The sequence below is a fragment of the Styela clava genome, chromosome 6 (assembly GCF_964204865.1).
Source record: "Styela clava chromosome 6, kaStyClav1.hap1.2, whole genome shotgun sequence".
NCBI lineage: Eukaryota > Metazoa > Chordata > Ascidiacea > Stolidobranchia > Styelidae > Styela > Styela clava.
Window position 1 is genome coordinate 15965331 of NC_135255.1, and position 144179 is coordinate 16109509.

The 144179-nt window shown below is 35.5% G+C and overlaps 9 protein-coding genes and 1 pseudogene across 9 annotated transcripts; 4 read left to right on the forward strand and 6 right to left on the reverse strand.

Annotated features, from left to right (window-relative positions):
• The first annotated feature begins 4211 nt into the window (after positions 1-4211).
• Positions 4212-48539, forward strand: LOC120331034 (ubiquitin carboxyl-terminal hydrolase 47-like). The gene is made up of 37 exons (XM_078113477.1): positions 4212-4368; positions 5297-5416; positions 8135-8332; positions 8997-9188; positions 10946-11115; positions 11787-11932; positions 12770-12955; positions 13789-13910; positions 20602-20714; positions 21453-21609; positions 22961-23024; positions 23472-23597; positions 24653-24828; positions 26232-26351; positions 27388-27473; positions 27904-27959; positions 28801-28919; positions 29481-29610; positions 30389-30511; positions 31585-31685; positions 32166-32267; positions 33253-33372; positions 33669-33840; positions 34264-34578; positions 34996-35065; positions 35426-35586; positions 36319-36441; positions 36976-37705; positions 38730-38860; positions 39477-39598; positions 40579-40713; positions 41219-41334; positions 42390-42522; positions 42976-43155; positions 43641-43774; positions 44372-44490; positions 45116-48539. The coding sequence occupies exons 1-37, from the start codon at positions 4318-4320 to the stop codon at positions 45211-45213; spliced, it is 5517 nt and encodes a 1838-aa protein (XP_077969603.1). The 5' UTR covers positions 4212-4317; the 3' UTR covers positions 45214-48539.
• A 1307-nt stretch (positions 48540-49846) lies between these two features.
• LOC120331035 (monocarboxylate transporter 7-like) lies at positions 49847-62555 on the reverse strand. Its single transcript, XM_039398056.2, has 8 exons — positions 59205-62555; positions 56909-57052; positions 56085-56260; positions 55056-55189; positions 54078-54442; positions 53641-53768; positions 52636-52864; positions 49847-51183 (listed from the first exon to the last, which is right to left on the reverse strand). The coding sequence occupies exons 1-8, from the start codon at positions 59410-59412 to the stop codon at positions 51014-51016; spliced, it is 1554 nt and encodes a 517-aa protein (XP_039253990.2). The 5' UTR covers positions 59413-62555; the 3' UTR covers positions 49847-51013.
• Positions 62556-65261: 2706 nt separating this feature from the next.
• On the reverse strand, positions 65262-74655 carry LOC120331036 (monocarboxylate transporter 12-like). The gene is made up of 9 exons (XM_039398057.2): positions 74584-74655; positions 72441-72709; positions 71668-71811; positions 70111-70286; positions 69330-69430; positions 68365-68732; positions 67561-67688; positions 66917-67145; positions 65262-65736 (listed from the first exon to the last, which is right to left on the reverse strand). Exons 2-9 carry the CDS (start codon positions 72643-72645, stop codon positions 65588-65590), a joined length of 1500 nt encoding a protein of 499 aa, XP_039253991.2. The 5' UTR covers positions 72646-72709; positions 74584-74655; the 3' UTR covers positions 65262-65587.
• Positions 74656-86226: 11571 nt separating this feature from the next.
• LOC120331926 (ER membrane protein complex subunit 2-like) lies at positions 86227-94930 on the forward strand. Its single transcript, XM_039399106.2, has 10 exons — positions 86227-86499; positions 86861-86994; positions 87640-87770; positions 88155-88212; positions 88864-88949; positions 90917-90976; positions 91708-91789; positions 92908-93021; positions 93260-93361; positions 93772-94930. The coding sequence occupies exons 1-10, from the start codon at positions 86478-86480 to the stop codon at positions 93880-93882; spliced, it is 900 nt and encodes a 299-aa protein (XP_039255040.1). The 5' UTR covers positions 86227-86477; the 3' UTR covers positions 93883-94930.
• Positions 94931-95226: 296 nt separating this feature from the next.
• On the reverse strand, positions 95227-96971 carry LOC120331927 (WASH complex subunit 3-like). Its single transcript, XM_039399107.2, has 5 exons — positions 96743-96971; positions 96470-96634; positions 95891-96069; positions 95686-95781; positions 95227-95405 (listed from the first exon to the last, which is right to left on the reverse strand). Exons 1-5 carry the CDS (start codon positions 96791-96793, stop codon positions 95303-95305), a joined length of 594 nt encoding a protein of 197 aa, XP_039255041.2. The 5' UTR covers positions 96794-96971; the 3' UTR covers positions 95227-95302.
• A 151-nt stretch (positions 96972-97122) lies between these two features.
• On the forward strand, positions 97123-117518 carry LOC120331925 (uncharacterized). Its single transcript, XM_039399105.2, has 19 exons — positions 97123-98232; positions 98498-98591; positions 99521-99618; positions 100366-100472; positions 101943-102161; positions 103105-103398; positions 103860-103960; positions 104698-104856; positions 105648-105744; positions 106182-106391; positions 107135-107323; positions 108140-108557; positions 109371-109541; positions 110461-110604; positions 111303-112370; positions 113399-114323; positions 115002-115376; positions 115844-115935; positions 116054-117518. The coding sequence occupies exons 1-19, from the start codon at positions 98141-98143 to the stop codon at positions 116151-116153; spliced, it is 4953 nt and encodes a 1650-aa protein (XP_039255039.2). The 5' UTR covers positions 97123-98140; the 3' UTR covers positions 116154-117518.
• Positions 117519-125367: 7849 nt separating this feature from the next.
• Positions 125368-128677, forward strand: LOC120331396 (pre-mRNA-splicing factor ISY1 homolog). Its single transcript, XM_039398466.2, has one exon. It carries the CDS (start codon positions 126618-126620, stop codon positions 127452-127454), a length of 837 nt encoding a protein of 278 aa, XP_039254400.2. The 5' UTR covers positions 125368-126617; the 3' UTR covers positions 127455-128677.
• On the reverse strand, positions 128633-131581 carry LOC120331397 (sterile alpha motif domain-containing protein 15-like). Its single transcript, XM_039398467.2, has 2 exons — positions 131302-131581; positions 128633-128843 (listed from the first exon to the last, which is right to left on the reverse strand). The coding sequence occupies exons 1-2, from the start codon at positions 131463-131465 to the stop codon at positions 128633-128635; spliced, it is 375 nt and encodes a 124-aa protein (XP_039254401.2). The 5' UTR covers positions 131466-131581.
• Positions 131582-131904: 323 nt separating this feature from the next.
• On the reverse strand, positions 131905-133328 carry LOC144424375 (cholinephosphotransferase 1 pseudogene; annotated as a pseudogene).
• A 4744-nt stretch (positions 133329-138072) lies between these two features.
• LOC120330950 (uncharacterized) lies at positions 138073-143670 on the reverse strand. Its single transcript, XM_039397939.2, has 6 exons — positions 143533-143670; positions 142161-142424; positions 141689-141934; positions 140624-140857; positions 140075-140180; positions 138073-139525 (listed from the first exon to the last, which is right to left on the reverse strand). The coding sequence occupies exons 1-6, from the start codon at positions 143585-143587 to the stop codon at positions 139237-139239; spliced, it is 1194 nt and encodes a 397-aa protein (XP_039253873.2). The 5' UTR covers positions 143588-143670; the 3' UTR covers positions 138073-139236.
• Positions 143671-144179: the final 509 nt, after the last annotated feature.

The window sequence follows — 144179 nt, forward strand, 5'->3', positions numbered from 1 at the left end:
GTCTGGAAATGAGTAGAATAAGGCGTGAAAACATGGATGAAAAACATATGATCGATTCAGTATAGCAGTTATAAAGTGGTACTCTTGCTGTATTAAAACTAATTTTGGATATCATCTAATTATCTCATCTAATTGCGTGATATATATACATTTACAATAGTCAAACTCAATGATAATTGTGAAATTGAATTTTAGACTTCTCAGATACAGAGATCATCAGTTTTTTTTAATTCTCATGTGGGTGTACATTTCAAATTAGCTATTGTAGCCTATGATTACTTGATGTCATTCACTGTAGATCACATGAATTTTTAAGTTATTTTATTAGATCCGATGTTGGCTAATGATAGATTCACATCAGCAATCATACAAATCATTTCAAATATCGAAAAGTTTATTGGCTTATACCGCAGAATATTTGTTAAGTAAGGGTGATTAAGTAAATTGTAACCAACCAGGTGAATGTGAACCTGTCTTCTTTATATTTATTTTAGTAAATTGTAGAGTGAGATTTAACATGTTCATGTTAGTTTCATTAGTGATCTTATTGAGTTCTAGTAATGTTGTTGCGTGAACATCGCTCTCCAAACAAGCCTTTCACAACACAATTGCTGGACACCGGAACGTAGTATGTGTACCAGGTTAGGGTTGGGCCATTATATTCTTCCAATTTTAATTATTTTAGTTCTTTTATGAGTTTGGGGACTAGCCAAGTGAATCTCGTAGTATTCGTACCTGAAATTATGGCCTGACCCTAACATGGTACACATACTACGTTCCGGTGTCCGCCATCTTGGTTCACATACTTCGGGAGTACCTAAAAATGTGATATTCGAACGTAAACTAGAATTGCCTGGCAATATCATCTGTTGCATTCTCTAAAATTTTACAATGTTAGATACTCATAGTTTTTATTCAATTTGAAAGAAATACCTTTCCGCTTCATTTATTTTGTATATTATATGATATATTGTATATATATTCATTTTTGGGATTTGGAATAAAACAAAAATATCTTTTTCACAATCATGATTATTTGAATAATAAAAGCAATATGAGGTACTAATCAGTAAATTACTTCTCAAAGTTTTGAATGTGTTTTTTTTAAAAGCTGCGGTTTCAGGGTTATTAAACGCTCATATATTGTAAAGGAGAAATTTGCTAGTATTCAGTGTCACCCATTTCTTTATTTGTGGCAGAATACTACGGTTTTTCTACAATTCTATTGTATGTCTTTTCAGACTCATAGTCATTTACTCATAGTTTTTATTCAATTTGAAAGAAATACCTTTCCGCTTCATTTATTTTGTATATTATATGATATATTGTATATATATTCATTTTTGGGATTTGGAATAAAACAAAAATATCTTTTTCACAATCATGATTATTTGAATAATAAAAGCAATATGAGGTACTAATCAGTAAATTACTTCTCAAAGTTTTGAATGTGTTTTTTTTAAAAGCTGCGGTTTCAGGGTTATTAAACGCTCATATATTGTAAAGGAGAAATTTGCTAGTATTCAGTGTCACCCATTTCTTTATTTGTGGCAGAATACTACGGTTTTTCTACAATTCTATTGTATGTCTTTTCAGACTCCAACATGATCACGTATAATATATCATGGTCACAGATATTTAATGCATGTTCAGTAGTTTTAGTATGGTGCTGGGGCACGCATGTCTAGCCATGCTGTGCTGTAAACAAACATAAGTTTGGTCTGATTTCTAGCTATTCATTCATTTTTTACTTCCTATTCGAGTGCTCTTGTCAGAAATTTTAATGGAAACTGTTGATTTTCCTTACATAGTTCAATCATATCGATCAATTTGCATTATGTTGCATCATATTTGAAGAACTTAGATTGAAACCAGAGATGAGACAAAATATTAACACTGATTCAAATTCCCGAAGGACTGATTATTGTCAAAATCGGTCTGTGCGTCACCTCTGTCAGTTATACAGTTGTAAGTTGGGCAAAGTTATATTTTGTTTCGCCTTACGTTAATATAAGGCCATCTATGATCTGATTATTATTTTGACAAATCACTATTTATTCTTATATTTTACTGAAGTGATGTCATATACTTATAGTTGAATACACGTCACACTTTAACGTCAATGACCTATTCTGTTTGATTTGCTTTTATTGATCTGGTTATTGAATGGATTATCTGTATAATGTTTGATAGTCAGGTATAATATTTGCATATACTAATGTTTTTTCTTAATATTTGATGATTTTAAAAAGTATATTTAGGTATTTTTGGTATTTCTGACTGTCATTTTAGTGGACGAATTGGTATTGAAACTATTGGATATTCAATTTATTTTATGGAAATGTAGTTCATAATGAGACAGAAAACTACATGCCCCTAATTCACCATTCCAAAATGATACTTCAAAACTCCTATTCATCGTTGAGTCTCATTTATGATATGAGTTGAAAGGCATTAGATGTAACCATGAAATTCATTCATTTCATGCTTAGATTTCTTTATTTCCACAAATTTTATATTAGGAAATATTCAGTTACTAAATTTACTAAGTAAATTATTCATCCACATTTGACCATTATGTAAAACTTGTTAGTGAAAGGATGTTGACGAAATTAAAACGACGACGTAGATTTGGAGAAAGAATGTCTTACATTTGGAGTATTGATTTTTTAAATGAATTTCTGTCTGTGGGTGACAATGCTATCAATTATATTGCTTTATCTGTTACATGTGGCTGTTCAGGTTGGTTTACCATCAATACTTGTCCTTCAAGTTAGTAGTTGTTGTTTGTCAGGAAATGTTATTTAAAATAGTTGCTTTCATTTGGCACACACGCTATTATTACAGACTCAGGGATGTCCAAAACTAATCGAATATTTGAATGCATTCTAATTTTATTATATTTGATAGTTAGGCACCATTTTAAGTTAGTATAAAATATTTTCTATTTTAAAATTAGAGATTTTAATTCGTAAGACAAGTAGATAAACACTTACGTTATCTTGAATGGTAACAAAAAACACAGAAAAAAAAATGACCTTTATATTATGAGGTTTTAGATGTGATCAACATGACGATATAGTGATTCATCTAATTTTCCACATGACTTTGTCCCTATTCAGAATGTATTCAATATTTCATATTCTAAAATATTTTTTCAGAATATAAGCAGGATAGTGTTCTTGATAAAATTGCATAAAATTTTGCAATGATTTTTTGTAAGCAAAGGGAATAATTTTCATGAGACAAATATTTATTTTTGAAATGAAAATCAGGTTTCGTCAGCTTTGGCATCCTTACATGTCTTGAAATCAAAGAAGGCTTGCACTATCGGTACTAGAATAACTAGAATATCATTATTCTCTTTAGGTAATCATTTTCACTTCCATATAGCCTATTTCAAAACCATATTTTTGGGTGCATTCTTATTTTGGGCAACAAATCGATAGAATGCTCATTGAATCTTAAACAAACATGGCAAACAACGATACCAAAGTAGAACACAATCATCTTGTAACAGGCATATTAGCGATATTATTAATCATGTCAAGCTGTTTTATCAGTCTTGGTATCTCTAAATTAAAAATAAATACTTTTAACTTTATATATTTGATCAGTATTGCCAAGAGAACCTGACAGACACTAACATGTCGAAGTACCTTATATAGATATCTTATATAGGCAGACAGCACCATCAACATATTGAGTTGGTGCCGAAGTAAACATCAAATCAGGAATGTACAGAACAAATTATATTCTATATTTTAAATTCTAAATTTTAGGGATGATTCAGAAAACTTACATTCAGAAAATTTTTTTGAACAATGAAAGTCTCACAGTGTAACCAAAAGGTCTTTTTTTAAAACAATCCAATCTCTGTTCACACATCGACTTTTGTCTGTTCTTTCTTAAACAGGCTTCACTTCAATATATTCCAGATTTGAAAACATTGTAGAATGTATTTGAAATAGTACAATATTGGGTTTTTGTGACAATTGTATCCAATTGTATTGCCTTCATTTGATAAATGACTTATATGTTCACTAGCAATAGTTTCTGTAAGAGTTCACAGTGCATGCTTATGTACATACTTACTCTTTTTATAACAGTATATGAGTTTGGCAAATGGTGTTTGAATATGTGGCAAAATTAGCCGAATGCTGAATTGCTTTTACATGTTGATTGACAAGAAATTCTCTTTTTGCAGCAAATTTATTATTACACAACACTATGTAGTTATCTGGTTATACAACAAAAAGGAGTATCATAATTTGCATAAAGAAGTTTAACATTTAACCAGCGACTGTCTTATTTGTCATGACGTTCTGGGATTATCCGACGACGTTATCAAATCTGCCTGCTAATGGGGTAAGGATATACTTCAAATTATATTATAATAAAACAGTATTATGTAACTAGATAAGTTATTATGATTTAAACAAGTCTGCTTGGGCAACCACTGGCATGTGGAAATTTATTATTTTTTCATAAGGTCTGGCAACGTTCAGGTTTAACCTATTCCACTCAGTTTATCACACTCAAGCTTTCAATTTAATAAGAGACATTTTAGTTTGTAAAGATTTGCCAAAATTGTAACTACTTTTTGTTGCTTATTTGTAGATATGGACTTCTGGTTATCCATATTTCTGAAATATTTTTCTTTATTTATTACATGGGATATCACTGTTCTATATCGTCTCGTCTGGTATCCTTTGGATATTGATGATTGTCCACAAAGACGAGACCAATGAAAATTGTTAAGATTTATTTGGCATGCATATTTCTCTCATTACCTGACAATCAAATCATATATTCAGTGTGGGCGTTCTTAATTGCTCATTATATTTTGAATATATGCTAAGTGATTTATTTATGGTAATATGTGGGACTATATCTACATTCAATTTTGTTTGCATTTGAAATAAGTAACTGTCTTTGTATGATATGGCCATTTTTCTAATGCAGGTTAGTAGTTGAGTATTTTCAAAGCGCTGATGTTTACCAAAATTATTTTATTTTGAAAAATTATATTGTCACAGTTAGAAAAGATTTTAGACCTTGAAGTCGACATATGGCAGTACCTAAAATCAAAACTCAAGCAGGTATATCTTTTCATCCCGAACCAAAAAATCACCGGACAGTATATCTTTAAATAGTATACTGCATTCATGTATATATTTATATGAATATCTGGTATTCCTGCATCTAGTATAAGTATTTGAGTATCAATTTTTTCACAACTGTCTTGCTATGTGAATCATAGCTTGCCTGTTTTAACAAACTTGCAAATTTTCAGGCAATATCTGCTGCAGATGAAGGTAGATGTATTTGTATTATTGAAGATTTAACTTCGGAAGGAAGCAAGAAACACACTCACACTTTGCCAGTATCTACTACTACTGAACAATTGTTTGAGGTATGAATGACTATTGGTTCCTCTAAACGAATTTTGGTCTTATAAAACTGACTTTTTATATGACACTAATCACGCCTTATATTCATTGTTATGAAATTGATATTTTTCATCGTTGTCTGTGGTTTATTAGGAATTGTGAAGAAAAAAAACAGATAAGATTTGAATATTAGACACCGCTGAAGCACAGGTTCATTATAAAATTATTCAGGCACTAAAAACGGTACTCCCTACGAGTTCAGGGACTGTCTGTGTTAGCCAAGTGCAGGCGCGCAGCCAGGATTTTCAAAAGGGGGGGGGTTCATAATCATAAATTCCCATTGCGGTCTGTAACAGTCTGCGCATTACGCGCTCGTTAAAGGGACGTCTTTTCAGCGTATAATGATTACCGGTATTCTTGTCGCGTGAAATATTCAATCTCTGACAACTACAAAATTCTAAAATGTCTTTATAAATTAGTTTAATTGTGTCCAACGTAACTCGCGGTTGCTTCTTCTTACTTCAAAATTAAAACATTAGTGCTCTGAAATGCCACGGCGATCGGTGGACATAAAAATATGAGATAAACGGTGTATTTAATTTTAATACATATTTTTGGAATCTTGCCAACTCGTTATCGTCGTTAAAAAAATCTCAATAACTGATATAAAATTACGAAAAGTACAATTTTATTTCATACAATCAAAATGCATATGAAGTTTATCGTAAAATCAAAAATACATATTCATCGTTGCGATGACGCCACTTGTTAAAAGAGCGACGTTTACAACGAAAAATGATTTTTCTGTTGTGCAAAGTAATCAATTCGTGACCGATAAGGGCATATTTAAAATGTCTTGCTTTATTAATTTAATTGTCTTCAATTTAACCAGCGTTTGCGTCGACAAACCAAAACAATTTTTTACAATTCACAATTTTAAAATACCTCGGCCATTTGCCGACATAAAAATAAAAATTTGTGGTAACTGCCGGTATCATATATTGTTTTGATCCGTATTTTTTCTATTTTGCAAATTCGACAAATTTGAGATGTGCTTGTAACATTGACTCCGTTCAATCGCAATGCTGACACTCCGATTATTTTTAAAGATAAAACCTCCCGAAAAATCCGTAAATCTGCTGTAAATTCTCATGGAATAAAATTTATTTCAGTACAATAAAAATTGATGGATATACTTCGGATTAATTATCTTATATATCATCAAAAACCGGGAAAAAATCGCGTTTTCAACCTTGTTTAATGATAACACGAAAATTTTCTACGACAATTTTAAAGTAATGGATACGACCAAACATAATGTGCGCCGTAGGCACACGAAGTTTTGCGATTTTGCGACTAGAAAAGCGTTTTTAGACTGTCGTGGGACTCAACAAAACTTATATTGTTTACGGTTTTATTTTCAGTATTTTATAATGCCGCTTTTTAATCAAATTTAAATCGCGGTTTTATTCCTTCTTTTGTCTTTAGAACCTCGCCACCGATGAACGTATAATAACTCACGAATTCACAATTCCGTGCAAAGTACAAAAATAAAATAATTATCATGTTTATCGTGGCACAAATTTATGATTTGGAAAGAATAAAAACCGACGTAAGGGCGTTTACGGCCTAAATAACACGCTGATTAAAACATGGGCGATTTTAGCAGAAGGCAATTGCACGCTTTTTCAGTTTTCACATTTCCGTGTGGGTACAAAAGTAAAATAATTATCATTGTTCCCGCAGCACAAATTTGTGATTTAAAGAGAATAAACACCAATGTAAAAGGCGTTCACGGCATAAATAACATGCGGCGTTGATGAAAACGAACGGCGATTCTAGCAGAAGGCAATTGCACGTGTTATCGGCAACTTTTTCACTTTTCAGAAAATTCAAAAGGGGGGGCCCGAACCCCCCCCCCCTGGCTGCGCCACTGGCCAAGTGAATGCACACTTGATGTAAAATATGTGTTTTGTTTTAGCCTATTTTCTCCCATCCTGTATCCAAGTCAACAAACAGATTCATTAACAGTATTAACATGTTTATCAAGACTAGATCAATAGGGCAATAACAATAACCTTTAAATAATTCTCAAAAAAAAATAAAATGAAAAATTTTATGAACTCAAGTAACCCATTGATTTTATCATATATAAGTACTAATAGTATTTTCTTGTCATTCATTCAATATTCATTAATGTAGGTTGAATGTGCATACATGACTGTCAGTTATGATGATTCTAATATACTGCTAAGAATTCTGTACTGAGTGTTTGATATTGTATAATTTGGGGTGCGATATTTTCTGATGAAGTTAGTTAGAAATTGAAATGATTATCAATATTTCCAATTATTGAAACAAATATCGTATACACTATACTATACAGCAGAATTCAAATTCATAAAAAACATATTTTTCAACACTGAAAAAATTAGAGCAATCATATTCATATATATAGGGTCAGAATGATCTGTGTACATTGGCCGATGCTAATACTTATTTCATAAGGTGTTGGTATGGATGCCGATAAGCTTCCTCTTTTTGTAATGGGTACTGAGCTATCACGCTATGTTGAACAAAGACAATGTAGACATTCTGCATGAAAATAAAATCGACAGGACAAATAGTTCATCGGGTTATAGATGAACATGAGACATATCAACCAGTCCTAAATAATTTGTGTTAAATTTCATTTTTTTCCACTTCTATTTTTATGCATGCTGAATTAAAATCCTTTTCAGATTGTTGCGAGCAAATTGAAGTACAAGAACTCAACATTCACGATGACTTTCACAAAATCTAATAATTCTAGCGATTATCAATCGATAACAAGTTCGAAACAAACGTTAGGTGAAATGGGATTTAAGCCGGGAAAAAACTATGTTCAAGTTGCACGGCAATATGGAAACAAACCTGTTTCTTCACACATTTCTACAATTGTAAGTTTGTTTTTATGGGGCCCCTTTATATATTTGTGAATGTTCTGTAGAGATTGGTCAAAAGTTTAGTTTTCACATATATCCATATCACTTTCATTAGGCCCAAAAATAGCATAAACTGTTTGTTGCAAATGATCATGAATGACCTAAAAACTGACAGACATGTAAGGTTCAAATCTAAATTTGATTATATTCCATAAGATATGGTATTTATATACATTTGTATATTCAACTTATAAAATTAACATTTTGAATATGTGAGTGACAACCAAAAAGGACTCTTAACTTCTGACAAATGTAATAAATATTAACTGACCAAAACAATGTTTATATCAACTTTTCTACCTCAAGATTTTCTCTGTTAGACCAGTTGGGCTCAACTTTCCAGTAACTGGAGATGGAAGTTTGCATCAGTTGGAATATTTTGTGGCATTTTTTTTTTTATGATTTTAGGTCTCTCTGTGGGGCCTGTTATCTTCAAAATAAAACTATACTTTTATTTCTTACTTAATCGCAATGAACTGGGTCGCTATGATCTTTGGAATTAGACTTTTAACGAATGTGTGAATGCCAACTTGAGTGTAATGAATTTTCTGAACATGAATGTTATTTATTTTTATTAATAATCGCTTCAGAAAACTAAAAAAAAAAATTATTTTTTCAGACTGAGGATTCTGGCGATGAAGCAACAACATCAGAAACTGGATGGTCGTATTCCAATGCTCCTACGGGAACCAGTAATTTGCCGGATGTTGTTGCTCTGCCTAAACCTCCTCCTATACCACCAAAAATAAGTGAAGGACGAGGTCATGCCAGAAGGAACGCTGTTGGCTCGGATGAGACTGAAAGCTTTTCGGTAATTATGTCAATTGGAAATGGTTAACAATGAGATTAAGGCAGTCCCTGTGGCTGTCAACATTTATAACTAGTAATCTAGTCTAAATAAATTTTTATGCATATTATTGTGCTTGATGATAAGGATAAATTTGCATTTGGTACGTTTGTAAAAAGGGACTGTATCAATGAGCACCAAGACAAGTTGGCTAATGTTCTAGCTCTAATTAGCACCTTACTTTAATACTAGTTATTAGTTAATGCTCTCGCCAAGAAAGTTAAAGTTAGTGTGGTATTCCTATTTGTAATTGGTTGTGTTTTTTTGAGTGACTTTCTTGGGCTTGAACCTACTTCACACTTTATTGTAACTAACACAAAATTATAACTACTTTTTGTTGCTTATTTGTAGATATGGACTTCTGGTTATCCATATTTCTGAAATATTTTTCTTCATTTATTACATGGGATATCACTGTTCTATATCGTCTCGTCTGGTATCCTTTAGATATTGATGATTGTCCATCAAAAAATTCAAAACATCTCCAGTTCTGCATAATGCTCTTGTTTCTCTGTCTTTTGGAAATATAAATGCCAGAATATAGGTACTACTGAAGAAGTATGCATACCAAGATGGCGGAACGTAGTATGTGTACCAGGTTTAGGTTAGGCCATAACTTTAGGTACAAATACTACGGGACTACTAAAATAAGAAAAATGGAATAAAATTATGACCCAACCCTAACCCGGTACACATACTACATTCCGGTAGTGGCCATCTTGGTAGGCATACTTCGGGAGTACCGAATATACACCTATAAGCATTAACAAAAACATTAATGAAGAAACCTTATATTGAAAAAATATGACATAACAAAACTACTTGCCTAGTGTCGTGAGGCATTTTGTTATTTCAACAAATCCTATTCTATCAAACTGTGAAATTATCGTACTGCATTTCACATAGTATTTTGGGACATTTGTTTTTATAATATAGTTTCATGATGTAATCGGGTATAAATATTGAGACTTTTATGAATGACTCGCCGGGGTTGAACCATAATTTTGCTGAATATGGAATCCCATAATGCATTGAAGCTAATTTGACTCAGAGTTTGATGGTTGGAAATCAGGAAACAAACTGTCATTCATCATTATTGATACATGGATGGCGTTTTACTTCCATATGCTCTTTGCAATCGGAAATTGAAAAATTTCTTCAATCACTGTTGAAAATAAATGTGATTTGAAAAAAACGATTTGCTTAAATATTCTGAAAATTTAAATATATATAAACTAAATTGAAAAATATGAAAATTGATTAAAATACTAACATTTCAAAGTGAATGAAAGGATCGAACTTCGAAGTAATTTTTAGAAAGTTTAGTAATACAGTTCGTAGTAAGAGAGCCATCTAGAATAAACTGATACTTTCCAGCTGTGCCTGACTCAGCTGGCTAAACTGCCCACAGGCGCTATAATAGTCATATACTAATTATTTTGTGTGGCCTTGCTAGATGTCTGAAGTTGATTACCGTTATATGACAAAAAATTTTGCATAACCCTGGAAAATACCATTTCAAATCTTCAATAATCTAAGATGGTTGAAGTCGTTATAAAAATTACCTTTATTCTTTTAAACTTCTTTTCTGTGTCTTATGGTACCCATGATTTCACTCAAAATTCTGATTCTTAATATTAATTCCTGGGAACCCTATATATCACCCTCTTTATATTCTTTTGTGTATGTATATTTCAGCATTACTGTCTTTTTAATCACAGGAAAGCATAAGCAAAGCAGCTTCACGAATCAAAGGCGAAGAATTCAAAGGTGTTGATAATAATAAGGAATCAAGATTGATAGGTCTTGTGAACCAAGCTATGACCTGCTATCTGAACAGTCTTATTCAAACTTTATATATGACACCAGAGTTTAGGAATGCCTTGTATGAGTAAGTTAGCAAATTTTTCACTGATTAAATTTATTTCTGTTCATTTTCAGAATTGCTTGGAGAAGCTCGATGTTAGAGCACAATGCCATAAAATCTCATTCTTAACTAAATTTACTTCATAATTTTTTAGCATAATCTGAAATACTGTTTTTTGACTTTTCACTATATGGACTAACTTTTGTGTTAGTTTTGTAGTAGTTAGTAATCTCTTTCTTAGGTTGTCCTTTTCAAATCTATACATGTTATTTTGGCATTGTTTTTTAAAATTTCACCATTGTCTCAAGCTCAAATATACCAAAACATCACTCTCTATAGTCGTTTTGACATTCTCAAATTAGTGCAATAAATTCTTATACACACATTTACGTTATTCCCCTTTATGTTTTTTCCTGTAAATGCCTATATATTTACCATGGATCCTGCATATAAGCCGACCTCTTGAAAGGGCCCTAAAACGGTGAATTTATAAAAATTCGCACATCAGCCGACCCCACAAATTGTAGCACTCTGCGCGAGTAGGTGTTGGAATTAATTTAGCACAATTTCATTTTATTTGAGTACGATCAGAGTTATGCGTATGAGCCAAGTTTGGCAAGTTTTTTTTTTTTTGAGTTTGTATGAAAGTATGAAGTTATTTTTGATGAAAAGCAAATAAAACATTATATTTGTAGATGGGAATACAAAGGTACAGAAGAAGAAGCAGCAACAACAATTCCCTTCCAGTTACAAAGATTATTTCTTGCGTTGCAAACTTCTGATAAACAATCTGTTGAAACCACTGATCTTACTAAGAGCTTTGGATGGGACAGCAGTGAAGGTTTGATTTTTATGATGATCAACGTGGTTTTACACAAAGACCGCCATAGGATAATTAGACCTCCACAGAGTCCAGAAGTATTTGCACCAAGATGGCGCACAACCTGAACATAGTATGTGTACCAGGTCAGGGTTCAGGTTATGCAGCACCCTCTTGGTGCACATACTTCGGGAGCGTTGGTTAATTTAATTTGGAACACTAACACTTGGGTTATTCTGCAAGAATTATCTGGTATCTTTGAAGTGGTGTTAAACTTACTGTACTCTACTCAAACTCCATTAGCGCGAAGGTGCACATTTATTATTCATGTCTGTCCCTTCGATCTAAATACTATGAAATAGTACACTCCATTTGCAGCTTATTGGGGCCTATATTTAATAAGTTCAATCTCATAGTTTGACAATTAGGTTACGTTTACCAGTAAGAAATGGATATGACTATTTGGCTCATTTCTCTATTCAATATAAGGGTATTCGGTTGCCATATAGACAACAAGTTGGCATCACACCTATAATTATTCTGCGTAAGTTCAAATCTCATGGTGGATAATTAGCTTGCTGGACTCGTCATAGAGTGGTCTGAAGTTATTGCTTCCTCCATCATCGAGTCCATGTATTTGAAATACAATAACTGGCCAACTATTTCTATACCTGGCACGAACTGTCACCTGCACGAGAGGCATATATAAAGCAGATCTAGGGTATAAAAAGCAGATCATATGCAATTCCAGAAAGTATTTTATGGGAATCAGTAATATATATCTAATTAGAGTCTTGTGGGAGCGTGAACATTACACTTGAAAATGTGTATAAGATATTTATTTATTTATATTCACAGCCTGGCAACAACACGATATACAGGAGTTATGTCGGGTCATGTTTGATGCATTGGAACAAAAGTTCAAAGAAAGTGCTGCGGCTGATTCAGAAGAAACAGATGATGCTGAAAATGAAGAAACTGATGGAAAACGGAAAGAAGGAACAGACAAAACAGTCGAACCGGAGATTATAAAGTTGTATGAAGGTACTTGAAGTGAAATTTTTTTTTTTTTCATAGTTCGATTCATCCAACAACTCCACATCTTCCTAAATAACTCATACTGGCCGTGAATTGTTTCGATTTCTAAATTCTATAGAATATTTTGCACACAAACACAAATGTAATTCTGTATTGTTTCGGGCAGAGAAGTATATTTCACATGTGGCAGAAATCCTGGAATACATTTGTGTTGATGCATAGCAATTAGCAAGATTCTTGAATTAAATAGAATAGTCATCCTCATACTTGCCACAGCATCCTTGCAATAAATGCACTTGCTCAAAGACATAGAGGAAGGATAGCTCACTCCCAATTAGTTTTGTTCTTAAATTACAAACAAATGAAAATACAGACCTTTTCAGAGAATTTTATGCATTTGCATTGTAATTGTGATGAATCAGGAAATTTATTTAAAATAAGAATGCCAAAATCCCTTTCCATGTAATAGATAGTGCATTTGTTAGCTTTCGTTAGATCATAGTCTGAACTAGCAAGACATTACTGCAAAGATAAAGTTCACAATAATTGTCGGGTCAGGTTACTACGATAAGATTGCAATACTCACCCTAACTTAGCTTAAAAGCTGGTACTGGTGTCAAGTTTTTGCTTTGTGTCTTTGTTATGTCTGAACATAGTTTATTGAAAAATAGTCCATGGCCTGATATAATATGGGTTGTTGTTGTTGATTTTAACAAAGATTTCAAGTGCTAAAAGGAAAATTTTTTTTTCAGTATTTCAAAACAATTTAACCATACTGTCATACGCCATTGGTCATTTGCTCGTCCTCTAATATCATTTTTAATTTTTTGTTACAACAGGGAAAATGAAAGATTATGTCCAATGCGAAGAATGCAAAAATGAAACTTGTCGGAATGATACATACCTCGATATTCCGATAACCATTCGACCATTCGGAAGTGCCACTACTATTTCTAGTGTAGTGAGTCATTATACAATATTGCTTTTTATATGTGTGTTGTAGGTTGTGAAACTTGAATGTACTGAGAGGGTGCACTAATATTGGCCTAGTGCAGGGGTGGGCAAGTTTTTTTTACCATAAGAGCCGCATGTAGCAAAGCAGAAATATGGGGGCTCCCGAAGTATGCGAACCAAGATGGCGGACATCGGAATGTAATATGTGTAATAGGTTAGGGTTAGGCCATAATTTTAGGTATAAATACTACGGGAGGCTCTTGGCTAGTCTTCGAACTGATAATAGGACTAAAATAAGGAAAATTGGAAAAAAATTATCGCCTAACCCTAACCTGTTACCCATGTTACGTTCCGATGTCCGCCATCTTGGTTCGCATACTTCGGGAGCCCGGAAATATGTGAGAGCCACAGAATTTGTGAAATTATGAATATTAGAACTCATCAAATCATTTTGAATTGTAACTGTTACATTGATATATACTAATTTGGAAGATGCGTCTTTGTGTAGTGCAACACAAAATTGGCGTTTTAGCTATTGACTGCAACAACATCAGCAATATTTCACAAAATAAAGTCACAGTATTGGTGTTTAGCACTAACAATATTCCATGATATAACAAAACTACAGTAGCTTCCATTGAAGAATCGGAATCCAAATGATATCATCAATTTCTGCTATCTTTTCAGTATTAATTTAAAAGTCATTTAATCTGTTTCCTTATGGCTGATTTACGTGGGTAGTTTCGTTTGGAGTTTATGTGATCCGTTCGTTGTGCGGCAATGACCATTGTGACATAAGATTTGTCGCTTGACTGATTTAAAATTCCACGCCACAACGATTTTCATATTAAACATAATTTGTCTTAATCATTGATGAAATCTTCTTCTACCGCTTAATAAATTAAACTGTTACTCTATATTTTTTTTTTTAAGTTAAATTTGGATTATAATAAATGTTAGCGAGAAGAACCGCATAAAAACTCTGTTAAGCCGCAATGTGCCTGTCAGATTTAGGCACACAGATGTTCCATGTCATACGCGTTTATTGTAAAACGGTTGACTGTAAATAAAATGAAATAATCAATAAACAATCACAAGATGAGGGCGGAAAGAAAATGCATAACCAGAAGTTAATAGAAAATAAACTTACATATGATAACGCTCCAAAGGCCTAAATCGACAAGAAACTGACAAGAAACGTGAACGATGACGTTATTGGCATAGAAATAGCAACTAAATTTAGAAAGCAGTTAATAAGAATGAAATATAAAATACATGAACAATTAAAGCAATAAATGACGACGATGGTCATATGGGGCCCCGGTTACGATACCTTCACCACAGGTCTACCTAACGAGACCAAAAGCCACCCACACGCTAAGTCAATAAAGCGGATAATGCGAAACCACACCACTAACATCATAACAAGATTAAACGAGAACGTCCTACGACGCGTAAAGTCGAGATGCAAGAGCCGCACGTGACACGTCAGATGCAGTAAAGCCCGCGAAACTCGCGTCAAAACAGAAAAGCAATTATCGATAAAAATTAGCAGGTCGGAACACAAAGAAGAACAGCGTTCAAAATATTATCAACTGAAAAGAAACTTCTATCGCCGACATAGCCACCCCCAATAACCCTCCAAGGGGTTATTCATTTTCCAGGAGGCATAGTTTCGTCACCAGTCTGGTTATTTCCACACCTGCTGTTTTGACGGTAGTTACACACACACGGTTAAAAGTAACTCTTCCTAGTAACCAACGTCTTCTTGGCACGTCCGTCATCTACAGCAATTACGATATCATCATCAATAAATTCGTCTTTTTTCCACTTTGTTCGAGTCATCAGCATTGGTACATACGTTCGGCGCCAGCGCTTCCAAAAGCGATTCGAAATTGCTTCGGTTTGTCTCCATCTTCTCTGATGCGCTGTTGATCCAAAGGTGTATTTAGGCGTGAGGGGAGCTGGATCACGTACGTTGTCGCTAATAGAAAAGGACGACTGTTTATAAACTCGGGCGCGGCTAATAAAGCACTTTGCAGCTCTAATTTGGAAACGGACATAAATTTCATCGGAGAAACAATTGATTTGGCCATCGACAAACTATAATTCACACACTGACATTTCTTGGCACGCAAGTGAGCCACTGCGACGTAAGCTTGTTCAGACGCATCGCAAATCTCATAAATAGCGGTTTTCGAGGCGCCTAAATATTCTCTAGGCACATGGAAATTAGTCAATTGTTTTAATGATTCGGTCCACTCTTCCCGAGCATTCTTCCTGAGGTTATCTAAGTTTTTGTCCCATTTCAAATCATCTTTGTAAACAATGTAGAAATCGTCGTCATTAGTGTTCCAATGAAGTCCCAGCGCCTTATAACTGGGCACATAATCAAAATTTGATTCAACGTCAGGATTACGACAATCCCCTGTGTTAAATTTCGACAATAATGTTTTGAAATTTGAAAGCCATTTTTTCAATCGAAAACTCCTGCTTGCTAATATATTAGAATTTTCTTGAGCGTCGGAAAAAGCGGAGTCACCATTACATTCTGATGAAAGCAAATCGTCTACGTAGCAATCCCTAAAAACCGTTTCTACTGCTTCCATTGAAAATTGCCCGGTGTTATCAAGCGCGGTTTTTGCAACGTATAGCGAGTCGACCACACCAAATATTCTCACTAGAAATTGATACACATCAGGCGGGGTTGTGGATCTCAGATTTCCTTGCAAGAAAAATCTGACTGAATCCGTGTCCGACTGTGGTAGACGCACCATGTGATACATGGCTTCAATATCAGCATTCAATGCAATCAATCTTGTTCTGAAGCGCAATAAAACTCCAATCAGATTCTTAATGAGATCAGGTCCCGAATATATCTGATTATTCAAACCGATTCCCCAATATGTATCCGCGGCGTCAAAAACTATTCGTATCTTGCCAGGTTTATTTGGATTCTCAACTCCATGAGGAAGATACCAAGTTCGAGGACCCAAAGTATCACGTTCTTTAACAGTCAGCTCTCGCACCCAATCACGTTTGATGTTTTTGCTCATAGAGGTGCAGTACACATCTCTCAGACCGTCATTTTCCAACAGTCGTTTTTTTGGATTCCTACATCTCGTACGGGCAATAAGACTGTTCTCCGACATAATGGAAGTATCGCGACGCCACAGAAAGCCGACTTTATAATGCCCATCAACAATAGACGTTTTAGCTCTATTCACATTCGCAGCCACGCGATCTTCCACAGATTCGGCGCGCTTCGTGTTGTAGCTCATTACCATCGCTTCCGTACTCGAAAATTGCTTAACTTGGTGTTGCAAGATATTGTAATCATCGTGTAATAAATGACAATTAGCATGAATTAAATCGTCTTCACAAGCGCGTTTGTTTGCGCCTAGCAAAGTCCATCCGAGTGGTGTTCTTATTGCAATCGGTTCATTGTCTCCCCCTACACGTTTTTCAAGTTGAAAGTGGGCAAATGGATGGTCCGCACCTATGAGCAACATAACTTCGTTTTCTCTAATGTCAGGAAGTGATAATCCACGTAAATGATGGAAGGTTTCAAAATCTTTATGACTTCTTTCAGGGTGGGGAATTCTGGTGCCACATACGAAAACTGACTTTAGATGTAGTTCTTCGCCGTCGGGATTTAATTTGTCACGCACAAAAAGTTCGACCGCTTCCGAGTCATGCAAGACCCCTGTTCCTCCGAGGGTGGTTAACATGAGCCTTTTACGACGTCCACGCAAATCCAATTTAGTTTTAAGTTTGGGATGAATGAGAGAGACCTGACTTGCCGAATCAAGCAAAGCAACTGTATACTCGGAGCGTCCATTAGCTCCTCTAACCAGAACAGGCAGCAACTGAAATTGAACTCTAGTTGTTACCGACACCGCATTGTTTATACCCTGTCGGTTTATTGGTCTTGGGACGCTTTCAAACATGCGAATTCCATGAATACATTTGTGATGTTTCCCATTGCACATACTACACTCGACATCACATCTACACATAAATGCACGATGGCCCGGTTCAAGACATTTAAAGCAAAGTCTGTAATCTACAACAAAGTTACGTTTTACATAATCGGTCGCACCGAAAAACGTCTCACAACTTCTCAAAGAATGGCGAGCATTGCAGAATTGACAACGTGATGCGTCACTATATGACGTATAATCGGATTCCAAGTTTGATAACGTTGAAAATGGAGTCGGAAATCGGCGACGAGCGCTTCTGGGCATCTCGTGGTCAGTTAAATCAGTTCTATTGATCACATTGCAAGTAACATCTGGAGAAAAAGGATTGGCGATTTCTTCAGTTCTTTCCCACAACCATTGCTCAAAGTCAATTAATGTCGGATTAGAGTTTTTGTGAATAAAACCTACAACAAATTTATTCCAACTCGAGTTCAGTTCTTGAGGAATCCTGCTTGAAACCCTTCTTACATTCTCGACGCTACTGATGTCAGCCAAATAACACATCTTTTTGAGATTCACCACGCAGTCACGCACGTCTGAGTGAAAATTTAGCAATCTATCGGCCGAAAGAGGCGACATACGTTTTCCATTTACAACTCGGTCAAGCACCGCCCGTGCGATCAGTACCGGCTGTCCGTAGCGGCGTTTTAATTCCTTTAAAACCAGTATGTAATGACTACCGGCGGTACCTAATCCCTCAACACGACGCTTCGCCGAACCCGACAAATACGCGGACAATCTCACCATGCGTTGACCATCATCGTCTAACCGTGAATGAACATTTTCATAAAACAATTCAATGAAATTAGGCCAGTTTATAGCACTCCCATCAAACGGACTTATTTGTACCGGCGGCAAATGATGCTCAGCCCACATTTTAGAATTTAAACTCAAAGATAAACACGTTTGCTCAGCTAGAGAAATGTTATCATTTACCGTTCTGGATCCTGCTTGATTTGGTTGGAGATTGTCGATCCAGGAGTCTACCGATTGGTCTGGCAACGGCATTTGGTTTGCTGGTGAAGGATTTTGGTAATGTCTTGGAGTGTAAGAAATCGTATATTCACGACGTTTATCTGACGCGGTAAAAGTCTCTGGTTCGAAGCGGGCACTTTTTCTTCGAGTTGATTGTAACACGTCGTGTTCGTCAAAGTTATTGAACCTGTGGCTCATAAAGGGACTCTTTAAAAGAGTTGGTGTCTCTCGGCGATCGTCGTGTTCTCGTGCTCTAGATTCTCGAAGTTGGTCAGTCGCCGCCCCCATTTCACCACCGGACTGCTTGGCGCACGCTGGCTGGAGATTTATTGTATTATCGCTGTCCTCTTCCATCCTTTCACTTGAAATCTGAGAGTTCCCTTCGTCAGGAGCCACGCACGATATTTCAGGTTCACGGTCGATGTAACTATCAATTTTATCGTTCATACCTTCAACTTCAGATATCACTTTCTGAACGCATTCTTCGAAAGCAGCTTTCGACTCTGCGTTGCGAATTTGAGGTAATGTGTTCGATATAATTTGATTATAGGCGGCCAGTTTAAAATGTAACTCTGTTTTTAGGCATGCCAGCTGCGATCTTCGAGCCTTCTCGTTTATCAAATTTCGACTTTTGGTCAACAATGATTCAAACTCAGTCTCTGTGTTGATACGCTTTTGTCTAAGCGTGGTTAGGGATGGCAAGCCCTCAAACGTTTCGTCAGCTGCAGAGTCGCCTTCTTCCGTAAATGTCGACGACACTGTTGCTTCAGATTCTTTAGTATTTGACTTCTTCAACAAATGCGTCATATTCAACTTTGTCAGATTTAGGCACACAGATGTTCCATGTCATACGCGTTTATTGTAAAACGGTTGACTGTAAATAAAATGAAATAATCAATAAACAATCACAAGATGAGGGCGGAAAGAAAATGCATAACCAGAAGTTAATAGAAAATAAACTTACATATGATAACGCTCCAAAGGCCTAAATCGACAAGAAACTGACAAGAAACGTGAACGATGACGTTATTGGCATAGAAATAGCAACTAAATTTAGAAAGCAGTTAATAAGAATGAAATATAAAATACATGAACAATTAAAGCAATAAATGACGACGATGGTCATATGGGGCCCCGGTTACGATACCTTCACCACAGGTCTACCTAACGAGACCAAAAGCCACCCACACGCTAAGTCAATAAAGCGGATAATGCGAAACCACACCACTAACATCATAACAAGATTAAACGAGAACGTCCTACGACGCGTAAAGTCGAGATGCAAGAGCCACACGTGACACGTCAGATGCAGTAAAGCCCGCGAAACTCGCGTCAAAACAGAAAAGCAATTATCGATAAAAATTAGCAGGTCGGAACACAAAGAAGAACAGCGTTCAAAATATTATCAACTGAAAAGAAACTTCTATCGCCGACAGTGCCCACTGTTGGGTTAGTGGTTAATTTAACTAGCGTTGACTTAACTATGTGGGCATCGCAGACTAAGAGTCCCTGGTTAAACTTCTATGAATAACAGCAATTCCTCAACATTGCGGGGCCTTCATGTTAATATATATGAGCATTGCTCGCTCTTTTGATACATTAAAAAATTGAAACACTTACAATTTTTGTAACAGAAGGGTTAATTTAATGAGATTGCAACATTTTTATCAACCATTAATAAATTTTGAAGGATGCTGCAGAAATAGAATTTATATTAATAATATTTAATTATTTTCACAGATGGAGGGATTGAAATTGTTTGTTCAGCCCGAAACATTAGATCAAACAAACCAATATTTTTGTGAGAAATGCAACAAGAAATGTGATGCAAAGAAAGGATTGAAGTTCACATCGTGAGTAGATTATTGTTTTTGCTCAGCGGCAATTTGAAAATAAATATTGAAAAACAAAAAGATAATTTGCTGGTATTTGCAAGTACCATCCAAGAAACAGAGCTGTGGGCCAGAGTCGAGTTTGGCATATTTTGTTTGAAATCAGAGTTGTATTTTGAAAATTCTGAATTCCCTCTCAATTGTAGTAAAACGATAGAAATTTTGTAAAAAATGTCAATAAGCTTCAATCAAGTGTACAAAGTGTTTTCAGTCAAATAACAAAGGCATACACAAGTTTTTGCAAATATGCTGAGCTAATCTCACCGAGTGCAATGCCACCCTAGCTTAAGGAACTAGTCCAAAAGGTTTGAGGATGGCTCAAAAAAATTATACACTTATTTGACAATACAGCCGTGGCAATTGAGAAAGCAGCGATCTTGCTTTCATCTGTATGTGGAATATATTCTACCATTTATGGTGACTATTAAAGCAAAGAAAGAGAGTATATATGAGAGATAGAGTATAAATTATCTGTATATATGAGCATAGGAGTTTGTGTGATATCGCAGGTTACACATACAGGTTTCGTATCCCATGATCACCCCCAAGTGTCATGGATTGGGTAGACAATGCTTAACCGCGGAAAAATTCTGGTCTAAAAATAGTAATTCCTTACATATCAATCTTTACTTGTGTAGGACCTTATAGCAAAAGGCGTTAATTAAACGCTCTGTATAAAAAATCTTCATGTTATTACAGCTTCCCATACCTACTTACTTTGCAACTGAAGAGATTTGATTTTGATTATCAAACCATGCATCGGGTCAAGTTAAATGATCGAATGTATTTTCCGCAACTTCTGGATTTGAATGAATTCATCGAAGACGAAGAATTGGATGAAAACGACAAAGACAAGGTGAATTATTTATCAGCTTTTAACTGATGTGCAATGAAACGTTACATCTAAATCTTGTTCCGCTTGTGTCCGAAATTTATATTTTACTCAGTTACAAAATTTGAATTGAATTAGGAGGTGGGCAACTTTTAAAACAGGAGGGTCACATACAAATAACTGGGTGAACTGCAAGTCGCACTTTTATTAGACATATTCTTTCTTGTAGTTGCAGACACAAAAATTTTGGTTATTGATCTTTGAATTTGATCAGGCTTTGCATCACAAAGGAATCACTCGCACGTACCAGATTGAACCAAATTAAAAACTAGCTTTGCAAGCTGATACCATCTGAAATTGGCACTTTTCTGGGGGCCGCACAATTTTTTCTCGTTGGCCGCGTTTGGCTCACGGGCCGCAGGTTGCACACCCCTGATGTATAGAATCGTCTCTTAATAATAGAATCTTCGCTAACCAAAATCCTATTCGTTCTATGCACTCAAGAAACATTGTATGTACATTGATGTTAACCCTTACCGTGCGGTGGGCACGTATACGTACCAACGACAAAACTCGCTAGATCGCGGCGGGTACTTTAAGTTACCCATTGTTTTATTTAGCAATCAGTCGCAAACTGTTGGTCTAGTTTTTCCGGGTTTTAGTTTATTGATAAGAAGTCTTCTTCGAGATTAACATAAGCAACGTTAAATCTCGCTTTCGTTTACGGCGGGAATTTTATTTGCGGCAGAACGAGTGAGTGTTTTTGAAATTTATGCAAATTTCGGTGTTTTTTGGGTGGTAATAGAAGACATATTATCCCTTCCATCTATCAAAGTATTTTGAGTTAGATCACGAAATTGCTACAGCAATATTATGCTATTGTTTGCCAACCACGTAGCGGTAACAGTAAAGGATTTAGCGAATATTTCTATTTTTTATCACGGTTTGATGTTTCAACTCCCAAGAAAAAAAAATGCCTTTTTTTCTATCCCGTTTGTGACTCAGACCACCACTTTTGAAAAAACTTTTTTTTTTTATCGCCATTTGCAAGATCTTTAAATAAGCTTTCCAACGAGCCATCAGTGGGCAGCAGAGGATCATTAGTTTTTGGTTAGTCGATCGATTAGTTGTGGGGTTACAAATGCATAAAATCGGCGTAGCAAATACGATTATTTAAAAAAAAATAAAAATTGCATGGAAAGGGTTAATCACTGCCATTTTAAATGGAATATTGTTATTATCAGTAATTTGAAATATTGTATCGTTGATTCGTTGCTTTTTTGTTGTTATGAGCTCGATGAAACAGCTATATCAGTAGGCTATATCCCTAGTTTTAACATGTAACGCAACATAACTAATTGATCATTTCTATCAGGAATCCATCTCAGATCAAGCAAGTGATTGTGTTGCCGCAGAACTCGATCAAAACGAGATTGAATGTGAGTAGAATATTTGTGTTGGTATGTGTTCACATCGGCAGTCTGATTTCTATAAAGAACTGGGCTATCTGTGTTAGATACTGTTTTATTCATTATCGTTCATTTATGTGTGTTATTCATTGTAATCCAAAAACCTTCTTATTCTTTCTGAAATTTTTTGAAATGTTCATGAGAGTTGCGCATTATATATCACCATTTCACACCAAATTAAAAAAAAATCGAAAGGCGAGAATATGAAATCTTCCTTATTTCTATATTATTTTAGACCTCGTTCACAGTCTGTGTACCTAGTAGCCAAATATTGTACCAGACAAAAAAGTGTATGCCCAAAATTTATTTCCAAGATCGTCAGTTATGTGGAATACACCTCTGTTAAAATTGGTCTTGGGTCATTAGCTGGAATATACTACAATATATTCAATAAATTGTTCATTTTCTCTTTTGCAGTACAAATTGAGGAAGAAGGAGATAGCAGCAGTAGAGACAGTGGCAATGATGATGACACTCGTCCTACATGCAGAGTTGAAGGTGGGAACAGGAGGGTTGCCAGAGTTTCTGATGATAGTGAAGAAGGTAGTGTTAACTTTTCAGTCTTTCTGGAACTTTTGTATTGTGTATTTGTGTTATTGAAATTTTTTTGGCATGATATTTGGGAAGTTTGTTATTCGGATTTTCATATTTATACTTGGACAGAAGAGAGGATAAGACGGTTCATTCATATGGTGAACGGCAGCCTGTCATCAGGTTATCAGTCCATGTTGGGTATGGGAATAGTTAACCAGTTATGGTTTCAGTTTCAGGTATTTGATGGTAGATGGAGTCGTAATTGACAGGATTTGATGTAACTGTCCAAAGCTTTTTAAATAATTTAATGCTCTCCAAATTTGGTATATTTTATATAATCAATTCCTGATTTTGTGAAGAACTTAAAAATGCTTTGACGTTCGACAGTCTGACAAAAATCCATCTCATTTAACTCCTCGAAACTGTAGGAAATAGTAGACGGAATGAAACAGTGGTATCTGTATTTTTTCTGAATCACCAAAAGCAATCTTCTTGAATATGTAAGTAATGCTTTGAGCATGATGAACATTGTCTCATTTAAAATATATCCAATGGTATTCGATATTCAAAAAAAATTTATTCGAATTGATGAATAATTTCATTTTGATCATATGGAATTTTTCATTTATTTATTTATATGGATTTCAAAGTAGATCAACGAGCATATGCATAGACCTTAGGAACTTTTGTTGTTTCGAAAAACCAAACTATGTTAATTCTCTCAAAACAACAGTGTTGGACACTGTTTCAATTTTTCCAATCTTTGTTTTCAAACAGACAGATTTTACTGATAGTGTGTGTAGCAATTTCAATTTCAAATTTAGACTGCGCAATGGCCTAGTGGTTAAGACATTTGACTTAACTGTGTCGACCCCGCAGAGTACACATCATAGGTTCAAATCCCATGTCTCCCACCTCACCCAGGGTGCAATCAATTCGGTGGGAAGTTTCAAACTTGAAAGATTTCTGTTCTTTCAAGTATTAGTAGCAGTATATATTCATACCATAAGTTCAACACAATTATTTTGTTTTACTTGTTTTAATCTTTTTTCAATATCTTTCAGGAAGCAGTGTAGATGAAGGTATAGACATTGAGTCACAATCTGGTCAGGGCATTGGAGGAGGAAATGGATTAGATGATGGACTAGGGTCTGGGAGTTCGACTCCAGGTGCTATTGGTGGGATTCCAAAAAGCCGGGAATGGGAAAATCTCCATGGAAGTACAAAACCAAAGATAGAGGTGATTGGAAATGAAGAATTTTTGGCGTTTTCTTCATTGACTGTAATTCATACTCAAATTATTTTAATTATATTCGAGAAATAAATAAATAAATTTGTTCATAAAGTTATGCTCACATTCCTCTGATTGTCTGAGCCCGTCCTATGTTCATTGCCTGTTCTGGTTTCATTGAAACAAACCACAATGTCTCAACATGAAATGTAATAATATTTATGCAGAAAATTGCTAAAATTGTCGATAAAAAATGTATGTGAGCCTACTTTAACATAATGCTTTATATTTCTGTTATAAAGTTTTCTCCTTATTTCACTCTTAAAAGTATGAATTACAGACTCTCTTGGGAATTCCAAATTTCAATTTCCACTCCTCTGATTCTGGCGGATTTGAAAATATCACTAGCATTAAGGCATTATCAGTAAAAATATTCTAAACTCTAACCAGACAGCGTTGTCATGTCTGTCAGTGCATTCATTATTCCTGTGATGCATCCATATATGTGAATGATGTAACCAAAGGAATAGAAACATCTCACAAACACTTTGCTTAAAAATTGCAATGCACATTTGTGTGAATGAATCTAGTTTCTGCGGTCTGTTTGCATTTGATGTTTCATGATAAACTCATCTCCTAAAATTAACTCTGTATTTGCTTAGTCTGAGCTATGTATATTTAATGTGTTTCGAATATATTTACTTAAGAATTGTGAAATTTGTCCAGTATGGGATGAATTATTTTATTTATTTTTCAATTTCCGATTAATTTAAAATAACGCACATTATGGTACCGATCAATCCTTGTGTACTGTGGGTCAATCTGACAAAGTTATTCAAACTCCAATATTAAATTGACGTCACTTTAAAGGTATTTCAAAATTTCAAGATGTGTTAAATATGATATCTTTAACTACACAAATACTAGTATTCAAAATTTTAGATTTTAGTTAAAAATACTAGTATTTGTATATTATTTTCACAGTTTGTATATTTTTTTCCTAACTATGAAATTATAATTAAACAAAACTTAAGATTTTCAAGATACTAATAATTTTCACGACGTCATGACAATGCCGAGTTTCAAGCCATCAGAATAAATTCTATGTTCTATCTCTATTTTCATGTTTGATTATTTTGCTAAATTGGTGTTGTGGGAGAAGTTGGTAGAGGGATGTTGTTTTTCTATTTCAAGTCCAATCGAACACAATATTCTATTTTAAATCGTTGGAGCACTTCTTATTCCTTCGCACTCGTCTGCCTCTTGTCACACTTTTACACTGAACTTTTCTGCTAACTCTTGTGTTTAACTATAAGGCCTCAATCTATCGTTACCGTTGACCTCCTTGAACGCAACTCTCTGGATTATTGTATGATCATACAAACTAATATATATATCTTTTATTTCACCAGGGCAAATACACTTACGAATTGTTCTCAGTGATGATACATTCTGGCAGTGCAGTAGGAGGACATTACTATGCCTATATCAAATCATTCGATGATGGCCAATGGTACAGCTTCAACGATCAGGTACGGCATTTACATGGATTTAGAAGTTTTACCAAAGTTTCATATACGTGGCCTTGTATAATAAGCAGCCACTGATATCTAACGCAGTGCTCTTCAACCAGGTATACGATACACCCAAGTGTATACCGGACCATAAGTTGGGTATACGACTGATAAAGGGTACTTACATTTACTTATAAAACTGACGTGAGCACATTGTTACATCACAAAATATATAGATAATGCGGTCACGTGTCTTGGTTGGTGATTTCGACTTCCATACATTTCGTTTGATTTACGTTGAACATTATTCCCGTTTACTTTAAGTCTGTCAGTCAAATTTATAACTTGTGGTCACTAGCCTATCAGATTGCATTATGATGTTGCAGTACAATATGTGCGTAAATTTATTGTTTATTTAAGCCTTAAATTAACATTGGTATTTGTAAGGTATACAAAGTTCTTGAAAAACTGTAAAAGGTATACTTCGATAAAAAAGGTTGGAGAACACCGATCTAACGATATGTAAGGAGCTATTATCCAATACCACCCAATTTATCACCTTGGGTGAGGTGGTGGAGATGGGATTTGAACCAGAGTATGATGTCATCACAATCAATTTGGATCTTTTATCCACTAGGCCAACTGCTAAATCTTCAGCACTGGTGTACATAGTCAGAAATTTTGAATATATTTACTTCTAACAGAAGTTCATAACGTATGAATGTTCTATTCCAATCTTGTTCACCTTTCATTAGTGAATACTTATATTTAATATACCATGTTGTTTTGGTATTTGACTTTCTTTCACGCAATGTATAAAAAAAAGTAGCATTAACGTTTATTTTTACTCTCACCCTTTTGCGTTAAGGCTAGAGACACTGAAACATATGTGTGATATCTAAAACTATGAGAAACAATATGCATTCTTTAAATAATTTTTTATTGATGTACAGTAAAGTTGTTAAGAATAAAAGTTTTAGGTAGTTACTTCATTAATTTCATTTTCACTTGAAAATACTCACAGTCACAGGTTTTTAACTCTGCTTTTATTCAGATTGTTTCACCGATATCGCAAGAAGATATTGAGAAATCATACGGAGGATCTGGTGGAAGAAGTTCTTATTCAACATCCTTTTCAAGGTATGCCAGTCTAGTTGTTAGGGCATTGAACTAATGTATTTTGTATATCTAGGAGAGATTTCAATTGAATCTCATGATTTAATGTGAGATTTGTTCTGAATAAACATACAAAATGAGATGAGCCCTTTTGGGAAAAATCTTGTTGCACAGCCATCTGATATGAAGCATAGATAAACATAGAAATTGATGATAATGTTCTGTTCAGGTATGTGTGGCTATAAAAGTATGAAAAATGAGTACGTGGAGTAGGATTTATGGTGAAATTGCAGGGTCAGGTTTCGCGAAATAACATCGAATTAAAAAAAGCAATAAGCAATGCTTAGCAGATGTTCTTTAATGCCGAAAGAAAAGCACAATGCCGCTGATACTGGCAGATCAGCATGAACTTCAAATCTTACAAAAATTATGATATTTTTTTCAATATTTTTAGTTCTACAAATGCCTACATGTTGATGTACAGACAAATAAATCCAGATCAAAATACAGGTATCACTATACTTTGTGTTTATTTCAATGTGAACTGTTTAGTATTCTATTTATATTGGTTACATTGAGAGTGCAATGGCCTACTAGTCAGGGGCACAGCCAGCGGGGCTATTGGGTTTGTGAATCACTCAGTTGTCAAACTAACATCTAAGAGTAAAAATGTAGAGTCTGGATGCAAGCTATTTCTACAGCTTTATGCAGAGTGTAATTATTTGTCCAACATATTGAAATCCCAACAGCTGTGAACACCACTACCACAACTTAACACTGTAAACAATATAATAACATGTAAACAGTAAAGTATGCAGTATGGCAAAACTTGGTTAATCAAGAGTGCCTTGGTTATTCAGGAGTGCCTTGGTTAATTGAGAGTGCCTCAGTTAATCGAGAGTGTCTCGGGTAATCGAGAGTGCCTCGGTTGTTCGAGATTGCCTCTGTTGATCGAGAGTGCCTTGCTAAATTCAAGAAAACCTTGTTTGATCGAGAGTACCTTGTTTATTCGAGAGTGCCTTGGTTATTCGAGAGTGCCTTGTTTATTTGAGAGTGCCTTGATCAAATGAGAGTGCCCTGGTTAATCACGAGTGCTCTAGTTAATCGAGACTGCCTTGGTTAATCGAGACTGCCTTGGTTAATCGAGACTGCCTTGGTTAATCGAGACTGCCTTGGTTAATCGAGACTGCCTTGGTTAATCGAGAATGCCTTGGTTAATCGAGAATGCCTTAGTTACTCAAGAGTGCGTTAGTTAATCAAGAGTGCCTTGCGTGTCAAATACTTACACTGTAAAGAAACTCTAACAGCATAACAGTGAATAGATTTTGCACCAAATATTTTACGTTTTCAGCTTTTATAAAAACTGAAGATCTTCCTGATCATATCAAGAAAATGGCTGAAGAAGAGGAAGAGAGAGAAAGGAAGAGAATAGAATGGAAAGAAAAAGAAAAAAATATGTGCAGTATAAAGGTAATTTCACTGTTTTCGTCAACTATAAACTGTAATACCACCTTTGTATTATTTATTTAAATTGAGAAACAATCAATTTATCACTGTTGAACAGTAGAGGCATACCAACTAAGAGAGAGCCATTAATGAGCCATAGTTCTAGACCTATTGTTCATATAACGTAACTTGATTGTAGCAATCATATTTTTTACATTGTGTTGTAGTTTGTAGGTCCGGCTGTTGAGTTCGAATCTGGGTTTTTCTTGCTCTTCGTATTCTCAAATGTATGTAGACACTAGACACTGTAGCCAGATTCGGAAATTTGAACTTCTTGGAATTTCGAGAACTCAGTGAATTTTAAGCTTGTGTTTTGTTTTTGTGGCGGAATGATTTAATGACTTGAACGAAGGGTTATGGGTTTGAAACTGCTACCAGAAAACCATCTATTTATCTGCTTTATATAAAAAATGATAGAATCTCTATTATTCCGAAAAAAAAATTCTGTTCTAGGTTTTTAGTCTATACGTGCATTCATGTTATGGAAAATAAACTTTTCATCATTAACTTTATTCTGTTTGTCAGGTGTTCTGTCGTTCCCCAGCGCTTCTAAAAGTTCACAACGTAGCAAATATATTTGAATCACCTTACGAATTTCATAATTCAACTTTATTGAAAGATGCAACTGATCAAGTTTATAAGCTGCTAAAGCTTGGTAAGTTTCAACTTTTTTTTTTTGATTTAGTACTTTGCATTTACTCCTTACAAAATTGTCTTGAAATATTTAGGGGGGGCTGACTCTGATGGTCGTATCACTCCCCCAATTTATATCGAAAAACTTCTCGTACATTGTTGTATATTTTTATTATCGTTGCAATGCTCGTTTTTTTGGTTGACAAAAAATAAATCTTTCTCCCCATGTCTTGTACTATTTGCTCAGAGTCTTCAAGCAAATACATGGACGACATCTTTAAATCACTGTCACCTCAATATATTTGTAGGGTGTCTATAAAGTCATAAAATTTTTTCCAAATTCCAGAGGGAATATATCGATACCATCTATTATTATATCGGCCCTCTACATATGTGTGTATTAAATGAAGTAAAAATACTTGAATTACTGATTAAAAAACCTTAAACCTGGTTAAGATATATTGAGAACTGACTTCATAACAAAATTAAAATTGAAAAAGGACTTTATGGATATTCTGTATTTATATCTGAGTCTACTTTTTCAGTGTTTTCACTCACTCTTAACAAATAATGTACCTATAAATTTTGAGGTTCTTGTTGAGAATGAAAGGCTTGAAAAAGGTCGTATAGAAAAGAAATATTTTGCTTAATCACAATACTCGTTTAAAATTATTTTTGTTGAGCCTTTGTTTAAATGTCTCAAGTCACTTCATATTGCTCAAAAATAGACTGGAGTCTGAATCGAGTTCATTCACTGACTCTAATTGTTCGCAAGGTTACATTTTTTCATACATTTTCAGGTGAAGTTGGTATCGAAAGACACAATTGTCGTCTCATCAAATATGATCATTATCATCAATCAATCGAACAATCATTAGATGACGAAATTGAAAACCAAGAAGAACCACTCGCCAAGTTATTGGGTTGGTTTTTTATAATAGGGGATTGTTTTTTAATTTGCTTAATTCAACGTTTCCAAACCAGGGAGCTATTTTGCTGTTTTTGGGGAGGCAATTTTGCTTTGTAGTACTGTAGCATCACTAATATTCTTCAGTTTTTTATTATTACTATAATACCGTAGTTATTCATGAGAACATAAGAAACCACCTGAACTGTGCAAAACGGTGGTGCGAGTTGCACCATTTACTGTCAGAGGATCTATTAAAAATAGAACAAATAAAATAGTTTTTATGCATTGTGAGGGAGGAATAAAGAGTTTTAAAATAAGCAAAGAGGGAAATTTAATCAAAAAAGATCAAGAACCACTGCCTTACTTGATTGTATTTTGTCTAGTTTGTGCGGAATCGTACGGTTTCGTACATAAAGTATGCACAGTGTTTGTGAAAATTGACTTACTTTTATTCTCTCAAAAATGGATTAAAAAGTAATATGTTGTCAGGAAGCACAGTGCCTTTATGAAAATTTCCATTTGCCTTGTTTTATACCTTTTTACTAACATATTCATGTACACAAAATAAGCTGTTTCAGCTAAAATAAATGGGTATCATACCATTGACTAAGTTCATGTCTGTTAGTTTGCGTCCGAGATTGTAATTCTTGTAGAGCTTACACATGACTAACTTCCTAAATTCCTTTGCACTGATCCGTATGTCTTTAATGCAAGGACGCTGTGGCAGGAATAAAAATACCATACTACGCAATTCAAGATTCAACCTGCACACTAACACAAATGTATTTCTGTAACGTTTCGTCTGACTAAAATCAGACTTCCTCAGTCAAGCAGTTCCCAGACGAAACTTTACAGAAATACATTCATCTCAGTAATGATTAAATTAGGTTTGGATACACCAAACTGGAAAAATTGAATTTTCCTATTAAATAAGAAACTACAATAGCTCCCTACATAACAGTCGCAGTTTGTCTGGAACCTTTCGTTCGAATAGATTATGTGAAAACACTAAAAAGGAATTTACCGGTAATTGTATAAATTGTGAAAATTCAATAAATTTTTGCAAAATGCTTTTTATTCACACAGGAGGATCGAGAATGTCTTATTTGTTTGATCTAATGATGGAAACAAAAGAAAATCATCATCAACATTTTGAAATTTATAAACCGGGAGGAATCACCCTGAAGGTTTGTCGTTTCTATTTTTACAACTTATCTTACACTCAATGTGACAATCAGCTACATTTCTTATCTATCTCCATAATATTTCCACAGTAGAAGTTACGTCACATTTTAAGGTTTTGAGATATTTGTATTTTTGTAATTTTTAGATATATATATAGCCAAACCTAAAAATTGACACAAGGCACCATCTAAAATCAAAACTAAAACAGGTACAATTTTGAAACCCAGTCCAAAAGATGGCCCCTTGCGCTTCATGGCAGAAGAAATGTCCATTTCAGAGACATTAACTGATTTGTGTTTACTGCGGCAATATATCTATCTCTCTTATGTCACTGGATTTCATCATGTTTAAGGTTGAATTTCTGATTTTACAATATAGAAACAATGATTATAATATACAATTTATTTATGAAAAATCAAGAATGTAAAAGAAATTTGAGTTTACAGATACATTGAAATATAAATATCCTTTTTCTCAATCAGGTATTTCCAGCTGACTACAGTAAAGAATGTTTCCTGGATCATATCATAGTCAGAATGATGCCTGATGATACTATTTATCATCTTAAACATGTTTTATCAAAGGTATTTTTCATTTGATTAGATTAGATAAACCTCTTACCTTATGAGCACTTCTCTGTACAAGGTAGTGTGATCCACCATGATTTTTGGGTACTCCTGTAGTATGTGAACCAAGATGGCGGACACTGGAACGTAGTATGTGTACCAAGTTAGGGTTAGGTCATAATTTCAGGTACAAATACTATGGGAGTCATTTAGCTAGTTGCCAAACTCGTATAAGAACTAAAATAAAGAATATTGGAATAAAATCATGGCCTAACCCTAACCTGGTACACATACTACAGTCCGATGTCTGCCATCTTGGTTTGCATGCTACAGAAGCACCGATTTTTCTGGTGACCAGCAGTGTTCCCTCTAAGCCCTAAGGTGTGCGCGTGTGCGCGCGCACACAGCTTTCAGAGGCTGCGCACACGCATAGATTTACTGCGCACAGACGTATTTCGATGTAATGTAACAATGTGCTCGGTTGGCAGGTTGAGAACGTTTGTTGTTGGCCCACTTATTACCCGGTTAGAACGCCAAAATTTCTTCATTGGTTTTTGCACAAATATTTTTTGGCCTTTTCAAAAAAGTGCGTACACACCAAAATTTCTGCGCACACATACTACAAAAAATTAGAGGGAACATTGGTGACCAGCCAAGTCACATATTATTGCAAAAAATGATAAAAATCACTCTTAGCCCTGAAATGACCATTTCTACAACAAGTCTTCGGGAGTTATATTGAGAGCCCGAAGGATAACTGGATTAGCCAGTTCTTGACCCCGAAATTTGCCAAAAAAACTACAACAACTTTGTCATCACAGCTAGTTTTGCTAGTTTTGAATTCAGTCTAACCAAATTCAAGTTCAAGTTAATCTATGAATGGAGGAAACTATTAAAACTAGTTTTTGGTAAATTTAACGTATTTATATAAAATTTAACATTGCTTGAAATTAAACATATTTTTATTTAAAATTGTAGGTTGATTTGGTCTTCTTTCTTTCAGAAACTTCACTTCAACCATCGACGAATAAGAATGGCATATGAGAAATATACGAGTGATATACATCTACTATCATCTGCTACTCAAACTTTGAGAGAGATTGGATTATTCAGGACAGCTAAGGTAACCATTATTACACCTGGTAACATTTTTTATGTCTTGAACTGCAGGATTTTAGGGATTCGGTAGGGAATTTTGAAAACACATTTAAAAACTGACGGACAGCTAGCAAACCTACGAAAAACTGCTACTATTTACAATCATGCTTAAAAATCTGTCTGAGAGACGGCATCTAAGATTTTTATTTTCAAGTCACCTTTGACCCACCGAAGTAAACAATGAGGTTGATGCTCTGGAGAACTTCCATTTGTTTCTAACTTGTGGTAGAACGCAGCAACTGTTATATTTTCTAATAACAGGTCTATGTTGATTTGATGAACGATGATGAATTGGCAGAATCTTTAAAACTTGAGGAAAATGAAACAAGCAGAAAGTATTCAAGTCCTAAAGCTCTGTTGAAAGAGACAAGATTGTGGGGATTGATTGATCGGACTGCTAACTTAATCAATGTTGAAGTTATCTTACCTGAAGGTAGGTGCTGGTTATAAGGATGGAAATTTGATATGAAACTATATTGCGATCTGATATGAAACTGTTTTGCGATGCACTGTATCAGAACTAGGACTGGGAATTCAGTTTGTTGTATTCTGATTGTGAAGTCTGAAGCCAGCACTTGGCGTGTTATCAATGGAGCCGGAGTAGTATTTTCAAACTCAGCAAATATCCACGAATTGCATCTAGTTGTACAGCTACTATCTTCGTATACATATTTCTATTTTTGGACGCGTCGGTGTACATAACGATTGTTTTAATATTATGTTGTTGTTCTTGTTAGTATTACTTTTACTAATTTCAAAAATTTCTGTGGACGTTTTTTATGTGTCAGAATGAAAAATAGCGACACCTTGTGACGTATCCATATATTTGAGCACAGCTCTCTTGTTTTTGTTTCAGATGCACCAGTCTATGTGTTACCTCCTTCACGACCTCGATCTCCTGTTCAGCCTGAGTCTCCTGGAAGTTCAACAGGATCTCTACCTCCTCTGATCAGCAGGTCACCCCCTGCTGAAGTGAAAATCTGCCCCGAAGCCCCCCCAGGGTCTGTTCGTTCTACTCCTTCAAGTGACGAGGGTGTGGGGTCTTACGATGGGAGTAGCGGGACCAATACAGCACCTAAAACTGCAGAAGGCTCTCAAACAGCGTCACCTAGAGAGAGAGCACAACCTGCACAGTGTTTGGCCGCATTGTCTTCTTTGGGTACGCAGACTGGTAAGTAATGACTTTGTTTGATTGACAGAGCGATGACCAAGGCTGGCCAAAATTGAATAATCCTCTATTCCTATTACATTCTAGAATATTGGAATGTAGAATCGATTTTAAATTGAGTCATGTTCATAAAAACACATAGAAGTTGAAGTATTCAATGGGTCTAAATTTAGGAATGGGGGAATGCCACTGTTTTTTTGTTTTCTGCAGTATCTTAAATTAGATATTTCAAATGAAGCTAAACAGCCTAAATTCTTTCTAAGGGTTTCGACTTCTCATGTTTGTTAAAATTTGTCAAAAACAAATTTTGAAATTACAGATGCAGGAAATTGATCCTTTTTTGTGAAACTTGTCATTTTGTATTTGAATTCTTTTGTGAGAAATTAAGTTTTTATCAACTTACAATTCTTCAATATTCAGATGAAAGAACAATATTTTGGAGATCGCCAGAACAACAAGCATATCTAAATGATGCTGATGAATATTCTGGGTTCGTATGCTGTTTCTAATTAAAAACATTTCTTTTCATTCGTTGTAATATACAGAAATACAAGTCTCGTTATCTGCCTAGGGGAGCAGATCCCAAACTTCGCCATATTATCGGGGGAAAAACTCATGGTGCACTTATATGAAAAATTCATAGTGTTCATTGAGCACTACTTTTCCTAAATCGATGGATGATGATCTCCAGAGTTGAGGCATATCTTCCCAAAAACACACCTTAAATTCGGAGCAGTGTTAACAGTCGGTCTGCCCTGCCCTGTATGTGATTTGAACCAGAGATGTGCAACATTTGAATGCTGAACTCACTAATCTTCCATTGATTAAATAATAAATCCTACATTTTCAGACTCAATGATGTAGAACAAGTTGAAAACGAGGATCAACCTGCAAATTCTCTTCATCTCAGACGTAACAGTGAGGAAGATGAAGGCTGTTCTACTGGTTCGCCTGGTAATTTCAATCTCACACAGGGAGATTTTAAAGCGGAATTAGACAGAAAACTTCTTGGTATGTTCAGATGTATGATTGATAGTCAGTTCTTTTCAACCTAGGCTTTGGTTTTTTTAAGAATTTGTAACCCCCAAATTATATCTTTGTCGATTTTGGGTCCTTTGCGGAAGTTCTCTTTGATTGACTTTTTGATAAAATTGTCTTCGATACAAAATTAGAGTTGTAGTATTATCTTCAGCAAAATATCATTTTAGCACAAAACTTATGTTATCTTTATCATCGGCATTTTTTTCAACTCTCATGACCTTGCTTGTGTGTATATTGGTAACCTTCGCATTACTGTTAAATGTCATCCTACTCTGTTTTGTGGCCAACCAGTGGTTCTCAAACTTTTGAAACTGCGCCTCCTTTTTAGAATTTGTCGAGTTTCGCGCCCCACCTCATAACTAGCTAACAATAAGCTACAAATAACAGATAGTAAGGCGAAAGTATGTTTTATTAAAAAAAAAAATTTGAAAATACATGGGGGGAACGTACATAATGAAATAAATGCAAATTTTCGAAAACAAGCAGAATTTTTAACAACAGCTCTCTGCAATCTCTAAACAATAAAGAAATGTAAATATCCAAAATTAGGCAGGATCAAATCTAACAAATATTATTTTTATTTTCAATTGGTTTCACCCCATTGTGGGTTGCGCCCCATCGTTTCAGACTCACTGCTCGTGCCGTGTCGTGCCCACGAATTAAGTTTCAATGAAATAAAAATTAATTGTTTGATCCTCACAGCTGCAAGTTACAATCGAGCGTCACCAACAAGTTCCCTGAGATGTGAAGACGGATCATCAGACAGTGCTTCACAAACCAGCGGTGAATTCGAGATCCAAGAGACTGTCAGACACCAGGGAGATGGTGAGAACTTTTGAGTTTGGCGAGGCTGATGACCTTTGACCCTTGAAAGAATTCTCCCTGTTACTCCTTGGAAAACAAAAATTACCATTGAATTATTTAATTTATACTTACATTTCAGAAACACGACCATATATCTTCTAATAGCTAACAAAACCATAAAAAACAAGCGTATATGACCTGGGATGTGGAGTAAAAAAGTTTACAATCGTTTTTAACTTTTAATAGTTAAAAAATTTTTGGCTTTGTCTCCCGATTCAGGCTTGTAAAAAAATTAGACTGTAACTCTGTAAAAATAGTTCAAGGAATTTGCTGAGATTGTGGTTAAATTTAATTTTGGCACGAGGTTTATTGTTTCTCACTTTCACTTTTATAACACTGTAAATATAGTTCATAAAATGTCACACTACTTGGCCCGTCAGTCTAAGTTTCGTCCAAAAACCTTGCCAATCCCCTGGTCCAGAGCCTTGTTTAGAGTTCAGAAGGGAAGTATGTGAGAAAACAAAAAATAAATTGAATTGCTCGATTTTCTTACAGGCGCCGCAGACAGTGCTGGAAGCTGCTCAACCATTGATAGCACTGGTACGTTATGCAATACCGGGGAGGAACTAACTTATTTTGGGCCCAAAACGGAGGACGAGACTCTGCCTATTTATTCCTACTCTCGGGATAACGACGAATGTGGCTACCCATACATTCCACCGACTTTGCCGAGCGCTACTAAGATTTCCACTTTGCCTGGTATGGCACGACCAGTTACAGATACAGGTTTTCACAGATCGTTTGAGGAAACTTCTTCGGATTATTACGACGGTCGAATCGAAAATAACGAATTTTCTACAAATGAATATACTGCTGAATCAGTGAATGGGTACTGTGTATGTGCTAAAAACAATGACTATGCAAATTCAGTAAGAAGTGTGCCAGACGGCGCTACTTCCAATACAGGCCAAGCCACCTATGCGTATCAAGATACAGGTCCTGGATATTTATGCTCCAATTGCGGAAATGTCAAACGAGAGACTCAATTCAAGGGAATATGTTGCGGAAACATTGAAATTCTCGAAGAACCCGAGGAAGTTTCATGCGACAACATTCAGGAAGACCCTGAATCCGGGGAGAGTATGGATAATATTACCCCACTTTTTGCCGACATAGGTAGAACTTCGGAAGTTGGAGCTGGGGACTGTACTGAAGAATCAACCAAACCAAAATACTTGGAAATGACAAGCTTAAACAACCTTGATCTGGGTGCTGAAACAAGCAGGTAATAATCATTGCCCTCTGATTATAAGATTATAAATTACAAATGTTGTTGTATTTCCTAACTAGTGCAGTGTTTCCCAACCTATCCTTGTGAATTGTGACCCAAAACTAGGTCGTCTGAAAATACTCTTGCATCGCTTGTTTTAAAACAAAAAAACATTATGGTTCCGGTATCCGCCATCTAGGTTTACATACTACAGGTAAACCATTTTCTTTTGATATTGTGATATTGCTCGATAGTAAATGAATTGTATATGCGAGAAGTACCAAAGCGTAAAAACTACAACACTAGAGTAAGAAGCGACAAGATTGTTATTTATTTCCATTTTTTCTAAATGCTACGAAATTATCGAATTTGTCACAATCACAACGGGCGTCAACCCAATCCTCTGTGAGTGGATATAAATTGAGTGAGTCCTAACATGCAGCGTTTTTTGACCATGATGTAACTATGCCCAAAAAGAGCATTGTTTTCAAATATTTCCGTTTCCCAGCCCTCAGGGAGAAGTTTTGTCATTCATGGGAAGAATCTTTGTATTGGATGCTGTATTACTAATATTCTTTATATTACTAAATCACTTGTTTATACGCACATTATAAACTACTTAAACTGTACAAAAGCGGGTACTCCCGTAGTATGTGCAACAAGATGGCGGACACTGGCATGTGGTATGTGTATCAGGTTAAGGTTAGGCCATAATTCCAGGTACAAAGTCCCCGAACTCGTAATAGAACTAAAATAAGGAAAATTGGATTAGAATCATGTCCTAACATAGAATCATGGAATATAATCAATCATTGGAATAGAATCATGTCCTGGTAAACATACTATGTTCAGGTGTCCGCCATTTTGTTGCACATACTACAGTAGTGCCCAAAAGCGGGGGTGTAATTTGCGCATAAAACTAGATAAGGGTTCAATTAAGATTGAATAAACAGAGCAGTTTTCATGTATAGTCTTCAACGAAATTCAACGAAAAAAGGCTGGGATGACTATAATATTGAATTTCTTTTGTAACATTCAGGCAACGAACTGAATCTTCATCATCCGCATTGTCAGATCTGGGATGGGGAGATTCAACTCATCAAACAACTCAGCAACAAATTTGTTATTTTCGAATTACTGGGGTTTCTGTCAATCAGCAAAAGTGCCAAGGTATTTCGATTTTAATGTCTATCCCCTGACGTTTCATTTTCATTATGCACTAAAAATTTGTTGGTATTTGAAAAAAGATGAAGCATTATAAATATACAAATATGAGTCGTCACAAGGGTGTTTGAAATTTATATGAGCTTTAAATCTTCTTGCTAATTTTTGTAGTAATGGTAAAATGCGACTGGCATGAACTCCCAACTTCTTACCCAAGAAAAATTGATTGGAAAATTTTAAAATTTTGTCTCCACGAAATATCGATTGGTATTTATGAAAAGATAAATGAGAATTAGTCTCATTTAAGGGGGAAGTGTATACAATATGGTGCTTTATGTTAATTAAAAGTAAAAAAGGTTCTGTTCCACATTCACCATCTCGCCCAAGGTATAATGAAATTGGGTAGGCACTATCGAGATGATAAACGGTATTCCAGGCTGTTTGTATGGTGCTCCCGTAGTATATGCACCAAGATGGCGCACAGCCTGAACTTAGTATGTGTACCAGGATAGGGCTCAGGTTGCGCGCCATCTTGATGTACATAGCCTTGTTTAGAGTAAGAAGCATGTAAAAAAGAGCTATTTATCTTCTTTGTTTCTACTACTTTACTACTTTGTTTCAGTTTTGAAAGCGCAATTGGACAAGCGAACAACAGTGAGTGCCTTGAAGCGCAAACTTCATCCGATTGTACAAATATCTACAAGAGATTTTAGTATATATAGAGTGTATACTGGCGGACAAGAGGTAAAGTGAAATGTTTATTGACTTTATAAAATACAGGGTGTTTGAAAATTACCACAAAATTAACAGACGTTAAGATGAAATGCAATTTAAAACATTTAACGACTGACACCTTTTAACAGTTTTGAATTACGGTGAAATGCCATTTGAACATTTCACGACTGACACTATTTAAACAGTTACTTTTTTAGCGTTGCCCTGACAAAAAAATTTTACCTTTGATTTTGCATAATTTCTGTAACACCCTGTAAATGGATTCAGGCTAATTCCACATTGAATTGCAACGTTAGCATTTGGGCCTATCATTTAGCTTGGGTTTGAGTTATTGCTTGAGGCCAAGACTGTTGTAAGATTCATATCATTTTATCATGTATTCATTCCATGAGATATGAGCTTTGGTTAGATGACCTAATCTTATGCTGAGACCCCTGTGCCATTTAATGGTTGCAAGTCATAGACTGGAATGGTGGAAAAAAGCTGATCAGTGGTCGTTTTTTCTCTGAAACTAATACTAATAGACTAATGGATTTCAAAGTTTCAATATTTAGAAAGGAAGAAGTAACAAGAAAGCTATTTCTTTTAATTTTATCAAATTTTTTTTGGTCGCTTTACGACTTGATATTTCACTCTAAATTCATTTTGTTTAGAGCAAATCTTTAGGTACTCCTGTAGTGTGTCTACCAGGTTAGGGTTAGGCAAAAATTTCATTTCGATTTTCCTTATTTTAGTTCTATTAGAACTTTGGGACTGTCTGTGTTAGCCAAGTGAATAAAACCCCTGCCCATTTCTAGTCCCTTTACACATCTTGATGTAAAGTAGGCGAACAAAATTATTCACCTTCATATTGGTACACATACTTCTGGAGCGCCAAACTTAATTTATTCGATCACGCTTTTCTGCATAATCAATGTTCTCAGATCGCAACCGGTGTCGATACACGGTCTTTTCCATATATTTGAGCATTGCTATCTTGTTTATTTCAGACTGAGTTGAACACACTGAGTGAAACATTCACTCTGATATCAAATGATTCCCAGTTGAAGATCAAACATCAACGTGCATTGAGAAAGGATGAACACAGATGTAAAATATTTCATCTTAATCTTGCCGAAGATGATGTAAGTTTAAGACTGTTTTATCGAAAGTTTCGCACTAAATCAAGCTTGAATAATACAGGGTGTCCATAAAGTCCCTTTACAATTTCAATTTTGTTGTGAAGTCAGTTCTCAAGATTTTTTTTCAAGGTTTTCTTTTTTAATCAGTAATTGTTCAAGTATTTCTATTTCATTTAATACATCTGCGAAGGCCAAAACAATATATGATATCGATAAATTCACTTTGCAATTTAAAAAAAAATTTAAGATTTTTATGTGCACAGTATATTATATTAGTAGTGTCTGATGACCTGTAACTATTAAACCTTTGTTGGAAATTTTTATTCAAATTTCCATTAGATATTCCACAAAGTTGGTTACCAGGTTTGTTGTTTTTGAATCAGTAATTGTGCGTGAGCCGTAGTTGAGCGGAATAGAAGAACTTCAAATCCTCAACTAAAAATGCAGATCTCTGGTTTCATTTTCATTTCATCATACACTTAATTAAACGCTATTCATATATTTACAGCCTATCAAGAACTTAGTAGAATGGGTTGTAAGGAAAGGATCAAGTATCAAAGAAGCTCAACAAACTGTTGCCGATGAATTGTTCAAAGAATGCGAAATGAAAGTCGACCCAGAGAAGTAAGCAGATCTCTTTTTTGAATGATGGCAATTTTATATTTAGTCACTCAAGTCACAAGGACTTACTCAGAAGTGGAAAAGCTCACTTATAATTATGAGCAGTTTTGCGTGACAGTCGTTTGTCTTGGGTTGAGAATCAAGTCGAGTCGAGAGTCGGTCGATCCAATCACTGAGTCAAGTCTTACAGGCACTTAGTTTGGTATGAGTACATTGCATTCAAATTACTCAAGTCACTTTGAGTCCAACTCAACCTCCTCCTGACAATGATCACGAGTAAACAGTCATGTGCAGTGACATTGAGAATTAAAGGAAGAGATGTAATATGTCGATGCCGCATACTTGAGTTATTTCAAGTCAGCGCTTTGGGAAACCTCTAAGAGTTCGTGAAGCAGTATGTGAATTTCTGAAGTTGGCTAATAATGGTAATATAGAGAGTGATAAGGGTTAGCTGATAATTTTTTTATAATAATAGGTTTTACTGAGTTTTAAAATTGAGCTAGATGTCTGTCAACTACAGTAACCACTCTAAACATTTGCAATAACATACTCTGAACTAAAAGGAACTCGTTTAGGTTCATTAAACACTCCTTGTCTTAGGTGACCGTACATTTGAACCCACGTACATTTGAACCCATGCGTATATCCACGGGTTCAATCTATATGCGGGTGCTAAAACCCATGAGTTAGGGTTAGTATGGGTTTAACTATCCGTGGAACAAAAAAAATTCCATAGGTGCAATAGCATACAGGTGCAATTGTCATGGGTTCAAATGTAATGGAACCCTTGTCTTATAATAATCATCTAAGTTCAAGTTGTTTCTATTTGTGATCAAGTCGCAATTTTTTTAGTTTGCTTAAACTGAAGTTCTGAGTCATCAACTTGTCTGTTTGTGCAATAAATACGAGAGTGTTACCAACTTACCAATGACCATGTTTAGCTGTTATTAATAAGTTATAATTTTACAGCAAATGAAATAATTTTTCGTAACTGCTATTAATAGTTTTTAGATGTTTATCATAGATTTTTGAATTATTTATTGATATTCATTTTGCAGAATCCGACTCCGCAAAAAATGTTGGAGGAATCCTGGAAAAATATTCTTAGAAACTGACGTTTTTGGAACAGATATCATTATTGCGTCAAATCCAGATATTTTTCTCGAGATATTAGAAGAACCTGAGAAAAAGGTAACATTTTATTGTATTTCACGGTAAATTTTAATTAGCTATCAATTGGGATTACGAAAGACTAACTACTTTTCCTTGATCTATGCCTTTGCCTGAGTGTATCCGTATGCATATAATACAATGATGTTATAGCATAAATATAGATGACTATTCTATTACATTACAACAACACCAATATATTTCTATAGCGTTTCTTCTGACCATGGTCAAACTTTCTCAGGCATACATACTTCGAATATATTAGGCATTCGGTCTTGTGTAACCCCAACTGATAAAAACTGTAACTGAATATCATTATTTGTGCCATATTATCATTTTTGACTGACAATGACAATATTACAAAATTAATTTACCCATATGGTAATATGGTCTAACAGCAACGCTCTAACTGCTTAGGACACTGTGTTGCCCAAAATATATGAAAATGAGCATCTTTAAACACTTTGTTTTCAGGTAAGCCATACTCAGATAGCTGTCTACTGCCGACGATGGAGACCTTCCACATTGACCCTTGACCGTATTGAGGAAGTGATCTTAGATCCAGACACAAATAACCATCATTCCGTGGAAGAATTGAAAAATAAGTTGGCAATATTAGGTGGTTTAGATGCTGCTGATATTCAATGGACAAAGGTTAGATATTGGGTTAAAATCTTATGACTATGCGTTGTTCGCTTCGCACAATCTCGGATATTGGCTTTGCAACGAACACGAATTTGAATTATTTGCACATACTAGATTAAACTAAATTAAAGACTCGTTTCATGGGCAACACGATTTTTCATCGCGGTTCGCATGCTGCACACCCCTGACCTAAAACATGACTTCTCTAAATAGAATTCTGTGAAAGTAGATAAAGCTTGATTACCATTGCAGCGGCTTTTCTGGTTTCGAACAGCGCTGTGTACTTTGAGTTTGTGTACTTTGTTTAAAATAGTCTATTGAGGAAAGTATGAGTATGTACGTGTTTTTGTTGTGCATAGAGTAAATTTTTTCTGGATTCTAGAGTTGTGAATTTGTCTAACTCCAGGGCCCTGGTTTGAAAAACGATTGGGGTTACGCCCAGATTACACCCCTTTTCGCACTCTCCAGTAACTATATCAATTTTTGTATTCCAGCCTAGAGGATTGTTCCCATGCCATACCAGTGTGTTGGAAATTCATGATGGATTGGATTGGGAACCGGCGTTCGTTTCTTACCTTGGCTCTGCTTCAACGAGTATCAGCGAGGACGGTGCTATCATTTTCTACAGGTGTGTTTAAATTTTTGTTTTCGGTAATTCGATAAAAAATTGGCTCAATGCTGTTTTCACTTATGGTTTATTGACTTATTAGTGTAAGTAACAAAATATTTTTCATATGGTGCTCGTAGCTTTCGCAACAAAGAAGATGAACAAGCTGCTAATCCATCCATACCTTTCGCAGATCCCTTTAAACCAAGGAGAGGGGAACCCCAAAAGGGATAGCAGTTGGGGAGGGACACAATTTTAGGCACATAACTGATTTTACAAGAAAGTTCATTTCACAGGGTGTTTTCATTTTGTTGAGCATGAATTGATCAAATATAGTGGGATTTGGAATCTACCAATCATAATAACACTCTAAATACCACTGAAATCATAAACATGCTAAAATACTCCGAGCCATAAAAGGTTGGAACCACTGCTTAAGATCAAGGAGCTATTATTTCTAGAAGGACAGGATCTTTCTTGTTTTGCATTGCCTAATCAATTTATTGCACCCTTGAATTTGAACTTGAGGTGTGAAGCATTCAATACCAACACAATTGAGCTAAGCGAAATATTTTAATTTGAACTGGGCTATTTTGTGAAATAACATTTATTATACAGAGATAAAAATGAACTTGTGAAAGAACTCAGTGATACTGAAAGAACGGAACTTCAACAGAAAGAAGCTGCAAGATTATCCATTGCTAAAAGCAGTACAAGTGCAGGATCTAAAAATTCAAGTAAATATTTGTTGATGTATTCAGATTTTATCCACTTCTGTTTGCGAATTTTTCGTACGAATAATGTTATGGAGAGAAATGTGCCAGGCAATGTGTTATACTTGAGGCCTCAATTAATCGTTGAATCAGTTGCAATTTATTTGAGTTATGTGAAATTCATAAAATGGAATTATTTAGTCTTTCCAGCCAAACTATTTGAAAGTAGTGAATTCATTTTAATTTATTTGAATTTGGTCTTGAGTCTAAGTTTGTTAAAAACAAATGATGTAGTCATAGTTACATTAGCCGCTCAAATTGCTCTTTCTCCACTTTTTTAGAATATTATTAATGCAAAATATTTTGCGCTCCAGAATTATGTGTAATTGTGTACCAATATGGAGGTAACTTATTTTGTTTGCCTACTTTACATCAAGTTGTGTAAAAGGACTGAAACCTATGGGCAGGGGGTATATCCACTTGGCTATCACACACAGTCCCTGAACTTGTAATGGTACTAAAATAAGGAAAAGCGGAATAAAAGTATGGCCTAACACGGTACACACACTACGGGAAAGCCTTTATTACGGCCTAACCCAATTTACTGTTGTAGATTTTCTAACTGATGACCTTCTATATATCACTACAGGCACTACGATCCGTCCATATTCTCGCAAAGAAAAAGCATTAAAGATATACACTGTGACAAATAATAAGAAGAAAAGGGACAACACAACAACACTGTAGATCAAATCTACTTCAAAACACTTGATAAATACCACAGTGTTTTAAAATAGGAATCATTGAAGTGGGTAATTCGGTATTAAGTGTGAAGGACCAATGTCATGTTGCGTGAGAAATTTGTAAGGAAGGATAAATTGTTCCGCATATAAAAAGTGTATAAAGCAGCAATTTGGTTTATTAATTGTTAACTAAGATAACTACTTGATGAATATAAGAATATATAGTAGGAATGTTCTGTTCCATGAATTGTAATCTTTGTCAATTTTAAATATTGGATGAAATTACTTGAAATCACCTAAAAAAAGTGTGCTTTCAAGAATCGAATCAAACTTTGGCTCCTGAAATAAGATGCCTTCTTTCCATATAGTCCATAGATTTACGAATACTGCTACTTAGTTGCTTTTAGGTTTCCAAGTCACAATGTCGCATAATCCTCATTGATAATCCTTATTATTTGGATATAATTCTAATTTGGTTCTGGACCTTTTTTATCTGCTTTGCCATTTAAAAACTGTAGCGTTTGTCATTCCACGTAAATAGTAATATTAATTTTTGTGCGCCTGAAAATTTTATCAATATGTAGTAGACCAAAATCCTTGGAATTATAGACATTCATTCACACATGTTCCTCTATTTGATAATTGGTGTTATTTACAAATTTCACAATAATTGGCAAACGATAAACCCTAAACTGGATTGAAGTCTGGCAAATTGTATTGGAAATACATACATAGGTTGCCCCAAAAATTTAGTATCATTTTTATTGAATATAGTGAGTGATGTAAAAGTCAAAAGTTTCGTTTATTTCCATCCTGTTTGCCAATCAAGCAGTGATACATTTTTCGAATGGAATATGGAATTTTATTTCCTCATTGCATTGCATTTCAAGAAGCTCTATTCGAATATTTTCTGCTCTCCCCTGCACTCAGCATCACTCAGCAAGTTGCCATTTGTGTAATTTAATTTTAGGCTCGTTAATCCGTAGGACGGATCTGACCTGCGGGGGTCGTAGGTTTCCGACCCCTGTACTAAGATAACACCTGTTGTACATTCATTTTAGTATTGTTAACATTTCAAGTGAACATTTTACATTGTATTGTTTGCGCTTGCTATGAAAACCTGCGTTTTCTTTATATAATGTTCATCTATGCTACATGTCAATACAAATTCGTTCGAATTAATTAGGACATGGATGAGGAACCTTTTTTATTGCTCCCGAAGTATGTGTACCAGGTTAGGGTTGGGCCATAATATTTATTCCAATTTCTTTTTTTTTAGTTTGATTACGAGTTTAAGGAATGTCTGTGTTAGCCAAGTGATATACCCAATAGGTTTCAGTCCCTTTACACAACTTGATGTAAAATGGGCAAACAGAATTAGTTACCTCCATATTGTTACACATACTTCTGGATAGCCGAAATTTTTATTATGTTAAAGAATAATGTGGGTCATATGTTAAGTCGATGTCTGCATAAATAAAAAACTTGCTGTTGCATTTTTCGGAAATTCTTATAATTCTGAGGTGGGTTGTTGATATTGGCATAATTTAAACTTGCACATGCAGCAGATTTATCTGAACTGAGGCAATTATTAAACAAATTCCTTAAATGGATCAATTGTGATTGTTTAGTTGGAAATAAGCAATAGCATTGTTGCCAGTAATAGCTTTATTTCACTATGGACAAACTACCATAGGGGTTCGCTTATTGTTAGATTGTATTTGTGGTTGACCCTATTAATAATTCTATTCTTGAATTTCATGGAAAAAAAGATAAATGGACAAGTGGTTGACCATCCTTAGCCTTGCATATATAAGTGGACACATTTTGTCCCTAATATTATAATTCCGAACAAGTGCTATATTTTTATTATGATTTACATGAATGACACATTATATCACTGATACAAAATTTTAGGTCAGAAATAGTTCTGGAGTCAATTTCACTATTAATTTAATAATAAGACTCATGTAATTAGTTTACTTGCCCAATCTAAAAAGTTGGAGCGTTTTTTTGTGTCAAAATTGTTGGAGAAAGATAAAAACCGTTCAAAATATTCAGACATAAAAAATGTGATCTACAAGCTTGTGGGACTGTTTGTGTACCGTTTCAGAATACTGTTTCTTTTAATATTTCTTATGCTGTTTCGATTTATACAAATGCAGTTTGATGAGGTTTTCCCATTGTGTTTATATAAGTCTATATGTGCTTTATCAAAATGTATTTAAAATTCTACACACATGTTTTAAAAATAATCAAATATTGAATATTTCAAGCTTTTTTTAGGTCCAGTTTCTATAAAATGTAAAACTGTAAGTTATCCTTGATAGTTCATGATATTTAGGTTTTGTTATTACCTTCCGAGATCAGATTGAAACTTGCTTTGCCCAATTAGAAATCATTTCCGGTATGCCACCCATCTTTATTTTAGTGCTAAATGTAAGTTACGTTAAGTCCTTGTGATTTAAGGTTCTTGGATAGTAAGAGCTAATGCTGACTTGAAAATATGTCGTTTTTTATCTAGTTTGCAGTCGCTTTCAAAAATTGACTGAAGTTTATTCCATACTTCTAAATTTTTTAAGATAAACCTTCAAAATTGTTTTGCTTTTCTGAATTTGATAAAAATGGACGTTCTCAAACCTAGCTTGCTTTTCAGTTTGTTGATCTTAAGCTTAAATGTCAACATCTTATGTAAATTGCCAGACTAAAAACTTCTTTACTTGTAAAAATTATTACTAATTCTCGGTCACCTCGCATTCTTGCAAAGCACTGTGGGTGAGATTTTTTCGGCAAGGGGCCAAAAATTTTGCCCATTTAGACTAGCGGGCTATATAAGTGTGACGTAAAAAGTTAGATTATATGAACAATATTTACAGTGTTACAAAAGCAAAAGTGAAAAACAATAAACCTCATACCAAAACTAAATTTAATCGTAATCTCAAATTCCCTGGGCTATTTTAGCTAAAACATGGTTGGGGTTGTCCATATTTTTGCATGTGTTTAATTTGGTCGTGGCAGCATCAGGCAGGCCAGTTTAAATTACCCAATGAGCCGGATTTGACCCCTCGGGGGCCGTATTGTACCCATGTCAGTTGTAGACCATTGCTCTACAATTGAACCCAGCTATTAGTCTAGTGAGGGGTTTTGTTAGTTTATATTACATATGAAACGTTCATCAATGAGTAGAGCACCATACTTTCTGGTTTATGAACCAGGAGAAACTTGGATTTTATTTGTACCATGCAATTTGTGAATATCTTTTTTGTAAATATATTTACTTTCCATTGTCAATGTTTTCTTTCGAATTCAGTAAATATTAATCTTGAAAAATATGTTGTGATATGGTAGGCGCACGTTTTCGGTTAAACCAGGATTTGTCGTAAAATCGATTATTTCATGTCATTTCACTTCCTCGTCCAATTACGTCTGCAAAGTGAATGCGCATTTGAAAAATTTGGACGCAATAGCCGACCTGTGGTTCGTTTTGCCAAGTCGTCCATTGGGATTTTTACGGTGTCTGTTAAATCGAATCGTTGTATGTATTACTAGCTTAATGAGGTGAGATCTAAATCAGGGGTGGGCACGGTTTTTGAACAGGGGCCAAAAATTTTGCCCACTTAGACAATATTACAAAGCAAAAGGTGGAAAACAATACGCCTCGTGTCAAAACTAAATTTGACCGCATTCTAAACAAATTTCTTGAGCTATTTTAGCTAAAACATCAACATTTGATTTCAGTTTGGTTGTGGCAGCATCAGGCGGGCCAGATTGAATTACCCAACGGGCCGGATTTGCCCATGTCTGATCTAAATTGTTATGTTGTTTTTTTAATTCGGTAAACCTTGATCTTTGAAAAGTATTGTAATCATACCAATCTTGAAATAGCGTAGGACTCCGGGTGGCCAAGCTTGTAAGGTCGAAGGGCCGCAAAAACTTTTGAGAAAGTCTCGTCGGACGCAGTCGGATAAAACCAAAAGTGATAAAAATATCGCGAGTTTACTTTCTTTTAGTTTATTAAGAAATGAAGTTTACCGTTCTAATCAGCCAATTGTTATGTTGCTCGGGTGGCGTTTTTTTTTATTTTAGAATTGCTTCTCGAGAAGTACCGCGGTGTTTTCCGCATCATGGCTCATTTTATGATGGATTGTTATATTTGATAACTCGCAGTGTGAGCAGGCCTACTGTTTTCAAATTAACAATCTATTTCCTATCATTTGCAAATATTCATCATCAAAACTCGGGCTTTCCGTAAAATCGTTCATTCCACAACACTTCATTATTCTTGCCAAGTAAGTCTGAGAAGCATGGTCTGGACGTATGGTTCGTTTTGACGGGCCTATGAGGATCTATGTTAATGTGGAAAAAGCGTTTTCTTCACCACCGGCTTATAAAACGTGATTATTTATCTGAACTTGATTGAGGACACGACAAACTATAAATGAATCCATCCCTATCTTCCAATCTCTTAATTACCGCCATTTTTTCGACTCTGATATATATATTTTTATATGTCATCAATAACGACGGATATGAGGCATAGGCAATGATGAAAACCAGCCGTGCGCTATCAAGTTCTATCAATATGAACTGCCAAGCGATGGTGTCGTCGAAAATCATATTCCTCACTGAAACGCTGCAATCCACAGTCTCTTATACTCTTCTTTGTATTCCGTGTTTTATTGCAAAAGCCAAATAAAATACAAAAATGATAAAGTTCATTTTAACCAAGCATGATCTTTGAAGTACGTCAACAAAGCTGGTTATTTGCTGTAGCACAAGGCTTTTCTGGAAATCTAGATCAAATCGATCTTGCGGTAATGATACTCGGGGTTGTACAAAACGAATATTAGAATATCAAAGTATTCGAATACCTTTTCGGCTGGTTTTCGAATAATTCCGAAATATAGCCACTTTTCGCCGTAAACACGGTGTTTCGTTTTCGCGGGAATTTTCAAACGAATTTTTGCGCTTTGTCACTTATTGTAATGACGATAAAATAAAATCGGCACTTTGATTGTTTATATTCTGTGTCAGCGTGCGTCGCATATTGTTGCGACGCCTTTGCACGGTTGCGTGGGTGGACATTGCCTCCATTCCCCCGCGAGGCTTTTACTTTACACATTCGTTTCCAGTACGTCGGAAAATTGAAAATTATTCCATTTCGAAATTGGAATGATACCCGATAAATCGTCGCAAGTCGGAAAAACAAGTCGATTTATTATGAAAAATAATTCATACTTTTTCCTGCTTTTTGGCAAATAATTTGATGATGATAGTATGATAGTTAAAAGTTTCGACTTTTTCTATAGGATGATTTTCTGTTACGCAAAATATTCATATTCATGACCGATACGGTGATACTCGAGAAATGCAAACACGCTGCAATAAAATAATGACACAATAATAAGTACTAAATCCACTTTGGAAGGATATTAAAGAACGATAGGCTAGCGATATGAGAAAATACCGCACCCACATAGGTAAATAGTGTGGTACTTTATATTTTATTTTGGCATGATGGAAAAATTATGAATTTTTATACGAACTCAGAACTGGGTGTCATTTGGGCACAAAGGTGACATCGAAAGGTGACACCCTTGATTTAAAATATGAAATTTGAAGACGAAAGTAAAAATAGTCCTAAGTACAATAGCGTCATAACATAAGCTGAAAATTGCGCGAACAACACTAAAGTTATATTTGAATACGACGTGTTTGTTTTCTGCATAAACGTGTCAATAATCAAACTAAAAATAATTATGTGCACAAAGTAAAAAAAAATTGTAAAAAAGTTTTTGGTCTCATCAACTTTTTAGGGGAAGAAAGACATCGTCCGCTTCCAATAAAACCTTTTCTTTCCTGATTTTCATCACAGTTTTATGCAGTAGAAACACAAGGATACTTGACGTTACAGCAGCACCGAAACCAATGTAAAAAGGAACAGATAAATTCTGAAGTCTGTCGACTGCAACACCTGAAAGAAACACGCAAGCATAATATGAACAAAATTTCACAGACTTGATACTGTCATTGCCCGAGTCTTCGGACAGGTGGTTTATATTTTCTGGTGCTTATGGAAAATATATAATTATTATCTTGAATTCGAGATATGGCTATCGATCCAGATTATGTATGTGAATATCTCGTTGGTCCATTATTCCAGAAAAATATGCCTGGATGGAAACCATGGCTATCTTCCACCCTACCCAAGGCGTAACAAACTGTTCAGGCAGTGAGCCCCTTCAACATTATTCGAAACCGAACCGAGAACAAAGATGTAAGCGCGTTCGTTTTGCTAATTTTGAAAAGGAATTTTTGTTATTTCGTAAGAGAGATCGATTTCGATCTTCACTATGACACAACAATGACTAAGCAAATGACAAACACGCAGAACTGAAATACAGGGAAGTAGTCAAAAATTCGAATAACTGTTTAACATGAGACATAAAAGTATTGGTACTTCCGAAGTATTATTCAGGGCAAGCGATAATCTAGTGTCAGATTTGTGTTGGCATCGTTGGTGACACATTTCGGGTTCAAACCACATCTCATCTAAGGTGTAGTAAATTGGATCGGCAATTCCGGACCGAAAGGATTGCGGTCAAATAAGCGGCTCTTTACAAATAGTCAGATTGTTATGTTCGGAGCGAAAGAAGTCGTGTCTAAATAAACTCTACCCTTGCAACATAATCCAATGGTTCGCAACCTTTTTTTCAGCCGACCCAAATTTTAAAAAAAATTTTTTTGTAAAATCTCGCGAACAAAGGATATGCTCATATACTAAACGGCGCGTATTGCCTTAATGGCCACAAAAATAAATGACTAATACAAAATAATCATTTTTACATAAGCCTCATTTTCTCGGAAATTAGTTCAAATGCGCTTGTTTTTCATCTGCAAGTTTTTGAAATTGCGATGTGGCTTCTCTTAAGCAAAATAGATGCTGAAGTTTTGACGTTGTGATATTTCCCAGATAATATACAATTACTTTTGAGCAACACCTCGATAGCAAATATATATGAAATAAACAATACAATTTATTTGAAGAATAAAATCAGTAACTTTTAAGTTTTTGTTGAAAAATGGGGGCCCAGGGAGATTTTAAGGCCACCCAGTTTTAGGTCGCGACTCATAGGCTGGGAAACACTAAGATAGAATATACAGGGTGTCCAAAAAATCTCTCCTGATTTTGTAGTGGTCACAATTGAAAATTTCTTTGTCTTTGTTTATTAATAGTTCTCATTGTGCTTGTAGTTTTATTTACTCATTTATCATACAATAAAATTTATTCAAACTTACAAATTGTAATTAGCTTTAAATCGGGCGAAATTTTTATTTGTTATTGCTGTGGGGTTGCGCGAAATATTTTGGAGACTCTGTATATAAGGGGAAACAAGATAATTACAATAGCAGCTGTCTTACTTACCGATGAGAACAGTGGTGGCTGTACCGGTAGAGTGAGTTATTATATTCGAGTATCCAAATACAAACGCATACTGCTGGACGCTGAATATTTCTGCAATAAATGCGGAAAAAATTCCATCGGTTCCTCCGCCGAGGGCTCCAATACACGCGCAACAAATCAGTGCTCCTATGTATCCACGAATAAATGGGAACACAAGTATAGCAATAGAAAATACAGCATAGAGTGCGCTCTGGAAAAAAATGAAATGAAAATTTTAATAATACAGTTCAATGCATTATTTCTTTGTCAGACGTTTAACAATGGAACCGAAAGAGGAGTTCGGTACATGACAGTCTACTCTAGTAGTTATCAAGTAGAATTTACATAGTTATCTCCGGCGAGAGGAGAGCCGATAAGACAACTTAAAATATGGAAAACCCACGCCTCTTGTCCGGTTACCAGCCCATGCTGTGTATGGGTAAGCTAATTATTTGTTTCAGATGCATGGACTCCAGCGGTTAGATGAACCACCCTACGACAGCGAGGAGTCCAGTAATCATCTCGCACAACTATGTTAACACAACTTATTGTTTGTGATCGGCACTTGAATTGTGTTTGTTATCGATTGAATTGCGACACTTAATGATGAAAACACATATATAGTGGATGTTTGAGAGGTTTTGAATTGAACAAATCGGATGGGTGAGTTTTCTCCGGAAAGAGGCGCTACAGAAGTATGTGTACCAATATGGAGGTAACTAATTTTGTTCGCCTACTTTACATCAAGTTGTGTGAAGGGACTGAAATCTATGGGCAAGGATATATTCACTCTGCTAACACAGACAGTCCCCGATCTCGTAATGGAACTAAAATGTGGAAAATCGGAATAAAATTATAGCCTAACCCTAACCAGGTACACATACTACGGGCGTACCCGAGATGGAACAGTATTGTAGGTTTGTGGTAGCCTATCCCGGAGTCAATACGAAGTAATTCATTATAGACTAGAACGAAAAATGTACTCACAACATAAAGAATTCGAAACTTCAATGGAATTTTGTCAAATAAAAAAGCATAAGCAATTCTTGAAAATATTTCCCCTCCTGCAAATGCCGATACCAGCGTAGATGCTTCAAATTCTGTCAAACCAGCCACTGAAATAAAATACCATTGAATTACCATTTCTCCACGAAAAAATTAATCAAAAATCAATCAAATCAAGGGCTTCAGAAGTGTGAGTACCAATATGGGTGGTAACTTATTCTGTTCGTCTACTTTACAACAAGTTGTGTAAAAGGACTGAAACCTATGGGCAAGGGGTATATTCATTTGGCCAACACAGACAGTTCCCAAACTCGTTAAAGAACTAAAATAGAACATTGGAATAAAATTATGGCCTAACCCTGACCTGGTACACACATTACGCGAGTACTAAAAAAGGTAATAATACAAGTAATGCTAACCCGACTTTCCATACGGAATGATATATGTTGAGGCAGAAAAGAAAGCTGCGGCAAATGTGGTCCATGACAGAGTGTAGAGGTAGAATCGTTTTTGAGTAAACAAAGTCAAATCATATTTGATGCAAAAGTTTTTAAATTTGGTCCCACAATTTTCATCGGTAGAATTAGAAAGTTTGTTGCTGGAATTTGAAGATAAGCTGATCGGTTTTTCGTCTTTACGATTGTGCGATTTTGTAATGTTATCGTTGACGTCATAATTTCTTCGAGCCACTGGAGGAGTGTAAAGTCCAAGGCTTTGACTTCCAACAATTTCTGCATCGAGTGACGTCAGATCAAATAACCTTTTAGGCTTCGATTTTTCTTCGCTGTAAAACATACAACAGTAACAGGGATGGGAAACAGAATTGCGTATAAACTAGAGCGGTTGCAAAACAGAATTAGTGTATCATTTTCTAATGATTCAAAATTGTCAATCAAAATGTAATTTTCCAAAAAAAAAATGTTCATGTTTGAAAATAAATTCTGATCAAAAGAGTGAATATTAAAATAAACTACCCTAAATAATTATGAAACAAATGAATATGAGGAGACAAATTTGTCTATGCCAGATGCTTGGAATGTGAAGAATCATGTAAATTTCCGAATAAGAAGAGAGAGAGAGAGAGATTCATTCATTCATAACAAGTAATAAATTAGTTTGGTATAGACGGGAGGGAGACCAGACGGTCATCAAAGTCAACTCCCAAGAATATTGATGTTCAAGTTTTTTTTTTATAAATTATTTACTATTATCTGGATGCTAAGTTGTAATATTTTAGAATTTCCGAACACTGTATCGTCTTTAAAATTATTCTATGTTGGTCTCTCATTCATCGAGAGTTCGAATCCAAACGTTATTTTCCCCAGAATATAAGTTTAGACTAACTTTTATCACTAAAAATCTCAAAATGGCACTAATTCCAGCTTTTATAAATAAACCTTTCGCTGGAATGCTTGTCTTTGTATTTTTCGGTCGATGGGAGATGTTCTGGGGTCTCAAGATCGCTCATTAATTTGATTGGCCGCAATAAAGCACTTGCAACTGTCATGTTGAGGAATAGGCCCGCTACAATCTGAAAAGATTAGAAAATAAATTACCCAATAAAGTACTAGGATGCTGTATATTGAACAAAGTGACACTTTTCCTTGTTTATTTCGGATAAAATGATCTAACTCAGTGGTTCACATCTCTTTTTTTCGAGCAACTATGAATTTTTAAAATAAATTCTGTAAAATCTCGCCACCCAAGCCCATGCTCAAATACTAAACGGCATTTAGTACTTTTATGAATGCAAACTTAATGACTAATATAAAACAATCATTTCTACATAACAATTATTTTCCAAAAATTACCCTGAAGTGAAAAGGCAGCGCTTGTTCGCCATCATCGAGATTTTGAAATGGTAGTTTGGCTACTTAGCTAAATGAATGCTGCCAAATTCTTACGAATTGATACTTCCCACATATATGTAATTACTATTGAGCAACACTTCAATACCGAATATAGAATAAACAATGATATTTACTTAGTAACTTTTAGGTTTTTGTTGAAAAAAACATGCGACCGAAGAAAATTTACAGGCGACCCAGTTGTGGGTCGCGACCCATAGGCTGGGAAACACTGATCTAACTCAATTGTTATATATATTTCTGACGAACACTGTCAAATCTTAAAAAATATTTAATCGAGTCATTGGCTATGTATGACTATTACCCTGGTAATGGTCAATAATTAGCCTGTTTAAATCATCAATACAAGAATGCTCAAGCTGATTCCAGTTATAACCAGTTTGATTCATTATACCATATAGATATGAAATAAGGACTTCGATAGCACGATTTCAATGCCATGTCAATGTTTACAATGTACGGGAAGTAACGTTTATTGACGTCATAATACAATCAGATGACCTAAAAATGTAAACACATTTCGTCAGTGAATTTTCATATTTAAGTCAAAATATTTACCCTGCAAGCGCCCCTCCAACCGTACGTGGTGATAAGGTACTGATAACCGGGACAAACAAGCAACGGACCGGCTGATATACCGAGACAAAGTAATTGATTAGCCATATGAAGCCTTTTCTTGAAATAACGTGTCGTTGTCGTGAACACCGATATCGATATAATACCCATTCCGGCTCCTGTGGTACAAAACAAAATTAGCTGCTCTGTATGATAATATCATTTTTGGGCCAACTTCATATTTAAATGCGATAAAATATTTGCAGAAAAGGCAGTTGACTTAGTTGCACGATATTAACAACTTTTCGCGAAGCTTTTGTTGCTTTAAAGCAACTATATCTTCATTCTATGTATGAATATTTTATCACCACTGTGATAGACTATTAAATAGGGCTGGGCATTTTTGAAAATCACATGATTTCAGTATCGAATGGAATATTTTTTGTTTGAATCGTAGCTTAGATTGTGATTTTATCATTGTAATGGATCTTCCAAACACAAAAAGATTGGAAACTTAGAATCCATCACTCAGACAGCTAGTTTGTTGAGTGTTCACATAAAATAAGAAAAATGTTTCATCAATAACTCGCTAGACGAAAAGAGTTAAACATCAGAATTGCATTGTTTTTTTGATTGTTTTTCGTCAGAATTGCATTGTGAAAACAATCAATGAACAGTTGAAGAACAAAGATTGGCGGCGATTTGAGAATTTCATCCAACCCAATTCGAAACGAAATGCCCTGTCGTACAAATAGGTAAGTTACAGGTAAAATATCGCGGTGTAAGACTTCTTAGAGAGAATACAAATAGCTATACTCCATCCTTACCTACAAGCATTGCCATCAGAACTTGCACCGCCCATAGTTGTTGACAGAATGACGCAAGAAAACAGGATATTCCACACAAAAATGATGAGATCAAGCACATTGGACGACGTTCAAATTTCTGCATCAACAGTGGGCCCACGACAGCTGCAAAAACGATGTATTTTTATATGTTTGAATATTAATTGAAAAGATGTGTAATTGGTAATGACTGTAGTGTACATATTTATATTGATAATAATGGTGACCGTACATTTGAACCCATACATTTGCACCGTATATCCGCGGGTTCAATCTATATGCGGGTGCTAAAATCCATGGGTTACGGTTAGTATTGGTTCAAATATCCGTAAAAAAAATGTCCATAGGTGCAATAGTATGCAGTTACAATTGTCGTGGGGTAAAATTACGGGTTCAAATGTACGTGGATTCAAATGTAATGGAACCATAATTAATTAATAGTCCCCACAAACAAATAGCAATGGTGAAATAGATGCATAATAAGGTCGCGCATCGGTACCGATACAGTAAGCGTTTAGTCTAGTACACCGATTCTCAACTAGATGGCCATTGCCCACTGCTGAGCCACAGAAACTTTTTGAGGTGTGCCACAGTCCTATTAAAATTGTTAGTTTTATTTGCTTACCTATAGTTAATTTTGATTGTATTAGCAATAATTGATGATGATGTTTCCTGCTACTAAGTGCTATTTTTCATTTTATTTAATAAAGATTTTTTCCTGGAAGTTTTTCATAAAAAGGTAAATGGGACACAGCATTTTTGTTGAGCAAAAAAGGGCCATGAAAAAAAGGGTTGAGAACCACTGGTCTAGTGGAACACTGAGTTTACAGAAACAATTGACTGACAAGGGTGACGGAATAAAGTTTTGCCATATTTAATGAAAAAGACTTGAAGTTTTGGAAGTTGCATTTAAGCATATAGTTTCTATTGCGCAAAACTCATGGATCGTTTTGTTATTTTGTTGTTATTGTAAATAATGTGCATTGAAAAACAAATTTTGTATTAAATTACAGACGTCAGTCTATCGCTGCTTTAAAAAAATGTATTTCGCGGCGGTATTTCGAAGATTAATCAGAATTTCAAAAGTATCGGAGCTGCGTGGCGAAGATTCTACGACCTCACATGTGAGTTCACCATTCGTCAGCAGGAGTTTAAACATCGTGACACCGCACTTGTGTTCAAATTTATAATTTATATTGGGAAAATCCTATTAAAAGATAATGAATCATATCAAATTGAACGATGTCCCCGTGTTGCACTAAAAATATGCTTCAATATTCGATTGTGGGCAATCAAATACCAGCTTTTCTGGGTATGTTAAAAAGCCGTGGACAGCACCCAGCAATGAGCAGCGACCGTGTATTTATTGTGTCGGTTATGTTTGCCAGCTCAGTTAGACGATGATTGACAATTGCGGGTTTATTCAAGGAACAAGTCTCAATCCATTGAAAGGTGATTTCAACAAATGCTCTATTCTCTGTCGCCATATCATGTGTTACGAAGTATTGGACAATACAGCATAGCTCATTTCGTCAATTATTACATTGTTTACACAAGGGGTCGGCAAACTACGGCTCGCGGGCCCAATGCGGCCCGCGGAGTAATATAATCTGGCCTCCGATGCTTCACTGATTTATAATAACAAAACAGCTGCTTTAAAGATTATATTCGTTCCGTAACAGAATTTATTGTGAGCACGTGTAGATTGAATTATATCATAATCAAACAAGTATAAAATTCACAATTACTCCTTCAATGCCTATAATTTAATTATAATTAGACAAATGGCAACAAATCGCAGAAAAGTTGATGCTGAGTGCAAAGGTTTCCATGGCGCCGTAAATATTCAAATGGAATTTTTTGAAATGCAATGAGGAAATAAATCTATATTTTATTCGAGAAATGTATCACTGCTTGATTTTTATTATAAAAGTATCATCCGTTCGGTTTGTGTGCGGCCCGCCAATGACTTGCAACCCTTAATTTTGGCCCACGAGCGACAAAAGTTTGCCGCCCCCTAGTTTACACGAATGTGGATGTCAGGTGCACAGTGCAATATACGGTATACTGAAACTATTTTTGGGACGACAAAGATTGCAGGGGTTTGCCAAAACTCAAACTAAAATAAATAATCCAACTTTATTAATAACAGAGTTACGTTGTATCTCAGCAAGTTGGTTGAACTTGAAGGTTTTTTCACCCGTTGCGTGACTTCGGGCGACGCGTTTAGGACAAACATTTCAACACTCGAAACACATAGTAATTAAAATCAACTTACTGCAAATTCCATACACAGCCTGAAACATTCCATTCAGCCATGCAACCGATCCATAATCTGCTTCGAAATCTGACATCAACGGGCTAAAGAACACGGAGTAGCATCGAGTGATACCACCCCACATCGCTAGGCAATACATGCCCCCAATAACGATCAACCAGCCCCATCCACCATCTGGGGGTTCTTGTAGGTATCCCTCTCTCTTCATCGCAAAGAAACGTCGTGTTTCTTCTGCCCAAATTACTATTCTATACTGCTAATCAGCTGAACCAAAAGGCTGTAATTAAAAGTGCTTGTAATGCCGCAAAAAATGTAAACGAGAAAATAAGCTTTAAATACGTATTTTCGAAGAAAAAAAGGCGATAACAACTTTCTTACGTGAGAAATACAGAAACAAGCTGCCAAAATTTGCAGAAATGGTGAAAGTGAAAAAGAAGTCCATATTTTTATCTAGTGTAGACTACACGAACGAAATAAAAAGAATAATTCACATTCTATAAAGACGAAACAAAGCCTTCTCGCGAAAACATCGATTAAAGACCGAACCCACAAATCAGCTGTTTGACACCTGATATACAGTGTAAAAGTAGGATCGAGTGCGCACCCATGTCATTTGTTGTCAGCTGATATAAGAGCAAACAAAGACTCGTGATGTATCGATCATACACGGCAATGAATTTTCGTTCTGCGTAGGCTACTCATCATGTCTGGATGGCAAGTTTGGTGTCCTCTTCCATATTCAATACCTCGTCGCGGCACTATCCGCAGATTCGAAGCAAACTTTTTATTCAAACACGTTTCCAATATCTTGTTATTGAGATTAGAAAGTCCATAATCCCGATGAAGGTAGAATTTCTCAACTCGTTGTTTCAATAAACCTAACGATCGACACGATCTATTTTAACAAGTTAAAACAGGGCGAGGTTTAGTTTCAGTTGATTGTTTTTGGTGGATGGTGTCCATCAGATCACAATGTTACACCATAGTTGGTACATTGAGCTGACAATATCTATTGACTTGCGCGCATCTGGAATAAGAGACGCTATAAAAGGCTGAGTCAGCATGCAAACCCTATGTCCCAAAGTCCGTCTAGTCTCTGAATCACAGGATATCGTGTACTTATTGCCTGGTTTTTGTCTACTTATGCCGTATTTCAGCCGAAGCTCTCGTCACTGTCAAATTAAATTCCTATGATTTGTTTCTTGAAAACAATGGCCCAGTATTTAATGACTCGTGAAAGACAACATAAATCCTAATTTCGCCCGCTGTTTTAAGACATAACGACCCACTAATACAATTATGAGATCAGTTTGAAATCTCGTGTCGACCGATAGTTTATCGATTCAAAATCCTTGCTACACACTAACACAAATATATTTCTGTATATTTCGCCTGGCCGATGTCAGACTTCTACGGACAAATATATTTCAGCTATGACAAAAAGCGATCGCATCCACATAAATGACTTATTTTATAAATTTTAGGTGAGCGCTCGTGGCCTGGCTCATAACGAAATGAAATTTCCAGAAATGTCAACAAAATGAGATAATCAGTCGAAGTGTTCTTAACGCGCAACTTGGGGTTACTTTCTCGTTCCATCGCGTCGTCAAACCCGGTCGATCCGGTTTAATCCCGTCTATGCCGGTATGAATTAGATTCAAATCTTTATTTGCGGTAGGTTAAAATCTCAGTTGTATTTAATTTATAAATACCGCTTTTGCGCTCTTGCGGGGAAGGCCATGGTTACGGGCAAACACATCACCGTTATTTCAAATGAGCATGCAAACATCAAGAGAGCAATTCTCAAATATATAGGCACGAAAGCCAAAACGAAGTAGTATTAAATTTTGCATAGTGCCGGTGCAGTATAACTTTTAAAAATTCCCGACTTCGCTGACCACGAGATTGCTGAAATGCGACCGCGGAACCCCCACACGGTGCGCAATTTTTAATTTTAGTGACGTCATCACCACACAAAACTTCAATATCTATATCTCCTATAGAGCACAGAAATGTATGAAGTAATAGCCTTCTATGGAAAAATACAATTTTTACTCACTAAAAATTTCAAAGCAATTGATCCAGTAGTTAATGGATAACTCAACAACAACAACAACAACAACAATAGAATAATAACAATACAATCTATTCATATCGTGTCCAATATTAACAAAATAGTACTCTATTATACTAATGTGTCATGATTGAAATGTTAATGATGCCACTCAAAATGGGGAGCGCGCCCAACACCTTGATTTGATGTCAATGTGCATCATAGTAGATGTCTTAGAAAATAAAAATTTCCAATTTACCAAAAAAAATCGTGAATGCTGCCTTTTGTGACAAGATACAAGCTTCTTCAATAATATACTCAAAAATAGCATTTCTCTCACAAATCGCTAGATCATTTGATATTATATAAAATAGTATTACAGTTTACCTCATGATTTTCACATACATCACATTATCTTAGAAATGTGATCCATCCTGCAACTAAACAATTGCTGTCTGTAAACTCTTTCGGTTCTCTCCTGCGAAAAGGACGAACGTTCAAAATTGAATCATACGCTAATCCACGAACGTTTAAATGAGAGTAAGAGAATATTGATCGCTGTCGGAAAGAGGTGCGTCCAGCGTAAATATTCAATTCATTCGAGAGTGACATATACACGGGCAATGTTTACTTTATTTATTAAAATTCTAGTGATTATACTCTTCATTTTGAACAGTACGATTCAATTTGTACCGGAAGAATGAATCGTGTTTGCAGCTCTACTTCTTTCATTATGCCAAGGCATACAATACGTCCCGGTTTAGCGAGCTATCTCGCCGTCCCAGTCGATAAACCTAAATCTACCGGTTATGCAGTATGACAGTCATAAACATAAATTAATTTAAAAAAAAGTCTCTCGATTTACGACTCACTTCACTAGTTCAGACAGAGACAGAGAAATTATTATGTGATAGTTATGAAATGAACCATACGTTAGTTTACATCCAACTGTCGTCGAATCATCAAAATGCCGAAAACAAAGTGCAAGATCTTGGATATCTATTGAGATGAAGAATGACTTCCATTATTTGAAGTTAAGGCCAATAGAGGATATTAATAAAATTCACAGCGAATTTTCATGCCCGTAATATAGCCATGATACACACATACAATGGTATGAAAGTATCTTAGTAATGCGTGGGTTTGAATATGCAGTCTACTACGTTATAGGATTCAAAATTTAAAGAAACATGTTCTCTTTTGTATCGAACTCACTGACAACACTTGTATTTTTTGAACAAAATTAAGACAAACCATTGGTTCCCACAAAACTACGACCCATATATACGAAATATAAAAACACCAGTGAAAATTTTGAAAAGCTGTACACGCAAGGAAAACAAACGAAGAAACGCATTTGGTCGATGTTGAAACAGCACCACTGCGTCATGCAATCGCCTCGTAGTAAAAATAGAATCAAGCTGATTTTTCTAATATTGCTTCGAATTAATGTTGATTCGAATCGCTTCGAAATTCTGAAACTTACATCCCCACAGTTCTAGAACATGAAACAAGAATGGGTTCTTTAATTATTACAACATTCCAAAAATGCCACTGAATCTTATATGCAAAAAAGTACTATTCATTTAAAATCTAACTTCGAAGAATCTCATTTTATGACAACTTGAATTCCATTCTTGCGTATTAACTCTAGTCCTACACATGTTCTATAATTCAAATATGAAGATTGATATAATCAAATCTTGTACACCTCTAGGCATCACCTTCGAAATCATGCTAGCTAAAGCTTTTCTATTTTTGGCAACCATAACATTTGATATCGATTGGGTTTCTGCGGAAGTAACTACTTATCCTTCTTCTAATCTTTCGGGACGGTCTTGTGGGTATTTGCGCTGGTGTATCTGTATTCTATATGCCTATAATGTCACAGTGCAGATAACTATGCTAAGTGTTTCGGGAGTCTTACTGCACACTAACACAATGGTATTTTTAAGGGACTTAACATGAATGGTGTGCAACATAACTCTTGACACAACCATAACCACCCTGTCAGAAAATCTATTTTTTTCGCTACAATTCTGAACAAAAAAAGACCAGATAGTCTTCAACGCAATGGCATTATTGTTATTAATCTACCCTCGTTAACCACTTCATCGGCTCACCGTTTCCCGCCATCAGACACATCTGTTACATCGATTACCGTTACCTCCTTCCAGACGAACATCTGTTTCTTATTTGACTGTTTGTTTATTATATTTTGTCGAGTGCTTCTTACACTTCTTCTGTAAATATGTATTTTTTGAGAGATAACAGACAGTTAGGATATGTTGTTTATTTATTATCAACGTTTATCCTGCGAGGTTTTCAAGTTTGAATTCTGTAGTGTCTGTTCATTTGTGTACTGTATTACGTCACTCGGTTGTGCTTGAATGCTCTGACGAATGTGTTTTTTTCTTGTGAGCTGCGAGCGTGTGTACTTCAAGTGTCTGGGTAAAATCGGTGAGTTAAATTTGTCTTAATCGTTTTGTTTGGGAAAAAAAAAACAGCACAAATCGCATGCGAGATATCATGTGCAAATGTGTCTGGATTATGAAACTCCTCGCCGACGCAGGTTGATATACAGATATATGTGACCACTGATCGATTCGGTACTGGTTTTCTCCCCAATTCAGTAAATTATCCGACAAAAAGGCCGTGGTTTGCTAAGATGAAGTCGTTGTATCGGCTTTCCATTCTGCGAAGACGCATATAAAGAAAATTCCAAATCCGGATTGGCACTAATATTCTTATTTATTATCGAAATCTCCTGATATAACTTGAAACAATATGCAAATTAAAAACAATATATTGCACAGAATCAAATTATAAGTGCCTTCGGAATATTTTGAAATTTGTTCAAAAAATTAAACTTAACGAGAAAAAAACATATTCTACGGAAAAATAGTAACTTTTTTGCCCGATCAAGAAAAAAAAAGTAAAAATAAGAACAAAAAATTAAAAAATATGAGTTTTCGAATTCGTATAGTGAAAGTATATATTCTCAGTCGTGATAGCAGTTAGAAAAAAATAACAAATACGTATGCAGAGAACTTGCAATGAAAAATTGTATAGATGTAATGAATGCTACAGTTTTCCTAGCAACATTGGAGGTATTGGATACAGTGATCTACATGGTGTTTGACAGACTTCATATATATATACAAAAAGGGGTACTCCTGAAGTAAGCGCACCAAGATGTCGCACAATCTGAACCCTAACCTGGTACACAACCGGAGTTCAGGTTGTGCGCCATCTTGATGCGCATACTTCAGGAGGTCCCAAAAGGGAGTAGTGTGTGTACCAGGTTAGGGTTAGGTCATACTTTAATTCCGATTTTCCTTATTTACTTTCTATTACAAGTTCGGGTACTGTCTGTATTAGGCAAGTGAATATACCCCCTGCCAAGAGGTTTCAGTCCTCTTACACTACTCGATGTAAAATATGCGAACAAAATTAATTATCTCCATATTGGTACACACACTTCTGGAGCGCCCAAAACAGTAGTTTTTCATGAACAGTACGGAAGTTTCACTTGATCACACGAATTCAGTTGATTTGTGCTTGCTACATATCAGTACAGAGTAGACAATAATATTTCAGCTTTGCTCGAAGCTTCGCGTAAAGTAATAATAACCCCTATTCCGAGTAACAGACATACTTTTTTCAGCTGACTATTAAATCGAATTCTAAAAAACGAACACGGTTCAATTTTCCTACTGCTATACTCAAATAAAACGAACAAACTACTCGGAAACAGTCTTGGGGGTGGCGCATCGTGCTGAGCGCACCTCTGTGATTACCCTGCGCAGGTTCGAATTCTATGCATGCAGGGATAATTATGCACGAGAGGATTGCTGGACTTCTCGCCGACGCAGGGTGGTTCACTGGTCGGTTGCGGCTTCCTCCACGATCAAATAATTGGATAAATAATACCACGATCGACATAAACTGTTAACCGGACGAGAGGCCGTTGTTCGCCATATGATTAAGCGGATATTCTCTACCCCGGGATAAATATGTAAATCCTATCCTATCCTGCTAAACTGGTTTTCGGACTTCTCGCCGCTGTAGGGTGGTTCACGTAACCACTGTCCGGTTACGGCTTCCTCTACCATTAAGTCCATACATCTGAACACATAACTAGCTAACTAATCCCACATTTGACATGGATTGGTAATCGGACGGTAGGCCGTGGTTCCCCATACGATTAAGCCGTGCTATTGGCTTTCTTTTTCTCCCAGGATAAATATGTTAAATTCTATCCTAATAAATTGAAAAAAAAGTGAAGAACAACGTAGACATCTCCGAGCAGCACTACTTCAAACTTTCTTCAATCATGAATTTGTTTTGCCCTCCGATCTCTTCTTATTCGATCCATAGAACGAATAAGTTTTACAGTTATTAAGCATGATATGATTGACGTCACACAACCAATGTAAAAAGGTAACTTCATATCGCCAAAGTGGTCAACCGTTGCACCTGTCAAACAAAATCTCGTGTTGGTTTTCACAAATATATTATCAGAGCAAATTCGATTTTACAGTTCTAAGGAAAGTTTTACAAAAATACAGTCGACGGTTAGTGTATCGTGCAAAGCGTTCGGAACATGCTTGTGATCGCACCCCTAATACTTTGCAAGGGTTCGAAGGTTCGATTCCCGCGAGGGATAATTATGCCTGTTGCGGGATGGTCTCACTATTAAATCCACACATGTAAAATAAATGAACCTTCAAAAGTATGTGCACTATGATGGCGCACAACCTGAACATAGTATGTGTACTAGGTTGGGGTTCAGGTTGTGCACCATCTTGGTGCACATACTTAGGGGCGCCAAATAAATAACTATTTCCATTCCCGATATGAACTGGTGACCGAATGAGAGAGACCGAATTTTGCCATATATATATATATGAATAGGCAAGCCGTCTTACTAGTTTTCAAATAAATTCAGACGGTGAAATAGTTTTTTGATCAATGTAAAAGTTCATGAAAAGAATGCAGGATAACCGAACATGATTATGGTAAATTAAATTCATATGCGACGTTACAATTGCCACGTTCGGTAGCCTTTTGACTTGGCTGTTCGAACATATTCTTTATTACATATTATATATATAATATATTTATTAATATTATATTCTCCGTGAACACATAAATGAAGTCGCTGTAAGTTAAATTTAAATACTTCATGGTTCATATTTTGCACACAGATTATTGTCTTTAAAAATTACTCAAAAATGCCGTATATATTACTGTACTTGTCAAAGCCTCAAAATTATGCGAATTCCGATTCATTTTTAACTACAGAATGATGGTAAGAACAGCATTGAACAGGTAACATAGATTCAGTGTGTAATGCATTGTTTTCCAACCAGGAAGAAAAAGAAATTTTACCATTTATGAGGAATTTTGCTTTGTATGTGCTGTAGCACAAATAAATATTTTTTATTATTATTACCATAATGCTTATTTGTGCACAGTGCGCACATAAACTACTTGAACTGTGCAAAGCGGGAGTGCGACTTAAATAAAGTAGTTTTTATGCATATTGAATGGGGTTGCGAAATCGGCAAAGGGAAGAATTCAACGAAAAGGATTGGGAACCGCTGGTGTAGCTGTGCAAAATATTTCTAGCGAGTGACAAACTCACTCGACCTACCTATTAACATCACAGCAATAGAATCGATCACACTGTACGTGAGATTACTGTAACCCAAGGCTGCCGCATATTGATGAAGTTCAAATATCTCTGCTATGATCGTATTAATAAACGCCTCGATTCCTCCGCCTAATATTCCAATGATAACACTGATTATCATAGCTCCAACGTATCCATTACTGAATGTGAAAAGCAAGGAAACGACGCCTGTAAGACCAAACACTGTAGCCTGTTAAAAAATAAAAGAGATTGTGATGAATTGAACTAGACCAACCGATTTATTCGTATTTATCTAACCAGCACATCGCTCATTATGCGTGGCTTCATAGCTATCTATGTTTATTTTGATCCGGGTTCCCCAAAAGTCCTGCAAAATAATCGCTACAAATAATCATAATAACTACTCAGTTGACGTTGACGGTCGTAACGAAACGATCGATAATTACTTTTGAAGACTGGTAAAAATTTTGCCCGGTCACGTTTCTTTTCCACATTCCTATAAGACCCTCAAATATTCATACGATTTGCAAAGTCTTTTCTAGTTAGGACAAAAATGTCAAAGTAATTGACTACTCAGTGTATAGTTGAGCTTTAGCTGATATTTAATCAAAGCTGATAATACAAAACATGTTTCATTTATTTACCATCCAAATGACCCGCCGACGTTGTGAGATTCGGTCCAGAACAAAAGTATACACAACTCTTGAAAATAATTCCCCGCACGCCACCGCTGATATTAAAGTTGATGCTTTAAAATTATCAAGTCCGAGAACTGCAAATGATAAAGTTGTTTAAGACGACTGAGAGTAGATGTAAGATCGGGCCTAAAAATTCCAGCCTGGCCTGACCCAGGCCGGTGGGTATTAAACCCGACCCGACACGAGCCAGACTAATAAACTGGATTTGAAGGCCCGAGCCCGAAGCAAACCCGAAATTTCATATTTTATTTTGTAGTTCGTGGAATTGTCATTGCAAGAGTTTAGTACAGTATGTGTCGTGTTGATGAGGCAACGTAGACAAAACACGACCGAAACGTCTCATTTGAAAAAAAATCAGCAATAGAGAAGCCCGACCCGACCCGAACGTAATGATTGACATTTCAGGCCCGAATTTCGGGTCGGGCTTCAGATCTTAGCTCTAACTGAGAGAGGGGCGTTTAAAATGGCGGATCATTTGAAGATCCTCTCTCCAAACCTACTTGGACGGGATGATCTGACTGGACCAATTACAAAACCTGACCTGACGGCACTATGACCATATTTGTGTTGGTATATGTATAGGCTTATCATACGTCCCGCTTTAGGCGGGATAGTCCCACTTTTCGACGTCTTGTCCCGGCGTCCCGACTGGCCAGCCAAATCCCGCTTTGGCGTTAAGCCAACACATGGAGGGATCCTTCATATGAATTAAAACAGCAACTGGAATAAATGAGGGCCAAATGTACTTACCCTTTTCTCCATACGGTATCATGTATGCCAAAACCGAATAAAACGTTATTGAAAAACCGGTCCATGACATCGTGAATTCGTAAAATATCGGATCGATAAATAAATTAATATTATAAGCTATCAGTTTATCAGCAATCCATCTAATGTATCCACTTCTGTGGTTAGTATTTTGACTGCCGTCTTCAATGTTATTCGAGCTTAAATTTGGACTGGAATTGCCAGTTTCGGCATCGACTGCAATCAATCCAGCTGATTCATTGTCACAATTTTGATCGGTTTTTACAATTTGGTTCGTACCAGAGACATCAATGGGTTTTTTATTATCATTACCGCCCTTTACATCTGTACATTCTTTTTCGGGAGAAGATCTGAAATTAAGTGAAGAATGTATTATATAGTAAGGTCGGGACGCTTGCAATACAGTAATCTGTAATTCATCTTTACCGATTTCCATACTGAAAATATTCTCTGTACCAACAATATAATAAATAAACATAAAAATGGCATTTCGGGGCAAAGGGAGGCCAAAAAAACAATATTATACTGGTAATTGAGCAGCGGTACTCGTGAAAGTCTAACAGTAATTAATACATAAGAGATAAAAAAAAGTGAATCATTTCACCTTAAAAATGTTTACGTCAAAACATAACTAACAGTTGAGTAGACGAAAATTATTTTAATTTTAGGACTTCAAGTAATTTAAGTACAATAAGTTACAAATCTGTTCAGCTGAATAAGATGTTTCTTTAAAAAGGAGTCAGAAACTAAATAACAAACTCTTAATGTCGATGATAAATAAAGCATAATCGGTTTTAGCAAAACGATTTAATTTGCTGACGTTTCGAATTAAACGTCGGCAAATTAAATCGTTTTGCTAACACCGGTTGTGCTTTATTTATCATCGATATGAATTTACAAGGTGGAAATACTGCGCTATTTAAATTCTTAATATGTTCAATGCTTACTTCTCCGATTTCTCGAGCTGAATTCCTAAGTCACTTTCAAGTTTAATTGGTCGCATCAGTGCACTTGCAACTGCTGTGTTCAATAAGATCGCACTTGCTATCTAAAAAAAAAAATGGTTGTAAAGTTTTGATGTGTTATCTTCTAACCACGAGAGTTTAGCATTTGCAATTCCTGAGATTTAATTGTTTTAAGAACGAAATATATATTGCTCCTACTCGATAATAAAATGAACCCAGATGAAAATTTGTTGTTTATGTTAAATCTACATTTTCTGTAATTTGAAGAAATCTCAGTGTTATTTCAAGGCTATTAGAGGTTTCCTAAGAAATTCATCTTCCAAAATGGAATCGCCATCCATTTTCATCACCGAATTTTTGATACTAAAGCGAACAACAACAAGTCTGCGGATATAGTAATAGTATCAATACTTTATTCTAGCTATACTCAATTTATCAGTCATATCGGATGATTAAATAATTCCAGGGATTCAAAATTTGGGCACTCCGTAAGTGCTGTGTATGTATACCAATATGGTGGTAACTAATTTTGTTCGCCTCCTTCACATCAAGTTATGTAAAGGAACTGAAACCTATGGGCAGGGGGTATTCACGTGGGTAACACAGACAGTCTCCGAACTCGAAATAGAACTAAAATAAGGAAAATCCGAATAAAATGATGGCCTAACCATAACCTGGTACACATACTACGGGAGTAACAAAATTTGATCTTAATGATCAGTGGAAAAAAGAGCAAGCAATATGGCATATCTCACGAATATACCTGTGCTGCGCCTCTCCATCCATATGTACTAATCAAATATTGGAATCCTGGGCAGACGATGAAAGGACCGAATGATATCCCCATACACATGATTTGATTTGCTGCATGATGTTTTCTTTTGAAATATCTGGCAACCATGGTGAATTGACTGTTGAGAAGAAAGCCTGTTGCTCCACCTAAAACGACACAAAAATCAGCGATGCATAATTATCTTTCGAGCTTGTTAACAATTCTGGCAGCTATATGCCCGAATGCACAAAAAAAAGCCGAATTTACCTAATCAAAATCACGGGCCTTCCTTGTGTGAAAAGCCTACATACAAGTATATGAAACTTTACAGCATTGCAGGCGCAATATATATTTGAATACAAAATACAATTTGTCTATTCACGTTAGTAAAGTAAAAGACATGATAAAACGTACGTCCTACTAATATTCTCCAGGGAATACAAAAGTTCGAGACATGTTTTAACATGGTTTCGCAAGCGAGGACAAATTTGTATCGTTTTCATCATAAATCATAAAAAAATGAAGTAGCCACAACTGATCTTAATCCATTTTACTGCACGATGCGCTAGTTACAGGGGTCGGCAACCTTATGTCGCTCGCGGGCCAAAATTAAGAGTTGGAAGTCATTGGCGGGCCGCACATATTTAAAAAAAGTTAAAAACCTAACGGGAGGGCGATGAATTACATTTTTTACACAGATCATAGGTTGAATTTTAAGCAGCGCGCGAAGATTGCGCCAACTCGTGAACTCAAATTGGTCGTCTTACTTGAAGAAGAAGATTTACAAATGTGACACTTACTGTGGCATCACGCTTTTCTAAACGGGACACTGGATGAAGCCAAGACTAAAACATTTCATAAATGGGAATCACTAATCCGAGTTCTCAGCTTGTTCTTCCTAATGTTCATTTTCGAAAATAATTGTTCGCGTGAATAATGCATATTATGTACTTCAAACCATCTATGTAAATTTTTTTCGCATGGTTTGTCAAATTTGGATAGAGATTTCCACGAAGAAGATACTTTTTATATTAAAAATAAAGCAGTGATACATCTCTCGAACAGATTATAGATTTATTTCCTCATTGCATTGCATTGCATCTCAAAAAATTCCATTCGAATATTTTTTGTGCCATTGAACCCTTTGCATCAACTTTTCTGCGTTTTGTTGTCATTTGTCTAATTATAATTAAGTTATAGCATTGAACGAGAAATTATGAATTATATACTTGTTAGGTTATAATATAATTTAGTCTACACGTGTCTAACAATAAATTCTGTTACTTAAAGAATATAATCGTCAAAACAGCTTTTTTGTTACTAAAATTCAGTCAAGCGACGCGGCCGTAGGTTGCCGACCCCTGCGCTGAAAGGATGATGTGAACGAAATGTCGTATCCTCGGTCTACACCTGATTAAATGCTGACAGGCTCACAATTCTGTTTAAACTAACTCATAGAGCAAGCAACAGCATATGTTTGTTTGAAAAGACAGAGTAAGTCGCAAGTGTGTTTTAATAATGTACTATGTTTACAATCACAACTCTTACCTACAACAAAGCCCATAAACGTCTGTACGACCCATAACTTTGTTGCAAAAGAGGCGACAAAGCAAGATATTCCTGCGATTATGGATGCCGCCATGCAGACTGATCTTGCTTCAAAGTGCTTCAGAGCGAGAGGACAGAGGCTTGCTAAAAATGAAGTATATTTAGATTTAAATTTGTTTCTTGTGTTCGCATTGTATTAGGAAGTCCCAATGTTAAATATTACAAAAAAAAAATGATTTCAGACATGCTTTCCAAGGCGCAAAAAGCAGTGGCCAACATAATAACAACACCGCAATAACGCAAGAGTGGAGCATTTGGTTTTATTGAGACGTTCAATAATAAATATCATTTGCAAATTCTCCATTAATGATGAAAGCATAATAATCAATCAAAACCACAATATATGATCTAAGTGAGTCAACGCACGACAAATCAATGACGTCCTCATCCTGATGATTCGCATAAAAGCGGTTGGACGGGAGTGCGAAGTAAAAGAAAAGTTACATTCGACTAAGATCTGAATAAATAATTTCGACTAAAGAATAGAGTCCGACTCCAGCTCTAAAATCCGGTAAAGCTGAAGCTCTTTTAGCTTAAGATGAAGACTTATTCGGTGGTCCTTTGGATTACAGGTTGCCTCCGCGTATATTTGGTATTGCATTGCTAATTCTTCGCACATTTGGGCTTAAAACAGTCATGTTACCGCCACGCAAGTATCGTGTTAATTTTACACTTTAACGTAGAGGTATAATAATAAAGTAAAATTCACTTACTGAAGACGCCATATCCTATTTGAAAAAGTCCAGTGAGTCTCGATACCGCTCCGTATTCAACGTCGAATTCGGTCATAAGAGGATTGAAAAACACGGACAAACATCTCAAGAAACCGGCCCACATTGATAGATCGTACAAACCACCGAGAACAATCATCCATCCCCAACCGCCGTCCGGGCGTTCTTTTGAGTATTCTCCTCTCATAGTGCAATAGCGAGGCAAACTACGTCCTATTCCTACGACTGGTAAGATGTCAAAATGCAGAAAACTGTGTAAATAGAGGGTCTTTTATGACAAATTTTGCAAAGCGCGGTCACACGCACTCGCCCAGAAGCGAAGGTGACTGAACTGATATATGAGCGAAGTTGTGGGCGATTACTTAGGCCAAGAGCTCGAGCCAATGTAAATATGACTGTGAACCACGTTTTAGTAAACACTGATTGTCACGAGATTAAAGTCAATACGGCCAAGAAAATTTAGTAATATATATAGAAATGCCGAAATAGGTAAGTTTGATTCTTGAACGAATTATTCGATGGTATTGGTATAAAAAGTAACATGGGTAACAGGTTAGGGTTAGGCGATAATTTTTTTCCAATTTTCCTTATTTTAGTCCTATTATCAGTTCAAAGACGAGCCAAGAGCCTCCCGTAGTATTTATACCTAAAGTTATGACCTAACCCTAACCTAGTACACATATTACATTCCGATGTCCGCCATCTTGGTTCGCATACTTCGGGAGCCCCCCATGAACAACTGAATAAATCTATCGACTCGCAGCTAGCCTGTGATTTAACATGATTATCCTGGCGTTTCGCGCGCTACTCGTAACTCTGTTTAGACACTAAGTATATGCTACGGATGTCAAAGAAACAGCCTACACTTCGCGGTGGATACCATGTATACTCTTTATTGAGTATAAGTTGGAAAAATAATAATAACAAGTCAGACGAAAGATGGTTGCCGACGTTAGCGGAAGATTCACGATAGGCTCTGATGTTATGCATAAAAACAGAGATCTTTTGTACAAAACCCCGCCACTGATGCAGTTCGGGTTAGGGCGAGGAATGATTTGAAAATTTGAATTTCGAAAACAGCAGATATATTTCCTTCTGATGTCAGTTCAATAACAAAGCACAATAAATTGCTCAGCCAAATTCTGGCGGGACGAATTCACACGTTCGCCTAAAAGAGGGCTTTTCGGAAGGAGCTAGTGGAGATTATCGAAATATTTTTTTGCAATAATTTGTATTATATGATAAATAACGGGCCTAATGAGAATGGGAAAAAGTATTTAGTTATTTATTCTCAAAATTTGAGACATGCTCTGATATAGCAGACATGTCGTTAATAACGCACGTGAGCATGAGTTAATTTATTGAAATATATCACGTAATCTATTTCATCACAGAGCTTCTTCATCAAGATCATCATCATTTCAAGCTCATCAAGATTTGAAAAAAAACACCTCCGCCGCATTTCAAAAAACAAATTTGTAATTATTCAGTTGGGATTCGGGTTATAGGAATGATTCAAAAATTTCAATTTCCAGTTCAATATGCATTCCTAACTTTGACCGGATAATTACCAATTTTCCTTTTTTTTAGCGTTGGCGGGGGGGTTTTTCTGGCAGAGGCTTTGTCCAAAAAATCTCTTCTATCAACTTAAAAATTCGTTTCTATAATATAATGATATAATACTAATTGCACGCTTCAATAATTCTAACATACAAACGTTAATTTTTTTCTATTATATATGGCAAGTTAGAGCTTACTGATGCGAAACTCTGCATACACAGATACATACATACAAAGCAAATTGACTTAGGAAGACGCAATATTCCGAAAAGTGTCATAGAAATACTAGTCATATCCTCGGAAGGTTCCTGTCAATTTCTAAAATAGGTCACACGATTCTATTGCCAGCGTCTATCATGTATGTCGTATGATAATCCCTTCGCAGATCTAAAGGATCACAGGCTTCACAGCTAACGCTTACAACCCAATCTAACTTGCTAATTCATCAAAATTCTCGCAGACGCACAGGTCTATGTGATAGTTACAGTTACGTCCTCGATTATGGTAAGCGGACAAATGCACTGTTTATATGGTGTTAAAAAAAAAATCTTAGTATTGAGCTTACCTACTGTGAGCCTTCCGCGAATTATGCCCATCGCATAGAACTTCTAACAATATACTCTTTGAGAGTTTGAGACCTCGGGGCGTAACGGTTGAAAACAGACAATGCCGCAGTTGAAAAAGCATTGGTCTCATTGAATCAGTAGCATACAATTAAAATCTCACCCCTGGGGTGCTATGGTTAACAATAAACAAGAAATTGGTCTCAATGTTTCGGTGTAATTAAAAAATTTTGCATCTCATTTTTAGCTGCCTCTTTAACCAATCACTGTTAATTTAAGAATATTTCAAGCAGGTAACTATAGGTTTTGTAACCAGACCGGACCGTACCTTACCGTATGAAAGACCGTATTCTTTAAAGAATCGCTACATCCCAACTTTCTGTACAATTAGCAACATCAACGAGACCGCAAAGTAATGGGTTATTACAAGGTTGACAAAACAATCTACGGCACGCTACGTTCCCACGCGACATCTTGTACCAGTATGTATGCCAGCAAATTTACGAGTTTACGGCGTTTAATACCGACAATGTAAACGTTGGGAAGAAAATATCAGTAACAAACGTAGGTCTGTAAACGTTGATAATGAAATTACAGTAACCAACTTAAGATTGGACGATAATTGCTTTCTGCAAATTATTGCATCAAGTGAAAACGAACGATATAGGTGTTGCAAGTTGCGGTTTCGTTGACTGGCCGTCATGTTCCTGGGTGGATATTAAATCTTGGGAAATTGTCCGCAGAGGAAGAAAAACCCGTTATTATTCGAACATCGGTGAAATGCTCAGAATCAAAAACAGTGTTATAAAGTAGTCAATTTGAATTTGACCCTTCTCATCTCTTACGTCAAGTGACCGACTTATCCCTGCTGGTGAATTTATGCTTCTAACATAAAATGAATAACAAACATCTGTTGGATTCGGATTGTCATGGCGACGAAGGAAAAATGTTGACAGTCAAGCTGCGAAACTGCCAAAGTGACTAAAACAGGGTTACATTAACTCTATTTTAAATGTGAGCGTGAATCGCGAAAATTTCACATTACAATTAGTTATCGCATTGAATATGAAAACACAATTTCGTGCGCATTGCGCCATTTTCTCCACTGTCGGTTTCATACGAACCTAGTTGAGAAAAAAAATACCGCCACAAACACCGCCCTGAAGCAATTGGCATGACATTTTAGAACAGTGGTCGGGAAACTGCGAACAAATATTTTGTAGTTCTCGAACCAGAGCCATTATATGGCTCTGCTCGAACAACCCCACTTTTATGCATAAAACAAAAAGTGCTCATAAATTTGTCATCATCTGCGCACTGCTGGATGTCATAACCGCGCCTGTTGTACAACGTCTGTTTTTATATAAATTAGCGTAAGCGAAAGCATATGTCAGATATATATGTTGTTCACTTGCCGAACGTTAGTTGCAATTATGGGATTAGATTTGCATATTTTTCCCGGGGGAGAGGAAAGTGGTTAAGACGGCCAAATCATATGAAAAACCACGGCCTTCCGTCCGGTTATCAGTCCATGTCGGGTATGCGATTAGTGAGCCAGTTATTTGTCCCAGATGCATGGACTTGATGGTGGAGGAGGTCGTAGACTACCCTACGGCGCCGGGTAGCATTCTTCTCGCTCTCATAATTATCCCCTACTGAATTCGGTAATCAGTGGTGCGGTGGCGAGCGTATTCCTAACGCTTAGCGCTTAGCACGGTGCACCGCATTGTCGAACCGCACATGAATAAGAAAGAATGCATCATAATTTTATTGTTGCGATTGTTTTAGGCAGAAATTTACGTGGCCCTCGTGCTGTGTATAGTTGTTCCAGTCGAACATAAAAATTTCCCGACCACTGTTATAGAAGTTAGATTACCGGCGGTGGATTGTATATTTTCCACATCAAAAAATACATACCAGATGAAAAACTCATCTCCTCTACTGAGTGAATCTTTGTCCCCTACATGTCTGCGTTCCTGTGCCGTATATACAATACGAAGTAAATGTGATAAAATCGTTTAATGGTGGATGAAGCTGTACGTGAGCCACCCTACGGCGGCGAGGAGTCCAGCAATTCTCTCACCATAACCATCCCCGCATGAGATCGAACCTGCGAACCCACGCAGAGTAATCAGAGGTGCGGTGGCGAGCGTATTCCTATCGCTAAGCACGACGAGCCACACCGCCGCGCCGACACTACATTACCTAACAGTAACTTTAACCCCGGCGGTGTGGCGTATCGTGCTTAGGAATACACTCTCTGCCACATCTCTGATCCCCTATGCATGAATTTAGTATGTTCGAACCCTTTGATCATAATTAGGTGAGAGAGTATTGCTGGGGTCCTCGTTGTCGTAGGGTGGTTCACATACCCGCTTGTCAGTTACGGGTTCTCCAACCATCAAGTCCATGTATCTGAAAAAATAATAATAATAATAACTGGTTAACTGATCCCATACCGTACCCGACATAGACTGGTAACCGGACGAGAGGTGTGGTTCGACCGTAAATATATACTAATTGACATACGATTAATCAGTCTTAAAGGTGGGTTATCACGCAAACATTTTTGTGTAAAATTTGATTCTATATAATTTTTCAAGATTTTTAACGTTTACCGCTTGCATAAAGTAAACTTAGTTTTCAACTTATGAATTTTTAAAAACCGCTTCAACGAAAATCGACCCAGGTTCGGAAACGGCCTTTGATGACGTAGTAGTGAGAACTCATTCCAGAAATTAGCTCCCTCGACATTGGCGAGTAAGGTGTTCAACCTCTGTTTTTGGCGTTTAAATCTAGTTTCTCATCGCGTAGTTCAATAAAGATTGAAACAATAATGTATTGTTAAACATAAATGCTAATGCATAAAAAGTTCTGAATGGGAGGGGATCAAGCCACGGCGTTTTATGTAATGATCGTACCGGTACTGACCGCCCGTCGAAAGGCTTTGAAGAACTGATCCTAGAGTAAGTATTTACCATTTTATTTCGTTTATCGACTGTTTGATCAAATATTTAGTCAAAGCATGATAATACCCAGTCACACTTTTGTATGAACCAAATACAAATTGTCAATTTGTACATTTACCAAAAGAGTGATAGTCTACTACCAGATAAACGTAGAATCCCAATAATGGTTCAGTTTTTTTTAATTCATCTCACAATATTATGCAACAAAACACTGTTGTATGGTGGCCCATCGTTGTCACGCGTAAAATTGAAAATAAAAATAAAATAAAAAACCGAAAATAAAAAAATAGTTGTGAAAAAACATAAAAATAATTGAAAAAAAAAATTAAAAAAAAAAATTAAAAAAAAAACGAAAAAAAAACATAAAAAAAAAAATTAAAAAAAAAAAAAATTTAAAAAAAAAAAAAAATTAAAAAAAAAAAATAAAAATTGAATAAAAAGAAAATAAAAAGGTTGACAACGATGGTCCGCCTCGTGGCCCATCGTTGTCACGCGTTTTTATTTTTAGAAAATTTGCTTCTGCTTGGGACCAACGTTGTCAGGCATAATCCTACGCGCACAAATGTGTTCCCTGGGTTTCCAACTCTACTGATTTTTTTGAGCAATATTCAATATGAAAATGTTCTATAAATTCTCCATGCTACAAGTTCAACAAGAAGTAATATATTTATAATAATGATAAGAGAATATAGAATTGAATACGAAAATTCGGAAAATTTGTTTTTACGTGTAGAAGGTAATTTAATTGGAGAATGCTGCTTAACTATTCAGTTGTCTGCACACTCGCGATGCCGGTACCGTACCGTCTTACCAAATACCGATAGTCGGTTATAGTCGCTTTGCGTCTGACCGTACCGGTAGCCATGCAATCACTCATGAAAGAATGGGAGATACGGATAGTCTCGTAGAATATAGACTACTGAAACACTCTCTGTGCCTGCCTCATACCGTACAGCCGTAACGTACCGATCCAGACAAATGATAAATCGCCCGTGCTCAACCATTTATTTCAATACATACCTCGATCCTAGTAGAATATAGTGAGTCGAGGTATGGATTGAAATAAATGGTTGAGCACGGGCGATTCATCATTTGTCTGGATCGGTACGTTACGGCTGTACGGTATGGGGCAGGCGCAGAGAGTGTTTCAGTAGTCTATATTCTACGAGACTATCCGTATCTCCCATTCTTTCATGAGTGATTGCATGGGTACCGGTACGGTCAGACGGTACCGTACCGGCATCGCACGAGTGTCCAGACAACTGAGCAGTTGGGCAGCATTTTTCAATTCAATTACCTTCCACACGTAAAAACAAATTTTCGTATTCAATTCTATATTCTCTTATCATTATTATAAATATATTGCTTGTGGTTGAACTTGTAGCATGAAAAATTTATAAAACATTTTCGTTTTGAATTTATTGGATATTGCTCATGAAAATCAGTAGTGAGTTCAAAACACATTTGTGCGTGTAGGATTAAGTCTGACAACGTTGGTCCCAAGCAGCATCAAATTTTCTAAAAATAAAAACGCGTGACAACGATAGGCCACGAGGCGGACCATCGTTGTCAACCTTTTTATTTTCTTTTTATCCAATTTTTTTTTTTGTTTTTCGTTTTTACTTTTAATTTTTTTTTTAATTTTAAATTTTTTTTTTTTTTTCTCAATTATTTTTATGTTTTTTCACAACTATTTTTTTTATTTTCGCTTTTTCATTTTATTTTTTCATTTTTTTTTCAAATTTTACGCGTGACAACGATGGGCCACCATACTGTTGTATGTTGAACATTACTAAACTGTCTGGTGATGTTAGTCTGATATTTTTTAATATGTCAGTTCTATCAATTTAATTTGTATATTTTGTTTTCCAGTGCACACTGCTATTAACAACACAGTCCAGCTGTTATCGATCAACTAATGGAGATTCGTAACAACACATTTATTGGCATGAATGAATTACATATGATGCAAACTTGTAATAAAATGGTAAAAATAAATAAAAACTGATTTGAATAACTGCGTGAGGTATTGTTGTTTCGAGCTATGGGTAGGAGTTTGCACAGATTCCAACATAATTTTAAGGCTGAAACGATTCTTCGACTTAGAGGTCTTCTTTTAGTTCCGTGGAGAGACATCAGAAATGATTACTTGCGAAAATTTTATCCATAGTTTTCTCCTTGTTTCCTGCTTCGAGACAGATCCATCATTGTGAAATCTGCTGTAATCACCAACTACACATCCCATACGTTACGGTAGTGTTTGCGTATATACCGGTATAGCCAGATAGTCTATATATACCGAAAATATAACAAAAAGACTAGCATAAGACTATAGGATCAGATAAGCAGAGTAAACAGTGAACACACATCAATTATAAAATCTGAATCATTTGAGACAAAAAATGGACTGGTATGCGCTTTTTCACTAGAAAATATATTGCAGGAAAATGTCCGGCACAGAACTCGAGTACGTCTTGACCTCGATGGACCTTTCCCCGACCTTTGACCCCCAAAAAATTCTTCCTATACTCTACCATTGCAAAATTTTCGGGGCTATTTTAAGAGTGCTTTTGCGAGTTGGCGCCTGTGAAATGGGGTATGTGTTTCAAACCATCATTATGATTCATCGCATACAACAATCTGTTTTTTAAATGTACTGGTAAAGAATTTTAGCCTAATCTATCACAGCTTTTTCTACACTAATTTATATGACTGCAATTAAATTAAAACTCCTAGAAAGACAGGGTGACCATTGAATTATCTGATTTATATTTAAATTTCCGAAACACAACTGAAAACTAACCAAAAGAGTTCAAAAATGCGAAAACGGGGTAATGTTTACGTCCACGCTTGAAAATCTGTCTGAGTGATAAAAGTGTCTGAGCGGATGCCAAAAGGGAGCATTGTTACGTCACTTTTTGCATCTTGCTGATTGGCCAAGGTCACGAAGTAAACAAGGAAATCGATGCTCGGGAAAAGGTCCATTAGTTGAGTTTACTGTAATTTCTCATAATGCAATAATATTATTTAAAGATATTGGTATTGTTTTAAATAACAAAAGCTTCCTCCAAATGCACCGCCCAATAGAACTAGCACACGGTTCAAAATAAGTACACAGAATGCTATAATTGCCTTTGACCTAATGCAAAGTTTCGCCGACGAGTTCTCACCACTACGTCATAACGTCAATACGTCAATAACCTCTTATATAATGCCCGCAAATCAAGAAAATCAAATAACTATGAACGGCTCTGGACAACCAATGGTAATATTTATATGAGGAAGAACAAAGATGCCCCAAGAGTCCCAATCACAAAGCTGTCTGATATTGAAAACCTGAAGTAATCATCTTTTTTCAAGTAGGTTTCATTTGTCATATTATTGCCAAAAATGGCTCTTTTGAATTTCTGTTCTCTATGTGATAAGCCGTGTTTAAATAATTTTATCCCCTGTGATATATGCTATTCCAGAATCCATATTTCATGTTTTTCCAAATATTATCCCAACATTAGTCCTGGTGCAACTCACTATTGCTGCACCAATTCTGACCAAATACCCTTTGATTATAGTACTGATCCAAATAAGAGGGAAGTACAACAAAAAGTTTTAAATACTAGTGATTTTGAGTTTGAAAATGTTGCAAACTGTGTCTCTATGAATGAGCGAAATGACTTATTAACTACTTTCACCCAACTGAAAAAGAATTCCTTGGTTATTGCCCATTTAAACATTCGATCCATCCAAAAAAATATTGATGAGCTGTCAAGACTTGTATATGACCTAGGTTCATCTCCATCCTTCATAGCTATTTCTGAAACCAAACTAAAATCCGATCCTGTAACTAATATTAATTTAGATGGCTACGATTTCTATCATACACCATCTAGTACAAATGCTGGCGGTGTTGGCTTATATATAAAGACTTATTTCTCTCCTAACTTTATTGAGGATTATTACCTAAATGTTGCTGGATGTGAAGAACTCTGGGTTGAGGTTCCTATTAGAACAGCCAAACCCTATTCTTTGACTGTGGGTATAATCTATCGCCACCCCAACTCGGATCATCAGGAGTTCTCATATAAGCTACAAAATAGTCTTCATAATTTAACTCATGATAAGAAATTTTTTTTTATAGTTGGTGATATAAACATCAACCTCCATGAAAATTCCAACTTTACGAAGCAGTACCTAGAAATGCTTCAATCCCATGCCACAATTCCATTGATTACGCTTCCCACAAGGGTGACAAGTAATACTGCTAATTTACTTGATCATATGTATACAAATATTATAGATAAAAATATTAAACCAATTGTTTTGCATGATAATCTGACAGATCATTTTCCTATTTTTTGCCATCTTGAGATGAATTATGTACACCCCAGGCATGTTTCGGAATTGAAACGGGACATGAAACATTTTAATCTTGACCAATTTTTAACTGATGCCCAATTTATTTTTAGAAATGACATGTTGAGTACTGAGGTAGGAGCTGATGATTATGACATAGTTTTTAATGAATCTGTCAACCGACTAAGAAATTTAATTGATAAATATGCCCCCTTGAAAAAAGTTAGTAGAAAGGAACGTCGATTGAAGCAAAAACCATGGATTACACCTGGAATATTACGGTCTGCAAAAAAACGAGATAAATTACATAAAACTTTATTTTTAAATGGCACTGATATTGAAAAACGCCAATATAAGAAATATTCCAACACTCTCTCTCATATTAAAAATAGAGCAAAGGAGGAGTACTTTGCAAAATGTTTCGATAAGTATAGAAAAGATTCGAAAATGACATGGAATACCATCAACTCAATCATTAATAAAAAATTAAAAAAAAATCATCCGAACACTCTGCGTGATGAGACTCTTAATAAATCAACTGAAGATCCAGTTGACATTTGTAATGTTTTTAATAATTATTTTTCCCAGATTGGGCCGACGCTTGCCTCAGCTTTTTCAAACAGCAATTACGATTTTATGAAATATTTAAAGCAACCCATTAAATCGTCAATGTATCTAGAGCCCACCACCACCAACGAAATTGAAATGCTTATTTCCACGCTTGCGACTGGTAAAGCAGAAGGTCACGACCGCGTTCCGGTCTATTTGATTAAAATTTTAAAGACCATCATTAGTCCAACCCTGTGTAATCTTTTCAACATCTCCATGACCCTGGGTATTTTCCCCAGGCATTTGAAGGTTGCCAGAGTTGTACCGGTTTACAAATCTGGAAATAAGGAAACCGTGTCAAATTATCGCCCCATCTCGGTACTGTCTTGTCTTTCAATTCTTTATGAGAAAGTATTACTAAAGAGACTGAAATCTTTTTTGGACAAAAACTCAATTCTAAATAGGGACCAATTTGGCTTTAGGGATGGACATTGCACTTCACATGCTATATTAGATATTATCAGCCATTACTATAACGTTATAGATGAAGGCTCATTAGGTTGTAGTGTATTTCTGGATTTGAAAAAAGCATTCGATACAGTGGATCATGATATCTTAATTACAAAACTTAATTACTATGGAATTCGGGGAGTAGCCAATAAATTGTTCAAAAGTTATTTGCAAAATAGACGTCAATTTGTAAGTTTGGTTGGTTGTCAATCGATGAGTGAAAAGGTGTCGGTAGGGGTCCCCCAGGGCTCAGTTCTGGGGCCTACCCTTTTTTTAATTCATGTAAATGATATTGTCAATGCCATTAGGGCTCCAATTAAACTTTTCGCTGATGATACTAGTGCTACTTTCGCTGCAAAAAATCTGTCCGACCTAGAAAATATAGTTAATAGGGATCTCTATTGTATATCAGAATGGCTAATTAAAAACAAGCTAACTGTCAATCCTAGTAAATCCCAAGTCTTATTGATTAATTGTAGCAAAAGCCTTAAAAATTCGAACCTCACTCCAAAATTTATACTAAACGACTCATTACTTAGTATCTGTGACTCTGTCAAATATCTTGGAGTTATTCTAGACAATAAGCTAAACTGGCATAGGCATATTAATCAACTTGCAGGTAGACTGTCCAGAGCCATAGGTGCTATGTCTAAACTGAGACCGTTTGTATCTGAAAAGGTATTAAGAACCGTATATTTTGCTCTATTTTACTCACATCTTCAATATGGAATTGTGGCATGGGGTTCTGCCCCTAAGACTTATATGGATAGGATTAGAATACTTCAAAATCGTGCAGTAAGGTTAATGAGTGGTACTCGTTTTCGTGAGAGAATAAGTCCCAGTTATAAAAAGATGAATATTCTTACAGTAGCTGATGTATATAAATTCGAAATAGCGAAAATCATGTTTCAATTTAAACATGGAATTCTGCCTGAAATTTTCGATAGCTACTTCACAAATTGTAGTAATGTCCACCAATACAACACTCGTTTAGCGGGTAGAGGAGCATATTTTGTTAGTCGGACAAGTTCCAGTCTGGCCCGCGACTCCATTAAAATTACTGGTCCAAGTATTTGGAACTCTATTCCCAATGAAATCATAGATTCGTCTTATAGCTGTTTCAAATATAAGTATATGAAGTATCTCATAAATAAATATTAATATGTGTAGGGATATATTTTGTGTATTTTTTTTTTTTTTGCATCTTAATAACTATTTCACTCACGATTTGCATCTTTATCTTTGCAAATATAATCTATTAAGTCAGCTCTTTTCTATATAGAAATTTAATTTTCCTCCTGATGTGATAGCTATATATAGTACATGAGTTAGCTTGCATGTAACACCAACAGTTTTCATCATAAGCCAAACTATAAACTATTCAGCATTTGTACTTTTTGACATAATATGAGGTTATAGTAGTTACCGTAGGCGTAAACCCTTATATTGTTACCTGATAAAATTTGACTGCTTTTAGCATATGTACTTTTCATAGTTAACTTTCCCAATGATGCTCTTTATTTTCATTACTTGCAAGAATGGAATTACCAAAATGTCAATTTTCATCTCTGCATCACAATTGTTTGTCACTATAATAGTTACTATCATTGTTGTTCAATTCAAATGTTATCAGTTATGTGTGGTATCTATTATTATATTTCGAGATTTTTTGGAACAAAGTTTCCTCTAATTGCTCAATTTTCATTACGGTATATGTTGTGCAGTTGCACTTGTCATAATTGAATAATGTTAAATCTCTTAGCCAAATTGATTGTGCAATTCCAATTACTTTTACCCTGCATTTCAGTCATTCCTGACTATATTCGTATTTTTAGTTGTGTTGTGTAATGGATAAGTTCCACTCCCATAGCTCAAATCACTTGTAATATTTCTTCTCAATACACACAACTTACTGCTCTACATTGTTGCAGGTTTGTGTCAAGGTCCTTTCACCATACCAGTGTTTATTTAATTACTATCATTGCTATTGTTGATCAATGGAATGGTGCTTCTTTCATATATTTTGGTGTATATGATATTGCTATGTGTTGTTGATTAATTAATGTATGTAGTAGTATGTGTACCAGTGGGCGGGTAACTGGTTCTGTTCGCCTGCTTTACATCGGGTTATATGAGGTGACTGAGTCCTGTTTGGAAAGAAACTCATTTGCTCCCAAGCCCTTGTTGGAACTAAGATAAAGAAGGTCTGGATAGGATTTGGGTCTGGCCCAAACATGGTACACATACTGCGGGAGTTCAATTAATATTTTCATGTTTTTGTTATTTACTTTCCTAATACTGTGTATGTATCACTAAGTTGCACTAAAATATTTTCCACATTCTCGTCACATTAAAATTTTGTCCCTGATCCACTGTTTATATATATCCAATTATTTATTATTTCTATTTATTATCGTCTCAAGCCCAATTGAATTTATGAATTTAGTAATTTAGTTTTCAGCTAAATATTAAATTTCCATAGCATTATTCTGGTCGCTTTAGATTAACATAGGACACCCCCCTTCCTTTTTTGTTTTCTTCTATTTTCTTTCTTTTAAAAATACTCATAACAATGCATTTACCCACGAGTCTCCTAATTTTATTCAGAATTTTATTGTAAAAATATTAATGTAATAGTTTAAGTAGTTTTGTCACTGGTCATCTTTCAGTGTTATCTTAATAAAATCAGCATATATGGTGGGAGCTGACTTCGATGACCGTATGGTCGTATCGCTTCCTCCTGTCCATACCAAAAAAAAATTTTTTTTTGCTAGTGCTATTTTACTGATGACTATTTTTTACGTTTTTTGGTTGACGAAATAATAAAATCTCTCTCTCTCTCTCTCTCTCTCTCAACGGGCATACTAATTTGCGTTCGATTTCGGCAAGGCCGACTTTTAAAAAATTCGAGTCTTGCAAACGAAGTCCATTTTACGCAAACGGTAAACGCCAAAAATCTTAAAAAATCATATAGAATCAAATTTTCTACAAAAATTTTTGCGTGATAACCCACCTCTCTCAGAAATCCTATCCTTTCCTAACCCGCTATCCTTGTCTTTGTTCACCGCAAGGATCTATGACAGCGGGTTCGGGTACAGAAACAATGGCGTTACCGATTCTTGCGCAATAAATTGAACATGATAACAATAGAAAAGCTTACTTGATAGAAAATAAATGTGAACAAAGTTAATTTAAACGAGCAGATTTCTCAATTGAGATTCCTTTTTTTGAATAGGAGTTCAGCGAGCCTGATGATTAGTCTCTGCGGGCCGGATTTGTCCGGATACTAATAAGCAAGCCAGTGGCATATGCTGAATCACCGTCGCGGCTCGTCACCAGCCTGGTTTTCTTGCTAAGTTTTGGTTCTCTGCGCGATTGTTTAGCTGGATAATAACTGAATACGGTGTATTGCCTCCTTTTGCTTGGAGTTTGTAACTTTACAATAGTTCTTAGAACAGTAGAATATTCCAGATAATTCATCTTGTCTAGCTAGTGAAATACGATCATAATATCACAATATGGAGGATTTCAATCCTGAAGGTGAGCATCAGGGGATACTGTTACCGGTATATGGAATTTCTAAACTACCAGACTACCGGTACCGGTACCATATTATACTCAAAACCGATTACTGTAGTAACAGCCTCTTACGGTATCTCATTCAGTGTTTTTTCACTTTTATTTTATGTCATGCAGCCATGAGTGGCTTAGGTCTGTACCGGTAGGTTTGTATTTTTATATGAAACAACATTTCGAGTTTTGGAAACTTTCATGAATAGGCTATATCTTTGTGCCATGGAAGAGTTTGGAATAAGTTTTATTTTCTAATGTATTTCTGAATGCTGATTGGTTTTCATCTCTCCTCCAATCATCTTTTCTCAACTTTTTTTTTAAACAACAGCTGCTTGTAAAAGACTTCGTGAAATGAGAGATGAACATGTAAGAGATAGCATAACTATTGTTGAGATTGGCGAAAGATTAATCCGAAAATATTCTCATAGATTCGGAGATGAAATGTGGTTGATTTGTGAACAGGTAATACTGTAATAAATTGTTTTTTTATTAACTTTATAATCTTTTAGGGGTCTCGTGTAGTTTCATACCTCAAGTACTTCTAGTGGACGTAGGTAGCATAACGATTTTTACACATGTAAATCCTATCCCCCCCACCTGAATACATCATCCAAAAATACGATGTCATAAACACGTCATAGCGCTTGCCAAAGTATACCTACGATCGCCCGAAATGGCATCTGCATCGACGATAAAGAACTCACTAACGACAACGATCTCTCTTGTATCGGGATTGTTGCAACGAGAAAACGGAGAGAAATAGCTCGATTTCGGGTGATCGTCTGCGCGTCTTGGATGACACTTCGCATAGTTTGAAGGGCCCTCTTACGTCACTGTGAATTGATGTAATTTTTGGATGACGCACTCAGGGGGGGGTTAGAATTGACATATGCAAAAATATGCTACGCCCACCAGGAGTACTTTAAGAGGTACAAAACTACACCACACCCTTTTTTTGTTAGTTCGTATTTAGTACCAACATTTTTTTTATTTGTTTTAAAGGTATCGGCGTAGCCAAGTTGCAACCAATCAAAAAAGCTTATGATAAACTGCTAGAAGATTGGGTCGTTTATTCCTTAGTGCAAGTAACCTTTTTCTATATTCTAGGTCTTCATAGCAGCATTAGACACATGTCGATACGATTTATCAGATATCTGTCTTAAAAAATTAGAAACGAGATTTCCAGATAGTGACAGAGTAAAAAAATTACTTGGAATACAATTTGAAGCTTATGGAGAGTAAGTTTTTCTTGTTTACTTTTGTAATTAGGGTTCAATATCTGGTGCTGATTTATGTGGTCAATTTGATTCAAATGAAATTTTGGAATATATTTATTTCAAAGCACTGTTTTCATTTTGAGAAACCATCAGTGAACTGTGTTTGGCATCGCGTGACGTATGATGTCCCGGACTCTGGTAAAATCATCAAAGGCTGAGGCCGAATCCAAGTATCAAAATACAAGAGATTGGGCCACAAATCCAGGCACGAGTCTGAATCTTGTCGCATTCCTAATAGCCCATACATCACTGCTTATAGGAATGACTAGTTCATTTGAAAAATGTGATGTTTTTAAGTAATGTCGATCCCAATATAAAATCTACACATGAAATATATTTCTACAGTTATGAAGAAGCATTAACTATATATGAAGAAATAGAAAAAAATGATCCAACAAACGCTGTAAGTTTGAGCTTATTCAATATTTGCTATTGATTTTTTTTTTAGATTGAAATAAGTCCTGAGAAATCACATCATCTCATCGCTTGGTACACATTAATTCATGTAGTCACTTTACTGCGATAACGATTAAAATTTTTACTATCTGTATTAGTCGACAGCAGTGGTTTTCAATCGATGCTATATGGCGTCCTGGAATTCTAATAATATCGTCCAGGTGTTCCATAAGTTTTCATTCATATCCCAGAGTTAATATTTATATATGTATATTGTTCAAATATGTTCTAATACACAGGTATAATTGCACAGGATTTTCTCAACCCTCTATAATGTTTGAGTTCTGGTTCCATCAGAATGGTTGAAAACCATTGTTTAACAGGCTCGACTTATTTAAAATATAAAACCTTTTTTATCAAAGTTGTCAATGACTTCAATTCCTGATGTGGATTTGTTGTTAGCAACTGAAATAAGTTTTATGAATATATTATCATGTTTCCTGGTAAATTTCCAGTTAGTATACATTACAATAATTCCCATTTCAACTTTGTGTATATGCTTTAGATTGGCCAGGCCATCTACAGATTTAAATTAGGAAGATAATGTGGCATGTTATTATATTCCTTGTCAATTATTTTTATTTTCAAACCTCTATAGGCCATCAGGAAACGGAGAACCGCAATATTGAAAGCGCAAGGTAAAACATCAGATGCAATAAAGAGTTTAACGGAATACCTCAAAACGTAAGATTCTTTCATGAGCTTATGTTGTAACTTTGTTTTGAATTTCTTTCACTGAATGTGGAAAAGGTATCCAATAATACACGGAGTGCATTGCTCATGCATTCTCAGTGTTTTTTCGCTAGAACAGATTAGTTCCATGTTAAGTTATTTTATTTATCACTTGAGCAATCAAAAAAGTTCCAACATCTTGGGTAATATGGAAATGACAGGAGTTGTGAAGAACGAATTGCTCCGTCATTGTGTCTACATCACCTTTAGATAAAAATTAATAAAGAAACAAATAAATGTATGAGCAGCTTAGAATCTTTTATCCACTTTTTTCTGTACAATGCTCCTTATATTTTTCGCTCTAAACAAGTCTCTGTACAAGTGTACACTTCTAGGTAAAAACCTACTATCTTATGGGGGGACCAGAATTTCTTGAGACTCTGCATTGCCCACTCACTTTATTCCGCAATTAGTTAGAAGAGTTTAGAGAATGAAATGCTGAAAAGGATGAGTGATTAGGAATTTCCCGGTCGTTTAGTTACCTCAAGATTGGACGTGAGTCATTTACATCACTACATTGTAACTCCGACCTATGATGATAATATGATTAAACATTATCAAACCAATGCAATTATAAACAATTCACCAATATTTTTAAAACTCAAGATTATCAGATATATTGAAAAGTAGAATTAACAAATATCAGTGAATAAAAGATACTTTTGAAGTATGTTAACCAAGATGGCGGACACCGGAACACAGTATGTGTACCAGGTTAGGGTTAGACCATAATTTTATTCCAATTTTCCTTATTTTAGTTCTATTACGAGTTCGGATTCTAGTGACTCCCATAGTATTTGTACCTGAAATTATGGCCTAACCTGGTACACATACTACGTTCTGGTATCCGCCATTTTAGTTCACATACTTCGGGCACACCGAGTAAAAGTAAAACTCAACCTATCATTTAGGCCAGGGGTGGGCAACCTTCTTTGGCTCGCGTGCCAAAATCGACCAAATTTAACGACAAAATTCTTCGACGTGCCGACCAAAATAAAAAACAATGCTTTGCTACTTTCAAAGCAAAAATACACAATAATAAACCTTTTAAACACGTACAGACTGAATCACTATTCGGGAAAATAACAGTACGACAAATAGACTTGATTACTTCTCTTGTTCTATATCAGTGAGACTTCTGCTGCTGCATTACCGCTGATAGACATTTTACATTGGGTTTATATTTTATAAAAATATAGGTATATTTAGGCCCTAACACCTAAATACCTTCACTTTGACACCTTTTCATATGAAAGATATTAATAATATCAATATGAGTTCATACAAACTAATAAATATAATCCTATCTCGACCATGACCGACGTACAGCTACCGAACCGTTTTAAAAGTACCTGCGTTTTTCAAATTGATATACTAAGTTGAATGATCCTCTCAAATTAAGGTTACTGCTGTATATAATACTATCAACCATTTTGCAATTGTTCAGCTTATTTTAATGTTATGCCATCACGAAGTCACCGTTGACGAAGCATGTCTTCTATCCTCAAGTTTCAACTCACTTCAATATGAATGATGTACAAATGTAAACTAAAAAAAAAAAATTTGTGTGAATTACATCTGTTTCCAGTTTCAAAAGAAGCCGATATGCGTACATGGCCTTCTATTTTAGAACACCATGGTTGTCAGCAAATTCCGGGACAACCGTAGCCCAGCCCGGGACGCCAGACGTCAATTCAGACGTTGCAAAGTTTTTAAGACACATAAAATTGTTGGGAATGGCATCCCAATCACGCAATAGTTCGTTTTTGGTACTTCTCTCTTGTATTCCCTTCCCAATCGCTTATATTTTTTGAAATCAATTTATAGCAGTAAATGTGCCAGGGGCTGCTCACCCCTGATTTAGGCGCTTTTAACATTTTGATTTACATTTAACCCTACTAAATTTTTTGGTTATTCAGATTCATGGCAGATGCTGAAGCTTGGTTGGAATTATCTGAATTATACACAGAAGAACTAGAGTAAGTACTTTAAGTTTTATGCAATCAGTTTTAATATTGGCAGTACTCAAATGATTGGAAGCATTTTGCAGTCAGTTCTTAGAGATGTATAAATCCAAGGTACTCCCGAAGTATGTGAAACCAAGATGACGGATACTGAAACATAGTATGTGTACCAGGTTAGGGTTAGGACATAATTTCAGGTACAAATACTACGGGAGTCACTTGGCTAGTCCCTGAACTCGCAATAGAACTAAAATAAGTAAAATTGGAATAAAATTATGGCCTAACCCTAACCTGGTAGACATACTACGTTCCGGTGCCCGCCATCCTGGTTCACATACTTAGGGGAGTACTAAATCCAATATACTATTATGTAAATTAAAAAAGAATGGTTTATCCACCCCTGATTTTTTATCATTTAATTATCATTAAATTTAGTATAAAAGGTTAATGTTTTTAGACTTGCTCTAATTATCTTATCTTTTATATCTCACATCATGGCATATCAAATTTCAAATGAAGTAACGGGTGCCCCCCCAAAAAAAACCAAAACCTATAAATTTCTTAATTACTTCTAAGAAACGAGTGAATTTATCTAACACTTGATCTTATGCTTGTGTATGATTGTACCCACAAGTTTCAGTACTCGAGGACATTTTTCGGTTTAGATATGACTTTAAATAGCTTTTCAATACTGAAACATGGTTTTAAATATTACAGAATATTTGGAAAAATATTTCTTTTTTCAGATATGGAAAAGCTTCATATTGCATGGAAGAAGTCATATTGTCGCAACCTCTCAATCATCTATATCACCAAAGATACGCAGAGGTAGTTTATATTTGTTTAGTCATAAGTCGGATTAGACCAGGGATGGGTAACTTATGGCCAGTAGGCTGCCACATGCAGCCTCTCAAAGCATTCTGTGCGGCCCCTTGCTTTTGGAGAAAATTGTAAAATATCTTAAAACTTCGTACAAAATTTAGATTTATTCCTAAACTTTATTTAAAATATCTAAACTAAACTATGAATTGTTAAAACTTTATTACTGTTTTTTTTTTTCATCTCTGGCACACAATGGCACTATCATGGTGATCCTTTTTACCAAAGATTTTATGAATGCATTCCTTTAAAAAAATATTTTTTTGCCTCTGTATCACACCGTAGCTTATCGTGTTTTTCTCCTATATTGTATGTCATGAGGTGAGATTGCCCATGTATCACTTTAATGTCTCACTTATGAACCTCATTACTTATCGATCTTAAGATCGGTATTTGTCTGTTTGTTTATTTGTTTGTCTGTTAGATACACGCGATATCTCACGAAAGCGAGGTTGAATCTGCTCCAACTTTTGCATGTGCATTCATCATAGTTCGGAACAGGAGCCTATTGATTTTCGATGAATTATGTCGTATATTTAGCGAGTTATTGATTAATTAGTGAGGGGACACACGGTGTCACTATAGAGTAAGAGCGCTGTTTTGGGGATCCCCTAACCTCCGATCGATAAGTCTTCGGTCTCCGACCGATATTCTCGTTTGAAGTGTTGGCAACTTTTCTGGATTTCTGTCCTGTTTGTATGTCTAAAAGTGTAAGTTTAAAATAAATGATCCCATCTATCACATTAACTACAAACTCAATGACACACAAAACAAAAATAGCATGGTAGTAGTTCAAACAATACACACTTAATCTTACCCATGTCTGTCAATCCATAAACAACAAACTTGGGATATGTTTCACAATCAGGGAACGATGGAACACAGTGGAGTGAATATTACCAATCAAGAAAATAAAAGTCTCGTACAGTAGGTTGGAATCATTAATAGTGGACCATTGCGGAGATATGGAGAGTAGTTCCAGTTATTGACAAAATAAAAATAAAGTTTGAATCGGTTGTAATTTTTCACCTAAATATCAGGGAATAACCATGCTGTATTATTTTCAGATCAAATACACACAGGGTGGAATGGAGAATGTATCATTAGCAAGAGATTACTTTGCAGAAGCAGTTTATTTAAGTCGTAATTCAAATATGAGGGCATTGTATGGATTATTGCTGGTGAGTTGGTCTTACTTTGATGTTTTATCACCTTTTTACTCGTTCAAAAATGTTGACAAATTTTATTAAAAATTGGGTATTTTACAAATTATGATTTTGATTTGAATAATAAAATCTTATTATTTAGATCTGAAAAAGCGAGGTATTAAATACTTAGGAGCGGCTTTTTAGATCTTTCTCGGTTGAATTTTTTAGGTTCTACTCTGCATTTATTGTTTGATTCAAATTTTCTTTTTAGGCGTGCAACCAATTATCATCCAGTAAAGCGACAGATAAGGAGAAGAAAAATAATAGCAAATATGCAAGTTGGGCAGCAAAGATGATTCAACTTCAGCATAAAGTATTTATTCTTCATAAGTTAAAGTATTGACAATGCAGGCTATGCTGCCAACCATGCTACTGTACCATTCTAGATGATATTTAATAAACTGGGAAAATCATTTCCGAATGGCTTCTAGATGTAAAAATATCATGAGGGCGATCATAACAAATTGGTATGTGATGTGAGAGATGCGCCGTCTCCGTGGTTGCCCCCCAAGTTAAGAGGGTTGGGGGGGTCAAAACTAGGAAGGGGATAGGATTTTCACATTCTTCCCGGGGGAGAGGAAAGGCAATAACAAGTCCTAATCACATGGTGTGCCAGGGGGCTCTTGACCGGTCACCATTGCATTGTATTTCTAATCCTTGGTACGATGGTAATTGCGAGTGTTTGTACACAAGCAGACTATATTTTTTACTAATTATTAACAGAATCATGGCAGTGAAGAACTTGGTGCAACCCGCAGTAAAGAAGACTTTCCAGAATTAACGACTGGTGGAGTTACAGACTTAATGAAGGAAATGCATTTGAATTCAACATGAGAAAAAGTATTCAATTATCTCATCACTGTTTGTGTTTTCCGTCCACCAAAAGAGACTAAAGGATTGTGAACAGAACAGTGGTCTTATTGTTGAAATTTTATTTATTACAAGGTTCCATTCTTTGACCTGGTATTCCAAACAGGACAAAAATCTAACCAACTCCACATTTAAAAAAATTCTGGCACATACAGAAATTTTCAGAAAATCAGTGCTGTCATTTTTGTTTTATTACCAGTTTGATGTGATGACTGCTTCTCCTGTATAAAGACATCTTTAACAATATTAAGAAAATTAAACGAATGATGTAGTTGAATAGTCAATCTTGAATGGTGCTTCATGAAATTGAGTTCTAATAATTGTTTCAGAGGAGTAGTCAGCAAACCTTTTGCACTGTTGGGCCAAATTTGCACATTCACGGCAGCAAGTGGGCAATATCAATTTCCGCCCATAAACAATCACCACTTGAAACCTTAAATTGTGACACACCCGCAACTATTATTTATGTGCTAATTGCTAGCAAATACACGACTTACAACTGGCATGTGCTTTCGCTACTTACCGGTACTACATACAAGCACCGTACAACAGAATGAACAGGTATACCACATCTTTGAGCTGGTTTTTTTTATGAATTAAGTTGGGCCCTTCGAAGGCTATGAAAATTTGTTCAGGTACCAGTTTGCCCCCAAACTTCACTCCCACTTTTCTTTTTCAATTGCAAGTAATGATACAGAATCGGATTTAAGAATAAGTAAAGAGATGAAGAAAGTATTAACACAACAATTTGACATACTCTTATGTGTTTGAGAACCAAGCACTGAATGTACTACTGCCTTATTAAAGGCAATTCGCTGTGTTCATTTCGATATGTCTTGATTGTCATAGGTTAGAACAAATGCTATTTTTCTGATTCTGTGGTTTTAAATGATCTCCTTCAAATCGAGGAAGAATGCAAATTTGTGATGTGTATTAAATTATTTGCGAACTTTATTTATGTTGTAATTAATATTGCACCTCTGAAAAAGGTAATAAAGATCACTGATTCAAAGTTTGTTTGTATTGGAAGGGGTGTCCTGGTAAATGCCAGCCATGCGATTTTCAAACTGTTTGGTAGGGCAGGGCCCCAATGAAATATTCTTCCTGAAGCTTGAGACACTGTACACATAACATTATAGACTCAGATTTGAATGCAAATTCCCAGAAACCCTGGCCTAGAATGTACTCGAATCCTGTTTCGAAACCACTGTTATATAGCAGATTTCATGAGCGAACAGGACTTGAATTTAACTTCCTTACACCAGAGCAGCTCCAACCTGTAACTGCTATTGAAACAACATATACAAATTGTTAAAATCTCAATATGCTTAATAATATTGCACCAATGAAGAAATCAGAAAAATAAATAAAAACACTGCAACAATCAATCACTGAAATCGTCATTTGAAGATAAACTTTGACTCTCGTTATCAGAATCTTCATCAGTTGGAGCTTGTCCACCATCAGGTACAGGGGCATCAGGCGTACTGAAATTAACACAAAGTACTGTTATTGCAAACATAGGTATCAATTTCATGCTCATTAACATGGTTAAAATATTCATCTGAAACCTATCAAATTGCTGACCTTTTTACAAACCAGACTGGTATATATTTAGAATAGCCATGGGAGAGAAAAGCTGTAGAGACAACCCTTTCATATGCACACTACATCCTCGCATCCGATTACCAGTCCATGTCAGCTATAGCATTAGTTGGTGGTTTTTTTGTTTGAAATTTGAAAAAAACATCACCAGATCCAACTTACTCGAGCATATCTGGATCCAAACCTTCAGCCCTCATTTTATTTGCAACTGCCATCTTCGGTACACCTACCATCACCATCTTGAGGTATTTGGCATATCTAGAAGTAAAAAATTGTTAAGACCAAATATACCAGAAGAAGCGATGAGTAAAGACAAATTTTTTAGAAAAATAACAGATAAACTAGGAAAATTTTTTTAGAACAGTACCTGGCATCATTCTTAACTAATACAACATTAGGATCAGGGGCAGGTGGTTCATTATCTTCAGCAGGGGGAGGGGCCTCAACCCCATTAGGGGTAGGGGTACTGACAGGCTCTGTTGAGGCAGGTTGAGTAGGTGACGGTTCCTCTTTCTTGACATCATCAAGGCCAGGAATGGATGAAAGCTAAAAATACAATTGAAATTAAGTTTTGGGCCATCACATCAAACTAAGCCAATATGCATTTTGTAAATCAATAGACAGAACGTATTCAATCAGTCCTATAATTTTTTTTTAATTTTCTCCATCTCAAAAAGAGAAGAAATAGTTTTATTTGAAGTCACATTCAGTTTACCATAGTTTGCTATTATAAAATAATGATCGATCCAATTTTGTTTTCGTCATCGATATAATATTAATGAATATATATATATGAGTGATATTGTCACAATTGTGTATAACATTTGGTGATTTGGTGAAAACTTTCAACTATCAAGCATATACCGATATAAACAACAGCTATTGTGTAGTCTGATTGTTGAATGAAAATATTTCTCATTTGTTGGAAAAAATAAAGTAAAGTCACCTTAGCTTCTAATATATTCAGAGCTATTTCCATTCTTTGCATCTCTAACGATTGTAATGCCAACTTTTCCTCTGCCATGTTTGAGAATTTATTGAGAAAATTTGCAGTGTGTGTGATAAAGTGGTTCATAAATGTCACAGAACGCCGTTGATTAAGCGGCGCCATCTTGAAATAAAAAATACGCAGGTAAATTATCATTTTATGGAAGAATATTTAATGGTCTAGTTTACAGTAGCGGTACCAGTAGAAAAAAAATTATCAAATATTACGTACTTTTGTAAGATCCACAGTTGGTCCCAAAGCGGGAAGATTAACGTCATCCATTATTTTGAACTGAACTATTTACTGTCCATATATTTTGATAATCGCATATATTAATCTTATTCCGTTTTTTATTTAGCTGTATTTTATTTTAGTAAAAACAACAACATTTCTTCAAATTACAATGTCCGCTGCCTAATCCCTCTCTATAACAGCGAGCCCAGGATACGATACGGTGAATGACTTTTATAAGAACAAACCAAAAATCAGCAGACGATCGACAGTTGAGAAAAAAGGCAGCAAGGTGCCTTATAAAAATTAAATAAGCGACGTCGCATTAGGATAAACAAAGGTATAAATGGATAACTTTGGAGGTGCGCGCATGTGGACCTGCCAATGGGCCAAACACACCAAAAAACTATTGAAAATTTACCCCAAGCTTCATATTTTTAGCCTGAATCGATGTGGTAGATTTGTCACGTGATCAGCCGCCATTACAACGTTCTTTGCCCAGCGGTCGTTCTATCCGTTGAGCGCAGTCAGCGACGAGGTGACGCATAGACAAAGAAATAGCACACGGCTTATGCGGGACCTTCCTCATGCGTATGTAATGTGGGAGTCGAGCGTTTGGGTTCCAAATCGGCCGTTACTGCATGATTTGTCGAGTATCGAGAGTTGATTAGGCCAAGTCGCGAAAACAAAACGGCGCGCTTCAGATATTTTTGCCTTCCCTTGGCCTAAAAACAAAATGGAGGCCGTTTTACATTTTAGCCACATTATTACCTCACCAAAGACGTCGATTTTTCGATTTTGTGACGTTGGTAAAACTTGGATTTTAAATCTTTTCTGGCCGAACTTAATTTCGCTTCACTTGTGTCAGTTTTGGAAAAAAGAGCGGAAAATAGTTATCAGTTTACAGGTTTTGGTGTTAGAGCGTCGATGGCAATTACTGAGTTAGGAAAGCCGGCAAATCGTTGTTGGGCAGTATAAGTGCGTTTATGGAATGTTTCTGCCCTGATTTTCGTAGTATTCCCGAGAATAGGAGAGACAAATATATATGATATTAATTTATCTAATCCAGCCATACCAAATTCATCAGAACGTCACATCGCCTGATTCAGTAGATATTACCTAAGCGTTTGAATTCACTGCCAGCCAGCTGCCTTGTACACCCGATCGCGGGTATCGCCCGTGGAAAGACGTATCACTTATTTAGATTTCCCGCTTTATATTACGCGACTTGTGCGAGAATACCGGCAAAGGAGAGTTGATAGACTGATTGGCAGCCCGTTTTGCAAACGCTTCAAGGAGTACAGGCAAATATATCTGACGTGCAAAGGTAACTCATGCTATGTGTTGCTACAGCTATATATTGATATTATCCAATGTTCCAAGCAATAATTTTTCAATATGGAAAGTAGGAGAGATTCACACAACTCATCTGAGCAAGGACAAAAGGAAGCTTTTTTAAATGAGCTTAGTCAATTTCTTTCGGACAAAGGGTAAGCTAAAGCCATAATACAATTCAGTTAACTTCTTGTACTACTTAGGGCATACACAAGCATAAATCATAACACACTGATTTTTCATCTAAACAATTTTAAGTCAAGTCTTTATTGCATCATATGTATTAAAATTTGAAATCCAAATTTAAAAATTTATTTGATGTTAAATCTTTCACGTTTTGATTTTAGAATTAGTACAGTAGTAGATTGTTTTATTTGTTGAAGTGATTTTTTCTAAACCTTTATGTTATTAATATTTCAGGAGATATGTTTGTCGAACTCCAAATCTTGCTGGCCGAACGATAGATCTTCACGATTTATACAACAAAATTACTCAAGCTGGCGGATATCAGAAGGTCTGTTGTTGATATTTATGTTGATGCATTTTCTCTTGTTTCTTTCTCACTGTTTTGTATTAGTGAACCTCACTGTTTCTTCATTTTATTTCAGTATTTGTACAATCAGACAATTTATGTAATTTCACTCTTGGTGAAGCATGTATGTGTTTATACCCTTTTTATTTTTACTTATGGCTTTTACAACTTATGGCCATGGCTTGACTTCCATGATTTATATTTTGTCAAGCGACTAAAATTTTTTGATATGTACAGTAATATATATGTTGGTATTGTATCTATGTTTGCAAATTCCAAATAATTTCATTATTTATATGCTGTTTGATTCGGTTTAAATTAATATAGGTAAAATATTACCACACATATTATGATATTAAACTAAAATCCTCAAACTTATTTCAAGATGGTTTTAATTTCAATGTTTTCCAGATTTTCACATATGGAAATTTATCGTGGATATAATTTTTTGTGAATTATTCTTGTTGTAACTAAAGGCCATTATCTTGATAATAGCTGTATGCTTGCTTTGGTTATTTTTTTGCCCGATTTTTGCAGTCTTAGCTTAGTGACAAAAACAAATATATCTGCGTAAGGTAATAAACCACAACAATTCACCTGTATGCATAATTTCATTTCAACATGCTTACAAACAGTAACAACTTTTTTTCTGAGAGTGTTTAAGTGACATGCAATTTCATAGTTTTTCAGTCTCCAGATTTCATTATAATTTTATTTACATAGATACTATGCACAAATAGTATACAGGCTTTTCTCTGAATATATGCTGCAACTTGACTAGTTGTTGGAAATTGTTCTCTATACTGCACGCCAAGTAGCACTGGCTACTGCTACTAACTAACATCATCGAGTGGGGGCTAATTGTGTTTTATGTGTAAATGTAATCTAACCAATGGATCAATTCATTTTAGGTGACTGATAGAGGGTTTTGGGAAGATTTTTTGGAATACTATGGGTTTCCTGGAATATCAGCGACTCTTGCCTTTGGATTGCAGAAGATTTATCAATTGTAAGTCTTTAAGCCTGCCTTGCCTGCTGGCCAAAGCCATAATATTTTGAGATATTATTAAATGTATTTTGAGGTTTTGGGTTTAATAGAGAAGTAGACGAAACTAATATATATTTTAATCAAACTCAATTTAATAGAAAAATATTCGAAACGAAAGTAGCAGGTACATGCTAGAATCCTTATTTACACCAATCATTTTCATTGTTTTGATGAACCCATGTTAAGTCAGTGATACATGTTCACTTCAAAATGAAGTCAGTTTGAAAGCTTTGAGATGCAGTTTGCTAATGATACCATTGGAATACTCTCTTCTTATTCGTAATGTATAGCAGCTGTGTGTTGTGATTTTGAAAATGTAGGGTTGCATTTATAAAATTATTTGCTTTTCTATGTTAATTAAAGCTTTCCACAGTTTGAATTGTTGTTTAGAAAAAGACAGGATTGCCAATTTTTTGTCAGTGTATAATATGTCAAATTATCAAGTAACCCATTTGTCAATAATAGGAGCTAACAGTCCATAGGTTTTGTGGAATTTGAAACAAGACTTTATAAAACTAATATGAAAATACTGTAGTATTTTGTTAGGAGTCTCTTGTAGAAGGTATTTGATTTGTTAAGATTCTGTCTGGCGCAAGTAGAATTACTGTGGAAAGACTTCTAATTGTCTTATTTTACACAGGTTTTTAGCCTTGTCTCATTTTTCATATTAACGTATACCTTCAACGTTTTACTTTTACTCATTCGTAGATATTTAGAAGATTATGAACGGGTTCATTTCTTTGGTGACGATGAGCCACAACCTTACTCTCGACTTTACGACGGAAAATTGAGAAGATTCAGATATCCAATATCTGGTTAGTTTTTTTTAATATTTTGATAAATTTATCGAAAAGTGTTTTATCTGTAGGTGAATTTTTTCGTATATATTTCGACGAGAATTCTCATTTCAATGAAAAGTTTGTTATTAGAATTTTTGTGAATTCTTTGCAACTATGGACTTCAACTTTTATGATTGAGTTTACCTTGGCATGAGAAGGTACTAAATATAATTTATAGTAACTAACCATCCACTCTGCCCTCCATACCTTTGAGCTCATGGTAAATGTATAATTTAAATATGCTGTAGCAATAATAAAGATGACTATTCTATCTGATTCGAGAGACTATTCTATCTGGCTGCACATCAACACAAATGTATTTCTGTAACTTTCGTTCCTGCAAGATTGTTGAATCACAGAGAACTATTGTAATAATAACCAAGAAAACTTATTCGATATAAAACATTTTTGATCTAATATTTATTAATTCAAGCAAAAATAATGTGGTTGTTCTGTATGTGAGATTCATGTGGCACATAATACCAGTATATAAATTTCAGAGATAACTAACTTGTTATTGCCATTTGCCAATGACGTTGTATATGTTAATGCTGGAACATTTTATCCAAAAATGCCATCTGTTGAGCAAAGCATATGATACCCACGAGACAATTGAAATTTTTTGTAACCTGACGAATAGCAGGAAATTATGAAAAACATGTACATTTTCCACAGTGTTATGTCTCTTACATTATATTTTGCAAATGTCTACATTAGTGAACCATAATTTAATTTATTATTAATATGCTATAATGAATACAAGAGCATTTAGCTAAATTTGAAATCAAGAAAGTGCTTTGGGCAAATGAAGGGTAGTTCAATAGTAATCCTTATACTTTTCAAAAGTATAATAATATGATTTTTATTCTTCAATGAGGCAGTGATGAGCAATAAGAATTAAACGGACAGTATATTTGAGCATTATTAGCTTATATGCAGTTTCAATGTGTGAAATTGTTAATAATATTAAAAATTTGGTAGTGTATGTACCAGGTTAGACAATAATTTTATTTCGATTTTCCTTATTTTAGTTTTATTACGGGTTCAGGGACTGTCTGTGTTGGCAAACTAAATATACCCCCTGTCCATAGGTTTCAGTCCCTTTACACAACTTGATGCAAAGTAGGTGAACAAAATTAGTTACCTCCATATTGGTACACACACTTCTGGGGCGCCAAATAGTTATCCTTAGTGTTTTATTCATGTTGTTATTGCTTAATACTGTGTGCTATTATTTTCTAATTTTGTTCAGTTTGATGCTAATGCTAATTTTGCATCATGAGAATTTCTATAAGCCAGGTTTATTGCGTGGGGCCGACACACATGAATTTCCAGAAAAAAATAGCATTATCAGAATTTTCTGTTTTATAATGTTTTTTAAATTACATTGAGTTTTATCATTACTATTCAATGTACAATGCTCATAATTTCCTAAATATTTTTTAGAGTCTCAAAGATTTCAGTACAATCTCAACACTGATAAACCATCAGTGAGTGACTACGATAGAGTTGTGTTATCCCTTGAGTCATGCTTACCAAATGAGATTGATTTTGCAGTCAATGCATGTACACTTCTGTCTGGGGAATCTAGACATGTGTTGAAGCTTCCACAATGCAGAAGAATTGTGGATGCTTTACTGTTGCATGCTGGGATAGTTTCTGATGGTGAGTACCGTACTTAAGACTCGATTGTGTGTGCAAATTGCAAGTGGATATACAATTTTCAGATTCAATCATCTAACATTGAGAAAAAGTATCAATATGTGTATGCCAGGCTGAGTGCTGACATTAAAATTATTGATAACAATTTCGCATGCTCTGAGGAAGTTGTTAATTTTCTAAAAAGTCAATTATACCATTTCAAACCGTAGAAAACCAATAAAAACTATTTGAATTCAAAAAGTTTCCTATTTCACATTTCAAAATATTTTAAAAGAGTATTTAGTTATTTTTTGTATATCCCATGATAAGGCACATTGTACGGCACAATGTATTATCTTTGTAGTTAGTTTTAACTATAGTACGGTTTTAACTTTCTGTATATACTGCTACATATTTTAGTTTTCTATTTTGTTTTAATTCCCCTCACTGTATTTTTTGTGCTATAAGGTGCACCATATTATAAGTTATCAAGTTGCAATGTCAATAAATTTCTTAGATTTGGTACTTGGCGGTTTTTAATGCAATACTGTACTGATTTTGAGTGTGGGTAATACATACTATTTGGCGCACAATCAAATTTTGAGAAAAATGATTCAGAGTGTGCCTTATGGTCATCTTATTACTTATCGATCTTAAGATAGGTAAGTATGTTGATAGGTATCTGTCTGTTTGTTTGTTTGTTTGTCTGTTAGATACACGCGATATCTCACGAAAGCGAGGTTGAATCTGCTCCAAATTTTGCATGTGCATTCATCATAGTTTGGAACAGAAGCCTATTGAGTTTCGATAAATTATGTCGTATAATTAACGAGTTATTGATTAATTAGTGATGGGACACACGGTGTCACTAGGGAGTAAGAGCGTGGGAGATCCCCTAACCTCCGATCGATAAGTCTTCGGTCTCTGACCGATATTCTCGTTCAATATTTATTAATATTGTTCTCAGGTCATGACTCTTACTGCGGAGTTTTAAATGAATTACAACGAAAGACAAAACATAATTATCGGAGATTCTGGAATAATTCAGTTGCAAAAAAATCAGTATTACCTGTGCTTCTGCCTGAACAAAACCCAAACACATTGCCTAAAAAGGAAAACATGAATTCGGAGAATGTTGAAAAAAGAAATGAATTACTTGATAAAACCGTTAATCAAGGTGAAGAAGTCTTCATGGACGCTTTGCAGAAACGTTTATTGGATATAAAGACGAAAAATACAAGTACAAGGAATAATAATTCAGGTATTATATTTTTTAATTGCCAACTTACAGTAACATATCAAAACCTCTCTTGTGGATGTTTCGACAGAATTCCCAAGGATTCCCAAAAATGTACTTTTTTATCGATTCCTATTCACGCCTTTCGCTTGGAACAAGGCCCTTAACGGCATCAACTCATATCTGACGATATGTATTGATATACGATATGTATGTAAAGTGGTTGCTTGTATGGCCTTGTTTGAAGCGAGGATGAAATTTGTAATGTGGTGATCAAACTTTTTGCCTTGCTCATCTTTGCCAGCAAAGCTGACATAGATTCATGAAGTTTTGTTTTGTTTAAAACCAATACTGTTTGGATTCTGTTACAAAGTCATGTTATCTCTCCTGCTAGAAATACCTACTGCAATATTCATATCATGTTTGTAGACCTTCTTACACAAACTTACCATATTTTGAATAACTACCTTTCACTACTTTTTCAGAAATTGAAATTGAGACGAAATCCACATCAAAATGGGCAGAACTGTTCCATGGTTATCGATCTCTAGGAGTAGAAGATTATGAAGGACAACGTGTTTTGCAGGTATTATGCTTTTTATCAATGCAATTTATAAATAACTTTGATATGTGAAATCTTTTTTATGTCTTCAAAAGTGTGCACATATGAACATAAAGCACATAATCTTGTCATTTGTTTCTGTTTGCTATCATTTTCATTGTATATTGCTGTATTTGTTTATACTGCATTGATTTTGACATGAACGACGTATTATACAGTTTTAAACAGACTGTAATCTAAATTGAACTTGTAACAACTGAAATGATCTGCACAAACCAAATGAGTTAACTGTGTCTGGGAAGCGAAGAGACATAATGTAATCTATTGTAATTCACTGCCATGTATCAGTTTTGATAGGGTATTCACAGATGTTTCAATGCATGATATGTGCTAGCTTGTTTATAAGGAACTACAACATTCCATCATATTAGAGGCAAATGAACATTTACTATGACTATAAAAGTGGTGTTTACTGGTTTTCGGAGCCAGAGTCGGGCTGTATTTTCAAATTTAAGTCAAGAGACAAAAGTTTTACATATTGAAATTTTTGATTGAAAAGGGTACAAAACTTTTTGTAGTTAAAAGTTTTTGTTTTCCCAGCGATAGTTGTAAATTTTGGTATTTTCTTCCCCAATTTAAATTCCAAATTTTTTGTGTCTCTCATTTTCAGAGTCAAGAGAACCTATGTCGTCCATAAGAGCCCAGCAGCTACCATTTCTAAGTCAAATACTGAAAAATATTATTCTTTTTTATTGATGCAGATTGCACTGGTGCTTCTTAACCTGTCATTTGAAGACTTCAATGTATCGTTACTTGCCCGACATCCATCTCTCATTAGATTCGTATTTTTATGTATTCATTCCGAATATTCGTGTTTACGACAAACAGGGCTAGATATACTCAGTAATATATCTTCTCGAGTAAGTGTTTTGATATTTTTTTCAGAATGCTATATCATATCTTGTGTTACGTTACACCAATTACATCGAAACAACATATTATTGGGTAGGAATGTTTCTCTAAATTGTCGTTCGTGAGACAGAAAATTGGTTTATATATTAAACATGGCAAGCTGAATTTTGTCACTCCTATCACCTACAAAATGATGCAACTTTTATAAAGATTGAATATCTCTATATTATATCAATGGAGGAACTGTTTCCATAGTGTAGGGGTTCGCTTTACACACGCAAGATTTCCAGTTCAAGCTCGGGTGGAAACAAGATCTTCATAAATCTATTTATATTGCGTTTTGGGGATCTTTGTATTGCAATTCAATTTTTTTTTAGTATATTTAATTATTCACCTATTCGGTTCGATTTGGACATCATTGGCCATTAACATGTTGATAATGCAAGCTTCCCTCCCATGTTTTTTGTCGATAGATTTTGTTGAGCAAGTGCTTAATATGTGGCAAGATGTTTTTAAATGTAATTAGGTATTTACTCACGCATTACTCTCCTGTATATTTCTGTGGTCTGATTCTTGTACAACCAAATAATGTAGAATGACAAAATGTGGAATGGATAAACCACAAGCCAAATTTATTATGCACACTGCGACTGTAAATAGCCCTTTGAAGAATAAAACTATTGAATTATCAAATGGGAAATTTCGATTCTAAAATTGGTAACAGCTATGGAAATACCAATTTGAATGTAATTTTGGTGATTTCTAAAATTTTCTGTTTTAATATTTTTCTCATTTTCAGATTGAACTTCTTCATTTACATTTCAACATGACAGCTATGATCTTCGATGCTATAGATTCAGCAGTATTATCTGATGATAAATTCGAAAGAATAAGAGGTAAGTGCAAAATATAGCAGGTACAGCCTAGTGTTTACAGCGTTGGAATTAGGTATGTTTGCGTTTTAGAATAAAAATAGGGATAGGATGATATGGAAAATCTCCTTCTGCAATTCAATATGATTATCAATATTTTTTAATTTCCTAGTATAATAATGCGAATGCTTTTTTAAAAATGAATTTTACTAAATTTCTTGGCAATATCGCAATGCCGGCAAACTATACTGATTGACATTTTAAAACCTCATTATTGCAAATGTCAATTATATAATTTCGATTACATGAAGTGAATTTTTAACACACTTAACGGATCGTTTTAAAATATTCGTGAGAACAAAACCGATTCTGAACATGGATTCTAGATTAAATTAATAACTCGTTAAATTTAGGCCTGCTCAAAAATAAGATTGAAAAAATGTTTGAAACCGTTATCACAGGTTTTGAAATTCTTGCAAATATTTGTCGACCACGTCCCAATGTTGATTACCTCTGTGTGTCTGTCAGTGAAGAAGTTTACAATGCAGCTGTACAAAATTTGATGATAAATGATGTTGAACTATTACTTGCGGCAATTGAAGCTTTATATCGTTTATCAAAACTAGGAGAATCACCGTGCACGAAGATTATTTTTATTAAAGGTTGCATAGGTGAGTACGATTGGTTATAAAGTTGTTCTGGAAGAATTCAAATCAGAGTACTCTCATAGTGTATGTACCAGGTTAGGGCTAGGCTATAATTTTATTCAGATTTTCCTTATTTGAGTTCTATTACGAGTTCGGGGACTGTCTGTGTTAGCCAAGTGAATACACCCCCTGCCCATAGGTTTCAGTCCCTTCAGACAACTTGATGTAAAGTAGGCGAGCCGAGTCAAACTTTACTAGAGATATTTTTGATCTAAATTTCCCTCAGCAACCCATTGAGCAAGCATTTGGTTGACTAAAGAAGGCTTGTATAGTTTTGAGCTATTGTGATTGTGATCATAATTTGGTTTTCTCAGATAGAAATTTTTGTCCACCAATAGACGTTTTTGAAATGAGTGGGATATGAATTTTTTCTTAGTCCACTGCCCTGGATCATATTGCAAACCACATCCTTTCAAGTTTTGTCAAAATGTTCCGATACTTCTTAGTTATGCAGGACAATATCACATACTGCTTCTAGTATTGCACAGAAATAAATATACATAACAGTATTCAGTGTGGTGATTGGTAATACGGCCTCACTCTGATTTTGTCCAAATTAGTCCAATAACAAATATGAATCTTGGGGTCAGGTTCACCAAAATTGAATGAACAAAATTAATATGCCGGCAATTAAGAAGAGTGTTGTCTCTTGACTAATATGTATAATTCTATATTAATCACCAATACTGAGTTGTTAATATTTCCAGATATTCTGATATGTCTTGTTACACTGAATGTTCGAACGTTTGGACCAGAAAAACTTTCTGAAATTCGACTCGCTCGCAGAATAACACCCGGTCAGCAACAGGCTCAGCAACCGCCACCACCTACATACCAAGCACCGGTTCAACATCATTCCCATATGCAGAGACAAATGCAGTTACAGCAAAAACTAGGTAAAACAGCCTGTTTTTTTATGATTCAGTGATGCTGTAGCAAGAATATAGATGACTATTCTATCTGATTCAAGAGTCTTGCTGCACGCTAATACAGAATATGTTTCTGTGAAGTCGTACATTACGGAAATACATTTGTGTTAGTGTGCAGCAAAACTTTCGAATCACTTGGAATAGTCACCTTTTTCTTGCCGCAGATTCCTTGCATCATACGATGCATTTACACTTGTGCAAAGGCACAAAGCAAGGAAAATTGTTAGTCTCCCATAACCACAACTGATACTTGTGTACTAGTTAATGTAGTTATAGATATCAAGATTCAGTATAATTCAGTTTTTCTCATTTTGGTTGGTACAATGGGCTGTCAATGTACACCAGTCGTTTTTTCAACTGGGTGCCACAAGTTTCTATTCTATAAGTTTATATCTATTATTAAACTTGCTGCACTTTAAAAATATCGTTCTGTTTTGCCAGTATTAGGTTTGCTTTTATACATATTTCTAGTTGATACAATTCTGACAGAAAAGACAATTAAACATGTCTTCGTGTATTAAATGAAGTTTGATTTGGAAATGGAAAAAAGCTAAAATAAAAATTTGGTTTTCTATATTTTAGTATTGAATATTTATTGCATGCTTTTTTCATCACGCTTTGCTCAATTCAACTCAAATTAATAATTTTTTAATTCCTAAAATCCAGAAATTTAAATTTAAAAGATTCGAAAATTCGTTTTGGATGTCCCAGGCTGTACCAGAAGACTAATAAGTGTAATTTCACAAAGTTTCATAAAGTAATTCCCACTTACAATATTTGCAGGTTCTGTTCATCAAGCGCAACCATTCTTCGCCACAGCTGCTCCGACTAATCCCGTCACAAGTCCTATTCCATCAACAGCGCAGTCAAGGCCCCCATTACCCCCACCAAAACCTGTCATTCCACAACCAAAACCCCAACCCAAAGTTGACCCAACACCGCCATCTATCCCACCTACACTAATCTCAAATCCAGTACAATCACCCCCTGTGCAACAAACCCTTGTTCAACAGCCCCCACCTGAGATCAAAACCCCACCACCAGCCCCACAAGTGGTTGTTCCAAAATCATCACCACCTGGGGTTGGCCCCACGTATACACACTCTGAAGCTGGCACTGTTCCCCCAGTGTTTCACTACATGCCTGCTCCACCTACAGAAATAACACAGGATAACTCACCGGAGTCTTTTACAAAGTTATGGTGAGTTTGGAAATCCAGTTTGGCTTTTGTTGGTCCTTTACTTTTGATGCTTTTTACTTATCGATCTTGATCGGTAAGTATGTTCATAGGTAATTGTTTGTTTGTTTGTACTTTCGTATGTTACGAGATATCTCACGAAAGCGAGATTGAACCTGCTCCAAATTATGCATGTGCATTCATCATATCTCGGATCAGGAGCCTATTGATTTTGATAGAATTATGTTGTATAATTAGCGAGTTATTTATTAATTAGTGATGGGACACACAGTGTTGCTATTGAATCAGAGCGAAGGAATGGGCGGTCGGCGGTCTCCGATTGCTGTCTAGTTTATACAATTATTTAGATACCATTGAATAAGTTTAATCAGTTACAATTGAAAAAGCTTATTAACAGTCTCTCAATTTTTAACCCAAACATATTCTTTGGTTCAATCATGCTTACTTGGTTAATCTCTTTTTTTTTGCCAGTGGTGAAGTGTGTATTTTATTGGCCTCAACTTCAGTTTACTACCATGGTCTATTTTCGGATTTCGGATACTGGCCCACTTTTCTATTTTTTCGATAACCTGCCAAGCCATGAATTAATGCAAAAAATATAACTATATACTAACATCAGTGATAAAATTGATATTGAAACCGGCTTTAATTCAATCAATTCAAGATTCAAGACAGTCTTCTTTTGTACGATAACAAAATAATTTTTTACCCATTCATTAGAAAGGGTTCACCATCTCTGGTATCATTTTCTACTATCATTTCTACTGAATACAAGTTGAAGACATGATAAAAAGGAAGCACAAAATTGTTTTTCAGGATCTGGGCAACATATGAGTTTGAATCCGAAAGTTACATTCCTCGTGTTGATGTTTATTGTGAATATCTCGCTTCATCGAATAGATACGGAAGACAAGGAAAGACTGAAGTTCTGTCAGCAACCGATTTTGGAAAATGCTTGAAGGAGATTTTTCCGCAAGCATCTTCAAGGTTGGTAGACCGATATTCTCGTTTTATTATTGTTATAGTTACAAACGAAAAATTGCTACAGCCAAGCTTTTATGCTATGATTCTTGCCACATATTCAATTATTTTTAAGCAAGACTTTAACCCTTTCCATGCGATTTTTATTTTTTATTAAATAATCGTATTTGCTACTACCGAGAAAACTAATGATCCTCTGCTACCCACTGGTTGCATTTTATTTAAAGAGCTTGCAACTGGCGATTAAAAAAAAAAGTTTTTTTAAAAGTGGTGGTCTGAGTCACAAACCGGATAGATAAAAGGCATTTTTTTCTTCTTGGGAGTTGAAACTTCAAACCGTGATAAAAAATAGAAATATTCGCTAAATCCTTTACTGTTACCGCTTCGTGGTTGGCAAACAATAGCATAATGTTGCTGTAGCAATTTCGTGATCTAACTCAAAATACTTTAGTAGATGGAAGGGATAATATGTCTTCTATCACCACCCTAAAAACACCGAAATTTGCATAAATTTCAAAAACACCCCCTCGTTCCGCCGCATATAAAGTTCATGTCGTAAACGAAAGCGAGATTTACCGATGCTTATGTTAATCTCGAAGAAGACTTCTTATCAATAAACTAAAACCCGGTAAAACTAGACCAACAGTTTGCGACCGATTGCTAAATAGAACAATGGGTAACTTAAAGTACCTGCCGCGATCTAGCGAGTTTTGTCGTTGGTACGTATACGTGCCCACCGCACGGTAAGGGTTAATATCATGAAAATACCTTATAAAATTTACTACAAAATTTTATGTTTTTATTTAAATAAGAGGATTTTCAGATTACGCAACTACGGATATCGGCCCGCATGTTGAAAACACTGTTTCAAGTGTAACTGAAATTCTGTATGTTTTTGCTAGAAATTCTTTTCTTCATTTTCCAGGTTATTCAACCAAGGAAGGGGTCAACCACAATATCATATAGCTGGAATAAAGAAACGTGCAACACCATTGCCTGTTCCCGGGTATCAATTGAAAGATCCTTCGTCTGTTTTTTCATCCGAATACGAGAAAATACCAACAACAAAGTATGTTTTGTTTATCATTTTCATCTACAACAGGGGAGCGCATTTTTTAGTGCAGGAGGACCAAATACAAATACCTTAGTGGAACTGCAAGCTGCATCTTTATTTAACATAGAATTTCTAGTAGTTACAGGCACAAAAAGTTTGGTTATTGATCTTAGGACATACGTTGTTCGTATCACACAAGTTAGCTGTTAGGGCATCGAAATATCATATGCATAGATAATAAATATGACTCATTTGGTGGGCATTCAAAATTGACACTTCTTCGCGGGTGCATAATATTTCCTTGCTGGTTGCACACCCCCGAACTACAACATCCAAAAGTATTCAGTTGGAACTGATTTTGATGGAGATGCCCAATTTTGTGAATCATATACAGAATTTTTGATATTCTAGTAAAATTTGTCATTGTTCTAACACAGCTGATGATGATGCTAACACAGATTAAATTGATGCTCAAATGTGTGGAACGTCATTGTTGTAGGGTGGTTCGCATTATAACTGACCAGTTACGCTTTCCTTTACCTTTAATCCATGCTAAATCCACCCATCCACCTAAAACAAATAACGGGTTAACTCATCTCACACCCGACGTGAATTGGTAACCGAACGAGCGGCTGTGGCTTGTCATATTGATTTAGACATTAAGCAGCCTTATCAGGTTTTCTTGAATAATAGACGATCGTATCTTTTTCTAGGGCACAACCACCGATCATAGTATCAGCGAACAACCAAACTATTGCATCATCACCGTCTCCAGCTGCCAAGCCTCCTTCAATGCCAATACCTGGAATAACTACTGCAGTACCTATTCAACAGTTACAGTTCCAACCTATATTTATTATGTCAACAATACCTGGAAGCAATGGTGTGACGCTTTTACCTGGTCAAACGCTTGGCTTATCTGGCCAAACTGTGGCAGCAACTGGTCAAGTTGTGACACCAGTGATTCAGGCTGTGGCACTTACTGGCCAGGTTATGGCATCTGGTGGTCAAGTTCTGGTCCAAGGTGCCCAAAATATATCAGTAGTAGGCCAAAATGTTGTTACAACTGAGCAAACGCTGACACCAACTGATCAGATTGTGGCACCGTCCGGTCAAAATGTGGCACCTAGTGACCAAGTCGCAGTGTCCAATGGTCAAAATAACAATTTGAATGATGGTCATAATGTGACCGATGCAAATTCAAATTCTGTCAATGACGGTGTGTTATCTACCCAATCTGCGGAATCCATGAGTCAAAATGATGCCACGTCTGTTAGTGAGATACTGGCAGGAACTGTACAATCTGTGGCATCCACGGAATTAAATGTGACTTCTGAAACTCCAGTGCCATGTCAGAATGAGCCTCCTGCACCAACTATAAACAAAACCCAACCTATAAAAACAGAAATTGTGCCACCAACATCTCAACTTGATGGCATGACACCAATGCCACAAAAACCTTCCAACATTACCACAACTGATTCTTCAAATACACAAAGTTCACAAGTCTCTGACTGTTCCCAAACAAACTCGAAACTTTTACCGAATGAAACTGAATACGGTAAAGATACCATTTTGAATGAAAATTCTACATCAGACTTGACCAAAACGGTCTCCCCTATTCCACATACTAATTCAGTAAATAATCATGATAGTTCAAAATTGGGTGGATGTCATCAAGATGCTCATCTGAACAATGATAAAGAAGAAAAATCATCGAATAATGGTCCAGCGTCTTCTCTTCCTGTGTTGAATGGCTTTCCTGAGCCAATGGATACCAGGTATGGTATGGTAGTATTGTATTTACAAAATTGAAATTAGTTTTGACAGGTTTTTATTTTTTTTTTTTAATAAAAGTCTATTAAACAGAATAACTTTGTGATAGCATAACTGCAATAAGTATTTCAGTAATCTCAATAGGCTTTTATCTCTGAGAATAACATTCTTTTTAATAATTCGTATCATGAATGGATCCATCGCATGAATGGATAAGTTCCCATCAGGGATGGATTGTATTATAAAATTTTTTGAATTTTCAGAGCTAGGTATTTCAGACTTTACATGGTGATGATATATCTGAATTATTAGGTTGACTGGGAGATCCTAACAGTCTGTTAAAGAATGCTTTCATAAGTCAAAAGGTTTATTATCAAAAAAAAATTTTGTTTAGGATTTTAGAGCGGATTCAACTCTTTGAGTCGTAGGTTGGATTTTTTTAAACTTGTGGTCATTTGTCTATTTTCCCCAACTTCATAGTCATAATCTACACCAGTGGTTCCCAAACTTTTTATGTTCCTCCTAAATCGAAAAGCTCACTTACCCGTTTCATAATCATACAGTAGTCGTATCGTTATCACGTTTTCTTTGACCAAAAATGCAGATAATAACACCTATTGCATTTTTCGATCCGACTTTGAGATGTTAAACTTGCACTAGCTCAGCATTTTAGTTTACAATCTGTACGACAAAGTATTGGTATTATGCCCTTATGAATCATTTGACTAGGTGACAAGGCTCACTGACTAGATTGAGCATTGAATGTACAGCTTTTCCGCAGAATAGTTAAAAGTACAGAATTAAAAAAATAAACTGTTAAACGGTGAATGTCTGGATTAACCCTTAAAAATTGCCAAATCACCCCTTTGAGGATAATTACCCCCAGTATGGGAACCACTAGTCTACGCTCATTAGGTGCCTTACTGTACACACACACAGAATTTTTGAATAGTCCATTTTGTCATAACTTTATCAGGTTCGGCATAGTATGTGATCATAGTACTGTGAAAATAATTTGTTTTTGAATTTTCAGTGGGACACATGAAAATGTGGTCACATCTCAAGAGATGAATACAAATGAGACATCTATGGAGGTAGACAATGCAAACGAGAACATTTCAAAGCAACTCAAATCACAAAAAAAATCAAAAGAATTGTCATCAGAGACTGTACATATGGTTAATGGATATGATGAGAATTCTCAACTCATGAACGGTGAAACACCGATTCTGAACGGTAGTTCAATAAAACAAGAAAATGACAAACTCTTTGAAAAATGTGGAAATAGCTTAAACTGTGATACTAACAACACTAAACCTGCTACAAATGAGGGTTCAAAAGTGGACACTGAGGAATCAATATTAGGGAACACTGTTGTCAACTCAACAAATGCAATCTCAGTTTCAGCGAGTTTGTCACATCCTGACAATACTATAACAGAATCCAGTACGCCAAAGCATTTTATGAGTGAACAAAATTGTACTTCAATAAACACTGAGGCTGTGGCTAGTATCTTTAAGATGGATTCAGCGCCACGGCCAACCGGTGACATTTCTGTGACACCGTCTATTATGCCTTCCGTTTCCACAACCCCATCAACAGAAACTCTTACTTTGGGGTCAAATGCCATGACCCCGTCAACCCCCACAAACCCAATACCTCACAGTACTCTCAATCAACGATTAAAAGACACAATAACTCGTAGGAAAAATTCACAAACGACAACTTCTCCAGCGATTCAATCAGCCCCGGTAAACTCCAACACGACTCCAGCTCCATCAGTCGTAAAGCAGTATTCATACAAAGGCATTCAATCAAATCGTGAATCTGTGTCGAACCTTGCTCAACACATCATTCCAATCACACCTGAACAATTACATCAACAATATCAGCAACACAGAATACCGACTGCTCCTAGTACTGTTGCTGCAATATATCAAGGGACGTCTCAATCACAAGTAAGGATTTTTTTCATTCTTCACATTACACTAAAAGACGTCGGTATTCGAACATATTGCCTTCTACCACATAGGTTCTCAAAGTGCGCCATACGTAGCGCTGGGGCATTAGAGAAACCTAGGGGCTCCACGAGCTATTCGTTTACTAATTAAAATACTGACTCGGCTAATTTTGTAACTTTCTAAATAAGCAGTAACGTCATTAATAAAATAGGACAACGGTAAATAGGGTAACAATGTATTTTTTTTATAAATTTTTGTAGGACTCCGTAAATAATAGAAGACCTTTTGCGGGTGCTTCAAAATGCAAAAAGTTCTAGAACTCCCGGACTCCCGTATGTAGTTGCATAATTTCGTATACTGTCTGTGAATGTCCGAAAGCATTTTCTTATACTGAATTTAAAATAACCAAATATATTCTAGGAATTGAGATAGTTGAAATTACTGTATTTTATGATAGCATCCACTCCTTTTTGAAATGAAGTCTTTGATATTCTCCTTTTTGAAGTCTTCAATATGAAATTTCTTAAAAAATTTCAAGATACCCTTCACATTCCCCATTTTTATGGACAAATAGAAGAATATAGAACGGTATAATACTGTATTCTGTGGTATTGTATCCAATCTTTTTTTCATGTATTTCATTCATTTTGGTGAGAATTACTTAATGAATTCTAGGTCGGAATCAAACGTCCGCATCCTCAAGCAACAGTGAGTCTGGGTGCTGGACCACCAGCGAAGATTCTGTGTTCCAACACACAACCCCCTCCTGTGTATGTTCCTACCCCCCAACAGACCCACCTACCCCAACAACAAAGACAATTTCATTCTTCCCAAGTTGGTACACCCAGGCCCCTAGGGGCTGTTTATCGGCCTCCTGTGCCCCAGCAACAACACACTGGGGTGAGGCCAAATACCCCGGTGCCGAATTCTCAACAACCCCAGGGAGCACAACAAAAGCCTAAACCACCTACGATTGATTTAATGGCACCGAATGCATCATTACTTGTTTTATATCGAAATGTCGGCAAGATTCCTTTTGCTAATCATTTGGTAAGCTTATTTGTTTTCTATATTTCTAGTTCCCTTTTTTTTCTAAGCGGGGATGACTGTAGCATACTATTCCAATTACATTGTGAAATAATATTTTTAAATATATAATGTATTGAATATATATTCTGAATTGGGTCACAGTTAACAGAAAAAGTTTGGCACGAGCATGATGATTGATTTTTATAATGTTGCAGAATCTTTCTGAATGAAAATATTTATATTTTTCCTAAAATCAAAATTTTACTAAATTGAATAGAACTAATTTTGAGTGTATTGGATTTGGATTTGTTTTATATACAAATTGACCTAAACACAAAATTGGTTATTTCAGCATTTTTGGTACAATGTCACAAATTATACCATCCTGTTTGGAATTAAAAACCTAAATCTCTGAATACATACAACAGTTACTTTCAATTAATTTCTTTGTTGTCATTTTTGGTACTAATCTAATTTTCTATTGGCAGGATGAAAAAGAAGACGCTATCAGCAAAAGTGTGCGATTAACTGCTACTCTTATATTAACAAATATTGCAAGATATTCTGATCTCGGAAGAGCGTAAGTTGATTTTTACTTTTATACAGAACGCTGTGAGCGATGCACTACCCATTAAGTGTAATGGAAACCTCATATATTAAAATATCATGTTATGATTTATATTCATATTTGGTTACAGTTTAATACAGAAACATGAAGATCACTTGGCAAATGTTGCAATGAGTCAAATGGACTGTTCTCCAATCGTAGCAAGACTTCTCAGTGAAATTGACCTTTGATCTTGGTAACCGCTGCATGGATTCCAAACACCGTTGCCATGGAGCAAATAGAAGAGGGAATCAAGGATATTATGCCCAAACTTCTCAAGTGTTATTGCTTGTTAAAGTCTGATTTTAGTGAAATCAGTATAAGATAGAAGTAACTGTATTGTCAAAATATGATAAGGACAAAATAGAGGGCACTGCTCAAGATCGAGTCTAACAAACCCTTTTTCATCTATTTTTTACCTATTTATAATTGGCTGCTAAAAGCAGAGAATCGTATTGTCATATTACTAAGTTGATACTTCCCTGACTCAAATTTTTGTTGCGAAGTTTATTCCAACTCTCCGCTGAAGCATTGTCACTTTGATGCTACTGCTGTAACTTACGAAACTTAAGTATGTAGTATCAGAGTACTCGTATTATGTTTAATCTTTTTCACTGCCTTAGACTTTTTACACAAAATTCTGATTCGCTGTAGTCATTTACTCTGGGTTTCCCAAAATTGATTTCAGAACATGTTCATTCGTAATACATTTTTTTGTTTGTGGAGCTTGAGAACTGATGGTTATACAGCTGAATTACGCAATACTTTGTTTCGATGTTATTAATTCACTTGGGAAAATATCCATTCAATCGGTGGTTGAGTCAAACACACCCATGTTTCAGAAAAATAAGGGAGATTTCTCAAAAGTGGTTGTCAACAGTATAATACCCAACTTTTTTTCATCTTTAACATAAGAGCCCTCATTTGCCCTATATTATATATTTATCTAAATGGGAGCACAGTTTTACGCAGTGATAGGTTTGTATCTCAAATAACATACTGCTAATGGATGATTAGGTCAGAAGCATTAGTTTCAAATTATCCAGAAATCCAACTTATTCTATTACAAGGCCAATCATTGTCTTAGAAATATGGGAAGATGGCTATTTATTCAAACAAAATAGCATCGATATTTATCATTTTATTGTACTCTCATTGAAACTAAATCAACCCAGTTTGAAATAATGATAACTTTCTAAGATGGATTCATTATCTTTTCCGAGGGTACAGTAGAGTTCATATTTCCAATTTGTGTCATTTGCTGAAGAGGTTTTGTAAAGCAACTCATTTGGCGTTTACTATTTATATCTCGCTCAATGTTCAATTTTTTTGACAAACATTTTTATTGTTTGTGAAGACACCAATGCCGGAGGTGTAGATATTTTCTGTTAAAACATTTACTTTTTCAAGTTTAGTATGAAATTTTTCTATTTGTTACGTTTTCTTTTCTATGGTACTTTGATTGGAGGTCGTGTTTGTGGTGTACGCTTGCTTATTAGTACCACCCCTTGTATGAACACACATTTTTGAATAAGAAGTAATATTAATAATAACAATTTCAATAGTCTTTATCTTCGTAGAAAGAGATCTATTTCACGGAAAGTCATTTTAACACAAGTTCGCAACATTCAGAAAGTGTTTTGAGGAGATGTTTCCAAAATTATGGTCTAATGCAGTGATCGGCAATCACCGTCCGCGGCCCATCGCCGGTCCGCGGAAAGATTAGGAAAGATTACACAAAAACGGACCACGTCCTAAAAACACTTCTACAATCTAACAAAAACGAATCCCCGCGATTAAATTTCAAATGATAAAGAATTGAAAGGCGTATTTGCGATATATATCTTGGCAGTTTTTTGGTCGATATTCAGACATTGCAATAGAAGCTTCACAGACAGTGTTACTGTTTCATGCCAGGTCGGGTTTTCGATATTCACAATAACAGCTGAAAAAACGAAATAGGGTGGACGTAAGAAACGCGTTACGTGTATCACTTTCGACCATATCTTCAAATTGGGAACTGACTACATGGGAATCCCACAGCTGTACATTTCTGTTTTATACTGCAATACTGTTCAACTATAAATCGAACTTCGCGAAAAATAAATGGAATTAAATATAGAAATCAGCGGTAAATCGCGGTACTTGGCATACGACGTGACTACAGGATCTGGAATGAGTTCTCACTACTACGTCATCAGAGGCCGCGTCCGAACTTGAGTCGATTTTTGCTGAGGCGGTTTTTAAAAATTCGAATCTCGAAAATTAAGTCGATTTTATGTAAACGGAAAGCGTCAAAAATTCTAAAAAAATCTATAGAATAAAATTCAACCGGAAAATTTTTCCGTGATAACCCACCTTTAATGCCAGCAAACAAATACAGATCTCGCATTAAATAGCGTCACCAGTACCCCTGTTTTTGGAGATATTTTCAACATAAGTTTTCTAACGCGCATAATTTACTACATAATCTTAGCTCGTTTGTATAAAGGTGGTCCGCCAAAATTTTGTTCAGGCTTTACCGGTCCGTCACTTAAAAAAGGTTGCCGACCACTGGTCTAATGGAAATTTTGCGACCTCAAGCATTTTTCAGTTGCAGAAAATTTTTGGCTAACCTAAGAGAAACTTGCCAAGAGTCGGTCAGTAAATTCGTTGCAAACTGGTGGCTAAATTTCAGAGGGGGAAAAGTATCTGAACAACTACAAATCTCAGTTTTTTTTTCGATGGTCTGAAGACAGAAAATTGATATAGTGCCAAATTTCGATATGTGGCTAATTAATTAATGAAGACTCTGACCATTTATTATTGAAATCGCTGGCCAACAAATAAATGCAGGTCGTCAAATACATTGATGTCGAGGATCGCTTTTATGATTTGTAAGCGTGTAGGCGTCAGCTCTGAGCTGGGATACCACTAGGGCTGGGCATTTTCGAACACCTTGTGATTTCAGAATCGAATAATTTTTTCGAATCGAATCTCGAATACTTGGTAATATATAATTGTAAGCGACTATTTTTTATAGTAACAAATGAATTACTGAAAACATAGAATACATCACTCAGATAGATTACTGAGCGTTCACACACAATAAAAACACGTTTTATCAATAACTCACTACAGAGAATAGTCATATGTTAGAATTGCGTTGAAAAAAAAATATGACTTCACTGAACAAAAAATGAGGAATTCACCTAGATCATTGGCGGAAAAAAAAAATCAGATGGCGGCGATTCGAAATTTAGCTTTGAACAGATTCGAATAATTTACTATTCGATTCGAAATGCCCAGCCCTAGATACCACACATTCCGAAATAAATAAGCATATTGGAGCATTTTTCTGACGCCAAGTATTTTGCAGTGTTGGCGCTTACACACTGGATTACATGTTCAAAGATATCATTTTTATTAAAAACAATAATCCACGTATGGCTTACAGATACTGATAGCCAATTTTAGGCTGGTCTGTCGCAAGGTTTGCGGGATGAATTTTTGATTATTGAAACTAAACTAAAAGTCTTCGAAAGACATAACGACAATTAGGCTGTACGATTTATAACGATGTTTACAACCGTGCTCAAATATCTGTCTGTGCTAAAGAATTGTTACGTCATTGTTGAATAATTGCTGATTGGTCATTCTTACGGAAATAAACATGAAAATAAATGCTCGGGGAAACATTCATTTCAAATCAAATCATGCTAGCCTGCGTGTAGTTTATAATGGAAAACTGATCGAAGCTGAAGATTACATGAACAGTCAAACGTCGGATGTAACGGATAATTGATGATGGATTCCATAAAAAAGACGGCTTATTCAGTACAAGTTCTCAAAGCACATGGATTTTGATTAAAACTGAAGTTGGAACGCCAGGGCGTAAAATGCTCTAGTCATAATTTACTTCGTTTGTTGTTGTTTACTTTTACGCTGCTTTTATTATTGTTGTTTACCGTCAAGTGAACTATTAGTTGAGTGCGTCCAATATAACATCAACTATTGTTCGCTAATCACATTGTTCATTTGTTGTATTCTACGCTTCTCGTTATTTTCATGTATATTTATAGAATGAATTGTTGTCTATGTTCAAACTGCACATCCCACACCCAAGTTAGTATTTACGCTCGAATTATCTTTTTTTTTAAAATTTACCTCAGTGTGTTAATTAGGGTAAGTGGGCATGTGCATCGCCCACTTTCCTGATTTTGAGTATTTTTATTCGCTGTATAATTAAGGTTTGATTAAGGTTACTATTGAAATAATTTATATACTATTTTGTTGTAATTGACTTCATGATGAATGTGGCTAAAAGTGAAGACAACATTTGTTTTGCTCAGCGATCTGAATCAACAACATCAGTTTTTGAAAAAACTTTCGGGGACAGTTGGTGTAGTACTCCACAATTTTCCTCATTAGTTGAAGGCCTGAAGAAGGACATTATGCAGATGCTGAAAAATGAAATCAAAGCATTGGTAGAAATCAACTGTAGAAAATTGATGGATGTTGAACAAGTCACAAAGTCTCAGGATTCACAGACCAAAGTCATCCTAACAGATATCATTTCCTCACAAGAATATGTAATGAATGAATTCAAAGAACAGGAATGTAAGATAAATAAACTGCAAAAGCTAATGGATGACTGCCAGTCTGATATAAATCTTCTGAAGCAAAATATATCTGAATTTCAAAAGAATGAACAACAATACAGACAAACAATAGATGAGATGGATCAGTCAAACAGGAGAAATCTCCTTGAAATACATGGCTATCCTGTTATGCAGAATGAAAACACTATGGTGATTGTGAAGGATGTTGCTAAAATGGCTGGTGTTGAAATAAAGCCATCATCCATTGATAATTCTTATAGATTGAAAATTTCTGACAAGTCCATTTATCCCCCAATTATCATGGTCAAGTTTTTTGATGTGAATCTTCGTGACAAAATTTTCAGCGGCCGAAAAAATATACAGAAGCAATTTAAGAATAATGCAGGAGATGCTTGGTACTTATCTATTCGAGAAAATCTAACAAAACAAAGGAGAGCTCTATTCAAAGAAGCAAAAAGCCTGGTAAAATCCAATGGCTACAAGTTTATATGGACAAATAATGGTGATATATTGGTACGCAAAACTCCTAAGGCAAGAGTTCTTAAAGTGATGAATCAGAAAAGTCTTTTAAAGATTTGTTAAAATTGCATATGCATTGTATATGTTTCAACAGAAAAGCAAAAGTTATCAAGTTCAGATTTTCTTTTTGGGAAATATACACCATTACCTTGCTGCTTTTATATTCTTGTTCACTTTGGTGGATAAATGGACATGTCTTGAAAGGCTTTCAACTGTGTTCTAACTAAGGATTCACTATCATCATATTTATCTGATGAACCAAATAATGTGTATCCGAATAGAAATGTATCTGAATATATGACAGTTGAAGATGTTAACAGTATTTTAACATCAAAGCGGTTTTTCTTAATACATATGAATGTCAGATCTTTGCAGAAGAATGTTGACTCACTTCAGAGTTTGTTATGTCAATTCAATCATCTTCCAACTGCAATTGCTATAACTGAGACAAAGCTCACCGACCATTCTATTTTGAACATTCAGCTTCCACACTACAATTTTGTGAATATTAATTCCAGGACCAATGCTGGTGGTGTGGGATTCTATATCCTTGAAAATAAGAAGTATAATATTTTAAATTTCCCAGGTCAAGAAAGCTTGGATTATGAAAGTATTTGGCTGGAATTGGAACAAAAACAATCAAACAAATCTGTAATACTAGGGTCAGTGTACAGGCATCCTAGACAAGATAACGTGAAGTTCTTGGAATTCATGGATGAAATGTTGTGTTCGCTAAATTGAAAAAACTGTCATTATTATATTTTGGGAGATATGAATATCAATTTGCTGCAGTCAAATAGCAAGAATATTCTTGATTATGTGAACATGCTTCAATCAAATTTCTCGTTTCAATTAATTTGCCAACCAACTAGAGTGACAGACACTTCATCGACCCTAATTGATCATATTTACACAAATTGTCTTAATGCCAATCTTGTACCAGGAATATTATTGAGCGATATTTCCGACCATTTCCCTGTATTTTGTCTGAGCAAAATGAACACTCTTGATAAAAATTCAAAAAGACCTAGAAAACATTGTATGAAAAATTTTAATTTGGATAACTTCAGAAGTGAAGTCTTCGACAACTTTTCCATACTGCCAGATGAAAATTCAACTCCATCACAGCTTGAACAACTTAGTGCAGAATTTATAGATACGTTCAAACGCTTAATTGACAAACATGCACCAATTCGCAAGTTGAGTCGTAAGCAGATGACACTGCTGTCAAAACCATGGCTCAGTCATAATCTACTCAAATCAATCAATCACAGGAATTCTTTGTACAAGTCTCACTTCATCTCTGGTTCATTGGACCAAAAAGCTCACTATAAGAAATATGCCAAAACTGTTCAGCGTTTTATTGAAGAAGCAAAGCGATTATATTATACAAACAAATTTAAAGAAAGCAAATCTAATTCAAAGGAAACTTGGAAGACAATAAAGTCCTTAATCTCGCCCAAAAGGAATTTATCTTTCCCTGAAGAAATTCTAAATGGAAATGGTTCCATTGTTAAAAATCCATTGGAAATAACCAATTGTTTCAACAACTATTTTGTGTCTATTGGAAATTCTCTTTCGTCCAAGCTTCCGAATTCTGATGTTTTCAAACACTATGTGCAAAGGCAGGTCAAAAGTTCCGTTTATCTGGAACCAGTGAGTGAAAATGAACTATTAGCTGAACTAACCAAAATTAATATAAACAAGGCTATTGGGCCTGATAATATTCCACCAAAATTCATTAAGTTTACAGCTGATATTATATCTCCCTACTTAGCAAGTCTGTTTTCTTTGTGTATAAAAAATGGGATTTTTCCATCAATTTTTAAAATTGCCAGAGTTACACCACTCCACAAAGCTGGAAATCGTAAAGTTTTGTCAAATTATCGTCCCATTTCTGTACTCTCCTCTATTTCCAAAATTTTTGAACGTTTGATTTACACACGCTTAAAACTATTTTTTGACAAGCACAATGTTATAAGTGACTATCAATTTGGTTTCCGTGAGGGCTGTAGTACCACCCATGCCGTGCTTGATATCATGACATCTGCTATGGATGACTTAGAGAACAATAAAATTAATTGTAATGTTTTTCTTGACTTATCGAAAGCTTTCGATACTGTAAATCATTCTATTTTGCTAACCAAACTGTCCATGTATGGTATTCGTGGTGTTGCTGGTAAATTACTGACCAGCTACCTGTGGCAGCGAAGTCAATATGTCAAATTAGATTCCACAACTTCACAATATCTCCCAATATCTTGCGGAGTTCCACAGGGCTCAATTTTGGGGCCTTTACTTTTTATAATCTATGTTAATGATCTAAATAATGCTACCAATAGTGACACCAGAATGTTTGCTGATGACACATGTATTGCTAAAAGCCACCACTGCCCTCATATTCTTGAAATTCTCATAAATAATGAAATAAGCAAAGTTGATGCCTGGATGAGAGCAAATAAATTGAAAGTAAATTATTCTAAATCGACCTATATGCTTTCTCACCAAAAAAATATAAGTAAAGCTTTCCATGTATCTTTTGGTGATAAAATGTTAATTGAAGTGTCATGCATGAAATATCTTGGGATAATTATTGACAACAAATTTAAATGGCATGCTCATACTGAATATCTATATAGCAAGTTATCAAGAGTGACTGGGATTATGTTCAAACTTAGACACTATTTGACATTGCATGCTTTAAAAATCATTTACTATTCATTATTTCATTCTTGTATTCTGTATGGTATCGTAACTTGGGGTTGTTGTGACAAAACCAGTCTTAACAAATTACAGCTAATCCAAAATAAAGCAATTCGAGCCATCTGCGGGGTGCCACGCTGGGCAAATTTGAGTAGTTATTACAAAATCCTTGGTATTCTTAAAATAAAAGATCTATATTTTTATGAAATGGGAAGGCTCATGTATCAAGCGGTAAATAGCACTGCCCCTCGCGTAATACAACAATATTTTGTTACAACAAAAAATGCACATACATATGGTACTCGTTCATCTCGAAAGGGAGGATTATTTGTACCACGATTTTCATCCTCGCGGGCCCAAAATTCCATAAAGTACCAGGGTGTGAGAATTTGGAACGATATTAACCCTTTCCGTGCGGTGGGCACGTATACGTACCCACGACAAAACTCGCTAGATTGCGGCGGGTACGTTGATGTACTCCACTGTTTTATTTAGCAATCGGTCGCAAACTGTTGGTCTAGTTTTTCCGGGTTTCAGTTTATTGATAAGAAGTCTTCTTCGAGATTAACATAAGCGACGATAAATCTGGCTTTCGTTTACCGTGGGAATTTTATTTGCGGTGGAATGAGGGAGTGTTTTTTAAATTTATGCAAATTTCGGTGTTTTTTGGGTGGTAATAGAAGACATATTATCCCTTCCATCTACCAAAGTATTTTGAGTTAGATAGCGAAATTGCTACAGCAATATTATGCTATTGTTTGCCAACCAAGAAGCGGTAACAGTAAAGGATTTAGCGAATATTTCTATTTTTTATTACGGTTTGAAGTTTCAACACCCAAGAAAAATAATGCCTTTTTTCTATCCGGTTTGTGACTCAGACCACCCCTTTTAAAAAAAAAATTTTTTTTTAATTGCCAATTGCAAGCTCTTTAAATAAGCTTTTCAACGAGCCGTCAGTGGGCAACAGAGGATCATTAGTTTTTCGTTAGTCGATCGATTAGTTGTGGGGGTACAAATGCATGAAGTCGGCGTAGCAAATACGATTATTTAATAAAAAAATAAAAATCGCATGGAAAGGGTTAACGAAAACCTAAAGGAAATTCCCAGTTTTAATGTTTTTTCCAAGAAGTATCTCCAGTCTTTTCTGAATAAGTACTGATTCATAACTTTTCTACTTGTACGTTTTTATTTTGTGTGATATAAAACTAAACGCTTTTTCTTGCCGCTTCTATTTTAAATTCGTCTCAATATGTGTCACATTACTCTTGTTGCTCAATTGTTAGTTACAACAAGTTAAAATGTTTTATAATTGGTATAATATAAAATGTAATCTGTCAACCTTTTTTATGCCAGGAGAGTTGTTTCGATTTAGTGACCGTATGGTCCTTCCAACCTCCTATCAATTCCGTTGTTAGTCGATTTATTCTTCTTTTACCTATCGAATGTTGTTGTTTGTGTTTGATTTATTGGCTAATGACTGGATGATGAATAAACTTCTATCTATCTATCTATCTAGTATATGTTTTGTTCTGCCATGTATTTTTTTATTGTTTTGTTGTAACGGAAAATCGAAATGAACACTTATCGGTACTTACAGTTTGTTTCGCGCTGCGAAATACGGCATACCTAACCTTTGAACTTAGCATTAACTGGACTGCTGCAGCCTGCTTTTGGTTGCGATGCGAAGTCAGGTTCTGGTTCCTTTTCGTGTGTAATTTAATTTGTTAGCTGTGTTATTTATATTCTCATTTTAAGAATTCACATTGGCCCAAAGAGTTCGAAATACTGGACCAAAATGCTGTAATGACGGGAATAGTACGGGTATACCGTGCCGTTTCTCGCGTTCAGCTTTGGTTCCCCGCGACTTCCCTACCTCAGAAAACTGTACTTTATTATTTTCTCGTAATTTGTGCCTGTGTTATTCATTTATTTTTACTAGTTGGATTGAAATTGATTGCTCCTGATTCATGTACCGGTATGCTGTTCACAAGTTTTGAATTTATTTATTTTTTTAGTTAGATTGTCGTGATGTGTTTTTCTACTTGTGTGAGTGCGGATGAATGAGCATAAACGCTGGCCAGCGTTTGCTATAAACCTTTCTCCAGGTTTTCTCTGCTGAAGCTTATCTGTATATGGAATATGGGCAGTTTACCGAATGAATTTAGTATTTATTGTTTGTACATCAATTTCATTGGTTTACAACCTTTTTTTGTTGAATTTCTCCCTTCCTCCTCGTTCCAACCTCTTCGTTGCTTCCTCGCTATACAGTACTTCACAACTTACAGATCGAGAGAGATTGTCTCGTTCAGAGAATCCCATTTTGGTGATGAACAAACACCCTCCATTGGGGGACGTCTGGACATTGTTATCCCTCAATATCAGTAAAAATACAGAAAAGCGCAATGTAAAAACTGCATCGGCATCATTGAAAAATAATCCTAGTTATCGAAGGAAAATTTTTCTACCGCGGCTTCCGAGAGTTTTTAGCAAAAAAACACAATTTTGGTCACATGACGGCCGCGATTAATTTAGATTATTATCGAGGCAAGCATGGCGCAATATGCCGTTGTGCCAGACGCCCCTCATTTGGGGGGACACAGAGTGTTTGTTATATCGAACAAAATGACATGATATTCTTGGAATATAGTGCGCCCTACTGCTATACAAATAAACTTTAATTGTTAATCAGTGTCTCAGATTTTTTGTAGAAGCAAAGTTTTTGCTTTCAATTGCAGAAGCCTGACTATTTAACTTATTTAACAAAATATTATTGCAGAAACTCCAAGTTAAAAAATCTGAAGCGTTCTTTAGTTTTTTCAACAAACTTGAACCATGGCAAGAAGCGCAGAAAAAGCCATGACGGCTTTGGCAAGATTCCGTAGAATGAAAATGGAGGAAGGAAAAGTTGTAGAACGTCGTCCATACATTGCTTCTGATTGTGACAATTTACAAAAAGCTGAAAAATGGCGTCGCCAGATTCTTGGCGAAATTTCAAGAAAAGTTGCACAAATTCAAAATGCTGGTTTAATTGATCATCAAATACGGGACTTGAACGATGACATAAATAAACTGTTGCGTGAAAAAAAGCATTGGGAAGATAGAATTATTGAACTTGGGGGTCCGAATTACAAACGTATCGGCCCTCGAATGCTGGATCATGAAGGCAAAACAGTGCCAGGAAACAGGGGATACAAGTACTTCGGAGCAGCGAAAGATTTGCCCGGTGTGAGAGAACTCTTTCAGCGAGATGCTCCATCAAAGAAACGTAAAACAAGGGGACAATTGATGAGAAATTTAGATGCAGATTATTATGGGTATCGGGATGAAGATGATGGTGTGTTAGTTCCGCTTGAAAAAGAGGTCGAGGCTAAGCTTATTGCGGAAGCCGTTGAAGAATGGAAAGCCTCACATGAGAATGACACTGCCAATATTACAGAAATAACATCTAAAGAGGAGGATATTTATGCAACAGATAATCCGGAGGTTCTAGGCGAACAATATGAGGCAGATGAAGGAAAGCCAGGTTTTGTTGCACATGTTCCAGTCCCAAGTCAAAAAGAAGTCGAAGATGCATTGCTTCGTCGCAAAAAACGAGAATTGTTGGAGCAATATGCGAGCGAAACATTACAAATGCAAAGCTCTGATGCCCGTACTTTGTTGGGTATTTGAAATTGTTTTCTTAAATGCCTCAGAAAGCAAATAGGGCAAGGGTCAATTCTTTCAGATGAGCTTCATTGCTTTGCTGATCTAGATTGATTCGAGGTGCGATACCCATCAGAATAATTGAATACAACAAATTCATGTTCACTCGTATTATCGGGCCGAATGCGCATTTTTAAACACTCACCAGCTACAATGGTAGATACAGAACAACTTTTTGCTTATAACTAATGCACACCAGCAAATCTCTATCAAGGATTATATGTAGTAAGATTGAATTTGACATAGCTGTGTGCCGTGGAATGCATTATACTCCACTCGTATTATCTTTGTAACAATTATTTGCTTCATATCCTTTAGTTGACGGTTTTCCGTGAGCACTTCGTTCATTCTCAATTTTTTTGCTCATCAACCATTGGGCCCTGAAGCTTCACTCATGGGTCTTTAGAAGGGTATGAATAAATGTTTTGTTCAGCAAAGTGGCGCAAAAGAGGCATTCATGAGCACTTTCCCACATATTTTAAATAAAAAAAATTATCTTGTCTTATAGAGAGTTAAATGCTAATTTTATCTGTTTACCAAATTGTTTAGTCCTAACATTTTCTTGAGCAGTTTCCCAACGAAACCACTATTATTACCACTACCAATAATATAGCTAAATTCATTACAGAGAAGTTCAAAATAATAATAAGGTTGCAAATTCAAAGCTACGTTTGATGAAGTCACTCTTTTATTATTACTGCACAACAAGCTTTAGAATGTCCATCATTTCTGTGGTATATATTGATTTTTTCTAAATTGGTTCATACTAAAATTGTTTAAAATGAGTATTTTAACATTTCCTGGTCATTATGAACGGGTTCTAAGCCTCTCTGCTATATTTCTACTGAATAAGTCTTACTGTATGTAACAGGTACTTCCTTCCTTTCTACTTCCAAACACTTCTATTTTAATTCCGAACTTCGATTACCACCAATGAAAGTATCAAATTCAGTTTGCGGCTGAATTTTTACACCTTGCTAAATTGTGAACAATGCCTCATTTGTCACACTAGCAAAAATTGGTGTCCTGGACTGTTCATGTCTGGTAGATTCACAAAATGCACTGGATATTTTTGGTAATAGATTGCATGTATATTTTCCAATACTGAGGCTAAAAAAGTGAAAAAATGATTCTTTGCAGGTTTCTTATTTCCCTTTCAAATGTTGTGAATATAAAAGTCCATCTATGTATTCTCCAGTTCGACTTTTCCTCTCTAGAAACATTCCCATAGGTGTTCTGGGTGGGAGTGACACTGATCTGTTCCAATATGGAGCTTCAAGTCCGAGTAAATCACGAACGCTTGCTGATATAAACTTGATATGCTCAAAATTTGTAACGCCGAGTTGTGGTAAATGACTGAAAAATAATATAAACTTTGATAGTTTCTTCAATTTGTTGGTCATGACTAGCTTGATAGTTTGGTAATAATTCATAGACCTAGGTCATTTGGAATCCATGATGTGTGGGAAAATAAAAGCGACACGAACGTGACAATTTCAGTCGATGTACAATTTTAACAGGCCACAGTTTTGGCAAAATGTCATCGTCTAGTGCAGCACTTTTCAACCTAGGTTCTGGTCTGGAGAGTTATGTGAGAGTGTCTCTTTGAGTGGATGTTTGTGTAAACAGTAGCTTTGCCAACTATTGAGAATAAAAAACCTAGGTCACTCGTGGACATGTGAATTTTGATCCTGATTTGAATGTTTTTGTAAAAAATGCAATAACAGAAGGGTCATTGAATTGAATTTTTTGCATTTGATCTTCTGTAATAATTTAATTGTTATTGTTGAGTGTCCAATACCCAAATATTTAACTTTCATACATCATGCATGTTTTTGAATTACTGTCAATGAGTCTTCTGTGATGAGCCCAATAGCATATCACAGGATCTACAAGGATAAGGTTGAAAAGCACTTGTCTAGTGAGAGAGACCCCACGCCAATCATAGTTTCGATTAACGTTTATCGAAAAACTTGGCCAAAAATATTGAAAAGCACCAAACAAATATCTTATTATCACAAATGCCCATGTGCCAAATTCCTCATAAGAGCTGATGTTGAAACTATTTTGTTAATTAATGCCACTTTTGGATAGGTTTTGAATGACCCATGCTGCTTGGAAGTATTTCGAGACCCGTTTTCATGATTGGTGCTGGTTTATCAAAATTACATGATTGTTAATGGCATACTTATTTCATTAGATATATTTTATATACAATAAATAATATTATGTAGGCAGGACCTGACATTACCATGAATGATTAAACAAAGATCCATCTAGGATCTTATATACAAGCAATAGACTACCAAGTTCAGGGTCCATGAAATTGTCTATATATCACAAATCTGATTCATATTATATGCATGATGGTGACTCTAGTCTGCAAATTTTACCGAATATGGGATAGGGCAGGGATGGCGAACCACTGACCCGCGGGTCACAAAGTGACCCACCGCGTTTTATTCAGGACCCGTACAAATAAAATAAAGATGCTAAAATATCAGTGATAAAAATTGATAAAGTCAGCCCTAAATTAATCTAACTATAATGCATCGTCAGTTGGGCAGTCAAGGCTGCGATTGCTTATACGACGTTCTCCTATTTTTCAATTTTCTTCCGAAAAATAACACTAGGGCTTATATTTGGGGGATGTCTTATATTTTTATTTATCAAAAACAATTACAAAGTAGAGAATCATATACAAGATATGAAAACCGATATCTATTTACTTATAAATAACACGTTTTAATACATAGGTTATTAATCATTTAAAAAGTGTAGGATAGATTTCTTGCTATCGACTAGGTCTTATTTTAAGGGGAGGGCTTATATTGACATCGTTTTTGAAATTCAGGCTAGGTCTAATTTTCGGGGAAACACGGTATACAAATTGTCGGACCCGTATGGTAATTTTCAAAACCCCTAATCTTGTTCGCATGTCTGCACCGTTGTATACCGGTATCCGACTATTGGCTCTGACATCGTTTATGATATAATAATGCAATTGATATGTTCATTTCCTCCAAACTTCTTGGAACCATAAAATAATTTGCCCCATCATCCCAAACGTTTTTGATAATTCATATGCGTGTTTTCGTACTTTAATTTAATAAAATCGAGTTTCATAATAAGTCCCTGATAGAAGTAAAGTTCAAAACTAGACCAACAACAAGAGAAGCTTACAAGATTTGTTTCAGAAGTTTCTTATAGATACAAACATTGATCAAATATCTGTGACCCACTCTCTTCTGTTCCGCGATAAAAATATAATATTCGACCCACTCAATGAAAAAGGTTCGCCATCCCTGGGATAGGGTGTTCGTGATTGAAGAGAAAAGAGCTTCAGAACAAATTTTTTGGCAGTTTTGTGCAATATCTGTGATCCCATAGGTTAGTTTAATTTTTAAAGGATGGGCCGTTGTGGGAAGAAAGAATGTTGACTTCACGAAAACCAATATTTGTATCTAAATGGAATCTAATTTGATTGGCAAAACTGACCGAAAAGCAATATAACTTATATCTGCATATGGACAATTAGTAGTTATTCTAGCACAGGGGTGTGCAACATTTTTTGTTGTTGCTGGGCCATATATTCAACTAAAGACAACTGGCTGGGACGCACAAAAATTTAGGTTTTCCATGTACAGCAATAAAGGCATCTGAGTGTTGACATGTCACACTATATACACAGCTTGGCTGAGTTGTGGCCTGCGGAGCGGGACACCTGTTGCGAGTATAAACCTACAGTTCAAATGTTGAATCCTAATGCCTACTCGTTTTTCCTCATTTAGCATTTACTAAATCGGTAACTTACCTCGCGTCGGCTAGAATCAGTTTACGGCCATTGACTAAATTCGTTCTGAAACATTCTCTGTATTGTGGGAATCCTATCTCTTCAATCCAATTGGTGACATCTTCAATCGTCCAATGAATACTAGTTGGTACTAATAAGTCTTCTTCTTTAACAGGTGTTGCCATTACCCTATAATCATTTACTATAATTCAAAAATGGCTGGAATCTGATCACATAATGCAGTTGCATTTAATTTATTGAAGTCAACCCTGAGCGGATTTCGTTGCTATGGCAATATTCGCTATAACGAAAGGACTTTTTTTACTAATCGTCTGTGGGTCTGAAGCAACGACTAACCTAAAGCGATGCTTTATTGAATTTCCTGATTTTATTGAAAATATCTGTTTCAATCTTCTGTGCAATACATCAAAATTCATGAATGTTGGAGCTTCAATAAACTCCCGCGTTTCAGATTATTTAGGTAGTAACCTAAACCGTTTCTAGTCTCAGTTACCTGTATCTACTCGTATTTTCGTTACCGATAAACCAAGTGTAACGTCATTGGCCACCTGCAATTACTTTTCAGTATTGCTTGTATATGCTTCTAGGCAAAAACTTGGTTTAGAACAAATATTATATACAAAATTTTGATTCCGACATTTCATAATTTATTTAATATCGAAAATGAGGCTTGTATTTACTCCTACTTTACAAGTGATGGAAAAATTGAAATTGTATCTTTGCACTCACAAAATGTAGTATTTTAAAATTCTGAGCAAATGAATGGAATATTTTGTATACGTATTCAAATATTTTAGTTTACATATAAATCTCATCAAGTTTCATATATATCTTCTTTATTATTTGTAATCGAATGTGGAAGCAGTCACTGAATAATGAACTTCGAACATGGATGTTTTGAAAAGTCGAACAATTTGCATGCATATATCTTTAGAGTAGAACACGAGATCTATCACAGAATAAATGAGAACAAACAATAATAAAACGTATTCGTTTTTGGCCATTCCAAAATATTGATGTAAAATTAATACCAACGGCCCTATTAGAGAGACATCTAATATCCGCCATTTACTGCTCGTTAGATGTGCTACTAATAGACGACATGTCTGTTTTGCTGCCACTAAACCATAGTATAAAATGTACAAGAATGGCTGGATCTGATAAACCTTAGACTTGGAGATATTCGCATATGCAATTATGGCAATGATGAAAATAGTGAATAAAGGTGATAAAACACTGGCATGTTCAACTTTTTTCGCGGTTATTACTGTGCCAATGAATGTAATTATTGAACCAAAAATTGGAATCAACATCATACTTTGGAGAGGCATGTTTGTAAATGGTATGGTTACTTGCCAAACTTGCGGACCGTAGAGCCCAGTCGTAATGAAAATGAAAAACAAAGATAATTCAATTTCATTTACGTCTATTTTCCCCATGTATATCCTGCCTGTGACATACGTGGCCAACTGTCCACAGAAGAACGAAGTCACTGATCCCATCAAAATTACGAACATCAAATACGGGAAATTCCCAAGAAACAAAGCACACATAGTCGAAATTAAAATTAAAACTATTGACAAAGAGTCACAACCGTGATCAAACACCCATTCAATAGGAGATGGCATGCCAGTTCTTCTGTCTTGTTTTCCATCTAAAGCATCCAGAGTTACGTAAATGAATAATCCTGCAGCATTCAGAAAATAAACCCAAGATGGCGCAGCCTCCACTCCAGTAGGCGAATAGAAAACTGTGATCAGTGTTGTCATTATATTGATAAGCAAACCAGCTAGAGTTAAAGCGTTAAATGGAATCCACACCGGGATATGGTTGATTAACCATTCCCAGAAATATTGAAAATATGGATCAAGAATCGATCTTCCTTCAACGATTCCAACAAACTTTTCCATCCGTTTCAATTGTGCAGGCGTCAATGAATACATTGTGTGACTGGGAAGTGACTGCAATGAAACTTTAAAATCATATATTTGCTGACTAGAATTTTATTTATTGCGTAAATGAATCTTGAAAAATACAAAGAAAAACTTATACATGACTGCAATTTTGGTTTCGTCTGACTTGTGTCATTATGCACCTGTGTTATTTTTACTCAACTTTTTCAAGGTTTATTATTAGATAGCAAGTAGAGTTTTAAAACAAATATTATAGTCACTAGCCTGTAGGGTTTAATATGTTATTTCTTGTTGTTCGCTGGGTAGTCCTTATCTAATGAGGACACCGCGTACACCGTTTCCGAAGACATGTGTTGATTTCGAGTACAAAGTGAACAATTCAAGATAGGCTGACAGCCAGACAAAACACAAGTTACACTGTACGCATGTCAAGGTGTATAAATTAGTCTTTTAGTGGCCATCCCTCTCATAACAAGTCATTTATATATACTTGTTTTGGTATCTTGAAGGCATGACGCTTTAATGTCATGGTAGCCTACAGACCGTGCGATTGTCTCTCTTTTATTACCCTGGTTCGATTCTAATTTTAATGTTCGAGTAAGATTAAAAAACACTTTCAAGTTAAAACACGTACAACTGTTAACTAAAGGCAGGTGAATTAAACCAATATATAGGTTATAAGCCTACCTTTCAAGCCTTATATGTTTTCTCACGTGACATATGTTTCTGTTATTCCCAACTCCCCCCCGCAAACGTTCGTGTTAAAGAATTTTGTTGTCTTTATCCCCTTTCTTCTATATATTCAATCTTAAAGCATATTATATTCCTATAGAAAATCTCCGCTAACAGAAATACCCCAAACTCTGCCTCTGTACCAGGTGTACTCCAGTAGTGTGTGTACCAGGAGGGGATTAGGCCATAATTTGATTCCGATTTTTCTTATTTTAGTTCTCTTACAAGTTACAAGAACAAAAAGAGTTACCTCCATATTGGTAAACACACTTCTGAAGCGCCGTTCCAGGTACTGAATAAAATATTTTGTGAAGTTTACTGTGTAGATATACTTTGCTGCATCACAAATTGGAAACTCTTTCTCATGCAACAACAAATTAAGAATGAAGCGTTATATTACTAAATATGATTTACGCATGAATCGATTGCAATGATTACGTGTTCGAGTCATCCCAAATAATAATTCATGTAGTTCGTGACTGAGTGATGTTCGCTTTCCCCTACACATTCGTTGGCCCATAAGAGTTCTGAATAAAATGAATGACGCTAACTCACGATCTTATTGATTAAAGTTTACGCTCAGTCAAGTCATGATGTACAGTTGACGGACCCGACTATGCTTGCTATTGAACAGTCAATTTTGAATTATTCATCGTCATTTCAGCGTGACATAGTAAAGCACGTAAATTTGTCCAATGATTGAAGCTTTATAGTAGCCGTTCCCACAGGGCGCCTCGCGCCGCGCAAGTGCACGATGCAAGTGCATGATGTTTGAATTGGTGATGAGTTCGGTGACGTTTATCTTCTGTGGTCAATGGGAGATGTACAATATCGGAAAATTGTATGTCGCAAAAATAGACATCAATGAGTTAGTGGTACTTATCTCAACTGTCCTTATCTATGTTATCACTGGCATGTGTGGCCCTCAGATTAGGATATCAACTATTCCATATATAGATTTGCCCCTCAATATCCTACTATCATTGTCTGTTGCAACTTCAATTGCTTTATCAATGGCTACATTCATTTGGGTAGTAATGGCGCATATACGTCTTGAACACGCCAGCGTTTTACAACTATTGTTCACCATATTCGTCGTTACGATTCTTACAATAACTAATACCTCTGAGTCTATGTTTAATTAAAGCAGTATATTTGTTTATATTTCATTCTGTGGTATAGTGGGATCAAAACAGACATCTCATATCTCAGTGACTCATCAACCAGTAGCTCATGAAATATATTTGATGTCTCTTTACTGTCACGGTTTGCATTGTATTCAACGTTTTGGAGTAATTGGGAATTACTATGTTTTTCTATGGGCATGCTTAACTTGTTCTTTGATAGATATAATCGTATATTTCTCAGTAATTTGCTTGCAAGTTGTTCAGCAATTCCAAACATCTATGTTTGAAGTTCGTTACACAATTTCCGCCTTTACGAACAACCACTATGTACAACATACTCAAAATAAAAACAAGTAAACAATTCTTTGTTTAATGTTATTCGTAAAAGAAGTTAGAGTAATTATTTCCATCAATTTCGTTTCCTAAAATATGTTGTGTAATCAAATGATTTAAAAAGCTTTTTTTGCATATGTAAAATTTTTATCCGAACAAATAGTTTTATTCTAAGATTTTACGACAGCATTCAAAACAATTTGTGTAATTGATTGCAAGGCGTTAAGTAAAACCAAAAATAGGAAATTGAAAATTGTTTTATAGCATCCTTCGACCATCCAGGAAATTCCCTGCCGTGCGTATAGCAATGGAAACGATTATGGTATAGATTTTCGAATTTATGTTTTATGCAATCTTTATTGAAGGTCTTGAATTGTCTGCCGCGAAAAGCCTAAATTGTCAAACAAACCTTACATACTCACACTAAACACCCACACCTGCCTATGATCTCAATATTATACTCTTGCGTCGTGATTTCATCGCATCTGTTTGCCAACTATATAAAAAGTGTACTTACTTGATTACGTTTTTATTTGTTGTTATTAGTTTGTTTTGTGAGCAACGAAATGTGGAAAATCTATGGAGACTTAGGTTTTTGGAGTTAGTGAAGTATTTTCGACGTATTTTTACCATTTGTTTATATTTATTGCATGCTTGTTGTATATTTGCCTCATGACAATTATGTATTGAGTGTTGTATGAAAGTAAATGAAGATAAGATTGATTCCTACTGATTTAAACTATGGCGTATGCCGTACGGCATCGTTTTTTAAACTGTGTGCTGCGGAACATTGGTGTTCCGTGAGCTCTTCCAGAGCGCTCCGTGGAATAGGGATCAAGATTGCGACTAAATTGGTCGGACAGGAAACTTGTCCCCCAACTGGTGACAAACAGGTGGACACCCTAGCTATCTAAACAGGCAGATAGGCCTCGTGTCGGTCTGGAAAGCATGGGATTTTTGTTAACCGTTCATATCATTACCCGTCGGCCTAATTTTTTATCTGTCAATTTTATAGCAAAATTTTTAATTTTACAATAGGTGAATTTTTTGGAAATCACCCATCAATTTTACCTTAAAATGTCATGGTGTCCCGCGAGGCGAGATAAAAAGAGTAGGCGATGCGAGGCTTGAAAAGTTAGAGAAACGCTGGCGTGTAAAATTGGTTCGTTGTGGGATGAACGAATGCTTGTCAATCAAGATGTGATAGTTTGTATGTCGACCCTGAATATTTGAAATACTAAACTAACTACATTGACGATTTATGTATGTCTGCAAACTGCACCATTCTCACATAGACATTAAACTTGACATTAATTACCTCTTTTAAATCTTTGTTAGCTTTATAAAACTGTTTTCTGTGTTTCAAATGAATCATTCAAATGAATGATTTTAAATGAATCAATTTCACTTAAAATTTCTTTCAATAATCTCAGTAGTCGCATTCACAAATGCTGAATTTTCAATGCCAACTTTTTGAAATCTAATCTTGAAAACACTCTGATACTAGAGTAAATCCGTTCTGTGTATTCTCTTTACCTAAGTAAGTATATTTCAATTTTCCGTTAAAACAATGAGACAATACAAGGCAAAACAAGCAAATATACGGAAAATCAGGAAAGTAGGCAAAATCTGGTAAGATTTAAGACGTGTTGATCCACGTGACCACTTACCAAAAACTGCAAACAATAGTTGAAGTAAATTTGGAAAAAAAATCAAAATATATGTAGATATGTTATTACATTTTAGTTACCACGGACCGATATAATTTGTACCAACTGTTTTCGGATTTCTGCTTTGTAGACTCAACACCCGAATTAACTCCCGCCACGTGACAGTGGCTGAGCAAGGGTAAGATAGTCCCGAAATTTTCAAACCATCATAACTAGAATTGACAATTATTATGATCTTTCAAAATTGCAGCTATATCTTGTTTTGCCAGAAGAAGTAAGACTATATGATCTAACGTAAGCTTACATATATATATTTGCTTTTTTGTGGGAAGATATAATGGCAAGTCTAATTTTCAGAGTGCAAGTTTCACCTTACATCAGCAAATGATTCTTTGAAGATTAAACGAATAATAGGAAAAGAATGCGCAGCGAGGAAGAAATAAAGGGAGCTAAAAAGGGAAGGGAAAATTTCGGAAATTTCCGAAAAATGCTGTTTCCGATATGACGCGACGCTACGCGAAACTGGGAGATTAATTGATATCGCTAGGTTCGATACGGAAAGTATTTTGTCAGGATTTCGTGTCCATATATTTGAGCATCGATCTCTTGTTTAGATACAGTGGCCAAAATTTAGGAATGCAAGTCATTGGCGGGCCGCACATGTTTTTAGAAAGTAAAAAACCGAACGGATGACCGATGAATCATATTTTTTCACACAGATCATATCTCGAAAAACTGCATTTTAATATTTGCGCCAATAAACCTTTGCACCCGGCCCGCGGGCCGTAGGTTGCCGACCACTGACATAAACGATTGTAACACGACTGAGCTTAAAATACAATCAATCAATCCCTCTCAACATTAATTTTAACACTCATCGTTCAAGCATCCTTGTTGCAACTGACGACATACGGATCCGAAGTAAGAAGTAAAAAAGAGAAAGGAACTGCGGTTTAATATATAAAACCCCAGTAACCTCCCAATAATACAAAATTATTATTTCCATATTGTTATTTTATTACAAAAAAGAGAAAGAAATATAAAGACACCAACAAATTAAGACTTTACTGAGTTGTATGTGTAATATATAAACGGAAATGGAACCTATAATGAAAAAAAAAGAATGATTTTGTGGGCATTCATGCAAATTTTATTAGATGTCATTTTGTAGACTATACGAATACGAAGAACTGGGAACATTGAAACGAATAACGATGCACAGCCACAACATATGTTTTCCTAAGTGCGTTTGATGTACTGGTGTTTTTGTCTCGATATTAGCTTTATCTCACGCAGAAATACAGAATGTGGGATGGACAATTTTCAAATTTACTCGGTATATAAGACAATATTCTAAACTCAACATGAATTATTGGTTTTAGAGGGTGTTAAACTCTGGAACGCAATAATATATCAATAATGTTATAAGGACTTCGGGATAGTGTTTCAAAAATATTATTTAAAAGACCTGTGATGTTTTGCTTACAATTTTCCACGAGATGTAAGTCTGGCAATGAACTGATATGGTTATTTATAGCACGATTGGTTCTGCGTTATTATTGCAGATGTATTGACTTGAATTGTTCGTGTTAGGTTTAGAGCTAAGATCTGAAGCCCGAGTCCATGCCCGACCCGACTCGAAATTCGGACGGGGTCGGGCCAGAAATGTCAATCATTCTATCGCAGACTTTTTTTTTTAAATGGGGCGATTCGGTCGTGTTTTGGTCACCAGAAACCGTGGTCTGCAAAAAACAGAAGTTGCCTCATCAACACGACACATACTGTACTAAACTCTCGCAATGACAATTTCACGAACTACTAAATAAAATATGAAATTTCGGGTTTGCTTCGGGCTCGGGCCTGCAAATCCAGTTAATTCGTCGGGTCGGGTTTAATACCCACAGGCCTGGGTCGAGTCGGGCTGGAATTTTTGGGCCCGATCTTTCCTCTAGTTTGGTTGTCCTTAATGCAAGTCGTTTATATGTATTCAACCGATCCCATTTATTGACTTTAAATTTGACTTTATGAAAAGTTTTCCCTTGCATTTACCTAAGCGATTTGTTACAAGTTTTGAGCGTTTCACCTTCATCTTTTGATGCTTCTCATCTCGTGGAGTGCTTGCGTACCGTTTGTATAATTGTTCATTTGAAATACTGTAATTTACGTATCAATGGACTCATAGTGAACATTTTCAATTGTTTTTCCATCGCTTATGACCACTTTACTATCGGTTTCTCCTTTTGTGATCTCATTCAATTTATCATACTTATTCCCATTCGCGTCGCCGTTAAGTACAATTTCCGTTGCCGGCAGCGGGCGCTCGTAAGTATAGTTTCCATCGATAGGTATAATGTATGCTTCGGTGTACTGGGCTGTTCCGTCTCGACTTGGAGGACCGTTTAATTGCTTGGAGTCTTTCCTCTCAACTACCCAGGTTCGAAGTCTTTTTCTGCAAACAAATTTTAACATTATATTCGTGATTTTTTATTTAATGCAAATAATCTCTTAATCAAAATAGATTTGTGCTCGCAAATATAATCATAACATTGGTTGAAGTATACTAAAATAAATCATTATTATGATTCTTTTGTACTCTTTACTGTTACATTATTGACAATTTTTGGCGCTCCAGAAGTATGTGTACCAATTTGGAGGTAACTAATTTAGTTCGCCTACTTTACATCAAGTTGTGTAAAGGGACTGAAACCTATGGGCAGGGGGTATATTCACTTGGCTAATACAGACAGTCCTGAACTCGTAATAAAAAATAAAATAAGAAAAATCGGAATTAAATGATGGCCCAACCCTAACTTGGTACACACACTACGGCAGTAACCATATTGTATCGATTCTACTGTATGACAAATCTTCTGGTGAATATTGATTAAGACAGTACTCATATACGATAAAATATTCGACAATTCATAATGCTTCAGAAATGTAGAAATGTACTTTACACCGATTTTTCAACATTAATCAAAGGAAGCAATAATATTACCTGAAAATAACAGCAATAACAACAAACAAGAAAATAACAAGCAAGACGACAAGAGTTATTATCAGAATCATATTCGTGTTGCCGGCGTCTTCAGGCTCCATGGTATCTGATAAAATTTAAAGTTAAGATTATCCGTCAGTCAGTCAGTAGTTTATTTTATCACAAACCGAAAGTACACATTGGAAAAACATAATCAAGAAAGATAAAAAAAATGCATTTCAGTGTCGAAGGAGACGCGATAAACGAGAGATGGTTATCGTCACCTTTGAGGGAGTATGTCTAACATTAAGTCATACTGATAAAGAAGTCAAACATAAAATACTAACAAGCCGGACTTTGAGACACATTCAAGCGACCCGGTATCCCGGAGTCACTCTAGTTAACGTTATTGAATTGGGAATGTCTGAGTTGTGAATTATGTCTTTTTATTTTGACACCAAAACCATTGGCATATTGGGGACAATATTTGCCAAAATAAAAGTTGTTTGCTCTCGAATAAAATGACTATTTTTGAACTTGATTAGGCCTACTTGCTTATAGTACATTTACCTTTCGCTATTTTTGTGCTCGCTGTGATCCTAGTAGTAGTTGTACTTTTAGTTTTTGCTGTTTGTAACGTTCTTTTTTCGATATATTCCGTACTCGATATATGCGTTGTTGTTGTTCGGGCTGTGGGGGTGGTGACAGGAGTCGCCGTTGTGGTTGTGACAGTAGAAGGAGTTGTGCCAGAGTCTGTTCCCGCTGCACTTACGTTGTAGGTCATTGATATGGCACCGGGAGACACTGTGTGAACAGAGAAATGTTTTGTTTTGGGATTTTTATGAAGAAAGTTATTTGAAGAGAAAAGAAGCCAACGTCAGCATCTTGTTTATGTTGTTTCAGATTATCAAGGTTCGTCAAGATGGCATTTACACTATCGTTTTGTGGGTGATGACTAACATTACATGAGGCGAATAACCACACATATCATTTCTGTGGGTATGAGATAGACAACTTGTTTATGTAAAAGTACATTTAAACTTGAGATGATTATCAGGATTTTCACGGCATAACCACATCTTTTGGCCTTGGTATCCTGTTTGATACGCATATGCGTGACTCATTTTGTTTTGGTTTGTATATCACAACTTACGAAAGGTAATTTTTGCATTGTATACACAAAGCCGATGTTTGAATTGGACCGTACAGAATTTTCAAACTTTTTTCCGCTAGGCTTTTATTTTTTTTTTCAGTTTGAAAATTTACTCAAATTGATTTGCTAAATTCCGCGAAAATCCGCCTAGGATGATCAGCCTGGCACAAATACATAAAACGAACAAATTGTCATAGAATTATCTTTATTCAATTCGATGCAATCAAAGTCTTTATTTGCGTTAAGCTAGCAGAGCATTTCAAAAACAAACCCACATGGTTGGAATGAAATTCGAACTATTGTGAAAGGATAGGATTTACATATTTATCCCGGGGAAGAGGAATGTCGATAAGACGACCTAATCATATAGCGAACCACGGCCTCTCGTCCGGTTTCTAGTCCATGTCGGGTATGGGATTAGTTAGCCAGTTAGTTTTTTCAGATGTATGGACATGGATAGGAAATAAAAAGTTCAACTTTACCTGTAGTCGTAGTAGACTGAGTAGTTAGCGGCGCGCTGCAGTCAACGAACTTATAATCCAATTTAAATCCAGCTTTTGTGAAGTCGGCTTCCTCAGTTTGAAATGATATATCCAAAGGCCAGGTTGAGTGGACAAGTGAATGACAAGTCGGATATTCCATCAATATTTTGCGATGGCAATCCAGGTTTGAACTGTATTTCATGAGAATAGCGAGACAGACAGGTCCTTCCTTTCCACATGCTCGAACTGTAAAGATGGGGTTTAGATTAATTAAAAATGGTTGTCGTAGATGTTTGCCCAGCTTCGTAGGCCTAAAGGTGCCCTTCGATATTGTTTAGTTTGGAAAATTGAACTGAAATACTGTAATCTTGAACCCATTTTGGGCCTCTGGTTAAAGAATTCAAATCGGGCAATTTTTCGGAGCCAACAAGTCTGACTCATTTAACGTGAACAACTTAATATTTATTTTTACCTGGCCCTAGATTGAGAAAATTCTTCGTGTTGTAGCAAACATCGGCTGCATCTGGCAAACCGTCTACATTAGTATCAACGTTAACTATATCGATTATAAGAAGCTCCGGTACACGTCCTTTTGGCGGATTCAGACTCCAGTCACATCTCTCATTTCCATAATAGTACTCCGGATAACCCGTTGATTTTAAAGACCCGGACATGGAATATAAGTTGAAGGGTGATTTTCCATTGGTACATGCACTGAATGCAATTGGCAGAAACCCTGAAAATAGGAAAGTCGTAACAAATTAAACAGCGATCTTCGCCTGATCACTTACTGCACCATCACATGAATTCCTCGCATAATTATAGCTATATAAAAAAAGGCTTCTATATTTCATTCAACACTGAGAGCATACAAAAGCGATAATAACCTCCATACAACGTTATATATGCAAGGCCGTTTAAAACTCAACAGTGAACTTTTAAACTGGGTATTGTGGACGATTTTTTAAAGACGAATTGGGCAGTTAAAAAATGATAGGTGATATGCAAGTATGTACAATTTCTTACACACCAATATACCGTGTTTCCCACAAATAAGACCTACCCTGATAATAAGACCTGCCCTGAAAATAAGACCTAGTATGAATTTTAAAAATGATTTTAATGTAAGCCCTCACCTTAATAAGCGCTAATCGATAGCGCAAATGTTTTTTTGACTTAGTCGTCAGCAAGAAATTTTTCCTACTCGTTTTAAAAGATTAATAATCTATGTTTAGCAGTTATTTTAAATAAAAACGTGTTATTTATAAGTTAATGGATATCGCTTTTCATATTTTGTATATTTGTAAATCTCGTAATTCTCTAAATGAAAATAGAAGACATCCCCTAAAAAAAAGCACTAGTGTTATTTTCCCAAAAAAATAATTGAAATAAAACATCGTCTTATTTTAGGGGAAACACGGTATTACTGATTTCAAGGCTAATACATTCTTATTTTCCCAATAATCCTCTGCTATATAGATGGTCTGAACAATTTGCCTATTTAAAAACAAACGACCTTTTATTGTATTGCATCATAAGTCCAAAATAAACGAGACGATGAACGTAATAAGCTATTTGCGAAAAGAATCTTAGTTCCGCAAGTCATATTTTTCAAAAAATGACGTAATAAAGGCTAGAAATTTTTTATACTAAATTCGGTATCAAATAATAAAATAAAGTTCAAAATCAAAGCAATTTTAAGCTGACAGAACTATAAAAATATTTAGCACATATTCAATTTTATTGGTAACTTAGTAGAAAAAAATCCCAGTGAGAATTATCTTATCACAAGCTATTGTGACGAAACACCACGTCAGGAAGGCAAATCAAAAATCAATTCTTACCAGCAAACGCAAGAAGGAAAATTCCCAATCGATGATCATGATTCATACATCCCATGTTAATGTGTTTGTAAATGTTCAATTTGCTTTCAACTAAACTATGAGCTAAATTTAACTACAATCTGTTAAAATACAAAACGTATAAATGTTCGTTAACTGTATATTATTTGATGCGATTGGACACGAAATGGGCCTATAGATCGTTTTGATATTTTCTTGATGTTGTTAGAATTCTTGTTATTATAACAAAAAAATCGCTTTTCTTTTTAAGTACACTTTAAATTTTTAGTGATTAAAGATTGTTGTTATCGCTAGAAGACTGTTACTTTTATTTTTATTTTCAAAATATTTGTGATCTCTGGGGCTTTCCTTTTATTGTGCGATGACGTCTTCAAAATTAAAAATTGCGCACCTTGTGGCGATTCCGCGTTCACCCTTGTTCCTATGGCCGGGCGAATTCGTGAAGACAGTGGTACCGGCAGTCTACTGTGAAAGATTTCATACCCGTACTACTTTGTTTTGGCTTTCGTGTCCAAATATTTGATATTACTCTATTGTTTTTTTTACAATCATAACCATGAAGCAAAACTAATAAACCTGCCGTAAGTTACTAATTAGTTGTTTATGCGGTATACTAACTAACATATATC

Bases quoted from the DNA above. Each gene is read 5' to 3' on its own strand.
- LOC120331034 (XM_078113477.1), top strand. From the start codon at position 4,318: ATGACGTTCTGGGATTATCCGACGACGTTATCAAATCTGCCTGCTAAT. The intron at 5,417-8,134 runs GTATGAATGACT...AATCCTTTTCAG, and splicing joins CTACTGAACAATTGTTTGAG to ATTGTTGCGAGCAAATTGAA. The intron at 11,116-11,786 runs GTAAGTTAGCAA...TTATATTTGTAG, and splicing joins TTTAGGAATGCCTTGTATGA to ATGGGAATACAAAGGTACAG.
- LOC120331035 (XM_039398056.2), bottom strand. From the start codon at position 59,412: ATGAAGAGAGAGGGATACCTACAAGAACCCCCAGATGGTGGATGGGGC. The intron at 56,261-56,908 runs GTAAGGATGGAG...TTTGTACCACAG, and splicing joins TCTGATGGCAATGCTTGTAG to GAGCCGGAATGGGTATTATA. The intron at 54,443-55,055 runs GTTTATTTATAA...TATGTTTTACAG, and splicing joins GACAAGCATTCCAGCGAAAG to CGAAGAAAAATCGAAGCCTA.
- LOC120331036 (XM_039398057.2), bottom strand. From the start codon at position 72,645: ATGAGAGGAGAATACTCAAAAGAACGCCCGGACGGCGGTTGGGGATGG. The intron at 70,287-71,667 runs GTAAGAGTTGTG...GTGTCGTTTTAG, and splicing joins GTTTATGGGCTTTGTTGTAG to GTGGAGCAACAGGCTTTCTT. The intron at 68,733-69,329 runs GTAAGCATTGAA...ACTTAATTTCAG, and splicing joins CAGCTCGAGAAATCGGAGAA to ATCTTCTCCCGAAAAAGAAT.
- LOC120331926 (XM_039399106.2), top strand. From the start codon at position 86,478: ATGGAGGATTTCAATCCTGAAG. The intron at 88,950-90,916 runs GTAAGATTCTTT...TTGGTTATTCAG, and splicing joins TTAACGGAATACCTCAAAAC to ATTCATGGCAGATGCTGAAG. The intron at 93,362-93,771 runs GTATTTATTCTT...AATTATTAACAG, and splicing joins TGATTCAACTTCAGCATAAA to AATCATGGCAGTGAAGAACT.
- LOC120331927 (XM_039399107.2), bottom strand. From the start codon at position 96,793: ATGGATGACGTTAATCTTCCCGCTTTGGGACCAACTGTGGATCTTACA. The intron at 96,070-96,469 runs GTGACTTTACTT...TTGTATTTTTAG, and splicing joins TGAATATATTAGAAGCTAAG to CTTTCATCCATTCCTGGCCT. The intron at 95,406-95,685 runs GTAAGTTGGATC...TGTTAATTTCAG, and splicing joins TTGGATCCAGATATGCTCGA to TACGCCTGATGCCCCTGTAC.
- LOC120331925 (XM_039399105.2), top strand. From the start codon at position 98,141: ATGGAAAGTAGGAGAGATTCACACAACTCATCTGAGCAAGGACAAAAG. The intron at 99,619-100,365 runs GTAAGTCTTTAA...ACTCATTCGTAG, and splicing joins TTGCAGAAGATTTATCAATT to ATATTTAGAAGATTATGAAC. The intron at 114,324-115,001 runs GTAAGGATTTTT...AATGAATTCTAG, and splicing joins AAGGGACGTCTCAATCACAA to GTCGGAATCAAACGTCCGCA.
- LOC120331396 (XM_039398466.2), top strand. From the start codon at position 126,618: ATGGCAAGAAGCGCAGAAAAAGCCATGACGGCTTTGGCAAGATTCCGT.
- LOC120331397 (XM_039398467.2), bottom strand. From the start codon at position 131,465: ATGGCAACACCTGTTAAAGAAGAAGACTTATTAGTACCAACTAGTATT. The intron at 128,844-131,301 runs GTAAGTTACCGA...ATTATTTTTCAG, and splicing joins CTGATTCTAGCCGACGCGAG to TCATTTACCACAACTCGGCG.
- LOC120330950 (XM_039397939.2), bottom strand. From the start codon at position 143,587: ATGGGATGTATGAATCATGATCATCGATTGGGAATTTTCCTTCTTGCG. The intron at 141,935-142,160 runs GTAAAAATAAAT...CCATCTTTACAG, and splicing joins TTTTCTCAATCTAGGGCCAG to TTCGAGCATGTGGAAAGGAA. The intron at 140,858-141,688 runs GTAAAGTTGAAC...CTGTTCACACAG, and splicing joins TCAGTCTACTACGACTACAG to TGTCTCCCGGTGCCATATCA.